Consider the following 144,179-nt stretch of genomic DNA (forward strand, 5'->3'; position numbering starts at 1 on the left):
TTATCGGCCTTCAATCCCATCAATTTCCCCAACACAATTTCCCGGCTAATAAGGATTTCCCTCAGTTCCTCCTCCTTACTAGACCCCCCGACCCCTTTTATAACCGGAAGGTTGTTCGTGTCCTCCTTCGTGAATACCGAACCAAAGTACTTGTTCAATTGGTCCGCCATTTCTTTGTTCCCCGTTATGACTTCCCCTGATGAAGTAAGGTGGGAGGAGACTGTGTGGAGCATAAATACCGGCATAGACCAGTTGGGTCCAATGGCTTTTTTCTATGTTGTAAATACTATGGCGGAAAATTTATATGGTTTGCACCACACATTGGCACCACAAGATGGTGTTAATATGTGTTAACAGCTGAAATGACAGCTAACGCCGATTCCACCACCGCACATCATATCGGTGTTGCCGGCAGCGCTGCTGGTAAACTCGATCGCCATGTTTCCTCGTCATCATGGAGATCATGACGTCAGTGAGTCTGCAACGTCCGATCTCCCAACTTCGTTATTGCTACTTACCTTAATGGCAGTGCAAAACAACGACAGAGAGAGCTGGCATCTACCAGCAGGAAGCAGGCTACAGCAATAATACATTCTCCAATCAGCTGCAGCTAACAAGGTTTTGCAATTTCAGTGCCTGTTTGCTACTTCCTGCAACTGAAACAGCTTTCTTTAGTTATTTCAAGTTTTTTTGGTGACAGTGAGAGTTGATTCATGTGCCAAAGTCACTCATTATTTGTTAAGGGCTTCTGCTCACAACACTTGCTCAAGGTCATGAGGGCTGCGGGATCACTTCAGAAGAATGACAAGGCAGAGGAGGATGAGGAGGACGAGGAGGAGGAGGAACAGGAGGGAGGGCAGAGACAGTGAGACAATCTGCCTTCTGAACCGGCTGTCCGTGACGGGCACATCTGACTCCGATTTGAATGAATGAAACCCCAGATCCCCATTGTTCATAATATTCCCATCATACCATCTCTGTATTATGCCACATCACAGTGTCCTCCTGGGCACAAAGGTGAAATGAGAGAGACCACAAAATATTCTAAACACAATTAATAAATTTATCTATAAACACATCACATATATCACATGAATTCTGATAACACTTGTGGCTGCCATTGTTAAATAGCTGTCATTGTATGCAAGGTTTGAAATGTGCGTGTTAGTATTGCTAGGTACAGATTGTTGGTGGTGTGGTGCATTGAGCAGAGTGTGAAGCTTGTAGTACAGGTGGTGGTATGTAGCATTTGTTGAAGCCTTCACTCACCTTGTACACCCATGTGAGTTTGTAAAACTTCCTCCTGCACTGTGTGCAGGTACTGGGGAGCAAAGTGCTGCCCGTGATGTGGTATGCTACCTCCCTCCACATAGTCTGGCAGACTTTTGGCGGGGGCCTCCTGACAGTTGGGGATACAGGACTGGCCGCCTTCTCTCCACTACTAAAACTAATGCCTCCAAAGCTTACTCGGAAAATCTCTGGGCTCCTTCCCTGGGGGAGAGATCGGCCATCAGGATTTGTAAATGAGTGCTCCTTCACCTTGTTGTTCTTATGTTTGTTGAGTCAGCTGCACATCCAACAATGCTTACTTAAAGGGTTGATGTTGGATAGGCAATGGCAAACATTTAAAGATCATATGTATGAACTTCAACAATTGTACATCCCCATTTGGAATAATAAATAAAACGGAGAAGGTGACACAACCGTGGCTAACAAGGGAAATTAAGGATAGTGTTAAATCCAAGGAAGAGGCATATAAATTGGCCAGAAAAAGCAACAAACCTGAGGACTGGGAGAAATTTAGAATCCAGCAGAGGAGGACAAAGGGTTTAATTAGGAGGGGGGAAATAGAGTATGAGAGGAAGCTTGCTGGGAACATAAAAACTGACTGCAAAAGCTTCTATAGATATGTGAAGAGAAAAAGATTAGTGAAGACAAATGTAGGTCCCTTGCAGTCAGATTCAGGTGAATTTATAATGGGGAACAAAGAAATGGCAGACCATTTGAACAACTATTTTGGTTCTGTCTTCACGAAGGAAGATACAAATAACCTTCCGGAAATACGAGGGGACCGAGGGTCAAGTGAGGAGGAACTGAAGGAAATCCTTATTAGGTGGGAAATTGTGCTAGAGAAATTGATGGGATTGAAGGCCGATAATTCCCTGGGGCCTGATAGTCTGCATCCCAGAGTACTTAAGGAAGTGGCCCTAGAAATAGTGGATGCATTGGTGATCATTTTCCAACAGTCTATCGACTCTGGATCAGTTCCTATGGACTGGAGGGTAGCTAATATAACACCACTTTTAAAAAAAAAGAGGGAGAGAGAAAATGGGTAATTATAGACCGGTTAGCCTGACATCAGTAATGGGGAAAATGTTGGAATCGATTATTAAAGATGAAATAGCAGCACATTTGGAAAGCAGTGACCGGATCGGTCCAAGTCAGCATGGATTTATGAAAGAGAAATCATGCTTGACAAATCTTCTAGAATTTTTTGAGGATGTAACTAATAGAGTGGACTAGGGAGAACCAGTGGATGTGGTGTATTTGGACTTTCAAAAGGCTTTTGACAAGGTCCCACACAAGAGATTGGTGTGCAAAATTAAAGCACATTGGGGATAATGCACTGACGCGGATAGAGAACTGGTTGGCAGACAGGAAGCAGAGAGTCAGGATTAATGGATCCTTTTCAGAACAGCAGGCAATGACTAATGTGGTGCCTAAGGGCTCAGTGCTGGGACCCTAGCTATTTACAATATACATCAATGATTTAGATGAAGGAATTGAGTGTAATATCTCCAAGTTTGCAGATGACACTAAGCTGGGTGGCGGTGTGAGCTGTGAGGAGGACGCTAAGAGGCTGCAGGGTGACTTGGACAGGTTAGGTGAGTGGGCAAATGCATGGCAGATGCAGTATAACGTGGATAAATGTGAGGTTATCCATTTTGGTGGCAAAAACACGAAGGCAGAATATTATCTGAATGGCGGCAGATTAGGAAAAGGGGAGGTGCAACGAGACCTGGGTGCCATGGTACATCAGTCACTGAAAGTTGGCATACAGGTACAGCAGGCAGTGAAGAAGGCAAATGGTATGTTGGCCTTCATAGCTAGCGGATTTGAGTATAGAAGCATGGAGGTCTTACTGCAGTTGTACAGAGCCTTGATGAGGCCTCACCTGGAATATTGTGTTCGGTTTTGGTCTCCTAATCTGAGGAAGGACGTTCTTGATATTGAGAGACTGCAGCGAAGGTTCACCAGACTGATTTCTGGGATGGCAGGACTGACATATGAGGAGAGACTGGATCGACTGAGCCTGTATTCACTGGAGTTTAGAAGGATGAGAGGGATCTTATAGAAACATATAACATTCTGATGGGACTGGACAGGTTAGATGCAGGAAGAATGTTCCCGATGCTGGGGAAGTCCAGAACCAGGGGACACAGTCTAAGGATAAGGGGTAAACCATTTAGGACGGAGATGAGGAGAAACTTCTTCACTCAGAGAGTTGTTAACCTGTGGAATTATCTACCGCAGACAGCTGTTGATGCCAGTTCATTGGATATATTCAAGAGGGAGTTAGATATGGCCCTTACGGCTAATGGGATCAAGGGGTATGGAGAGAAAGCAGGAAAGGGGTACTGAGGTGAATGATTAGCCATGATCTTATTGAATGGTGGTGCAGGCTCGAGGGGCCGAATGGCCTACTCCTGCACTTATTTTCTATGTTTCTATGTTAATGCTGAGAATGAGGTGCTGCTGCATCAATGGACCTCCCCTTTAAATAGTGACAAAAGCCTGTGGCAGTCATTACTTGGGTTTAGACGGCCCCCGATATTGGTCCATCTTTTCAGTGTAACACCAATGAGCTTGAGCTTTTAGACTGGAATCATGACTGTAATCATTTTAATGAGGACGAATTTTGCGTGCAGTCTAGACTATTTTCATGTGGCGTTACTTAACCATTTTTAGTCTAAACACCGCCTATTCCTTGGCTATAATGAATTTCAAGCCCTATGTATCTACTTCATGCAAAGGGTGTTGGCCTTGTAGAACAGATTGGCTAGAGAGGCAGTGAAGACGGAAACTATGGAAATATTTAAGGGGATTTGAAGGAATGGGCAGTAGAAACATAAAGGTTCTTGAGAGCAGCCAAAATGTTTCCCGACCCCATATTTTCTTATCTTCCTGCACCGTTACCCCTTAAGCACATGATCATCCTCCCCAATTTCTAGCACCGATTCTGCTGTTTGATATACCAATTTAAGGCCAGATTTAATAAGTCACATGCTTTGGGTCGTAGCCATTTGATTTTCTAACTGCTGGAAGAAATTCAAACTTGAAGATTCGAAATGTAAGGCGGAAATAGCCAACTGCAATAAAATCGGCTCTAAACACCAGCGACTGCGCTTTATCACATTCTCAGTACAGTTCAGTGGAGAGTGCCGTGGCCGAGGTAGTGAGATTGCGCGCATTCACACAGTGGTAGAGCAGCTCCCAGTCAGTCGGGGCGAGGGGCGTTGCTGCTCACAGGCGCGGCTGAGAGTCTCGCTTGAAGGATAGTGCAGGACGGGCTATGAGCCTGCAACTTCGAAAATGCAGAAAAGCCAGATCGAGCATCTCTATAAAATCTTAGTCATCGGCGACCTGGGGGTAGGAAAGACCAGTATTATCAAACGTTACGTACATCAGAACTTTTCCCAACATTACCGAGCCACGATAGGTGTGGATTTCGCTCTCAAAGTACTCAATTGGGATTCGAATACTGTCGTTCGACTACAGTTATGGGATATAGCTGGTAAGAGTTTGTCAATCTTCCTCAACCCACAGAAAATAGAGAGAGCAACAGTTTGCTCAGAAGCACCGTGTTCAGCCAGCATAATGTTTTTGCAGCTGGACAAGCATCTGTTCTGAATTTGAATACGTGTAAAGTAGTATCCGGCAATTTTATATTTAGTATTGCTTTACCTATATTTATACATAAACATTAATTTCTGATTAATCGTCTGTATATTGTCGCTTTATGAACTAACAGTAATTATATCGCAGTTATTCAATGTTTAGTTGAAAGTCATTAAAAATTCGTCTCGAGCGGTGGCCTGGGATGGTGGGACTGACATATCAAGAAAGACTGGATCAACTGGGCTTGTATTCACTGGTGTTCAGAAGAATGAGAGGGGATCTCATAGAAACGTTTAAAATTCTGACGGGTTTAGACAGGTTAGATACAGGAAGAATGTTCCCAATGTTGGGGAAGTCCAGAACCAGGGGTCATAGTCTAAGGATAAGGGTAAGCCATTTAGGACCGAGATGAGGAGAAATTTCTTCACCCAGTGAACCTGTGGAATTCTCTACCACAGAAAGTTGTTGAGGCCAATTCACTAAATATATTCAAAAAGGAGTTCGATGTAGTCCTTACTACTCGGGGGATCAAAGGGTATGGCGAGAAAGCAGGAATGGGGTACTGAAGTTGCATGTTCAGCCATGAACTCATTGAATGGCAGTGCAGGCTAGAAGGGCCGAATGGCCTACTCCTGCACCTATTTTCTATGTTTCCATGTTTCTATAACAAGCGGTATCAGATCGAGCACCCGTTAGACACATTGAAGTCAGTGGAACTGATTACTAGGCGGCTGATCCGATGCCGGCAGTTCCTTGCCACCGCCCAAGACGAATTTCTCGGCGTTTATGTCTCAAGTGTTTGACATCCGTAGAGACATTCATCCGTCTGTGGGGGGGCGGGGAGCATATAAATCTGCCCCACCCGCTCTGCAGATTATATTGTAGTTAATAATGAAGACACCGGAACAATAATCTTATTGAGAATTTTAAGATTCGGATAATATCCCTTTGTGGGATCATTAGAACTGTGAACACCTCAATGAAATTGTTGACAGGAAATCATTCTGCAGTTCTTTACTTAGAGGAGGCGCATGTAAAGTGATCATTCAGAGTCATATTTTGTTCCAGTGTATGAAGGACTTAAGTTCCACCAACATTGTGAAATTATGCTTTTGAGGCCTTGGTTACATGTTCTATTATGTAAAGCAGACGCAATACTTACTATTATATTATTAGACTTATTATCTCTGTTGGTTGTGATAATGCTGCAGAAGGCTACAGTTACCCGGCCGGCTTGGAATGGTATGTGTTAGCGCGAATGTACCCTTCCAAGAATCACTCATCACTCAGGGTCGGTCCATACATCAAAACGGTTTATTACGCCGGCGAGGAGATGAAGCAACTGGTGGGTCCAGGTACCTCTCTCTGCCGAACAAAGGATTTCATGGATTTTTGTGTTTTACAACAGTTTACTACAGTTACATCAGCCCATTTTGGCCGGACACTATCCAATCATATTAATTATAGATTATATATAGATTCAAATAGATGAATAGAAGTGGTCTCTAAACATTAGGTGACTGCGTGATTGCCTTATGTGTTGCTAAGAAATGTGTTGCTAAGAGTTACTCATCATCATCTTGTGACATAGTCCAGGCCCCCCTTCTCTTACTATCCTTGGGTGCTGTCTTTGGGTAGTCTCCTTATCTTAGTCCTGTTACAGAGTAGAATTGTTCTAACATGGACCAGGTCGTCTCGTCTGGGGCCTAGTAGCCCGATGATTACGAACATCTGCAGAACTGAAGTGTATTCCTGCGTGAGAACACAGCCGTTATCAGTAACTAAGAATGCAGCCTTTTTCTGCTGGCTGAAATCCCTTGGGGCTTTGCTAAACCACAAGTAGTCACCTTTATACATTTTACACACACATTTAATACTACAATTAAATATTTTGTTCTAACATCTATGCTACAGGTGCCACTGCCCTGGGGGAAAATCTCTCTCTAACAGTATGTAAAAGTCATGTGTTGCTGCATCATATGACCCAGATCTGGACTCCCTCTTTCAAAGTTACTTTGGCTGAATTATGTAGTGTTCAAATAGATAACTTTGGAAATGTGATTTTTTTTTTTGCTGTAATTCTTTCTCTATTTCCAGAATTTTAGGAAATGCTTCAAAATTGTGGTAATTTCATCTCGCTGTGTCACCCAAATATTTTAATTTGCTGAAGTGTGCTAAGTTTGACTGTTTTCCTGATGAGCAGGAGAACTTTAACCATTTGAGCACAATGGCCGGGGTTGAATGCGGACCTAGTTTTGTCTGTTTCTCTGGCGCGATACCTGGGGAAAAATACATCATTTTGGAGGCTATGTCCCATGCTCCGAGTGCGCCTGAAATACATCTAACATTATAGTGGCTCATGTGATATACAAGTATTGCTGCGGCTGCTGTAAACAGGCATTAGGCCATTTAGAAACGGTTAATGAGGGGCCTAGGACCTGATAAAGGACCCCTCTCCAAAATTGGTCAGAAACTAAGCGGAGCAGGTACTGGGCATGCTCCACTCACTATTCACAATTGCTTCTGCATCTGAAAACAAAGCATCAGTTTCCACATGTATGCTGATTATACCCACCACCACTTCTCTCGACACCTCCTTGGTGTTTAAATTGTCAGACTGCTTGTTCGACATCCAGTTCTGGATGAGCAGAAATCTTCTCCAATTGAATATCGAGATGACCGAAGCCATTGTTTTTGATCCCCGCCAGAAACTCCATTTCCTAGCCACTAACTCCATCCCTCTCCCCAACTCGTGTCTGAGGCTGAATCAGACTGCTCACAGCCTTGATGTCATATATTTGACCCTGAAATGAACTTTCGACCATATATCTGCTGCAAAACCAAGCCTGCTTATTCCCACCTCCATAACATTGCCTGTCTCCGCTCTTGTCTCAGCGTATCTGCTGCTGAAGCCCTCATCTATGTGTTTGTTACCTCTAAACTTGACGATTCCAATGCACTCCTGGCTGGCCTCCCACATTCTACCCTACGTAAACTGGAGATGATCCAAAACTCGGCTGCCCATGTCCTAGCTTGCACCAAATACTGTTCACCCATCACCCCTGTGCTCACTGACCTATATTGGCTTCCGGTTAAGCAACGCTTCGATTTCAAAATTGTCACCCTTGTTTTCAAATCCCTCCATGGCCTTGCCCCTCCCTAGTTCTGTAATCTCCAGTCCCACAACCCCCCCCCCCCCCCCCCCCCCCCCCCAAGATGTCTGTGTTCCTCTAATTCTGGTCTCTTGAGCATCACTAATTATAATCGTTCAAGCATTAACAGTTGTGCCTTTTGTTGCCTCAGCCCTAAGCTCTGGAATTCCCTGCCTAAACGTTATCGCCTCGTTACCTCTTTCCTCCTTCAAGGCGCTCCTTCAAACCTACCTCTTTGACCAAGCTTTTGGTCACCTGCACTAATTTCTCCTTATGTGGCTTGGTGTCAAATTTTTTATCTCATAATACTTCTGTGAAGCACCTCTTTGAGAACCGTAGGATTATAGGTCATCAGGTCCAGGGGATTTGTCGACTTTTAGTCACATTATTTTTTCAAGTACTTTTTCTCTACTGATAATTACTTTAACTTCCTCACTCTCATTAACCCCCTTTCCCCCCCCACTATTTTTGGTATGCTTTTTGTGTCTTCTACTGTGAAGACACATACAAAATATTTGTTTAAAATCTCCTGCCATTTCTTTATTCCCCATTATCATTTCTCCTGTCTCAGCCTCGAAGGGAACATTGTTTATTTTTGCTACTCTCTTTTTACAATTGTAGAAGCTCTTACAATCTGTCTTTATATTTCTTGCTAGTTTGCTCTCATTTTATTTCCTCCCTTTTTATCAATTTTTTGGTCATCCTTTGCTGGTTTCTAAAGCTCTCTCAATCCTCAGGTTTACTACTATTCTTTGAAACAATATAAGCCTCATATTATGATCAGTCTTCCCCAGAGGATCCTTTACTATGAGATTACTAATTTACTCTGTCTCATTACACAATACAAGATCTAAAATAGCCTGTTCCCTGGTTGGTTCCACATCCTATTGTTCTAGGAAATTGTCTCAAATGTATCCCATGAACTCGTCCTCCAGACTACCTTTGCCAATTTGATTTGCCAAGGATATATGAAGGTTAAAGTCCCCCCATAATTATTACATTACCTTTGTTACAAGCTCCTATTATTTGTTGGTTTATATTCTGTCTAACAGTATAGCTACTCTAAGGGGGCCTATAAACTGCTCTCACCAGTGCTTTCTGCCCCTTATTATTTCTTTTCTCCACCTATACTGATGCTTCTTCCTGATCTTCTGAGCCAAGATCCTTCCTCACTACTATCCTTATGTCATCCTTTCTTAACAGGGCTAACTCCCCCCCCCCCCCCCCCCCCCCCACCACCACCACCACCCACATCCTTTTCCATTCTGTTATGTATGCAAACCCATGTAGCCAGTATTATACCACCACTAGAGGGCATACCTTTTGGAGTCCCAAGGGATCCCAACATCCCTTGGGAGCACTGTATATAAGCAGGCTTTCCATACTATACCAACACTCTGGAGTTAGAATAAAGGAGCTAAGGTCACACTTACTCATGTCTACAGTACTCAGTTACATTGCTTTATTTTGAACATAACAACTGGCGACGAGATAACGAACCATTATGCGAAAATGCAGAGAACAGTCGGTATTCTGGAGAAATTCTCAGAAGGGGACGATTGGGAGGCCTTCATGGAGCGACTCTACCAGTACTTCATGGCCAATGAACAGGAAGGGGATGAGAACGCTGCCAAATGAAGCGCAATCCTCCTCACCATCTGCAACAACCTATGGCCTCATGAAGAATCTTCTTGCTCCGGTGAAACTAACAACCAAATTGTATGAAGGACTGTGTACGCTGGTCTGGGAGCACCTAAATCCGAAGGAGAGCGTTCTGATGGCAAGGTATTAATTTTACACATATCAACGGTCTGAAGGCCAGGAAGTGGTGAGGTACGTTGCCGAACTAAGGTGTCTTGCAGAACATTGCGAATTCGATGGAATCCTGGAGCAAATGCTAAGAGACTTCTTTGTGCTTGGCATTGGCAAACTATTGACTGTTGAAACACTGAACCTGAGCAAAGCCATAACGATAGCCCAGGCATTTATATCCACCAGCGACAACACCAAACAAATGTCGCAGCATAAAGAGGTTTCGGCAAGTACTGTACACAATGTAATGTCATTTTTAGGCAGGTATGCATATGGCAGAGCGTACATGCCTGCAGCTGCATAACCTCAGATGACAGAGTCCGCTATCAAATGTTAATGCGAGGCAGTTAACACCTTGTTGGCGCTGCGGAGATGATCATCGAGCCCATCAATGCCGCTTCAAACACTGTGTGCAAAGGCTGTGGAACAATGGGACACCTCCAGCAAATGTGAAGACGAGTTGCAAACCAGCACGTTGCAGAGGAAGATCGATCCATGGCGGATCAAACTGAACTAGAGACTCGAACCAAGGAGGCAGAAGTGTACGGGGTACACACCTTCACCACGAAATGTCCACCGATCATGTTAAAAATTGAACTGGACGGAATTCCAGTATCCATGGAACTGTGACAGAGGTGCGAGTCAGTCTATCATGAGCAAAAAGGCCATCGACAGGCTGTGGTGCAACAAGGCACGCAGGCCCAAGCTTAGCTCCATTCATACCAAGCTGAGAATGTACACCAAAGAGCTGATCTCTGTAATTGGCAGCGCAGCAGTAAAAGTCACCTATGATGGAGCAGTGCACGAACTCCCACTATGGATTGTACCGGGAGATGGCCCCACACTGTTCGGCAGAAGCTGGCTGGGAAAAGTCCGCTAGAACTGGGATGACATCCGAGCGCTCTCGTCCGTCGATGACGCCTCATGTACCCAGATTCTGAGCAAGTTTCCATCGTTATTTGAGCCAGGCATCGGAAGTTTCTCGGGGGCGAAGGTGCAGATCCACTTGGATCCCGGTACACGACCCATCCACCACAAGGCATGGGCGGTGCCATATATGATGTGAGAGAAAGCGGAGATCGAGCTGGACAGGCTGCAGCGAGAAAGCATCATCGTGCCGGTGGAGTTCAACGAGTGGGCCAGTCCGATTGTTCCGGTCCTCAAGGGCAATGGCACGGTCAGAAGTTGTGGGGACTATAAAGTAATGATTAACCATTTTTCGCTGCAGTACCCGCTACCCAAGGCAGACAGCCTATTTGCGATGCTGGCAGGAGGGAATACTTTCACCAAGTTGGACCTGACCTTGGCCTACATGAAGCAGGTGCTGGTGGAATCTTCGCAAGGCCTCACCTGTATCAACACGCACAAAGGTATGTTCATCTACAATAGATACCCATTTGGGATTCGAACGGCTGCAGCTATTTTTCAAAGGAACATGGAAAGTCTGCTAAAGTCGGTTCCGCGCACCGTGGTTTTCCAGGACGACATATTGATCACAGGTCGGACACCATCGAACACTTGAAGAACCTGGAAGAGGTTCTAAGGCGGCTAGATTGTGTGGGACTCGGGTTGAAATGCTCAAAGTGTGTTTTCCTGGCGGTAGAGGTCGAGTTATTAGGGAGAAGAATCGCGGCAGACGGCATCAGACCAACCAAAGCCAAGATGGAGGCCATCAAGAATGCACCGAGATCACAGAACGTGACGGAGCTGCGGTCATTCCTGGGACTCCTCAATTATTTTGGTAATTTCCTACCTGGGTTAAGCACCTTGCTAGAACCTCTACATATGTTGCTACGCAAGGGAAGTGACTGGGCATGGGGGAAATCACAAGAGGCTGCTTTTGAGAAAGCCAGAAATCTGTTATGTTCCAACAAACTGCTTGTTCTGTATAACCCATGTAAACGTTTCGTTCTAGCTTGCGATGCATCTTCGTACGGGATCGGGTGTATGTTACAACAAGCAAACGAATCGGGAACATTGCAACCGGTCGCCTACGCGTCCAGGAGTTTGTTCAAGGTTGAAAAGGAAGTTCTGGCATGCGTTTACGGGGTAAAAAAATGCACCAGTATCTGTTTGGTCTCAAGTTTGAGTTAGAAACTGACCATAAGCCACTCATATCGCTATTCTCAGAGAGCAAAGGGATTAGCATCCAAAGATGGGCACTCTCGCTGTCTGCAACATGGTGGTGCTCATGTTGGAGATGGACTCCTCCATTTTCTGCACATTTGAAGACATTGGAGTTGCAAAAGTTGCCAGAGCCTCATGCAATTGTTGTTGCCCCTCCAAGATCCCCTTCTTTCTCAATGGCCCCTGAGTTTCAGCATCTGCATGAAGCTCAGTACAACTCGGAGCATCCTGTGCCCTCCGGCAAGAAGTCTCCACTGCTGTCCCTGTCAACACCATCTGCTCTTGATCACTTGTGAAGTGTGAGATACCCAGTGACAACACTGCTCTATTTCGCACAGGATCCACTGAGGTATGTGTATCTGCGCTGGTGCTGGGTGTGCACAAGTCTGGTGACGGTGCACCCTCCGAGAGAAGAGTCGTCTTCCTCCTTCGGCCAGACAATGGGGCACAGGGAGCACTTGTTGAACCTGTGGGAAAGTAAAGAGATGAATTAGAAGTGTTCTGATAAGAATGGATAACGTTACCATTATGCACATGATGACATTCACTGGCTGCTGACATCAGTCACCATATGGGTGACTGGTGTATGCCATGTGGCTGTATGAGATTTAATTCTGTCACCAGGTTGCTGGGAGGTCTCCCTCTCTCCGCCTCCCAATGCCAGCAACTCTGTTACCCCAGAGATCTCTAGGGCCCCCTCCTCTGCTGGAGTCAAATGTGTGAAGACTGGAGGTCCACTTCCGGTTCTCTGCCTCTCCCTGTTGTTGTGGGCTCCCTTTTCCTGCAAGGAGGGAAAGAGGAGAACTTTGAGTGAGATTGATGGAATGAGTATAAGGAGTGGATGGGCTACATCTGTAAGGGTGACTATGAGTGGCGTGTCATTGCCAAATGGCTTCCTGTGGTGTTACTTGCTATGGTTGCATTCGGATGAGGGAGAGTGTCAGTGGTGGTTAGTCAGATGGGGATGTGAGTAGGTGCAGAGACAGAGAGGGAGGGGTGCTCCTACAAAGTAGGGTGGTGTGAGGATTAACGTGCAGGGGTAAGCTTGGGAAAGCAGAGTGATGGGGTTGGGGTGACCGGCACATCCGGATGTAGGTGAGTGCGGCATTACACTCACCTTTCCTGACGTCATGAGATCATTGAATCTTTTGCGGCACTGGATCCACGTCCTCCTCACCACATCCCTGCTATTGACTTCTGCGATGTCTAGCCATGCCCTCTTAGTGTCTTTAGCTGGTCTTTTTCGGCCATCTACAGGGAAGAGGACCTACCTGCGTGCTCTGACTCCCTGGACCAGCACTTCTAGGGAGGCATCTGGGAAGCTTGGGTTGCCCTCTGTCTGTCTCCATGACCCCCAGAATTGTCAATGTTATTCAGCAATTTTCAGCTCTTGAAAGCACCTTGAACATTCTTGCACGCATCTCATTTGAAGGTTGCTGTAAGGCTGCTATAAATATCCGCACTGAACATGAGTCATCGGTGACATCGTCAGACCCGCTTCATTTAATTGGGCCGGGAAACCCGCATGACTGTTTCAGTTGATGCCATTGAGTTAAACGCGCAGTGCAGAATAAGCAGTTGTAATCTTCGGGATGGCGACCCGCTACGTGGCCCACATATACCCGACCTTATTCCAAGGTAAACATTCTGGCCACTCTGTCATTTCCTCTTTATCGTTGGAATCTGGAAATTCCCTGCCTAATACCATTGTGGGAACACCATCAGCACAAGGACTGCTTACAGTTAAAGGAGAAGGCCTACCATCACCTTCTCAAGGTGACATGGGATAGACAATAAATGTAACCATAGTCCACATCCCAAGAATTAACAAAACAAGTAAAATAAAAACAGAAAATTCTGGAACTACTCAACTGGTCAAGCAGCATCTGTGGGGAGAGAAACCGAGTTAATGTTTCAGGTCAGTGACCTTCCGTCGGAACAGAAAACTTAAACCTTCCTTAGTGCAAGGCATGCCATAAAATCATAGAATGGTTGAAGTACGGAAGGCCATTTAGCCCGTCGAGCCTGTGCCGGCCCTCTGCAAGAGCACCTCAGCTAGTCCCACTATTCCCTTTTCCCTAATAGCCCGGCAATTTTTTTCTTTCAGGTATTTATCCAACTCCCATGATTGAGTCTGCTTCCACCACCCTTTCAGGCAGTGCATTCCAGATCTTAACCACTCGCTGTGTTTAAAAAAAAAGTTTTTTCTTATGTCGCCTTTCTGTTGCCAATCACCTTGAATCAGTGTCCTCTGGTTCTCGACCCTTCTGCTAATGGGAACAGTTTCTCTCAAGCTATTCTGTCAAGACTCCTCATGATTTTGAAAACTTTTATCAAATTTCCTCTCAATCTTCTCTGCTCTCAGAAGAACAACCCCAGCTTCTCCAGTCTATCCACATAACTGAAATCCCTCATCCCTGGAATCATTCTCGGAAATCTTTTCTGCACCCTCTCTAAGGCCTTCACATCCTTCCTAAAGTGCAGTGTCTAGAATTGGACCCAATACTCCAGCTGAGTCAGAGCCAGTATTTTAGATACGTTCATCATCATATCCAAGCTTTTGTATCCTGTTCATTAAGGTAAGTTTATTTTTTAACCCTATTAAAACACACAAAAAAAATGCCAAAAATGATAATATTTTTTCTAAAACATTTAATTACATTTAATTTTAATTAATTTTAAATATGTGAGGTGTTTTATTTATTTATTCTGTGTTTTGGTGTTTTAGGGGTTTTTCTCATTATAGTAATGGGAACTCATATAAACAGAGTTCCCATTTTTATCACTGAGAATACTGCATAGTGGTTAGTGGTCCAGGCCCACGTGACTACGAGCCCAAGTTTCGAGCCGCGCCTAGAACGGCGCAGTCCCGACCTGGACGCCCGTTTTTCACGCCACAAAGTGCGCCTAAAGAAAACCCTCCAGATTCTCCACCTCCCTGCAGGTCCTCTGGCCCTCGGCGCAGCGCAGCAGGAGCTGTAAACAGTGCCGGAACCTCTACACATGTGCGCTACAGTGGGCGCGCAAGTGCAGTAGCTCCAGGTGCCCGAAACTGTGTGGGAGGGGACCGAAACACGCAGCCCCTAGCCCTGGCCGAATGGCCTCACTGGGACTGCGTGAATAAGGCTCCTCCCACGGCTAGCTCCTGCTTCCTGCCGACCCGACTCGATTCCTGCTTCCCGCCTCCGGACTGGACCAGACACCCCCTCTCCCCCGCCCCCCGCCCCCGGACCGGACCCGATACCACCCCCGCCCCCCCCCAGCCTCCGGACCCGACACCCTCTTCCCCCCGCCTCCGGACCCTACTCCCGCTCCACACCCCTGCCCCCGGACTGGATCCGACCTGACCTCCCTCTCCCTCCCTCCCTCCCCCGACCCGAACCAAACCGACCTCCCTCCCACCACCCCCCCGGACCCGACCCAACGCTACCTACCTGTAAATCTGGTGCTGGGGACGGGCCCGGCCCGAAGTCTCGGGCCCAGCCCGTTCAGCCTCTCTCCCCCTTCTCCTTCCGCCTCCCCCCCCCCAATCTCCTTTTCCCCCCCCCCAATCTCCTTTCCCCCCCCCAATCTCCTTTCCCCCCCCCAATCTCCTTTCCCCCCCCAATCTCTTTCCCCCCCCCAATCTCTTTCTCCCCCCCCCCCAAACTCCTTCTCCCCCCCCCCAATCTCCTTCTCCCCCCCCAATCTCCTCTCCCCCCCCACCAATCTCCTTCTCCCCCCCCAAACTCCTTCTCCCCCCCCCAATCTCCTTCTCCCCCCCCAATCTCCTTCTCCCCCCCCCCCCAATCTCCTTCTCCCCCCCCCCAATCTCCTTCTCCCCCCCAATCTCCTTCTCCCCCCCAATCTCCTTCTCCCCCCCCCCCAATCTCCTTCCCCCCCCCAATCTCCTTCTCCCCCCCCCCCCAATCTCCTTCTCCACCCCCCCCCAATCTCCTTCTCCACCCCCCAATCTCCTTCTCCCCCCCCCCAATCTCCTTCTCCCCCCCCCCCAATCTCCTTCTCCCCCCCCAATCTCCTTCTCCCCCCCCAATCTCCTTCTCCCCCCCCCCCAATCTCCTTCTCCCCCCCCCCCAATCTCCTTCTCCCCCCCCAATCTCCTTCTCCCCCCCCCCCAATCTCCTTCTCCCCCCCCCCAATCTCCTTCTCCCCCCCCCCAATCTCCTTCTCCCCCCCCCCAATCTCCTTCTCCCCCCCCCAATCTCCTTCTCGCCCCCCCAATCTCCTTCTCGCCCCCCCAATCTCCTTCTCCCCCCCCCAATCTCCTTCTCCCCCCCCAATCTCCTTCTCCCCCCCCCAATCTCCTTCTCCCCCCCCCAATCTCCTTCTCCCCCCCCCAATCTCCTTCTCCCCCCCCAATCTCCTTCTCCCCCCCCCCAATCTCCTTCTCCCCCCCCCCAATCTCCTTCTCCCCCCCCCCAATCTCCTTCTCCCCCCCCCCCAATCTCCTTCTCCCCCCCCCCAATCTCCTTTCTCAACCCCCCCCCAATCTCCTTTCTCACCCCATCCCCCTTCTCCCCCATCCCTCCCCTTCTCCCCCATCCCTCCCCTTCTCCCCCATCCCTCCCCTTCTCCCCCATCCCTCCCCTTCTCCCCCATCCCTCTACCCTCCTCCTCCCCCTCCCCTCGCTGTCAGAAACACAGACACTGACAGACAGAGAGTGAGAGACACACACAGACAGACAGAGTCGGCGGCAGTCGGGAGCAGCGTCGAAGAGGTGCGTGGAGAGGCCTATAAAAGGCACAGCAGGGAGTCCGGGGCCCAGCGTCGGCGGCAGTCGGGAGCATCGTCGAGGAGGTGCGTGGTGAGGCCTATAAAAGGCACAGCAGGGAGTCCGGGGCCCAGCGTCGGCGGCAGTCGGGAGCAGCGTCGAGGAGGTGCGTGGTGAGGCCTATAAAAGGCACAGCAGGGAGTCCGGGGCCCAGCGTCGGCGGCAGTCGGGAGCAGCGTCGAGGAGGTGCGTGGTGAGGCCTATAAAAGGCACAGCAGGGAGTCCGGGGCCCAGCGTCGGCGGCAGTCGGGAGCAGCGTCGAGGAGGTGCGTTGGTGAGGCCTATAAAAGGCACAGCAGGGAGTCCGGGGCTCAGCGTCGGCGGCAGTCGGGAGCAGCGTCGAGGAGGTGCGTTGGTGAGGCCTATAAAAGGCGTACTTGTGCAGCTACAGGGAGAAGGCAAAAAGAAGTAGAAAGAAATCAAAAGGTGACGTCACAGCCAAGAGGGTAAGTGATTGGTGAGTAGTTTTTCTACATCAGTGAGTAACTTTTAACATTGTTGTTGCCAATTTAAGTGTATCTAAGGGTTAAGTCATGGCAGGAGAGCTCGGTCGGGTGTTATGCTCCTCCTGTACCATGTGGGAACTCGGACGACACCAGTGTCCCTGACGACTATATCTGCAGGAAGTGTATCCACCTCAAGCTCCTGACGGTCCGCGTTGCGGAGTTGGAGCTGAGGGTGGATTCACTCTGGAGCATCCACGATGCTGAGAATGACGTGAGTATCACGTGTAGCGAGTTGGTCGTACCACAGGGAAAGGGTCCACAGCCAGATAGGGAATGGAAGACCAACAGGAAGAGCAGTGCAAGGAAGGTAGTGCAGGAGTCCCATGTGGTCATCCCCCTGCAAAACAGATACACTGCTTTGGGTACTGTTGAGGGGGATGACTCATCAGGGGAGGGCAGCAGCAGCCGCCAAGTTCATGGCACCATGGCTGGCTCTGCTGCACAGGAGGGCAGGAAAAAGAGTGGGAGAGCAATAGTGATTGGGGATTCAATGGTGAGGGGAATAGATAGGCGTTTCTGCGGCCGCAACCGAGACTCCAGGATGGTATGTTGCCTCCCTGGTGCAAGGGTCAAGGATGTCTCAGAGCGGGTGCAGGACATTCTAAAAAGGGAGGGAGAACAGCCAGTTGTCGTGGTGCACATTGGTACCAATGACATAGGTAAAAAAAAGGGATGAGGTCCTACGAAACGAATTTAAGGAGCTAGGAGCTAAATTAAAAAGTAGGACCTCAAAAGCAGTGATCTCGGGATTGCTACCAGTGCCACGTGATAGTCAGAGTAGGAATCGTAGGATAGCGCAGATGAATACGTGGCTTGAGCAGTGGTGCAGCAGGGAGGGATTCAAATTCCTGGGGCATTGGAACCGGTTCTGGGGGAGGTGGGACCAGTACAAACCGGACGGTCTGCAGCTGGGCAGGACCGGAACCAATGTCCGAGGGGGAGTGTTTGCTCGTGCTGTTGGGGAGGATTTAAACTAATATGGCAGGGGGATGGGAACCAATGCAGGGAGACAGAGGGAAACAAAAAGGAGGCAAAAGCAAAAGACAGAAAGGAGATGAGGAAAAGTGGAGGGCAGAGAAACCCAAAGCAAAGAACAAAAAGGGCCACTGTACAGCAAAATTCTAAAAGGACAAAGGGTGTTAAAAAAACAAGCCTGAAGGCTTTGTGTCTTAATGCAAGGAGTATCCGCAATAAGGTGGATGAATTAACTGTGCAAATAGATGTTAACAAATATGATGTGATTGGGATTACGGAGACGTGGCTCCAGGATGATCAGGGCTGGGAACTCAACATCCAGGGGTATTCAACATTCAGGAAAGATAGAATAAAAGGAAAAGGAGGTGGGGTAGCATTGCTGGTTAAGGAGCAAATTAAGGCAATAGTTCGGAAGGACATTAGCTTGGATGATTTGGAATCTATATGGGTAGAGCTGCAGAATACCAAAGGGCAAAAAACGTTAGTGGGAGTTGTGCACAGACCTCCAAACAGTAGTAGTGATGTTGGGGAGGGCATCAAACATGAAATTAGGGGTGCGTGCAATAAAGGCGCAGCAGTTATAATGGGTGACTTTAATATGCACATAGATTGGGTTAACCAAACTGGAAGCAATACGGTGGAGGAGGATTTCCTGGAGTGCAGAAGGGATGGTTTTTTAGACCAATATGTCGAGGAACCAACTAGGGGGGAGGTCATCTTAGACTGGGTGTTGTGTAATGAGAGAGGATTAATTAGCAATCTCGTTGTGCGAGGCCCCTTGGGGAAGAGTGACCATAATATGGTGGAATTCTGCATTAGGATGGAGAATGAAACAGTTAATTCAGAGACCATGGTCCAGAACTTAAAGAAGGGTAACTTTGAAGGTATGAGGCGTGAATTGGCTAGGATAGATTGGTGAATGATACTGAAGGGGTTGACTGTGGATGGGCAATGGCAGACATTTAGAGACCGCATGGATGAACTACAACAATTGTACATTCCTGTCTGGCGTAAAAATAAAAAAGGGAAGGTGGCTCAACCGTGGCTATCAAGGGAAATCAGGGATAGCATTAAAGCCAAGGAAGTGGCATACAAATTGGCCAGAAATAGCAGTGAACCTGGGGACTGGGAGAAATTTAGAACTCAGCAGAGGAGGACAAAGGGTTTGATTAGGGCAGGGAAAATGGAGTACGAGAAGAAGCTTGCAGGGAACATTAAGACGGATTGCAAAAGTTTCTATAGATATGTAAAGAGAAAAAGGTTAGTAAAGACAAACGTAGGTCCCCTGCAGTCAGAATCAGGGGAAGTCATAACGGGGAACAAAGAAATGGCGGACCAATTGAACAAGTACTTTGGTTCGGCATTCACTGAGGAGGACACAAACAACCTTCCGGATATAAAAGGGGTCGGAGGGTCTAGTAAGGAGGAGGAACTGAGGAAAATCCTTATTAGTCGGGAAATTGTGTTGGGGAAATTGATGGGATTGAAGGCCGATAAATCCCCAGGGCCTGATGGACTGCATCCCAGAGTACTTCAGGAGGTGGCCTTGGAAATAGTGGATGCATTTACAGTCATTTTCCAACATTCCATTGACTCTGGATCAGTTCCTATGGAGTGGAGGGTAGCCAATGTAACCCCACTTTTTAAAAAAGGAGGGAGAGAGAAAACAGGGAATTATAGACTGTTCAGCCTGACATCGGTAGTGGGTAAAATGATGGAATCAATTGTTAAGGATGTCATAGCAGTGCATTTGGAAAGAGGTAATATGATAGGTCCAAGTCAGCATGGATTTGTGAAAGGGAAATCATGCTTGACAAATCTTCTGGAATTTTTTGAGGATGTTTCCAGTAGAGTGGACAAGGGAGAACCAGTTGATGTGGTATATTTGGACTTTCAGAAGGCTTTCGACAAGGTCCCACACAAGAGATTAATGTGCAAAGTTAAAGCACATGGGATTGGGGGTAGTGTGCTGACGTGGATTGAGAACTGGTTGTCAGACAGGAAGCAAAGAGTAGGAGTAAATGGGTACTTTTCAGAATTGCAGGCAGTGACTAGTGGGGTACCGCAAGGTTCTGTGCTGGGGCCCCAGCTGTTTACACTGTACATTAATGATTTGGACGAGGGGATTAAATGTAGTATCTCCAAATTTGCGGATGACACTAAGTTGGGTGGCAGTGTGAGCTGCGAGGTGGATGCTATGAGGCTGCAGAGTGACTTGGATAGGTTAGGTGAGTGGGCAAATGCATGGCAGATGAAGTATAATGTGGATAAATGTGAGGTTATCCACTTTGGTGGTAAAAACAGAGAGACAGACTATTACCTGAATCGTGACAGATTAGGAAAAGGGGAGGTACAAAGAGACCTGGGTGTCATGGTACATCAGTCATTGAAGGTTGGCATGCAGGTACAGCAGGCGGTTAAGAAAGCAAATGGCATGTTGGCCTTCATAGCGAGGAGATTTGACTACAGGGGCAGGGAGGTGTTGCTACAATTGTGCAGGGCCTTGGTGAGGCCACACCTGGAGTATTGTGTACAGTTTTGGTCTCCTAACCTGAGGAAGACATTCTTGCTATTGAGGGAGTGCAGCGAAGGTTCACCAGACTGATTCCCGGGATGGCGGGACTGACCTATCAAGAAAGACTGGATCAACTGGGCTTGTATTCACTGGAGTTCAGAAGAATGAGAGGGGACCTCATAGAAACGTTTAAAATTCTGACGGGGTTAGACAGGTTAGATGCAGGAAGAATGTTCCCAATGTTGGGGAAGTCCAGAACCAGGGGACACAGTCTAAGGATAAGGGGGAAGCCATTTAGGACCGAGATGAGGAGGAATTTCTTCACCCAGAGAGTGGTGAACCTGTGGAATTCTCTACCACAGAAAGTTGTTGAGGCCAATTCACTAAATATATTCAAAAAGGAGTTAGATGAAGTCCTTACTACTAGGGGAATCAAGGGGTATGGTGAGAAAGCAGGAATGGGGTACTGAAGTTGCATGTTCAGCCATGAACTCATTGAATGGCGGTGCAGGCTAGAAGGGCCGAATGGCCTACTCCTACACCTATTTTCTATGTTTCTATGAGAGATAGAGACACTGACAGAGACACACTGAGGGGGGCATCCCAGCACGCTGTTGGAGGGCTCCCGGTGCTGCAGTCGGTAACAAGAAAATGTTTTATTTATTGATTTAAAAAAAATATATATTTCTTATTAATTTTTTTTGATTGATTTATTGGTTGATTTATTGATGTATTTATCATTTATTATTGATGGCTCTTTGTTTGTAAAACTGAAGTGTTTAATGTTTGTAAACTTCCTTTTAAACACCCCCCCCCCCCCACCATTCCCTACGCCTGATTTGTAACCTACGCCTGATTTTCTAAAGTGTAGACAAGGTTTTTTCGAGCATACAAAAATCTTCACTTACTCCATCCTAAGTTAGTTTGGAGTAAGTTTTCACTGACGAAACTTTGAAAACAGGCGTAAGTTGGCGGACACGCCTCCTTTTGGAAAAAAAATTCTGTTCCAAAGTGAAACTGTTCTAACTGACTAGAACTGGAGCAAACTAAATGACAAGAATTCCGATTTCTAAGATACTCCGTTCTACACCAGTTGCTCCTAAAAATCAGGAGCAAATCATGTGGAAACTTGGGGCCTACGTACCTGAAAGACATCTTCCCATGCGCTGCGCAGTGAATCTAGGTCTCCGACCGGAATCGTACGTTCCTCCCGGACCACCAAGTACTTTCGTAGATTTTTTTAGGGTCAGAGGCATTCGTATGAACGAAGCCTCCGACCGTAATTTTCCCCCCTATATGTTTTAAAAGTGTTACGCTAGTAAAAGTAGACTATTTGGCTGCTTTTACCAGGCGTAAGCGTTTGAAAGACATTCTCCTGGCATGAGTTGGGCAAATTGTTCAATCTCTGTTGCGCAGATGTCCTTCTCACAGGGATGCGTAGATTCTGTCAGAAGAAGTCTTGACAGATCAGAAAAGCCGGTTCTTGGCGCATGCGCATCGCGCCCCACGAACATTTTGCGAGGCCCCGCTGGGTGTGCGCGCACTCCGTATGGACCTCGTGAGCCCGTAATATTCAGCCCATTATGTGCATCCTACCTTCAAAAGGACATTGATGGATTAGGAGGATTCAAAAATAGTGACACACAATTTGAGGACTTTGAGCTCAAAGTTATGAAGAGAGACTTGCTTAGTAAATGTATTTTCATTGAAGAAAACTGGATTGTGGAGCACCTGATAATTGAGGTCTCTAAAATAGTGAATGGTATCCATAGGCAACATTGACATAAGCAGCCTGTTTATCTTGGACTGTCAGCATTGAACTAAAAAAAGTCATGCAAACAAAATTAAAAAGCAAGGCTGGAGATTAAAGAAATGGATATATGGCATTCCAAACAATATCATATAAGGCAGTATCTGTTATCTTCTTCACGAAGGAAATTGATAAATATCTGGTTGGACAAGGGATTAATGGTGACAGAAATAAATAAAGACATCTTGTGCTCCTGACATGAAGAAAATGCCTTTGGAAACCAACCAGCCAAAATTGATTACAATGGGATTGATAGATATTCCAGTTTTTTTTAAAATTACATTTCCCTATTTGGATATGTTGTTTATATATCTGTAAACAAAACTATAAATTCTAATTTTTTTTTAATCTTGTTTAAATATTTTGAACTTTAATTAAAGGCTCTTAAGTGGAAAGTTCAGTTGATCCCAAAATATATTGGGGTCAGCGAGAAATTTTGCAGCTAATTAGAAATGAAGGGAAAATCCCACGGGATGCATTGAACTCCGTGCCCTCAGAATATGAGGGTCCATGCCAAGAGCATGACTTTTTAAAATATGCCTACAAGTCTTGAGTGGAAAAGCATACAATATGTTGGGAAAATTGAAATTTTGCTTGAGTCTTTGTTTGGGGTTGAAAATATTGAAGCAGAAAATAGGAGTTCAGGTTCGATATTGATGTGCAAGTCCAAAATATCAAAGCAAGAAACTAGATTTCCACAAAGTCACTAGAATGACATTATTGCAGAGTAGGGAGTGTGCACAGCAAGTTAATTTGTGGCATTCAGTGGCAGATCGTAGGTTCTGCAACAGTCTTTTTCTCCCTGATTTTCATAATTCTACCAAATTGAAAAGCACCTAATCCTGTTTCAGAGTTCGATGACTTGAGGTCAGGAAATTTAACTATAGATCAATGATAGTGGGAATATGACCTCTTGGATGAATTGAACCACACATGCATTCCATGCATTCCAGTATCGGCTGAAATCTTATTGCCACAGACAGGAATTAAAAGTTATTAGTAATGAATTGGTGACACCATCTATAAAATAGCAGACAAAGGAATTGGCACAGTATGATTTCAGCCCAGAAGCTTCTCATGCGTGTCATTATAATACACTCGCCCATATGTGGATGGATGTATTGAACACCCATCATCATTTCTGGCAAGAAATCTGGGAAGTGGGTTCTGGGAAGCCCATATGGCTTTCTGCTTCTCCTTCCCCACCCACCGGAATCAATCTTAGGATTGCTAACCTTCCCTAGAGGTTCCAGGAATTAAAAATTCCTGGAACCTCCAGGGCAGCCTGGGAGAAACATCATTGGGGAATTTAAAAAAAATTGTATTTTTTATTTTCATTTATTGTTTATAACAAAATATTGGAGAAGGATTTAAAAAAAAAAAGGCCGTTGAACTGGGCAAGGCGTTTGGAGGTGGGAGTTCATGTGATGAAGCCTCCCAGGAATATGTCCAACTAGAATCATGGTGCAGAACCTTTTTAACTCCAGAAGAAAGTTGGCCTCAATCATTCTTAATGCATCAACTGACACAAAGGCCACGATTTTGCCGGCGTCAGCGAACCCGATAGGTGGCGGGTCAGTTGTGAAATTTAAAATGATTGGCAGCGGGTCGGGAATCCATTGTCAAAACGTGCACACCTACATTTCCCGTTGCTGTGTCTGCCATCGCTGAGCAGACCAGACAGGCAGCAGCGGGGGGACCCAATTATCAAATCATTAGTGTCTTGTTTATAGCCACTTAACAATGCTTTTTACCAGCTTTATAACTTTCACAGGTGTCCCATGTGTTTTCCGCTGTGCCTTGACCTCAACTGTGAAGCTGAGGCGGGAGGTCAGCTACAAATATCAACTCAAAGCTCCCAGCTAATTCAGATATCTTCCCTTAAGCACTAGCAGCTCTAAACTGAATTTCCACTACAGATTCACCTATCTGCAAGTCTTTACACACATCTCCATGCAGTCCAACCTCATTACCTGTCCCACCAATAACATCACTTCTGTAAACTCTACTTCACCTGCCATCTATTCCATCAGCATGGATGCACTTTATTCTCTTGCGCCTTGGTCCTCAGAATCTGAGCATGATCATCCCCAACACCAGCATCACCAGGCACACCAGCAGCACCAACAACACCAACCCTCCGCAATCACCTGATACCCTCTGTCCTGTGCAGCATCAGCACCCGACCACATTGCTGCCCAGGACTCCAGGGATGGCTTCAGCATGGCCACATTTACTTCAGTTGATGCTGCACACTCCGGCTGCCACATGATGTTTCAGGTTTGCGCCATCCCACACCAACAACATAACGCATCCCTACATTGCCCAAGCCATTCCTTTTACACTCATCGGCATTGCGATGGTACCGTTACATCTCACCGTTCACTGCGACTCACAAAACCACTTCTAAAGGTGCGCACAAATCTGTCCAAGAAAGCAAAGTATTGAAAATAAAGATTTCAATGTTTGACACCACATTAACAGTAACTTCACATGAACATTGACAAACACCCTGGTGTGTTAGTTGGTATGATTGGACTAGGATGAGGGTGTGTGTGAGGACTGGTTAGTGAGATGGAGAACTGATAATGTAGATAGAGAGGGATAGATAGAGGTACAAGGTAGGTTGGTGTGAGTAAGGATGTGCAGGGGTAGGGAAGGCAGAGTGATGGGGTTGTGATAAGAGGCACAGCAGAATGAGGTTGAGTGTGGCATTGCAGTAATGTTTCATGATCTACTGAGATCATTGAATGGTTTGTGGCGCTACAGCCTGGTCCTCCTGATGAGATCCCTGCCTGTGTCCTCCTGTGCCATGTGCAACCAAGCTGTGTTAGTCTCCTGGGGAGATGTCTTCTGCCCATGGGAAGGGAAGAGGACTTCCCTGTGTGCTGTGATTCCCTTCATATGCATATGAAGGGAGTCATGGGAGAGCCTGAGGGCAACCATACACCTCTGTGGAGTCATTCTCAGTGTTTGCAGCACCTCAATGCTGTAGAACACTGACAGTACAAATGTCAAAGTAAATTTGTGCATGGTCCCTTTAAGGAAACCGGCTGATGATTGGTAAATTACATCATCAGATCTGTTTCCTTCAATTGGCCGACAAACTCACAGGGTGAAATTAAAAAGCCCAATCGGGGAAGTCATATCGGAGGCCGGGATGGACCCAACAGCAGGGCCGAGACCCGCCACCAACGTCGCCCACCACAGATCCACTGAAGTAAGGAAAATTGCGGCCAAAGTGATAATTAGTTGTGAGAAAATGGCACTCCAGACAGCATGAACCTTGTGTACCTATTTGTATTGCTTTTTGTTTTGTTCAAATAACATTTTTGGAAATATTTAGCAGAATATAGGAAGAAGAGGCCATTTCTTGGAGCAGGGTGGTGCTAGTGATCTCTGGTGTGCCAGAGGCTGTGGTACTTGGATCCTTACTCTTTGTCATCTACATTAATAACTTGGATGTGGTAGTTCAAAAGGAATTGGTCAGATTTGCAGTTGTTGCCAAACTAGGATGGGCACCTGAACCTGAGGAGGCAAAATAAGTTGAACAAATTATGTTAGTGAAATAATGCCAGATGCAGTTTAATATGGTCAAGTGTAGGTTATTGCACATTGGGAAACAAATGTGTGATGTAAATGCTCCATTAATGATGTCAAAATAGCGAAGTTGAAAGACATTTAGGGATATAAGTAGCTTCAGTGCTCAACAAGTCCAATGACTGACAATTAACAGCCAGTAGAATAGTAAACCATATAACTAAAACCATACAGTACTTGGGGAGTGATTGCTTGTCAAAGGTGTCATTCTTCAGATTAAATGTTAAACTGAGGCCATATAAGCCAGTTTTGCAGGTTTATGGGGGCATTAAAAATCCAATGGCACTATTTGTGGAAGATTTTAGGAGTTCTCCCAATATCCTGGTCAAAATTCCTTCCTCAACCATCACTGTCAGAAACCGATTAACTGGTCAATTATTTAGTTGCTGATTTGGGATCTTGCTGTGTACAAATTGGTTGCTGCATTTGCCCACATAACAGGCATTGCACTACGAATAAGTTAATTGTATTTAACACGTTATTCAGGAGGCGCACAGCAGGGGAATTTCTCCCCCAAAATGTTTTGGGGTACAAATTAACTACTTTGGTTGTTCAAATCACTTATACCCTGTGGTTAAAATGGCCCTTGTTCAGGGTGTTTTTGTCATATTTTAAAGATCATGATTTCAGCCTAGGTCTCCGATCCTGCCCATGATTGCAGCTTGTATGTGTAGTCTTGCAGAGTATAGAGAATGCTGTCTGCACAACATATCGGAGCTCAAGGGGCACTGTGTGTGTAGTCTTACTGAGTGCATGGCAGAACTGAAGAACAGGAGTAGGCCATTTAACCCCTTAAACCTGTTCCACCATTCGATGCGATCATGGCTGATCTGTGACCTAACTCCATATACTTGCCTAGGCTCTATATCCCTTAATACCTTTGGTTAACAAAAATCTATCAATCTCAGATTTAATATTAACAATTGACCTAGCATCAACAGCCATTTGCGGTAGAGAGTTCCAAATTTATACCACCCTTTGCATATAGAAGTGTTTCCTAATTTAACTCCTGAAAGGCCTGGTTCTAACTTTTAGGCTATGTCCCCTAATCCCAGATTCCCCAACCAGTAGAAATAGTTTCTCTCTATCTGCCCTATCTGTTCCCCTTAGTAGCTTGAAAAATTCAATTAAATCATCCCTTAGCCTTCTAAACTCCAGGGAATACAACTATAGCTTGTGTAATCTCTCCTCGTAATTTAACCCTTGGAGTCCAGGTATCATTCTGGTAAACCTCCAAGGCCAGTACATCCTTCCTAGGGGTGTGATGTACTCCAGTACTCTCAGTACTCCAGGTATGATATAAACAGGGCTTTGTATAGCTGTAGCATAACCTTTATCCCTTTTTATATTCTCGTCCTCTAGATATAAAGGCCAGCATTAAATTAGTCTTTTTGATTATTTTCTGCATCTGTCCATGACATTTTAACAATCTATGTAGGACCCCTAAGTCTCTTTGAACCTCCACTGCTTCTAGCTTTTCACCATTTAGAAAGTTCTCTGATCTATCCTTCATGGGTCCAAAGTGGATGACCTCAAACTTGCCAATATTGAAATCCATTTGCCACAGTTTTGCCCTGTCACTTAATCTATTAATATCGCTATAATTTTATGCTTCCATATATACTACTTACAATACCGCCTATCTTTTTGTCATCAGCAAACTTGGAGCACTGTGTGTGCAATCTTACAGGTAAGAACATTTTATTAGACCATGATGTAGAATACTACCTCCTTAATCTGATGTTTAATCCACACATGTGTGATTGTGTAAAGGCACATTTGCCATAGGTAATATAAAAATAGTTGACAAAATGATCAGCGATCAGTTAATACCATTGCGCTGTCCTTTCATTGGATTTACTCAGGGTCCCGGCATTTGCCTGTTTGTAAAGCCGCTCCTGTTTATGAAGCAGATGGAGGAGCTCTGTGTGCATGCCTTGAGGATATGTGGGGTGTTGTGTGCACTGCCTTCCAAAGAACGTGGTATGCTCTGTGTTCAACCATTCCGAGTATGCAAAGAATTGATTGTTTCTCTTAATTAGTCAGTTGGTATAACCATGAGTTTAGAATTTCGAACAGTGATAACTTTGTTGTCTAATTTTCTGTCCTTGAGATGTAATTATGTTAAAAGTTACATTCCTGTTGACCCATAACTAAGTTTTTAGCTGCCTGACATCAAGTAAGATTTTAATTTTAGGCTGAAAACAAAGGGATTATTGATTACCATGTGATCGAGCCGCTCAGCTGATAAACCCCACTATCAAATCATGAGGCCCAAAGAGAATGCAAAGAACCACCAAGAGGTTAGGGATGGTAGTTTTTCTTACATTTATCAGTCAGAAAGATTTGACGGTACACTTCGCTTATATTGCTGTTATGTACATTCATAAAAGTGTATTCATTCTGAAATGTAGCTGTTTAGTTTATTTTTTGTCAAGATAATTGGGCTCAATTTTCCCCAGTGATTTGCGCCCTTCTTTTGGCGCATGTCGCTTTTTTTGGCCTAAGTTTAAAAAAAAAAGTTTTCCCCAATCAATGTGGGCCTGCGTAATTCAATTAGTTATGATTTTTAAAGGGTTTTTTTTGTGTCATGGGGGCGTAACCTGCCACCCGCGCCAATTCTGGCTATTTAAGCAAATTTGGCCAGCTCCGATTTACTCCAATTTTTCTTAGGACAGTGTATGTGGCCTCTGTGGGAAAAACCACCTGGTGAGTTAAGAAAATCGGCGCAGGTAAGTAAATCAGCACAGCGGATGCAGTTGCAGGGTCCGGACAGCAGCAGCAGAGAGGTGAGAGAGAGTGGGAGGAGGGGCGGGGGAAGCCTTTCAGGCACAGTTGGGAGCGGGGACTTGGAGGGAGGAGGCTGTTCAGCCAGGGATAGGTGCGGGGACCGGCATCAGGAAGCCACGCGGACAAGGGTAGGACGGGAACCGGCACAGGCATCGGGAGGGGGTGGAGGGAGAGATAGACTTTTGTCATTACACTTTAATCATCTAATGGAGGTAAGTTGCTGCAATGTTTAATGTCCTTGGTAAGTTGCTATAATGTGTTTGTGCAGCTTGCTGTAAGCTGGCTGTATTGTTGAAGTTCATCCATGTGATCTTTAAATGTATGCCATTGCCTATCCACCATCAACCCTTTAAGTATTACTTGCCAGTCTATTCTAGCCAATTCACTTCTCACACCATCGAAGTTACCTTTCCTTTAAGTTCAAGACCCTAGTCTCTGAATTAACTCTGTCATTCTCCATCTTAATAAAGAATTCTACCATATTATAGTCACTCTTTCCCAAGGTGCCTCGCACACAAGATTGTTAATTAGTCCTTTCCCATTACACTGCACCCAGTCTAGGAAGGCCAGCCCTCTAGTTCGCTCCTCGACATATTGGTCTAGAAAACCATCCCTAATACACTCCAGGAAATCCTCCTCCACCGCATTGCTACCAGTTTGGTTAGCCCAATGTATACGTAGATTAAAGTCGCCCATGATAACTGCTGTACCTTTATTGTACGCATCCCTAATTTCTTGTTTGATGCTGTCCCCAACCTCTACTACTGTTTGGTGGTCTGTACATAACTCCCACTAGCGTTTTCTTCCCTTTGGTGTTCCATAGCTCCACCCATACCGATTCCACATCATCCAAGCTAATGTCCTTCCTTACTATTGCATTAATTTCCTCTTTAACCAGCAACACCACCCTACCTCCTTTTCCTTTCTGTTTATCCTTCCTCTAAATGTTGAATACCCCGGATGTTGAGTTCCTAGCCTTGGTCATCCTGGAGCCATGTCTCTGTGATGCCAATTACATCATATCCGTTAACTGCTATCTGCGCAGTTAATTCGTCCACCTTATTGCGACTACTCCTCGCATTGAGGCATAGAGCTTTCAGGCTTGTCCTTTTAACACACTTTGCCCCTTTAGAATTTTGCTGTAATGCGGCCTTTTTTGCTTTTTGCCTTGGGTTTCCCTGCCCTCCACTTTTACTGTTCTTCTTTCTATCTTTTGCTTCTGCCCCCATTCTACTTTCCTCTGTCTCCCTGCATAAGTTCCCATCCCCCTACCATATTAGTTTAACCCCTCCCCAACAGCAAAAGCAAACACTCCCCCTAGGACATTGGTTCCGGTCCTGCCCAGGTGCAGACCGTCTGGTTTGTACTGGTCCCACCTCTCCCAGAACCGGTTCCAATGTCCCAGGAATTTGAATCCCTCTCTTCTGCACCACTCCCCAAGCCACGTATTCATCTGAGCTATCCTGCGATTCCTACTCTGACTAGCACGTGGAACTGCTAGCAATCCTGAGGTTACTACTTTTGAGGTCCTACTTTTTAATTTAGGGGGAAAATAGAGTATGAGAGGAAGCTTGCTGGGAACATAAAAACTGACTGCAAAAGCTTCTATAGATATGTGAAAAGAAAAAGATTAGTGAAGACAAACGTAGGTCCCTTGCAGTCAGATTCAGGTGAATTTATAATGGGGAACAAAGATGGCAGACCAGTTGGACAAATACTTTGGTTCTGTCTTCACGAAGGAAGACACAAATAACGTTCCGGAAATACTAAGGGACCGAAGGTCTACTGAGGAGGAGGAACTGAAGGAAATCCTTATTAGCCGGAAAATTGATGGGATTGAAGGCCGATAAATCCCCGGGGCCTGATAGTCCGCATCCCAGAGTACTTAAGGAAGTAGCCCTAGAAATAGTGAATGCATTGGTAATCATTTTCCAACAGTCTATCGACTCTGGGTCGGTTCCTATGGACTGGAGGGTAGCTAATGTAAGAAGGGAGGGAGAGAGAAGGCGGGTAATTATAGACTGGTTAGCCTGACATCAGTAGTGGGGAAAATGTTGGAATCCATTATTAAAGCTGAAATAGCAACACATTTAGAAATCAGTGACAGGATCGGTCCAAGTCAGCATGGATTTATGAAAGGGAAATCCTGCTTGACAAATCTTCGATAATCTTTTGAGGATGTAACGAATAGAGTGAACAAGGGAAAACCGGTGGATGTGGAGTATTTGGACTTTCAAAAGACTTTTGACAAGGTCCCACACAAGAGATTGGTGTGCAAAATTAAAGCACATGGCATTGGGGGTAATGTATTGACGTGGATAGAGAACGTTGGCAGACAGGTGCAGAGGGTCAGGAAAAATGGGTCTTTTTCAGAATGGCAGGCAGTGATTAGTGGGGTGCCGCAGGGCTCAGTGCTGGTACCCCAGCTATTTACAATATACATTAATGATTTGGATGAGGGAATTGAGTGTAATATCTCCAAGTTTGCAGATGACACTAAGCTTTGTGGCGGTGTGAGCTGTGAGAAGGATGCTAAAAGGCTGCAGGGTGACTTGGACAAGTTTGGTGAGTGGGTAAACACATGGCAGATGCATATAATGTGGATAAATGTGAGGTTATCCACTGGTAGCAAAAACACGAAGGCAGAATATTATCGGAATGGCGGCAGATTAGGAAAAGGGGAGATGCAACGAGACCTGGGTGTCATGGTACATCAGTCTTTGAAAGTTGGCATGCAGGTACAGCAGGCGGTGAAGAAGGCAAATGTTATGTTGGCCTTCATAGCTAGGGGCTTTGAGTATAGGAGAAGGGAGGTCTTACTGCAGTTGTACAGGGCCTTGGTGAGGCCTCACGTGGAATTTTGTTTTCAGTTTTGGTCTCCTAATCTGAGGAAGGACGTTCTTGCTATTGAGGGGATGCAGCGAAGGTTCACCAGACTGATTCCTGGGATGGCAGGACTGACATATGAGGAGAGACTGGATTGACTGGGCCTGTATTCACTGAAGTTTAGAAGGATGAGAGGGGATCTTATAGAAACATACAAGATTCTGATGGGACTGGACAGGTTAAATGCAGGAAGAATGTTCCCGATGTTGGGGAAGTCTAGAACCAGGGGACATAGTCTAAGGAGAAGGAGTAAGCCATTTAAGACTGAGATGAGGAGAAACTTCTTCACTCAGAGTTGTTAACCTGTGGAATTCCCTATCGCAGAAAGTTGTTGATGCCAGTTCATTGGAAATATTCAAGAGGGAGTTAGATATAGCCCATACGGCTAAAGGGATCAAGGGGTCTGGAGAGAAAGCTGGAAAGGGGTATTGAGATGAATGTTCAGCCATGAACTTATTGAATGGTGGTGCAGGCTCGAAGGGCCGAATGGCCTACTCCTGCACCTATTTTCTATGTTTCTATGTATGCTTCACTTTCCAGCCTCGGCCCGCATTGGGTCGCTGGTTACTGTGTCAAACCGATCTTTTTGGCATAGATCTTGGGCTTCACCCCCCAAAACTAAATGACAGGCGCCAATATGCAGAATTCAAACGGGGAAGCTTGGATGATTTTTTATTTGCGTACTTGAGCCCCCAAAAAACGGGCGTGACTCTTCAAGTACGCAAAAAACAGCTTTGGGGAAAATTGAACCCAATGACATTGGGAGCTTTGAATTTGATGATTTGGAGGCTGAAATTCCTGACCACAATTCTTTGCAAAAAAAAATAGACATTAGTAAAAAAAAAATGATGTCATGTCAGTGAAAGCATTATTTATCCCTGTTTCGTGTTGCTTGGAAGATTATACTCAAATCCCCTAGCTATGAAGGCTAACATGCCATTTGCCGCCTTCACCGCCTGCTGTACCTGCATGCCAACTTTCAATGACTGATATACTATGACACCCAGGTCTTGTTGCACCTCCCCTTTTCCTAAACTGCCGCCATTCAGATAATATTCTGCCTTCATGCTTAAGCCACCAAAGTGGATAACCTCACATTTAGCCACATTATACTGCATCTGCCATGCATTTGCCCACTCACTTAACCTGTCCAAGTCACAATGCAGCCTCTTAGCATCCTCCTCACATCTCACACCGCCACCCAGCTTAGTGTCATCTGCAAACTTAGAGATATTACACTCAATTCCTTCAAATAAATCATTGATATATATTGTAAATAGCTGGGGTCCCAGCACTAAGCCCTGCGGCACCCTACTAGCCACTGCCTGCCATTCTGAAAAGATAGTTTATCCCGACTCTCTGCTTCCTGTCTGCCAACCCATTCTCTATCCACGTCAATACATTATCCCCAATACCATGTGCTTTAATTTTGCACACCAATCTCGTGTGGGGGCTTGTCAAAAGCCGTTTGAAAGTCCAAATAGACCACATCCATTGGTTCTCCCTTGTCCAAGCTACTAGTTACAACCTCAAAAAATTCGCGAATATTTGTTAAGCATGATTTCCCTTTCATAAATCCATGCTGACTTGGACCGATCCTGTCACTGCTTTCCAAATGCGTTGCCATTTCATCGTTAATAATTGATTCCAACATTTTCCCCACTACTGATGTCAGGCTAACCGGTCTATAATTAACTGTTTTCTCCCTCCCTCCTTTTTAAAAAAAAAATGGTCTAGAAAACCATCCCCACTACACTCCAGGAAATCCTCCTCCACCGTATTGCTACCAGTTTGGTTAGCCCAATCTATATGTAGATTAAAGTCGCCCATGATAACTGCTGTACCTTTTGCACGCATCCCTAATTTCTTGTTTTCTGCTGTCTCCAACATCTATTACTATTTGGTGGTCTGTACACAGCTCCCATTGGCGTTTTCTGCCCTTTGGTATTCCGCAGCTCTAACCATACAGATTCCACATCATCCAAGCTAATGTCCTTTCTTACTATTGTGTTAATTTCCTCTTTAACCAGCAACGCTACCCCACCTCCGTTTCCTTTCTGTCTATCCTTCCTGAATGTTGAATACCCCTGGATGTTGAGTTCACAGCCTTGGTCACCCTGGAGCCATGTTTCCGTAATCCCAATTATATCATATTCGTTATTAGCTGCCTGCGCAGTTAATTCGTCCACCTTATTACGAATACTCCTCGCATTGAGGCACAGAGCCTTCAGGCTTGTCTTTTTAACACACTTTGCCCCTTTAGAATGTTGCTGTAATGTGGCCTTTTTTGCTTTTTGCCGTGGGTTTCTCTGCCCTCCACTTTCACTTTTCTTCTTTCTATCTTTTGCTTCTGCTCCCATTCTACTTCCCTCTGTCTTCCTGCATAGGTTCCTATCCCCTTGCCATATTCGTTTAACCCCTCCCCAACAGCACTATAAAACACTCCCCCTAGGACATTGGTTCCGGTCCTGCCCAGGTGCAGACCGTCCAGTTTGTACTGGTCCCACCTCCCCAGAACCGGTTCAAATGAAACCTGGGGCGGGGTTGCGGTCTCGACCTAAGCAACCCTATTTCGCATGCTCAGACCTGGGTGTGGTCCATCCTGGGGCATCGACCTTGGGGAGCGAATCAACAAAGAAGCTTGTTCTGTTTTGAGCTTCTTGCAAAGGTACAATTTAATCATGGGGCACTACTGATAATGCCATACCTCATGCAAGCCTTCTGCATGATGGTGCTGCGGAGGAGACGATTGATTCAACATCATCGCATGAAGGACCTCAGAGCATGTAGGATGATGGGTAGGAGGCCTTATCCATATCGGGTATATCGAGACAGGCATTCATATCTGCACCTGAGTGCAGACTATGTGAGAAGGCTGCGTTTCCTCAAAGATGTTGTAACCGAGAGCTGAGAGTTAGTAAAAGCAGACCTGCAACCTAGAAGCGTCAGGAGGATTGCTTTGTCAATTGAAGTGAAGGTGACAGCTGCACTTTCATTCTATGTGTCATTTATGTACTTTTGGGATCACTAGCCATTAGATGGCATCACATGTGTGCAGCCCAAGTATAAAAGGCCAGCCATTTTGTATAGTAGTCACTTTCTGCCTTAATCAAGCAGAACCAAGGTCATATCTCTTGGAGTTAAACAGTACTCAGTCTAACAGTTACTGCATACACCACACTATGCATCAACATCGTTCCAGGCTATAACTGGCGATGTGCGTGCCATTTCTCAAAATTCAACACTCATCTGCATTCGGCAGGTGACTGCTGCACTATATGCCTGGAGGAATGACTACATAAAGTTCCCCTTGACCTCCCATGCAGTGCATGAAAGGGCTGTGGGCTTCTCCCGGATTGCTGGCTTCCCAAAGATACAGTGCTGCATTGATTGTACCCACATCACTTTGTGAGCACCTTTTAGAGGATTCCGAGATGTACAGGAACAGAAAAGGCTTCCACTCCATTACTGTAGAGCTCGTGTGTGACGACATGCATCATATCATGTCAGTCGATGCACGATGCTCTGGGAGCACCTATGATGCATTCATCCTATGCGGGAGTGCTATATCTGGCATGTTTCAGCAGCAGCCAGAAGGGCAGAGCTGGCTGCTGGGAGACAAAGGTTACGGCCTCACCACCTGGCTCATGATGTCCCTAAGCGTAATCCGGACAGAAGCTGACCAGGAATACAATATTTCACACATTGCGACGCGCAGCATACTAGAGAGGACAATTGGCATCTTCAAACAACTTTTCTGTTGCCTGGACCATTCCCGGAGGCTAGTTGCAGTACTCGCCTGAGATTGTCAGTCAGTTCACTGTTGTGTGCTGCATAACTTAAGCCACCCCCATGAGGCAGCAGCAGCTGATAGTAGAAGACTTACCTGAGGTGAGATTGGTTGATGATGAAGAAAAAGATGCCGATGACAAGAAAGCCATTCAACTACCTGGAGCATGTCGGCGGAGGAGGGCAGGCCATCATGCCTCTTTAACGATTGCTCGAGCCTTGTGCTAACAGCTCATCCATGAATGCTTTGCTGCCTGAAGGCTCAGTGGCAACTATTCCAAATGGACCATGTTTACTGCTTGGACCTGTTCCGTAATGTGTTGTGTTGTGTTCATGGAACAAATAATGGAAATGATTATTCAATTATAATTTAAAATATATTTTATTAAAAATTTTAAACACTTGTTTGTACTTAACTTTTGAACAAAAATATCTTGTATCAATCTTTAAAGTTTTCAGTTAAGATCACTTATAAACTTTAAGATAACTTACAAACTTTTAAACTTGTAAATTTCCACAACTTACAAAAAACGTTAAATTTGAGAACAGTTACAACAGTAACATCAATAATAATAACGGCAGCAGCAAAGAAAGGCTGCACCCATCTCTCCTTCACATTATTCTAAGACCGCCTGCTGCGCTTGGTCTTGTTGACTCCGCCCCTGCCCGCAGGTGGTGGCACAGCATTTCTCGGGTTGGTACCAAGCTTATTCTTTCAAACATCTCTGGTACTGCGCACTTCTTGATGGGGAAGAGGGGGCGGGGGGGGGGGGGGGGGGAGCAGCTGGTAATGTAGAAGGCCTGGCTTGGGCCTCTTTAGAGGCTAATCTGGGGATTGGAGTGGGAGTGGCAGTTGATTCTCTCAATGGGAGCGGAGTCTGGGCATGTTCCCTTATTACAGCAGCTAACTCCTACATTCCCTCCCTCATGTTCGTTGACTGTCTCACCTACCTATGACATTCCTCCCTCATGTTGAGCAACAGGGTGTCCACTACCGGCAACATTCCCTCCCTCATGTCCACTGACATTATCAGCTGCCTGAAACATTCCCTCCCTCATGTTCCTGGACAATGTTCCCATTTCTCATGAGAGTGTTGTTATTTCTTCTGACAGTCCCGATACCTCATTACCCACCCCACTGATGGTATCCAGGAGTGATCGTGTAAGGGCAATGCTCTCGCACATTGCCATCATCTGAATCACATCTGTTAAATCCTGCACCTCAGGAGAGTGCTGTCAAGCTCTCCTTCCCCCTCCTCATCATGGGTGAGGCTTGCTGCATCCCACTAGGACCCGCAGCCTCGGACGGTGGGGCCCTGGGTGTGCCTCGCTGCATCCCACTGGGACCTGCAGCCTGGGATGGTGGGGCCCTGGGTGTGAATCGCTGCACTGCACTGGAATCCCCAGCCTCGGATCTTGGGAAATCATGGAATGTGCTAACAATACTCATACTATCAGGAAACGGCCTGGCACCTCAATGGGTGGCACCTGCACCTCCTCCAGAGTGAGTACAATAGTGGGGGCTTCATCCATCACCTCCCCCTAATCCTTACCCCCATGCTCTTGGTCTGGAAGGTGGGATTGGAAGATGTTTTCCTCTTCGGGCTTATCTGTGCCTGAATCATCATCTGCATTGGCTTCATCCTCAACAGGGTTGGCCTCAAGTTCTGCAAAATATAACAGAACAGACAAATGGTTAGCAGCAGAGGAGGGGGCAGGGTGACATGAGTAGGCTCACACAGCACAGGCAGCAGGCTGATTTGAAGGACCACGATGAATGATAGCACATTGCATCAACTGAAGCATAGCTGATGGAGACATCCCCATGAACCGAAGCGCAGCTAGCCCACACAATACTTAACATTTAGCAAAGCCAGACTGGAATTTGCAGGACTTTCCCTCTCCCTCGAGTGTGGGCCCAGCTTGTGCAGTGGTGGTTGCTTTTCTCCAGGCAGGACCCATCAAAGGAGCGACCTTCTCTTCCAAGGGTGTCAGTGGGTGCAGATATGCTGGGCCTCCTCCTGTTCGAGTTCTTTCCCTTTTGTTGTGTGCCACCTTCCTCTGCAAAGACGAAAATATAACATTTTTGAGAGGGTGTCTTTCTGCTTGGTGAGACATATACAACTGGTTACATTTACAATTGCAATTCCATTGAATAAATGAAAATATAACTCACACTAACTACTTGACCAATGTCCTGACACTTCTTTTTGCACTGGCCTCCAGACCTTTGGGTGGTCACCATTGCACAGTAATCTTCTGCAAGTTAGTTCCAACATTTCTTCATTTATTTAGGTGAAACTTTTATGTGACCTCTGCTGGTGACCAGCTCCTGCCATCTGGCCTCAATTACAGCTCCGATTTTTCCAATGAGAATTAAAGTTTTCACACACAACTGGCTCTTTAAAAATGGCCAAATGCAGACCGGGAGATCTACTGGGCATGCACGCCCATAGCAATCACGTCAAAAACATCCTTTTTTTCCACGGGTGCGCAGAAGTGGGGGGCATTGTTTTTCCGGCACAGACATTAGGCTCCACCTCCTGAAGCTAAAGGACAGGCTGCGTGGTGCCAATTTCAAAAAGTAGAATGAGGAAACTTGCTAGTTATTTTTTGGAGTAGTCGGGGCCAACAAAAATGGGTGTAGCTCTTGCAGTATGCCAAAAAACGGCATTGCGAAAAATTGAGCCCAGTGTTAGGTGGAGCATTCAAAGCTTTTGATCCAATGATGAAGGAACAGTGATCTACGTTCAGGTCAGCAGGGTGGCATACCTGACAGATGGTCTTCCCATCAAATTACTGCTCTTGTGGATCTTGGCGGTGTAGGTCACAGGGCAAGTAGGCGCTAGCAAAGTAAGCGTGATGAGTTGCTGCAATGCTTCCCATAGATAGTACAAATTGAGCATGTCAGTGATGGAGGGGTTGGATATTGAAATTACTGGCAAGATGCTGATCAAGCAACTTCTCTATCCTGGATGGTATCAAACTTTATCAGTGTTGTTGTGGGCTCAACCATCCAGGTAAGTATTCCATTATGCTCCTGACTTGAGCCTTGTAGATGGTAGAGGGGCTTTGAAGAGCCAGCAGGCGAGCCAGTCATTGCAAAGTGCCCAGTCCTGTGTTTGTGTTCAGTCTAGTTAAGCTTCTGGTCAATGATCACTCCCAAGATGTTGCTGGGGGGGGACTTGATGACTGTGGTGCTATTGAAAGTCATGGGGAGGTAGTTGGGCCTTTTCTTGCTGGCGATGGTCATTCCCTGGCAATTTTGTGACATGAATGCTACCTGAAGGTTGACAATCCAAGCCTGGTTATTGTCCATATCCTGCGATAGGCTGGCATGGAGGAGTTGTGAATGGAGCTAACCCTGCCAGATCTGCATCAATGTCTGTAGCTCCCATCGCTGAAGTTGCTATGGGATCATTGCTTTCAGAGTTGGCACTTACTGACACATGTCTAGGGCTATTTAATTGCACAAACCTGCCTCTGACATGAGTGTTAATTGGCTGCTGTTGTGCAATGCCACAAATGCAACTGCTACAGGTCGTGTCCTCATGGTGTCCTCTGATTTGTATGAGCATAGTACTGTGAACATTTATGATTTCAGAATCCTTTCATCCCAGGTTGCCTGAGACCATTCACAAAGTGAGTTGAAGTTGGCCATAATCACATTTAGAGTTAACATTCAAAGCTTCTAGAGCAGCAGTGGGAGCATTCATACGGTGTGTAATCCCTGCATTTGCAAGGTCTCCACTGTTAAAATGTATGTAATGTAGACAACAACCTTTACTCCCCGACTTCACTCCTGGGAGAAGACAATGCAAAGTGCATAGTTGAGGCTTGACTTTTTGAGACCATCTTCTACTGTTGTATGTAAGTGACTCCACAATGTGCATCAGCCTCCATTTGAAAGCAAGCCCAGTAAGGTCTGTAACCTCGTACAACTCAGGAGGGGCACTCGCTACACTGGATCTCCGCTTTCTGACTCTTATTAAATACCACTCCTGCCTCATTAGTTCTTGGTATCTCGCCCTGTAATTACACCTAACCATCACAATCTACTTCTGAACTGTGTGCATCTGTGCTGGAGTGTGCTTTAAGTATGGATGGTGTTGGTGCTTGGGTCTGTGATGCTCTTCAGTCTCAGTAAGGTATATGGGGCTGGATTTTCGGCTTAGTTGTGCCTTGGTTAGCGCCCCGGTGGAGCGTTAAATGCTGTTTTTGGGCGTTATGCTGGGTGTCTAAGATTTACTGCCCGGCCGGAAGATTCGGCGATTGGTTTGCGTCAGCGCAAAAACTTATCGCCCCGCCATCCATTTTTAGCATGATGATGACGTCAGTTGCCATGCAACGCTGCACTAGCACCCTGGATGGAACATTTGGCTTTAACGCCAGCCCCAGGAAATGCCTGAAAAAAAACAGGTGGTCCCAGGGTGTGGCAGGAGGTATTGGCAGCATTTTTAAATGGAGCGATGAGGATCCTACATTCCAGGTCATATTGACTACAACGGTTGTGCACATAACACTGTGTGAAATCCAACTTGCAAACTTCACTTTTATTTGCGATCACAGTGCTCTTACAACTTCATAGAAACATAGAAAATAGGTGCAGGAGTAGACCATTCGGCCCTTCGAGCCTGCACCACCATTAAATGAGATCATGGCTGATCATTCACCTCCGTAACCCTTTCCTGCTTTCTCTCCATACCCCTTGATCCCTTTAGCCGTAAGGGCCATATCCAACTCCCTCTTGAATATATCCAATGAACTGGCCTCAACAACTCTCTGCGGTAGGGAATTCCACAGGTTAACAACACTCTGAGTGAAGAAGTTTCTCCCCATCTCGGTCCTAAATGGCTTACCCCTAATCCTTAGACTGTGATCCCTGATTCTAGACTTCCCCAACATCGGGAACATTCTTCCTACATCTAACCTGCCCAGTCCTATCAGAATTTTATATGTTTCTTTGAGGCCCCTCTCTTCTTTCCAAACGCCAATGAATACAGGCCCAGTCGATCCAGTCTCTCCTCATATGTCAGTCCTGCCATCCCGGGAATCAGTCTGGTGAACTTTCGCTGCAATCCCTCAATAGCGAGAACGTCCTACCTCAAATTAGGAGACCAAAACTGAACACACTATTCCAGGTGAGGCCTCACCAAGCCCTGTAAAACTACAGTAAGACCTCCCTGCTCCGATACTCAAATCCCTTAGCTATGAAGGCCAACATGCCATTTGCCGCCTTCACTGCCTGCTGTACCTGCATGCCAACTTTCAATGACTGATGTATCATGACACCCAGATCTCGTTGCATCTCCCCATTTCCTAATCTGTCGCCATTCAGATAATAATCTGACTTCGTGTTTTTGCCATCAAAGTGAATAACCTTACATTTATCCACATTACACTGCAGCTGCCATGCATTTTCCCACTCACCTAACCTGTCCACCCTGCAGCTTCTTAGCATCCTCCCCTCAGCTCACACCGCCACCCAGCTTAGTGTCATCTGCAAACTTGGAGATATGACACTTAATTCCTTCATCTAAATCATTGATGTATATTGTAAAAAGTTGGGCTCCCAGCACTGAGCTCTGTGATACCCCACTAGTCACTGCCTGCCATTCTGAAAAGGACCCGTTTATCCTGACTCTTTGCGTCCTGTCTGCCAACCAGTTCTCTATCCACATCAATACATTACACCAATACCACGTGCTTTAATTTTGCACACCAATCTTTTGTGTAGGACCTTGTCAAAAGCCTTTTGAAAGTCCAAATACATTACATCCACTGGTTCTCCCTTGTCCACTCTACTAGTTACATCCTCACAAAATTCTAGAAGATTTGTTAAGCATGATTTCCCTTTCATAAATCCATGCTGACTTGGACCAATCCTGTCACTGCTTTCCAAATGCGCTGCTATTTCATCTTTAACAATTGATTCAAACATTTTCCCCACTACTGATGTCAGGCTAACCGGTCTATAATTCACTCTTTTCTCTCTCCCTCCTTTTTTAAAAAGTGGTGTCATATTAGCTACCCTCCAGTCCATAGGAACTGATCCAGAGTCAATAAACTGTTGGAAGATGATCACCACTTCATCCACTATTTCTAGGGCCACTTCCTTAAGTACTCTGGGATGCAGACTATCAGGCCCCGGGGATTTATCGGCCTTCAATCCCATCAATTTCCCGAACACAATTTCCTGACTAATAAGGATTTCCTTCAATTCCTCCTTTGCACTAGACCCTCGGTCCCCTAGTATTTCCAGAAGGTTATTTGTGTCTTCCTTTGTGAAGACAGAAGCAAAGTAATTGTTCAATTGGTCTGCCATTTCTTTGTTCCCCATTATAAAGTCACCTGATTCTGATATCAAGGGACCAACATTTGTCTTCACCAATCTTTTTCTCTTCACATATCTATAGAAGCTTTTGCAGTAAGTTTTTATGTTCCCTGCAAGCTTCCCCTCATTCTTTACTTCCCCCCCCCCCTAATTAAACCCTTTGTTCTCCTCTGCTGAATTCTAAATTTCTCCCAGTCCTCAGGTTTGCTGCTTTTACTGGACAATTTATATGCCTCTTCCTTGGATTTAACACTATCCTTATTTTCCCTTGTTAACCACGGTTGAGCCATCTTCCCCATTTTATTTTTTACTCCAGACAGAGATGTACAATTGTTGAAGTTCATCCATGTGATCTTTAAATGTTTGCCATTGCCTATCCACCGTCAACCCTTTAGATATCCTTTGCCAGTCTATTCTAGCCAATTCACGTCTCATACCATTGAAGTTACCTTTTCTTAAGTTCAGGACCCTAGTCTCTGAATTAACTGTGTCACTCTTTATCTTAATAAATAATTCTACCATATTATGGTCACTCATCCCCAAGGGACCTCGCACAACAAGATTGTTAATTAGTCCTTTCTCATTACACATCACCCAGTCTAGGATGGCCAGCCCACTAGTTGGTTCCTCGACATATTGGTCTAGAAAACCATCCCTAATACACTGCAGGAAATCCTCCTCCACCGTATTGCTACCAGTTTGGTTAGCCCAATCTATATGTAGATTAAAGTCACCCATGATAACTGCTGTACCTTTATTGCACGCATCCCTAATTTCTTGTGTAACGCTGTCCCCAACCTCACTACTACTGTTTGGTGGTCTGCACACAACTCCCACGAGCGTTTTTGCCGTTTGGCATTCCGCAGCTCTACCCATACAGATTCCACATCATCCAAGCTAATGTCCTTCCTTACTTTGCATTAATGTCCTCTTTAACCAGCAACGCTACCCCACCTCCTTTTCCTTTCCTGAATGTTGAATACCTCTGGATGTTAAGTTCCCAGCCTTGGTCACCCTGGAGCCACGTCTCCGTGATGCCAATTATATCATATTTGTTAATAGCTGCCTGCGCAGTTAATTCATTCACCATATTACGAATACTCCTCGCATTGAGGCACAGAGCCTTCAGGCTTGTCTTTTTAACACACTTTGCCCCTTTAGAATTTTGTCATCTTTTTGATTTTTGCCTTGGGTTTCTCTGCCCTCCACTTTTACTTTTCTTCTTTCTATCTTTTGCTTCTGCCCCCATTCTACCTCCCTCTGTCTCTCTGCATAGGTTCCCATCCCCCTGCCATTTTAGTTTAACCCCTCCCCAATAGCGCTCGCAAACACTCCCGCTAGGACATTGGTTCCGGTCCTGCCCAGGTGCAGACCATCCGGTTTATACTGGTGCCACCTTCCCAGAACCGGTTCCAATGTGCTAGGAATTTGAATCCCTCCCTCCTGCACCAGTAAGAAAATTTAATGATGCATTTATTTGTACTAACTGAAATGCAGCCGTTTCTCTGATTGGCTCTCCAGACATATTGCTGATTGGTCCCCTTGGAGTGTAAGCCACACCCTGAAGTTCCTCTGGAATGTGTAACTGGAACCACCCGGCCTTCTGAGTGACTTTCCAATTTGTAATTCGATCCATTTTGACTTCAGAAGCCAGAGAGAATAGATCTCCCCAAAAGCAACCAAGTTTCAGCCGAAGTCCATTCCCAGTGTAAGTGCATCTCTCTGCCAGCTGAAGACATTACCCCCCACTCCCATAGATGGGGCATTGTGCGGATTGTTAACCTGTTTATTGGCTATGGAATGAATAGTGACCGTATCCACCCCAACGATGTCCCTTATAACACGCACCGAGGTTGCACGCACCAGGGGGTAGGTAGAACGCGATCTGTCTATGCTGAGTTCCCTCTCTCCCCGCCCCCAGGCGCGCTCCCTGTCTCATCTTCTCCCCCCACCCCCCAAGCTCTCTTCTTCCCTCCTCCCCCAAGCTCTCTTCTTCCCTCCTCCCCCAAGCTCTCCTCTTCCCCCAACCCCAAGCTGTCTTCTCCCTCCCCCCCCAAGCTCTCTTCCCCTCCACCCCTTCCCCCCCTAAGCTCTCTTTCCCCTTCCCCCCCCCCCCCCAAGCACTCTTCCCCTCCCCCCCCCACCCCCAAGCTCTCTTTCTTCCCCCACAGCTCTGTTTCCCCCCCCCCAGCTCGCTCTCCCTCCCTCCCCCCAGCTCTCTTCCCCCCCCCCCTCTTCCCCACCACCCACCCAAGCGCGCGCTCTCTCTTGCTCTCTCTCTTGCTGTTGCTCGCTCTCTCTTTCTCGCACTCTCTCTCTCTCTCTCTCTCTCTCTCTCTCGTGCTCTCTCTCTCTTTCCCCCCGCCCCCCCCAATCTCTGTCTGTCTTTCTCTCCTCTCTCTCTTCCTACCACCCCCAACCCCTGCAAGCTCTCTCTTTCACCCCCACATCCCGCAAGCTCTGGTGGCGCATGCGCAGAAGGGAGACTTAGTACAAATAGTTACTGCGAAAATTTAATGGGGACATTACTAGTTCGCCAGCGTATCATGCTCCATGCTATTGCCAGGTGGTGTCAAGCTAGAGGAAGGACTCTTGGCCATGTCGGCCCATGGTTGATGAGAGGCCGAAGACGTCCGGGGAGGAGGGCTTACCCACCATGGGTTTACAGACACCAAAGCTCAGACCTCCAGTTCTCTGTGGAGCAGTGTGTGAGAAGGCTGTGCTTCCGGAAGAAAGTGCTGACCGAGATATGCCATCTCCTACAGGCAGCCCGATACCTGCACCGCTCTCGAGGCAGCTTTCAATACTCCCAAGAGGTTTCCAAATTCATTGTGGTGTGCTGCATGTTGCACAGCTTGGTCAGGCATTGCCAGTGGGGATTGCATGCTGGACCAACACTCACATGTCGCCAGCTCATCCTGGATGGAGCTAATACTGGACATGCTATGTGTCCCCATAAAGACACATCTCTGGTGAACGTTGGAATAATGCGCAAGCCACCAATGGCAAAGGATCAACCATAACTTTTACTGCAACAAAGTCACAAAAACACCCCCCACCAAATAAAACTACAATATATAATATGTTGCAGGGCGCTAAACAACAATGAAACTTTTTTATCGCTGCAAGTTTTGGCTTGGGCGCACAAAGTCTGTTGTGTAACGCCTGACTTAATGTCAACGCTCCAACTTACATTTTCGCTGAAACTTGCAGTCAGAGGCACAAAAGATTTTCAGGTGCTAACTTTAACGTTCCTCCTCGATAACACCCTGAAATCCAAAAGCCCAAAATCCAGCCCATGAAATGTGAATTTGTGTTCTGAACTATGCAATGCTAAAACACTGCAGACAACCATTGTTCTTTAACAGAGCATATGGGAATGCTGGATTTATCTGCATAATAGAGACTTACTGCCATGTGCAAAGAAGCAAGTGACTCCTTAATACAGGCCTGGTGCATTACCAGCTTCCATGTGAAAGCAGATCCACCAAGTTCTGAATCCAATTCAGGAGGGGCTTGAGTATGCTGTGATGTAGTCCTTCATATTCATCAACACTGCTACCTGATGAACACTATGCCTGGAGTATTCTGTTTTAAGTGTGAGTGGTGATCTATTGTAGGTAAATAGCACACTTATCCCAATTGACATTGATTTTCACAATGTTTCAATCGGTACGTGACCACAGTCATTGTGTGTGAATTTCTTCATGTAAATCATTGGATGTCTGTGTGATGGCACAAACCTCAAGTTCTGTGCTCTCCTCCAGTTTCCACTCCTTCTGAGGTGTCCTTTAGAGCTACAGTAGCTTGCTCATAAGCCGTTAGTTGGTTATAGTTTGGGGGTCCACTGTCGGGTCCCAGTAATACCAACTCTTGCGATTTAATCACAAGACATGCGATTTTTAATGAAAATCCCCTCATCTCCGATCTCGTGATTCACCTCGGAAAACTCACGATTTGAACAGTTGATTGATTCCAAACCAGAACTTTTGTACAGGAAAAAAAAAGCAATCTCTGCCTGCATGCCCCACATGCCTCTATATATAAGGTTCCAATTCTGAAAAGCGATGGGCTCCCATTACCTGGACACTGACAGGTACGTTTAGATGGAATCTTCGCAAAGCATAAAGGAGGTGAGACCATGCCAGTCAGACACTGACTGACCCTGCAGGATGATCTGGGGGGCGGAGTGGGGCTAACTGCTTGTTTGCTGATTGATTGGCAGGATTGTACCTGGTGATTGACGGGACTCAGGAGGCCTGGTTTTGCCGACAGACTGATAGTTATCTGTGTAGTATCAGTGCAGATGATATGAGTCACCAGCGGCTGTTGCCTGCAGGCATCAACAACAAAACAAAGTTTACACAAGCGTATCTCTGGAGAGATGCATGCAACACACAATGGGGAGCTATATTTATCCTATGAGTGAGAATAATAACATTACCTGCGAGTTAGGAAAGTTATCAGTGTGATCGCCTACATTCCACTGTTTACTGCCGATTTTCTTTCAATTCTAAACGCTCAACTTGAACAATGGGCTAACCAATGGGATATGATGATGAATGACCCCAAATAAACTTTTATGGCTTTTCATGGTTCAACTGGGGATCTGAAATAACACAAGTTAGAAGGGGCATCTCTACAACTTGGTTATTAAGGTAATCACTTATGTGACCTGGTGGATACCAATTTTAGCTTGGATAGAAATATTCAGGACTGCACTAAAAAGGGGTCCAGAGAAGCTTGTATGAAAGCAAATAACCGAGACAGTAAGTGCCAGCACTAAATTGGCACTGAAGTTCATGGGCATCACTGAATTTGTCGCTCCTTAGCGCCCCGTTACCGCCCGCCTGGGGTGCTAATGGGAGGCACAAAGCCGAATTTCTCCCCCTAAATCTTGCACAAAGGCCACAGTATATAAGAAATATTGTATTGAAAAATTCTAACGTGGAATCTCTCAGTTCAAAGGCATCAGACATTAATCTTCTTAAATTGTCTTCACTTTAATTTGTCTAAAATTGTACATAGTGTGTGGAGCTGGTTTTTCAAGGTGGGGAGAGAAGCAAGCGGTGGAGGGGTTTAGAGAGGGAATTGCAGAGAAAGTGACGAGGCAGCTAAAGATTCTGCCACCAATGATGAGGCGAAGGAACTAGGAACACACACAAGCCCAGAGTCAAAATGCTAAAGGATGCAAGAAGGTGATATAAAACTGGAGGAGGTTGCACAAGTTGGGTTGAGGTCGTGAAGAGATTTGAAGATACTGACAAAGATTCTAAATTTAAAATATGCTGGGGGACATGCAGTTAAAATTCGTTTGTGAAAATGGGGATAATGGGTGACCAGCTCCGTTGGGCGGACCACATTGTTCGCCTGCCTAATACAAGACTCCCAAAGCAAGCACTCTACTCAGAACTCCTACATGGCAAGCAAACCCAAGGTGGGCAGAGGAAATGTTTCAAGGACACCCTCAAAGCCTCCTTGATAAAATGCAACATCCCCAGTGACACCTGAGAGTCCGTGGTGAAAGATCGCCCTCAGTGGAGGAAGTGCCTCCAGGAGGACACTGAGCAACTTGAGTCTCGTCACCAAGAACATGCAGAAAACAAGCGCAGGCAGCGAAGGAGCATGTGGCAAACCAGTCCCACCCACCCTTTCCTTCAACAATTTTCAGTCCCACCTGTGACCGAGACTGTAATTCCCATATTGGACTGTTCAGTCACCTAAGAACTCACTTTTAGAGTTGAAGCAAGTCTTCCTCGATTTCGAGGGACTGCCTATGATGGGTGAACAGGACTGAGCACAAAAAAAAATAAGACTAGCTCAGTTTTGGACATTCCAGAAATCGTGGAGGTGAGAGAGGCAGAGCCAGAAAGAGGGCATTGGAGAAAAATATTCTGTTAGTGACAAAAGCATGGATAAAGGGTTTCAACAGTGCAGGAGTTGCGGTAGGAGCAGAAACAGGCAGTTTCGCAGAGATGGAAACAAGAACATGTGGTGATGGGTAGTGTCATGTATTCAACCAGCATTGTAACCCATGTATAAACTGACCTAAGTTATACACCGTGAGAACACTGACCACTAGGTGGGAGACACTCCTAACCTGGACCTTCAGGTATAAACGGGGAAGCTCCACCCACCTTCATCACTTGAGTGCTAAGGAATAAAGGACAGGCCACAGACTGACCTCTCAAGCATGGGCCAAGTGTGCATTTATACTGTGTAGTAAGGACGTATCAATGGCGACAAGAAGCTGGGATTTAAACCACGCGAGCATGGCCACTAGCAGAACAGACGAGAGGTACTGTGTTAAGAAATGGTTGGGACAGAGATTCAACATTGTTAAAGCAGCACACAGTTCTCCAGGCAGACAAGGGCAGTCAGGCATGCCCCAACATGTAGTCGAACCCAGAGGGGGAGTTCGACAGAGACAATGGCAAGCTGAACAGCGATTCACGCCATTGCAAGGGACAATGCGGCCAGTAATGGGGCCATCAACACCTGTTAATGGTGCACTCAAGGACAATAACAGGGGCAGTCGGGGACGATCGACTGGCAAGGGACCTTTTGTTTCAAACCGCAACTCATGCTGGAGGCGTGGAGGCATACATTCAGCCGGAGTTTGTAGAGATGAGCAAAATACCTGCAGAAATTGCAGAAATGGACATTGGGGGAAATCGCTGGAAGCTAAAGTTCAGCGAGTTCATGTGGAGCACTTATATAGTTCATACACCAGGACGCCACCGATAATGATGAAAGTGCTCCTCAGTGGCATCCCAGTATCAATGGAGTTAGACACGGGTGCCAGCCAGTCCTTGATGGGTATCAAACAGTTCAAAAAGTTGTGGGCATCCAAGGCCAGGAGGCCAAAATTATCGCCGATTGACGCACAGCTACGGACTTACACAAAGCAGATCATTCCGGTGCTAGGCAGCGCCATGGTAGTCGTGACCCACAAAGATTCGGAGAACAGGTTGCCACTCTGGAGTGTCCCAGGGGATGGTCCCGCACTACTGGGGAGGAGTTGGCTTGCTGTCATGAACTGGAAATGAGGCAATGTCAATGCAATTTCCTCTGTGGAGCGAGTATCATGCTCACAGGTCCTGGACAAATTTGACTCATTATTTCAAACCGGCATTGGCACTTTCATGGGGGCCAAGGTAGTGATTCACATAAACCCGGACGCCAGACCAGTACACCACAAGGCCAGAGCGGTGCCATACGTGATGCGGGAAAAGATAGAAGGCGAATTGGACCACCTGTTGAGGGAAGGCATCATCTCGCCAGTCGAATTCAGTGACTGGGCGAGCCCGATTGTGCCGGTGCTCAAGGCGGATGGGTCGGTCAGGATATGTGACGATTACAAGGCCACCATCAATCGGGTGTCACTCCAAGACCAGTAGCCGCTACCGAGAGCGGAGGACCTCTTTGCGACGCTATCCGGTGGCAAACTTTTTTCAAAATTGGACCTGACCTCAGCTTACATGACCCAGGAGCTGGCGAGTGAGTCGAAGAAGCTGACCACCATCACGACACACAAGGGGTTGTTTGAGTACAACAGATGTCCGTTCGGGATTCGCTCGGCCGCCGCGATCTTCCAACGAAACATGGAAAGCTTCCTCAAGTCGATTCCAGGGACGGTGGTTTTTCAGGACGACATCCTCATTTACGGGTTACGATACTGAAGAACACCTCCACAACCTGGAGGAGGTGCTACGCAGACTGGACCGGGTAGGTCTGCGACTGAAAAAGGCGAAGTGCGTCTTCCTAGCTCCAGAGGTAGAATTCCTGGGGATGAGGGTAGCAGCAGACGCGATCAGCCCTACTGCATCCAAGACGGAAGCGATCCAGAGAGCACCCAGACCCCGTAATACGACGGAGCTGCGTTCGTTCCTAGGGCTCCTGATCTATTTTGGTAACTTTCTTCCCAAATTGAGCACGCTGCTAGAGCCGCTACACGTGCTCCTACGCAAAGGTTGCGATTGGGTCTGGGGGGACAGCCAGGAAAGGGTTTTTAATAGAGCACGCAATTTGATATGTTCCAACAATCTGTTAACGCTATATGACCCATTTAAGAAACTTGTGTTAACGTGCGATGCGTCGTCCTATGGTGTCGGGTGTGTGTTGCAGCATGTCAATGCCAAGGGTCAGTTACAGCCGGTAGCTTATGCCTCCAGGAGTCTGTCCCAGGCAGAAAGGGGCTACGGGATGATAGAAAAGGAGGCGCTCACATGTGTATATGCGGTAAAGAAAATGTACCAGTACTTGTTTGGCAGGAAATTTGAGCTGGAGACAGATCACAAACCCCTAACGTCCCCTTTGGCCGACAATAAGGCCATAAATGCAAACGCATCGGCCCACATACAGAGGTGGGCACTCACGTTAGCTGCCTATGACTACACAATTCGGCACAGACCGGGCACCGAAAACTGCGCCGATGCACTCAGCAGGCTCCGACTAGCCACCACTGAGGGGGCTACCGAGCATGGTGCTGAGATGGTCATGGCTGTTGAAACTTTCTGAAGCGAAGGCTCACCCGTGACAGCCCGTCAGATTAAAGTCTGGACAAATAGAGACCCGCTATTGTCTCTAGTCAAGAAATGTGTCCTTAATGGGGACTGGGCAGCCACGTACAGGGCATGCCCTGAGAAATTTAAACCATTTCACAGGCGCAAGGATGAACTCTCGATTCAGGCCGATTGCCTACTGTGGGGAAACCGCGTAGTCATACCCCAGATGGGCAGAGAGGTGTTCATCAGAGAACTCCACAATGGGCACCCGGGCATTGTCACGATGAAGGCAATTGCCAGGTCACACATTTGGTGGCCAGGGATAGATGCAGATCTGGAACTTTGTGTTCGCAGGTGCAACACGTGTGCCCAGCTGGACCATGCGCCCAGGGAAGCCCCCCTTAGCCCCTGGCCATGGCCCGCCAAGCCTTGGTCACGCATCCATGTGGACTTTCATGGGGAAAATGTTTTTGGTTGTAGTAGACGCCTACTCTAAATGGATCGAGTGTGACATTTTAAATTCAAGCACATCCTCTGCCACGGTAGAAAGTCTACGGGCAATGTTCGCCGCCCACGGTCTACCGGATATCTTGGTCAGCGACAATGGCCCGTGCTTCACGAGCATTGAATTCCAGGACTTCATGGCAGGCAATGGAATTAACCATGTTAGAACGGTACCGTTCAAGCCGGCCTCAAACGGCCAGGCAGAACGAGCAGTGCAGATAATCAAACGGGATGTTCAGATTTCAAGGGGGTTCCCTACAAACCCGCTTATCACGCCTCCTGTTGGCCTATAGATCCCGACCACACTCGCTCACAGGGGTTCCACCCGCAGAGCTACTAATGAAAAGGACGCTCAAAACCCGATTATCCCTTATACACCCCACCATGAAAGAAATTGTCGAGAGCAGGCGCCAGTCACAATATCACTACCATGACAGGAATGCGAGGGCGCGATGTATTGATGTAAATGATCCTGTTTTTGTCCTCAACTACGCTGCAGGGCCCAAATGATTGCCAAAGAGGGAAATAGGATTCTGGTAGTTAAACTTACCAATGAACAAATCTGCCGCAAACATGTGGATCAAACAAAAAGGAGGTTCAGCAACCCCATAGAAGAAGCAGAGGAAGAACACGATATAGAGTTCACTCCACCACAGGTGACCGAACACCGGAACCAAAGGGAGGAGAGCCCAGTCACTGTGGGCAGTCTGGACAGGCCTGAGGCACTGCAAACAGCAGACACTCAGGCCAGCGCCCAACAACCGGAGCCCCAACTCAGGCGCTCTACAAGGGAGCGTAAACCACCAGAGAGACTCAACCTGTGATCCCAATAAGACTTTGGGGGGGAGGTGATGTCATGTATTCAACCAGCATTGTAACCCATGTATAAACTGACCTAAGTTGTACACCGTGAGAACACTGACCACTAGGTGGGAGACACTCCTAACCTGGACCTTCAGGTATAAAAGGGGAAGCTCCACCCACCTTCATCACTTGAGTGCTAAGGAATAAAGGACAGGTCACAGACTGACCTCTCAAGCATGGGCCTCGTGTGCATTCATACTGTGTAGTAAGGACGTATCAGGTAGGATGTGGCATTTGGAGCTCGGCTCTGGATCAAACAGAGGTCAAGGTCTCGCAGTGTTTGGTTCAGCCTGAACGAGTTGCTGGGGAGGAGAATGGAGTCAGTGACGAGGAGTAGAGTTTATGGTGGCCAAAAACAATTATATTGTTACTTCTGGACTATCTCGGACACAGTATATATAATAGCTTAGATTTTGATTTGGGTTCACAGAGTTGAGGCTTGATTTTAATATCTCGCCTTCTCCTGCTGGCAGGTGGCCCAAGCCATACGTGTGTGTGTGTGTGTGTGTGTATGTATATGTGTATGTGTGTGTGTGTGTTTTATATATATATATATATGCATGTGTGTGTATATGTGTATATATAACCTCACAATTTACCCCTGCATACTTTCCAAACCCAGAGACTCTTTGGTTTCTCCCCTTGGGAGACAGATTGTGCTTTATGTTGGCTGCAAGTCTTCGCAGCAAACTCTCCAGCCAGGCTCACCTCATTGCAGCAACCTCTCTCACCTTTGACAGAGTGCTTCTGTCATCTCACCTTCAACTAGTGTCTACTCCATCAGTATAGGAACCATTTGTGCTCTATTACCTTGGCCCTCAGAATCTGACCAAGATGAACCCCAACACCAGCATCACCAATAACAACACCAACCTTCTCCGCAATCAACTGACGCTGCACAGGACATTGGGCATCAGCACCTGCCCACATTGCTGCCAGGGTGGTCAGGGTTGGGTTCACCATGGCTAGATTGACTTCCCACTTGATGCTGTACACCATGGCTGCCACATGATGCACCAGGTTGGCACCACCCCACATCAACACCATAAAGCATCCTGACAGTGTCCAAGCCATTCCTTTCACACATCACAATTGTGGGGGGAACCATTATGTCTCACCATTCATTGCAACTCACTAATGCAACTCATTTGTGAATGGCTGTTGATTTAATGTAATTGTGTGAGATCCACGTACCCATTACCTTTTGTTCTAGCATAAATTCCATTTTGTTTTACCACAGGAAATTGGTTTGAGCTTTCCAGGTTATTGTATTCCTAACACAGATGAGACTGCACACAGAGAGGTTAAAGTAACAGTGACCTCAGTCTTTATCAAGACACTCCAGAGTGAGGAACAGGCCTTGGGGGCCGGCTTATATATAGTGCTCCCAAGGGTGACAGCAAAGATTCTTTGGAGGTGAAATTTGATAAGGTTCGAAAACAGGCAGGGGCACCACGATGTGAGATATACCGCACCCGTTTGGAAAGTGCAGGCAACATGTCAGTTTGGTGCTGCCTGCTAATCATCATTGTAGCATACAGCCTAGTGACTAACACACTGCTGACAGGCTGTGCACTCAGCAGGGAGCCCAAGTTTGCATTGCTGAAGTGAGGTTGGCTTTACTTAAAGCACGCCTGCTTATTTTCAAGTCAGTCTCCTCTTCTTAAAACTGAATTGCTTCTGGACGTCATAATGCTAAAAATTCTTCAGCACTCACATAAATGGCTCAACAGGCATGGGAAAGGGGCACAAATGGTTTCAAATGCAGCATTCCAGCTTCGTGCAGGGGGTCAACACTGCAAGAGAGGTCCTCTACCCACGGGGGCCAGGAAGCTCTCCAGAAAGAAGGGTGTGGGGCCAAATCACCGAGGTTATCATTGCCAGCAGTGTCAGCCCCAGAACTTGGCTCCAGTGCCAAAAGAAGTTTCATCAACTCAGACAAGTGGTCAAGATCAGTGAATGCATCTTCAAAAGCTGTCTTATAGGATTGAATCATAGAATGGTTACAGCACGGAAGGCAGCCATTTGGCCCGCCGAGCCCATGCCAGCTCTCTGCAAGAGCACCTCAGCTTAGTCCCACTCTTCCACCCTTGCCTGTAGCCCTGCAATTTTTTTTTTCTTTCAGGTACTTATGCAACTCCCCTTTGAAAGCCTTTATTGAGTCTGACCCCATCACCGATTCCGGTAGTGCATTCCAGATCCTAACCACTCGCTGCGTAAAAAAAGTTTTTTCTTATGTCGCCTTTAATCCTTTAGTTCTTTTGCCAATCAGCTTATATCTGTGTCCTCTGGTTCTCGACCCTTCTGCCAATGGGAACAGTTCCTCTCTATCATCTCTGTCCAGACCCCTCATGATTTTGAACACCTCTATCAAATTTCCTCTTAATGTTCTCTGCTCTAAGGAGAATAACCTCAGCTTCTCCAGTCTATCCACGCAATTGAAGTCCCTCATTCCTGCAATCATTCTCATAAATCTTTTCCGCACCTTCATATCCTTCCTGAAGTGTGGCGCCCAGAATTGGACAAAATACTCCATTGGGCTGAACCATTGTTTTATATAGGTTCATCATAATAGCCACGCTTTTGTACTCCATACCTCTATTCATGAAGCCTAGGATATCATAAGCTTTTTTAACTGCCTTCTCAACCTGCCCTGCCACCTTCAATGATTTGTGCACATAATATCCACAGGTCTTTCTGTTCATGTACCCTCTTTAGAATTGTACCCTTTAGTTTATATTTCCTCTCTTCATTCTTTTTACCAAAATGTATCACTTTGCACTTTTCTGCATTCAATTTCATCTACCACATGTCCACCCATTCCACCAGCTTGCCTATGTCCTCTTAAGGTTCTCCTCACTGTTCACTATGCTTCCAAGTTTTGTGTCATCTGCAAATTTTGCAGTCACGTACCAACTGCACCACTAGGCTCACACACTGCTCAATGTACAACCCCCCCACCCCATCACTCACCTTACAACAATCTCTACCAAAAATGAGGTTAGCTTCACCCAACCCCCTTGGAGGAGACGTGCTGGCCATTCTTGACAGGGGCATGGCTGAGCCCTGGGCCAATAGCTGAAAGAATACAAGATGCTGGTATCCTCGTATATTCTCAAATCATCGAAACTGATGAAAACGTTAGCTGCTCTGCTGTTAAATACCTCATTAAAAGTTAGACCCGAAGGGATTAGGTGTAACTGGGCTTTTAACAGTGTATTGATTGCTAAATAGAGGTTATGGCCCTGAAAAACTCATTTTAATTTTATGCAATGCGAAATGCATCCATTTTAATAAAAATTAAACAATTTAAAAAAAACTTAAAACAATGTTTATTAAATATGTTCATCTTTATTTCATGTGGAAGCCCCAATCTTTTCCCCAATGTGGAAGCCTCAATCTTTGTTTTGCTCTCTCTAACATTTTTAACAAGCTAAAGTTTTAAGAGTTTACCCACTTACTGGTTTGCTGTCTGATAATTCTGCAATTTGATTGGCTGCTTAGATAGCTTGTTGACATCATAGCAGCTTGCACTATGAGATTCCTACTATAAAATGTTGATTTTAATTGCGTGTCAGAAAACCTGTACTTCTCCACACAGAGATTGTGAGATCTTTGTGTGAAGCTTACTTCGGGGTCAGTGATGAACTCCTTGGCTTTGCCGCTGACTGCAGATTCCAGGCTAATGTTTTAATATTGTCTAATTTTCATTTGACTTTCCTATTTAAATAAAACCATTTGTTAGTTTAGAATCAGAGTCTTGGTCTGGTAAGCATATATATTAATTCAAGAATGTTAGTTTAGCATCTGTTGTGGGGACGTTATTAGAATCTATAATTAAGGACAGATTGGCTGAGCACTTAGAGAAATTTGAGCTGATTACAGAGAGCCAACGTGGATTTGTAAAGGGGAGGTCATGTCTAACGAACCTAATTGAATTTTTTGTGGAAGTAACTAAAGTAGTAGACAGGGGAATGTCTATGGATGTAGTTTATATGGACTTCCAGAAGGCATTCCACAGGGTTCCACATAGGAGATTGATTAGGAGGTAGAAGACAGAGAATAAGGATAATGGGTATGTACTCAAAATGGAAGGAAGTGACCCTCAAGGATCTTGCTGGGAGCTCAACTATTCATTATATTTATGAATAACTTATTAATGACACAATATATCTAAGTTTGCTGATGACACAAAGATTGGTGGCATAGTAAATTATAAAGAGACATTCATATATTAAGTGAGTGAAACTGTGGCAGCTGAATTTCAATGCAGGCAAGTGTGAGATCATCCATTTTGGTCCAATAAGGGATAGAGCCGAGTATTACTTAAATGATGAATAGCTAGAAGCAGTGGTGGCCTAAGAGATTTAGAGGTCTATGTATGCAGATCTCTAAGGTGTAGTGGTCAGGTACAAAAAATAATCAGAAATTCCAATGGAATGTTAGCCTTTATAATTAGAGGGCTAGAATATAAAGGGGAGGATGTTTTGCTACAGCTGTACAAAGCCCTGGTTAGACCACATCTGGAGCAATGTTTCCGTTTACCTGCTTGGCCGCGTGGCTGTCTGAAGCTCCCGTGCAGGCCGCTTGAGCCCCCCCCCCCCCTCCCTGGCCCCCAAAAAGGGAACGTTGATCTATAATACTGTGCACGGTTCTGGCCACGTCACTTTAAAAAAGAAAAATGGGCCTTGGAAGGATTGCAGCGCAGATTCACCAGAAAGTTACCAGGGCCTGAAGGGTTAGATTATGAGGAAAGATTACATAAACTAGGTTTGTATTCCCTAGAATATAGACAGTTGAAGGGTGCTTTGTTTGAGGTCTTTAGGATTTTAAAAGGAATTAATAGGGCGAGAAATTTGGGAGTGCCCCACTTGGGGCGGTAATCCTTTTCTACTTTAAAAAAAATTCATTGATAACACTCCAGGAAGGAATTGGAGCGATAAATCAGGCACTCCACTTCCTTCCTGGAACACAATCGGCAGTAGGCAGGGCGGTAAGTGGAACAGTGCTGCACAATAAGCCATGCAGCGCTGCCACGTTGAGAGGCTCCTTCCCTCCCATAAAGGAAAAGGCCATCGTTGCAGGCTCTGCAGAAAAAAAACTTACCTTCTCCCCGACAGCAGACGCGATCCCGCCCGATCAGCCCGATGCACTGAAGCAGAATGGGCAAAGAGAAAAGGTACATTTTTTTTGTACTTACCTTGGCCACCTTGCCATTAATCATTGCCCTCGAAGCGCCCGGCCTCTTGATGGATGCCTCTTGCAGCTGCGGTGTTTTCGCCCAGTGATGCTGCAGGAGGCAGAATACAAATTCGGGTCCAGGGTGCTATGGGGGCGATGATGTCGCGATCTCCTGGCGAAGGAGATTGGGGTACAATGCTGTACCACTGCTGCAAATTTCCTGCCGAATATGACGGGAGTCGATGTTATCACTGTGCCCGGTCGGAACCTGGTTATCACCCCCCTGGAGGCGCTAAGGAGGCCAATTTCTAGGCCATAAACTTTTTCCACTGGTGGGGGAGAGTGTAGGACAAGGGGGCATAACCTTTAAAATCAGAGCATTGACTACATTACACTTGGTCCCTTCATCCAAGTCATTAATATAGATTGTTAATAGTTGTGGCACCCCACTAGTCCTGGAACATAGGAACAGGAGTAGGCCATTCAGCCCCTTGTGCCTGTTCCGCCATTCAATGGCGGTTGTGCCTGACTTGCATCTTAGCTCCATCCACCAGGAGAGAAGTTAGGAAGCACTGCTTCATGAAAAGGGTGGTAAATGTGTGGAAATCTCTCCCACAAATAGCAGTAGATGCCAGCTCAATAATTTTAAATCTGAGATTGATAGATTTTTGCCAGACAAGGGTATAAAAGTACATGGAGCCAAGTCAGGTGGATGGTGCTAAGATGCAAGTCAGGCACGACGTCATTGAATGGCGGAACAGGCACGAGGGGCTGAATGGCCTATTCTTGTTCCTATGTTCCATGACTAGTGGGATGCCGCAGGGATCGGTGCTGGGGCCTCAACTATTTACAATCTATATTAATGACTTGGATGAAGGGACAGAGTGTAATGTAGCCAAGTTTGCTGATGATACAAAGATGGGTGGGGAACAAATTGTGAGGAAGACACAAGAAATCTGCAAAGGAATATATTCAGACTAAGTGAGTGGGCAAACATTTGGCAGATGGAGTATAATGTGTGAAACTGTGAGGTTATCCACTTTGGCAGAAAAAATAGAAAAGCAAGTTATAATTTAAATGGAGAAAAATTGCAGTGCAGAGACACCTGGAGGTCCTTGTGCATGAAACACAAAAAGTTAGTATGCAAGTAAAGTAAGTGATCAGGAAGGCAAATGGAATGTTGGCCTTTATTGCAAGGGGGATGGAGTATAAAAGCAGAGAAGTCCTACTACAACTGTACAGGGTATTGGTGAGGTCACACCTAGAGTACTGCATGCAGTTTTGGTCTCCGTATTTAAGGAAGGATATACTTGCATTGGAGCCTGTTCAGAGAAGGTTCACTAGGTTGACTTTGGAGATGAGAGGGCTGACTTATGATAGTAGGTGTAATGTCTGTAAGCTTGTAATGCTTATAACTCCACACTGTGGATGTGGACATATTGTGTACTGCAGCTGCATAGTTAATCATTAAACAATAGGCAGCTTTCCGGAGAGTTCCGAGAGCAGCCTGCATGTTAGGAAGCTGCATGTGCTGTGCTCTGTGAAGATATCACATTTGGCGACCGAGGATGAGATTTTTTGGATGTTTAAAGCTTAAATTTTGTTGGTGAAGGATTCAGCCAGCCTACAGAAGACTTTGGAAGTTTCTGTCTTTGTAAAAAGCTACAAAAAATCCGAGGTAAAAAAACAGCACACGGTGTGAACAGCTAGAGATTAAAAATGGTAGGTGTAATCAGATATTTGGGTGAATATAGACACGACCGGGAACATTTTAAAGTATATGTGGATCGGCTAGAAATGTATTTCACTGCAAATAACATAATCGAAGTTCCAGACAATGCAGTCCAGAACCAGGCTGTATTCGAACGTAAGAAAGCGATCTTCTTATCAGTGGCAGGTCCGGCATTATATGAAACCCTTGTAAATCTGCTTGTGCCTGATGAGCCAAAGGACACAATGCTTAAAGAGATTTTAATAAAGCTGGAGTAGCACTATAACCCCAAAGCGTTAGAAATTGCTGAAAGCTATTGTTTCGGGATTCAGAATCAAAAGGCAGATGAAAGTATCGCTGATTACATCATAGCATTAAAAAAGCTATCGATGCACTGTAATTTTGGAAACTTTCAAAACCGAGCATTACGGGATCGTTTTGTTTGTGGGGTGGAAAATGATGTGATCAGAAGGAAGTTATTGATGACAGATGACTTAACTTTTGAGATTGCTTGTCAGACAGTGAGGTCAATGAGCATGGCTGAATAATATTCCCGAGAATTAAATAATGATTACGGTCGTCAGTCAACCGAGGTAAATCACCTGCAGGTTCAAAGTAAAAGACGGCCATGGCCGAAGGTCTCAGAAACTGTAAATTCTACCAGAGCGTCGAAGTCGTGCTATCGGTGCCTGGGAAAACACATTGCTCAAAGTTGTCCGTACGTGAAGGCAGAGTGTTTCCTCTGCAGAAAGACTGGGCATCTTGCGAAGGCATACCGACTGAAGGGTAAACCAGTTTACACGTCATCAGGAGCACGAGGTTAACAGACAGCGATTCGGAAAGCATCAAAATCCGCATAGATGTTACGGTATTCACGATACCAATGGAAATTGACACGGGTACATCCGTGAGTGTAGTACCGGAGTCACTATATCGCGACAAATTGCGTGATTTCCAACTCGAGAAATCCAAGATAGAGCTGAGAGAAAATTCCTGTAGTAGGCCATGTCACTGTACCGGTGAAAAATAAAGATCAATTTCAGAACTTGCCTCTAATAGTAGTGAAAGGAGACCAGTCTGCCTTACTAGGAAGAAATTGGTTGAGCTCACTGAAGCTGGATTGAATAAGATTTTCTCTGTGGAAGCGAGATTTTCATCAACGGATGAGGTTATCAAGCAGTATCTGAAGGTGTTCTCCAAAACGGGCAGTCCGATCCAAGGCCTCCAGGCGAGTGTCAGGGTACAGAAGGACGCTAGATCGGTTTACGACAATCCACATTCCGTACTGTATGCACTCAAGGAGAAAGTTGAGCAAGAACACAAAAGACTAGAGACTGAGAACATTATTTGTAAGATAGATCAATATAATTGGGCTACACCCATTGTTGTTGCACCTAAGTCCAATGGTAAAGTAAGATTGTGTGGTGATTATAAGGTAACCGTAAACCAGGTTCTAGAGGGGTAATGTCCCCAATACATTGCCGAATATAGAAGATTTGTTCACAACACTGACAGGTGGTCAGATCTTTTCAAAACTGGATCTTACGAATGCCTACTTACAGCTTGAACTAGATGAGGAGTCCAAGTCATGTTTGACTATAAATACTCATCTAGGCCTATATCAATTTAATAGGCTACCGTTTGGAGTATCTTCTGCCCCTGCCATATTCCAAGGGGTGATGAACCAGATTTTGCAGGTATTGAAGGGATAGTATGTTATTTGGATGACATACTAATTTCAGCATCAAATAGGCAAATTCATAATTACATAGTGAATGAAGTCCTCAAACGGCTAGAGAAGCACGGAGTACGAGTGTCTGCTCGTAAGTGTGAGTTATTTAAAAACCCAGTAGAGTACTTAGGGTATAGAATAGACAAAGATGGTTTACATCCAACCATGGAAAAATTGGATGCAATTAAAAATGCACCCACTCCCAGGAATGTCACTGAACTTCGTTCATTCTTGGGTCTTTTGAACTATCATGGGAAGTTCTACCAAATTTGGCTACAGTATTACATCCACTGAATGAACTTTTGAAAAAAACAGGTCCAGTGGAAGTGGTCAAAAGAATGCGAAACAGCATTCAAGGAGTGTAAAAACAAATTGGTAGAGAGCACCATGTTAGTTCACTATGACATATCTAAGGAGATTAAATTAGCATGTGATGCCTCTCCGTATGGAGTTAGGGCAGTAATCTCTCCTGTATTAAATAGTGGGGACGAGAGACCAATTGCTTTTGCTTCACGCACTCTCAGTGCCAGTGAGAAAAATTATGCGCAAATTGAAAGGGAAGCTTTGGCATTACTTTTTGGGGTCAAGAAGTTTCACAAATACTTGTATGGTTGTAAATTTGCCATCGTTACGGACCATAAGCCCATAACAGCAATCCTCCATCCAAAGTCCCCAGTTCCAACATTAGCTGCAGCCCGAATGCAGAGATGGGCTTTGATTTCGTCAGCATATACATATGATATTGAATACAGACGATCAGTTGATCACAGTAATGCTGATGCAATGTCTAGATTGCCTTCCCCATCACAGGTTACACCCGATAGGAATTCTCTACCACAGGAAGTTGTTGAGGCCAATTCACTAAATATATTCAAAAAGGAGTTAGATGTAGTCTTTACTACTAGAGGGATCAAGGGGTATGGCGAGAAAGCAGGAATGGGGTACTGAAGTTGCATGCTTAGCCATGAACTCATTGAATGGCGGTGCAGGCTCGAAGGGCCGAATGGCCTACTCCTGCACCTATTTTCTATGTTTCTATGTAAGTGTTTTATTTTTCATACATTGATGAACTGCCAGTCACAGCTGAAGAGATTGGTAGAGCAACCAAACGTGACCCAGTGATGTCAAAGGTGTATGAGTATATTGCAAATGGATGGCCAAACCAGGTAACAGACATGGAAGGAGTTGAAGGTGGGAATGATTCAATTATTTCTGACTTTTCAGATAGTTTTGATATACCAGTAGCAAATCCTAAATCCAATGTACTGGAAACAAATCCAGGAGAGAATCAGAATGAAAGTCTGAGTCCGAGTCAGGGAAACAAAGAGCCTGAAGTTAGTGAGTGCAAATGAAAATCAAGGAAATTCTGTGGAGGAAAATGTTCCTCAGGATGAGCCTCAAATGAATGTGAAATCAACGCCATGTTTAGAAGGTTCTGTTCGAGAGCGAAGGTATCCTCTTCGAAACAGAAAACAAGTGGTAAAGTTACACTTGTAAATATGGAAAAAAGAATAAGTTTTTATCCTGTTATGTATCAACATGAAGGTTATGTATGATTGTTATGATAGCTTCTTCATTAAGGAGGGAGAAATGTAATGTCTGTAAGCTTGTCATGCTTGTAGCTCCACACTGTAGATGTGGACGCATTGTGTACTGCAGCTACATAGTTAATCATTAAACAACAGGCAGCTTTCCGGAGAGTTCCGAGAGAGCAGCCTGCATGTTAGGAAGCTGTGTGTGCTGTACTCTGTGACGATATCACAGTAGGCTCCTATTTAAAACTGAGATGAGGAGGAATTTCTTCTGAGGGTTGTAAATCAATGGAATTCTCTGCCCCAGAGAGCTGTGGAGGCTGGGTCATTGAATATACTTAAGGCAGAGATGGACAAATTTTTGAGCGATAAGGGAATAAAGGGTTATGGGAAGCGGGCAGGGAAGTGGAGCTTAGTCCATGATCAGATCAGCCATGACATTAAATGGCGAGTCCAAATGGCCTACTCCTGCTCCTATTTCTTATGTTCTTATTCCACTTTTCAAAGAGAGGTGAATCACATGGCGGCACACGAGGTGCTCTAGTAGATGGTGTATAGAATAAGGGTCCTGTGTTATAATTCCTGAAGCTTGCTATTGTTTACAGTGCCATTATTTTGATAACCTTACAATAAATGATTTCTGACCCTTTTTATTCATGTAGCTGATGTTTTTAAATATAATACATATTGGGCACCCATTCATCTGTTATTCAGTAAATTAGTGTTCAGACTATGAACTGACCTTTGATTTGTTGATACCTGTTACAAAGTACACTCTTAACAATGCTTCATGCAGTTATTAATTAGTAAATATTGTAAAGTTTGTAAGCTAGATTTCTGACTGTTTCCAGCAGGGTCACACGTCAGAAATTTGGATACGCATTGGACATGATTTCCAATTATTTAATTAAATGAAGAGGTTGTAGAGCTGAATATTCATGAACTATCAGAATTGCTCTAAAGACTGATTGTGATGACTAATCATTTAATAACATAGCAATGTTAGAACATACTTTGATTACCTTTGGACTTCGGATGAGTTAAGGTGATTTTGTGTAATTGTGGTTTTCAAAGCTTCCTGTGGTGGCCTCCCTGCAACCTTTGACACACTCCTGGACCTCCTGTTGTAACTTCTGAAAGGCAAATATGCAAAGGAGCCAGTGCATAAAATGTATTTTTATTATAGTAAGTCAATAAATGCAATAAAGATACAGAACTTTAAGTACAGGCACAAATCTAATGATCTTGTTGACCACCTGAGACCCCCCTCACAGAGCCCCAATTGTCCAGGGACCTCAGTTTGGAAACTTATGTTGTAAAAGATATTGGGCCAAAAATTGCAGTTGGAAGCTTTCCGCGGTCAGATGCCTACGACCACAAAAAAAAATCCGAACGTACCTGGTGGTCCCGCTCCAACATAGACTTCGGGTCCCCGGCCTAGCTGCACTGCCCAGTGCAGAGGCCCATGTATCCCAGGAGCGTAAGCGCTTCCAGGGATCATGTAGGCCTATACCACCAATCACAACGTAGTATTCTCATTAATTGTAATGGGAGCTCCGAGCTCCCATTTCTATGAATGGGAATATCCCTAAAAACAAAGATAATATAAAAATATCCCTAAACTATAGAACCAATGGGAACCTGTTCAACCTTTGCTGTCTCCAGGCCATATCTAAGGTCGTCCCATCCTCTGTCATCGAACTACAGTACGCGGACGATGCTTGCATCTACACACACTCAGAGGCCGAACTCCAACGCCTTCACCGAGGCATCCGAAAGCATGGGCCTTGCACTAAACATCTGTAAGACAAAGGTCCTCCACCAACCTGACCCCACCACACAGCACTGCGCTCCGGTCATTAACATGGACCATTTTCCATACCTCGGGAACCAACTATCAGCAAGGGCAGACATCGATGACCAGGTCCAACACTGCCTCCAGTGTGCCAGCACGAAGAAGAGAGTGTTTGAAGACCAGGACCTCAAATTTGGCATCAAGCTTATGGTCTACAGGGCAATAGTGATACCCACCCTTCTATAAGGCTCAGAGATGTGGACCATATACAGTAGACACCGCAAAGCACTGGAGAAGTACCACCAATGCTGCCTCCGCAAGATCCTGCAAATCCACTGAGGGGATAGATACACCAATGTCCGTGTTCTTGCTCAGGCCAACATCTCCAGCATCGAAGCACTGACCACGCTCAACCAGCTCCGTTGGGTGGACCACATTGTCCGCATGCCCGACACAAGACTCCCAAAGCAAGTGCTCTTCTTGGAACTCCTACACGGCAAGCGAGCCCCAGGTGGGCAGAGGAAATGTTTCAAGGTCACCCTCAAAGCCTCATTGATAAAGTGTAACATCCCCACTGGCACCTGGGAATTGGAGGAAGAGCATCTAGGAGGGCACGGAGCACCTAGAGTTTCGTCGCTAAGAGCATGCAGAAATCAAGCGCAGACAGCGGAAGGAGCATGCAGCAAACCAGGCTCCCCACCCACTCTTTCCTTCAACCACTGTCTGCCCGAGAGACTGTAATTCCCACATTGGATTGTACAGTCACCTGAGATCTCACTTTTAGAGTGGAAGCAAGTCTTCGATTTTAAGGGACTGCCTATGATGATGATTGTAATGGGAGCTCCGAGCTCCCATTTCTATGAATGGGAATATCCCTAAAAACAAAGAAAACTCAAACATTAATTTAAAAAATCACTTCACTTTTTAAAAATTGAATTAAATTAAATGTTTGAGAAACATTTTTTTTTTTTTTTGAATTAAAAAAAATGTTTTAAGTGTTAAACATAAACTTACCTTCATGAGCAGTGTTTTAAATAGAGAAATAAGTAATAAAATTAAATGTTTTCTATCTTTTTAAACTCTTACGCTGGTAAAAGCAGGCCTTGTACCTGCTTTTACCAGGCGTAAGAATTTAAAGGACATTTGCTGGGCAGGAGTTGGGCAAATAGTCCAACTCTCCACCCGCGAAGGCCCTCCTACCAGGCAGATGTGCGATCTGTCAAAAGAAATGTTGACAGATCGCAAGTGCCGTGTTAGGCGCTTGCACTTCGCGCGCCAAAACCCGGAACTTGCAGGGCATCTTCGGGCATATGTACCCAGAGAGGCCGCAATTTACAGGCCATTTAATTTGTACAGTGGCATGTTAATATAAGTAATATGAAAGATATCGGAAGCGCAACATTTTGGTTAGTGTTCATTGACAGTAATTTGAAAGAAATTGCTCAGCAAATTTCAGTGGGTATGCAGTATAGATTTTCTATATTTTTGCACCTGATCAAATAATTTTTGCTCATGCTCACTCCCCTCCAACCAAAAAAAGTCAGGAAGACTTTTGCGTTGCAAAGCTGACAAAAAATGTTGTATCAAATACACTGACAGAAATATGGTTTGCTTTGTATGGACGGTAGGTATTTTCTATACAGTTTTGTATACAGTGATGTCCCATCTTTATTGTGTTGCTCATCAGTGTATACAACTGAGGAGCTGAGACAATATTCCATGTAAATCAGGGATATTTCTGAATGTAGTTTGATCTTGAAAAGGAAGCACATGTATAGACCCGTCATAGGTTTCTGTTCTCCTCCCCTCTAAGAACTCTCCTCTGATGCACTGCTCCAAAAATAAAATTGAGACCAAATAGCTGTTGGTTCTGTTAATAAGTAGAGAGCAAAATGCCACTGTGCTGATTTTTGTAAGACAACTATATATTGTATAATTTTGCAACATGTGAAAATATTTAAACTGACTAGGCGCTTTTGGGATCGACTTTACCTTGTCTGTATAGACGGGCAGTATATTAATGCAGATTTTAATCTGATCTATTTGCATATGACCTTCGGGGACCTGTTTAATTAGGTCAACATACTACAGTAGTAGTGATTGATGTACGCTTGCAGGTACGCCTGCAGGATATGCCATAATTCCAGAGTTTGTCTGAGACTCTCACTTTATTGTTGTCACATGTGAAGCTGCATTCTGTAAAAGGTGTGAAAAAAGGAACATGTAAGAAGTTTGTATTGAAACACATGATATGACATATAAATCTAAAGAAAGAACTTGCATTTATGGCACTTTTATGTCCTCAGGTTGTCCCAAAGTGCTTTACAGCCACTGAAGTACTTTTGAATTGTAGTCACTGTTGTAATGTAGGAAATGGCACAGCTAACTTTTGCATGGCATGATCCCACAAAAAGCGATGTGATAATGATCAAATAATTTGTTTTATTGATGTTGGTTGAAGGATAAATATTGGCCAGGACGCCAGGGAGAACTTCCTATTTTTCTTCAAAATAGTGCCATGGGATCTTTTACATCCAGAGGGCAGACTCAATTTAATGTCGCTTTCAAAAGATGGCACCTCTAACAATGAAGCACTGCCTCAGTACTGCACTGAAGTGTCAGCCTAGATTATCCCCAGCATCTAGCTGGGTGGCCTGGACTCACTTTGTTCTATTCTTATCTATCCAGTCGTAGCAAGAGAATCACCTGCAATAGCTACACTTCCCGCTCCCGTATCGTTAATTCTGGTGTCTCCCAAGAATCTATCCTCAGCTCCCTCCTATTTCTCATCGACATACATCCCTTTGGCGACATGATCCTATAACACATCAGGTTCCACATATATGCTGATGACAACCAGCAGTACATCACCACCACCGCTCACGACATCTTCATGGTCTCTAAATGTCAGACTGCTTGGCCGACAGCAGAAATTTCCTCCAACTAAATATTGGGAAGACCGAAGATATTTTCTTTAATTCCCTAGCCACTGATCACATCCCTCTCCCTGGCAACTGACTGAGGCTGAACCAGACTGTTCACAAACTTGGTGTTATATTTGACCCCGGGCTGAGCTTCTGACCACATATCTGCGTCATCACTAAGACCATCTATTTCCATCTGCGTAACATTGCCCGACTCCGCCCCTATCTCAGCTCATCTGCTGCTGAAACTCTCCTCCATGCCTTTGTTACCTCTACACTTGACTATTGCAGCACACTCCTGCCAGCTTCTCACCTTTCACCCTCCATAAACTTAAACTCAACCAAAACTCTGATGTCCATAATCCTAACTCACACCAAGTCCTGCTCAACCATTAGCTCTGTGCTCGCTGACCGTCATTGACTCCCGGGTGAGCTTAAAATTCTCATCTTTGTTTTCAAATCCCTCCATGGTCTCACCCCTCCCGACCATAATGTCCTCCAGCTCTACAACCCTCAGAGATATCTGCATTCCTCCAATTCTGGCCTCTTATGCATCCCCGATTTTACTCGCTCCACCATTGGTGGCCATGTCTTCAGGTGCCTGTGAAGAGCCTTAGAATGTTTTGCTACATTAAAGATGCTATATAAATGCAAGTTGTTGGTTGAAGTGGGACTTGAACCTACAACCTTCTGACTCGGAGGCGAGAGTGCTACCATTGAGTCACGGCTGACAACTATAATCTGTTCTGGGCTGTATACGAACATTGAGTGACAAAAACTTTCAGATAAAAACCTTGTGCCCCTTATTTCTCTAGGTCAAGAACGATTTGGGAACATGACAAGAGTGTATTACAGAGAGGCCATTGGAGTATTTATTGTCTTCGATGTTACACGAGCGACAACCTTTGAAGCAGTGTCCAAATGGAAAGATGATTTAGACTCAAAATTGACTCTCCCTAATGGTAAACCTGTCTCTGTTGTCCTACTGGCAAACAAATGTGATCAAGGGAGCGAGTTCTTAGCTACCAATCCTGGAAAAATGGAACAGTTCTGCAAGGATCATGGATTTGTCAGCTGCTTTGAAACTTCAGCAAAGGTAAAATGAATTCTTAGTTGCCAGATTCCAATTGCCACAAATTAAGACAATGGTAATTATAACAAATTACACCGATGTAAACCAGCAATCAGCAGGGAAACTTAATAAACAGTGCTTAAAAGGAGAGTTGTATTACCCAAATTACTTCATAATTCTGAATGATATCGAAGGTGAAAGAGGGAGTCTAAAACAGATGTTTACTCCCCATGATGTCGGTCCCAGCTAGGAAGTGGAAGTCCAGAGCTGAATCGTCCAACTGGGTAGGGGAAGACTAGACTGAGAGTGACATGGAGCGACAGATATGGCAGAGAAGAGGGCACAATATTAAAGTAGCATCTAGAGCCAATCTGATTCTATTGACAGACCATAGACTAATTGACTGTTGTGACAACAACAATGGGAATTGTGGGCTCTGGTAAATACTCGCCATTTATGATTCCACTAGAGCAGAGCCTCATGACACAGCAAGTGTGATTTTGGCACAAGATATCTGACCCATGTTGTTTTTCATCCATAGTTGGAAGCATAAAACACAGTGACAAGGGACAACTAAGAACATGAGAAATAGGAGCAGGCGTAGGCCATTTGGCCCTTCGAGCCTGCTCCGCCATTTAATAAGATCATGGATGATTTGATCATGGATGATCTGATCATGGACTCGGCTCCATTTCCCTGCCTGCTCCCTATAACCCTTTATTCACTTATCGCTCAAAAATCTGTGTCTCCTTAAATATATTCAATGACCCAGCCTCCACAGCTCTCTGGGTCAGAGAATTTCACAGATTTACAACCCCCTGAGAGAAGAAATTCCTCATCATCTCAGCTTTAAATGGGCGGCCCCTTATTCTGAGACATTGGGCCCAAATTTCCCCATGAGCTGCACCGTTTTTTTTGGTGTAACTTGATTTTCAGGTGTATCTGTTAAGCTGCAAATATGGCCATTTAATTTGCGCCAGAGTTAGTTAGGTTTTTTGTTTGGTCAGTTTTTTTTTTCAAAAGGGGGCGTTCCCAGCCACTTACACCATTTATGCCAATTTGGCCAGAAAAAGTTGTACTAAACTAACTTAGGGCAGCGTATGTGTCCACGTTTGTCCACACAGAAAGACCTTACTTACAGTTACGGAATCGGTGCAAGTAACTACATTTAAAGCACTACCAAGCCCCAAACAAAGCACAAAAAGTAATAAGCAATTAATTAACAAATAAAATAGTGCTTTAGGTGTAGGGTTGCTTCTAAGTCCAAATTAATAAGCAATCAATAAATAAAATTTTAAAAAAATAGAAGGAACCGTACTCCTAAACAACATTTCAAGCACCACCAAGCACCAAACAAAGCACAAGCAGTAATAACCATTCAATAAAAACTAAAGAACTGAAGTAATTAATTAAATTAACAAATAAAGAGCTGAAGTAAATCCTACCTTCAAACCTGGGATAGGGGAGGGATAATGCAGCTGCTGCCCCACCGACTTTCAACCTTTCTCGGGTGGGAATTTTTTCCCTTTTTGCCCACTTACATCTTCAAAGAGTTTCTCACACAAATTATTTGTAATACAACCTAACTGCATGCTGCTGGTTATTTATTGATGCACAGGATGGGATGTAGGTTAAGCACATGGCTGTCACTGTATATGTGCTTCTTTAACATGACAAGACCACCACCTAACCAAACGAACGCAAAGCCAGCCTAGCATGGCAAGCGACATCGCTACACGACAAGCTATTCTCGGTCCAAACCACTAGACTGCAGCCAAAGACGACCAACCTCTTTTCCCCCACCCCCCCCTCTCGCCCTGATCAAAACTCAGTCGCACCAACCTGTTTCTTGCAGCCCTCAGCAGCCGGCCTGTACGGCATGCAATTCGGCCTGGGATAGGGGCTGGACGCGTTCTGCAGGCATCATCATCATAATCATGGCACGGAGCTACTGCGCATGCGCGACCGCTCTACTGCGCACGCGCGCAGCTGCCGGCACTGTTTTCGGTGCAGGGCTGTAGCTCTGCCCCCACTCCACGAGGAGCGCTGTGCCAGGACCCGGGACACACAGCAGAGCTGCCAGAATCGTGAATACGTTTTTCAGCGCCATTTCCAGCGCACAAAGTTGGCGCATCTCGTGAGAGTGCGCCGAAAAAAGGGGTTGGGGAAATTTGGACCCTATGTCCCTAATTTTAGTTTCACCTATGAGTGGAAATATCCTCTCTGCATCCACCTTGTCGAGTCCCCTCATTATCTTACATGTTTCGATAAGATCACCTCTCATTCTTCTGAACTCCAATGCGTATAGGCCTAACCTACTCAACCTATCTTCATAACTCAGCCCCCTCATCTCCGGAATCAACCTAGTGAACCATCTCTGAACAGCCTCCAATGCGAGTATATCCTTCCTTAAATACAAAACCAAAACTGTACGCAGTACTCTAGGTGTGGCCTCAGCAATACCCTGTACAGTTGTAGCAGGACTTCTCTGCTTTTATACTCCATCCCCTTTGCAATAAAGGCCAGCATTTCATTTACCTTCCTGATTACTTGCTGTACGTGCATACTAACATTTTGTGTTTCATGCACAGGACCCCTAGGTCCCTCTGTACAGCAGCACTTTGCAATTTTTTTCCATTTAAATTATAACTTGCTTTTCTATTTTTTCTGCCGAACTGGACATTAGATTCCATCTGCCAAATTTTTGCCCACTCACTTAGCTTGTCTATATCCCTTTGCAGATTTCTTGTGTCCTCCGCATAATTTGTTCCCCATCCATCTTTGTATCATCAGCAAACTTGGCGACATTACGCTCGGTCCCTTCATCCAAGTCATTAATACAGATTGTAAATAGTTGAGGCTCCAGAATCGATCCCAGTGGCACCACACTAGTTACTGTTTGCCAGCCAGAAGATGATGCATTTATCCCTACTCTTTGTTTTCTGTTAGTTAGCTAATCATCTATCCATACTAATATATTACCTCCAACCCTGTAAACTTTTATCTTGTTCCTTTAAGGTGGCATCTTATCGAATGTCTTCGGGAAATCCAAATACATATTACAGCAAAATCCTAAAGGGGCAAAGTGTGTTAAAAAGACAAGCCTGAAGGCTCTGTGCCTCAGTGCGAGGAATATTCGTAATAAGGTGGACGAATTAACTGCGCAGGCAGCAGTTAACAAATATGATATAGTTGGCATCACGGAGACATGGCTCCAGGATGACCAAGGCTGGGAACTCAACATTCAGTGGTATTCAACATTCAGGAAGGATAGACAGAAAGAAAAAGGAGGTGGTGTAGCGTTGCTGGTTAAAGAGGACATTATCGCAATAGTAAGGAAGGAAATTAGCTTGGATGATGTGAAATTGGTATGGGTGGAGCTACAGAATATCAAAGGGCAGAAAACGCTAGTGGGGGTTGTGTACAGACCACCAAACAGTAGTAGTGAGGTTGGGGACAGCATCAAATAAGAAATTAGGGATACGTGCAATAAAGGTACAGCAGTTGTCATGGGCGACTTTAATCTACGTATTGATTGGGCTAACCAAACTGATAGCAATGCGGTGGAGGAGGATTTCCAGGAGTGTATTAGGGATGGTTTTTTTGACCAATATGTCGAGGAACCAACTCGAGGGCTGGCCATCCTAGACTGAGTGATACGTAATGAGAAAGGACTAATTAGCAATCTTGTTGTGCAAGGCCACTTGAGGAAGAGTGACCATAATATGGTAGAATTCTTTATTAAGATGGAGAGTGACACAGTTAATTCAGAGACTAAGGTCCTGAACTTAAGGAAAGGTAACTTCGATGGTATGAGACGTGAATTAGCTAGAATAGATGGCGAATGATACTTAAAGGGTTGACGGAGGATCGGCAATGGCAAACATTTAAAGATCACATGGATGAACTTCAAAAATTGTACATGCCTGTCTGGAATAAAAATAAAACTAGGAAGGTGGCTCAACCGTGGCTAACAAGAGAAATTAAGGATAGTGTTAAGTCCAAGGAAGAGGCATATAAATTGGCCAGAAAAAGCAGCAAATCTGAGGACTGGGAGAAATTTAGAATCCAGTAGAGGAAGACAAAGGGTTTAATTAGAAGGGGGAAAATGAGAGGAAGCTTGCTGGGAACACAAAAACTGACTGCAAAAGCTTCTATAGATACGTGAAAAGAAAAAGATTAGTGAAGACAAACATAGGTCCCTTGCAGTCGGATTCAGGTGAATTTATAATGGGGAACAAAGAAATGGCAGACCAGTTGGACAAATACTTTGGTTCTGTCTTCATGAAGGAAGACACCAATAACCTTCCGGAAATACTAGAGGACCGAGTGTGTAATGAGAAGGAGGAACTGAAGAAACTTCTTATTAAGCAGGAAATTGTGTTCGGGAAATTGATGGGATTGAAGGCCGATAAATCCCCGGGGCCTGATAGTCTGCATCCCAGAGTACTTAAGGAAGTGGCGCTAGAAATAGTGGATGCATTGGTGATCATTTTGCAACAGTCTATCGACTCTGGATCAGTTCCTATGGACTGGAGGGTAACTAATGTAACACCACTTTTTTAAAAAAGGAGGGAGAGAGAAAATTGGTAATTATAGACCGGTTAGCCTGACATCAGTAGTAGGGAAAATGTTGGAATCAATTATTAAAGATGAAATAGCAGCATATTTAGAAAGCAGTGACGGGATTGGTCCAAGTCAGCATGAATTTATGAAAGGAAAATCATGCTTAACAATCTTCTAGAATTTTTTGAGGATGTAACTAGTAGAGTAGACAAGGGAGAACCAGTGGGTGTGTTGTATTTGAACTTTCAAAAGCCTTTTGACACGGTCCCGCACAAGAGATTGGTGTGCAAAATCAAAGCACATGGTATTGGGGGTGATGTACTGATGTGGATAGAGAATTGGTTGGCAGACAGGAAGCAGAGAGTCGGGATTAACGGGTCCTTTTCAGAATGGCAGGCAGTGACTAGTGGAGTGCCGCAGGGCTCAGTGCTGGGACCCCAGCTTTTTACAATATACATCACTGATTTAGAAGAAGCAATTGAGTGTAATATCTCCAAGTTTGCAGATGACATTAAGCTGGGTGGCGGTGTGAGCTGTGAGGAGGATGCTAAGAGGGTGCAGGGTGACTTGGACAGGTTAGGTGAGTGGGCAAATGCATGGCAGATGCAGTATAATGTGGATAAATGTGAGGTTATCCACTTTGGGGTCAAAAACACGAAGGCAGAATATTATCTGAATGGCGGCGGATTAGGAAAAGGGGAGGTGCAACAAGATCTGGGTATCATGGTACATCAGTCATTTAAAGTTGGCGTGCAGGTTCAGCAGGCGATGAAGAAGGCAAATGGTATGTTGGCCCTCATAGCTAGGCGATAGGAGTATAGGAGCAGGGAGGTCTTACTGAAGTTATACAGGGCCTTGGTGAGGCCTCACCTGGAATATTGTGATCAGTTTTGGTCTCCTAATCTGAGGAAGGATGTTCTTGCTATTGAGGGAGTGCAGCGAAGGTTCACCAGACTGATTCCTGGGATGGCAGGACTGACATATGAGGAGAGAATGGATTGACTGGGCCTGTATTCATTAAAGTTGAGAAGGATGAGAGGGGATCTCATAGAAACATATAAAATTCTGACAGGACTGGACAGTTTAGATGTAGGAAGAATGTTCTCGATGTTGGAGAAGTCCAAAACCAGGGGACACAGTCTAAGGATAATGGGTAAACCATTTAGGAGATGAGGCAAAACTTCTTCACAGAGTTGTTAACCTGTGGAATTGTCTACCACAGAGAGTTGTTGATGCCAATTTGTTGGATATATTCAAGAGGGAGTTAGATATGGCCCTTACGGCTAAAGGGATCCAGGGGTATGGAGAGAAAGCAAGAGAGGGTACTGAGGTGAATGATCAGCCATGATCTTATTGAATGGTGGTGCAGGCTCGAAGGGCCGAATAGCCTCCTATTTTCTATGTTTCTAAGGGCCCAAGTTTCCACATGATAAAAAACAGGCGCCCCTCCGAGATGGGCGCCCGTTTTTCGCGCCTAAAACGGCGCCTAAAAAAATACTCGCGATTCTGGAGCGTTCTACAGCTCCTTGTCTGCCTGGCGCGGCACCTACACTCGCGCCGATTTTGTAAGTGGGAGGGGGTGGGTACTATTTAAATTAGTTTTTTTCCTGCCGGCAACGCTGCGCGTGCGCGTTGGAGCGTTCACGCATGCTCAGTGTGAAAAAAACATTGGCACTCGGCCATTTTTGTAGTTCTTTGTAGCTGTTTAATTTTTGAACATTTTTTTAATAAAAGCACATTGCCATCAGCACTTGCAGCCTTCTCACTGTCTCCTTCCCCCCACCCCCCCGCGGGAAGAACGGGGGCCTCCTCTCCCCTCCCCTCCCCCCCCCCTCGCGGGAAGAACGGGCACCTCCCCTCTCCCCCCCCCCACCCCCACGGGAAGAACGGGCGCCTCCTACCCCCCCCTGCGGGGAGAACGGGCGCCTCCCCCCCCCCCGCGGGAAAGAACGGGCGCCTCCCCCCTCCCCCCGCGGGAAGAACGGACGCCTCAGGCTGACTGCAGCATTCTCCGTGCCTGAAGCACTTTCACACAGGTAGGAAGATGGTTTATTTAATCTTTTCTTTGCTTATAAATGTTTATTCAGGTTGGATTTATTTGTATAATATTTGTAGAAGTATAAATAAGGATTTATTGCAGAATTTAATGAGTTCCCTTCCCCCCCCCCCTCCCCCCAACCTCGTTCTGGACGCCTAATCTGTAACCTGCACCTGATTTTTTAATGTGTAGAACAGGTTTTCTCAGTTCTACAAAAATCTTCACTTGTTCCATTCTACTTTCGTTTGGAGTACGTTTTCACTGTGGAAACTTTGAAATCAGGTGTCAGTGGCCGGACACGCCCCCTTTTGAAGAAAAAATTCTGTTCCAAAGTAGAACTGTTCTAGCTGATTAGAACTGCAGAAAAAAAAATGTGGAGAATTGCGATTTCTAAGATAGTCCATTCTCCACCAGTTGCTCCTAAAAAATCAGGCGCAAATCATGTGGAAACTTGGGCCCTAAGTTTCTACACCACATCCACTGGTTCCCCCTTATCCACCTTGCTCGTTACATCATCAAAGAACTCAAGCACTTTTGTTAAACATGATTTCCCTGACTCTGCTTGATTGAATCATGCTTTTCCAAATGTCCTGCTACTGCTTCCTTAATAATGGACTCCAGCATTTTCCCAACGACAGATGTTCGGCTAACTGATCTATAGTTTCCTGTTTTCTGTCTGCCTCCTTTTTTAAATAGGAGCATCACATTTTCAGTTTTCTAATCCACTGAGGCCGCCCCAGAATCCAGGGTATTTTGGTAGATTACAACCAATGCATCCACTATATTTGCAGCCACTTTTAAGACCCTCGGCTGCAATCCAGCAGATCCAGGGGACTTGTCCGCCTTTAGTCCCTTTTAATTTACCGAGTACTACTACTTTAGTGATTGTATTATATTCCCCCATTCCAATAGCCCCTTGATTATCCACTATTGGGATGTTTTTAGTGTCTTCTACCATGAAGACTGATACAAAATATTTGTTCAAAGTCTCTGCCATTTCCCTGTTCCCCATTATTATTTCCCCAGTCTCATCCTCCAGGGGACCAATATTTACTTTAGCCACTCTTTTTTCCTTTTTATGTACCTGTAGAAACTCATAGTATCTGTTTTCATATTTTGTGCTAGTTTACTTTCATAATCTATCTTCCCCCTCTATCATTTTTTTAGTCGCTCTCTTCTGGCTTTTAAATATTTCCAATCACTGGCCTCGCACTAGTCTTGGCCACATTGTATGCCTTTGTTTTCAATTTGATATCCTCACTTATTTCCTTAGTTAGCCACAGATGGTTATACCTTCTCTTACAGTCTTTCCTTCTCATTGGGATATATTTTTGTTGTGAGTTATGAAATATCTCCTTAAATGTCTGCCACTGCTCATCAACCATCCAATACTTTAATCTATTTTCCCAGTCCACATTAGCCAATTCTGCCTTCATACCTTTGTAATCGCCTTTATTTAAGATCAGGACACTGGTTTGAGATCCAACTTTCTCACCCTCCAACTGAATTTGAAATTCAACCATTTTATGGTCACTCATTCCTAGAGGATCCTTTACTAGGAGATCATTTATTAATCCTGTCTCATTACACAGTACCAGATTGAATATCCCTGGTTGGTTCCGCAACATAGTGTTCAAGGAAACTATCCTGGATATAGTCTATGAACTCTTCCTCCAGGCTACCCTGGCCAATTTGCTTTGTCCAATCAATATGAAGGTTAAAATCGCCCATGATTATTCCTGCTCCTTTTTTACAAGCCTCTATTATTTCTTGATTTATACTTTGTCCAACTGTGTAGCTACTGTTAGGGGACCTATCATTATCATAATCATCACAGGCAGTCCCTCGAAATGAAGGAAGACTTTCTTCCACTCTAAAAGTAAGTTCTCAGGTGACTGTACCACCAATACGGGAATTACAGCCTCTATCACAGGTGGGACAGACAGTGGTTGAAGGAAAGAGTGGGTGGGTGGGGATTCTGGTTTGCCGCTCGCTCCTTCCGCTTGATTTCTGCATGCTCTCGGCGATGAGACTCGAGGTGCTCAATGCCCTCCTGGATGCTCTTCCTCCACTTAAGGAGGTCATGGGCCAGGGATTCCCAGGTTCCGGTGGGGATGTTGCACATTGTCAAAGAGGCTTTGAGGGTGTCCTTGAAACGTTTCCTCTGCCCACCTGGGGCTTGCTTGCTGTGTAGGAGTTCCAAGTAGGGCACTTGCTTTGAGAGTCTTGTGTTGGGCATGCGGACGATGTGGCCCACCCAATGGAGCTGGTCGAGTGTGGTCAGTGCTTCGAAGCTGGGGATGTTGGCCTGAGCGAGAACACTGATGTTGGTGCGTCTATCCTCCTAGTGGATTTGTAGGATCTTGCAGAGGCAGCACTGGTGGTACTTCTCCAGCGCTTTGCGGTGTCTACTGTATATGGTCCACATCTCTGAGCCTTATAGGAGGGCGAGTATCACTACTGTTCTGTCGACCATTTGGGGTCCTGGTCTTCAAGCACTCTCCTCTGCAGACGACTGAAGGCTGCGCTGGCACACTGGAGGCGGTGTTGGACCTCGTCATCGATGTCTGCCCTTGCTGATAGTCGGCTCCTGAGGTATGGAAATGGTCCATGTTGTCCAAGGCCGCGCTGTGGATTTTGATGATCGGGGGGCAGTGCTGTGTGGCGGGGTCAGGTTGGTGGAGGACCTTTGTCTTATGGATGTTGAGTGTAAGGCCCATGCTTTCGTATGCCTTGGTGAAGATGTTGACAATGGCTTGGAGTTTGGCCTCTGTGTGCAGACGCAAGTGTCGTCCACATGCGGTAGCTCGATGACGCAGGATGGGATGACCTTGATTCTAGCCTGGAGGCGACGAAGATTGAATAGATTCCCATTATTTCTATCGTTTAGTTCCACTCCAGCGGGGAGCTTGTTGAGAATGAAATGGAGCATTGCATCAAGGAAGATCAAGAAGAGCGTTGCTGCGATGACGCAGCCCTGCTTTACCCCGGTCAAGACTTGGATTGGGTCTGTGGTGGATCCGTTGGTCAGGATCATGGCTTTCATGTTATCGTGGAGCAGGTGGAGAATGGTAACAAACTTTTGGGGGCAGCCAAAACTGAGGAGGATGCTCCATAGTTCCTCACGGTTAACAGTGTCCAAGGCCTTTGTGAGGTCAAAGAAGGCCTCATACATGGGTCGGTGCTGCTTCCTGCATTTCTCTTGTAGTTGTCACATGATGAAGATCGTGTCCGTTGTACCCCTTAGTGGACGGAATCCGCATTGTGACTCTCTGGGAGGAGCTCTTCAGCCACAGGGAGAAGACGGTTGAGGAGGATTCTTGCATTGATTTTCCCAGTGGCCGACAGCAGGGAGGTTCCTCTGTAGTTGTCGCAGTCGGACTTGACCCCTTTTTTTGAAGATGGTCACGATTACGGCATCTGAGATCTCCCGGCATGCTCTACTCCTTCCAGATAAGAGAGATGAGGTCTTGCATTTGAGCTAATAGTGCTTCTCCGCCATACTTTAGTGCCTCAGCGGGGATTGCATCTGCTCCTTGTCATGTATGTACTTTTGGGATCACTCGCCACTAGATGGCAACACTGTTGGAGGCCATTGGGCTGCACGCACTGGTGTGCAACCCAAGAATAAAAGGCCAGTCATTTTGTATATTAGTCACTTTGGGCCTTAATAAAGCAGAGTCAAGGTTATACCTCTTGGTGTTAAACAGTACTCAGCCTAACAGTTATTGCATACACAACATTTGCCGACGAGGCAACAAGAACCTTTGCATGCAAAAATGAGCACAATTGGATTGTTGGAGCGATTTGTGGAAAGAGAAGATTGGGCAGACTTTGTGAGCCATTTGAATCAGTTCTTCATGACCAACAAAATGGAGGAGGCCGGCAATGCAGATCGGCGCCGGGCAGTGTTCCTCATGGTTTGCGGTCCAAAAATTTATGGTCTGATAAAGAATCTACTCCTACCTGTGAGTCCAACAGAGAAGATGTATGAAGAATTGTGTACACTGGTACAGGACTAACTTAAGCCAGACGAAGGCATCATCTCGCGATACAGATTTTGTACACGCGTTCGTTCAGAGGACCAGAATGCGGCGGAATTTGTGAGTACTCTGCGTCTCAGGGTCATCAAGGGTGACCAGGTTGGCAGTGGGGCGCTGGCTGTTTAGGGCTTTCTTAACTGGGTCTTTAAGTGCCCTGACATTAATTTTTCTGTGGCATTGTTCCTGTTGCCGTCACTGCTTTGAGGCTACATTGATGTTGATCATGGAGCAGATTAGGCGGTGGGCCGTCCAGCAGTCATCGGCTCCTGTCATGGCGTGAGTGATGTGCTCGTCCTTGCTTTCCCTCGCTTGGACGATGACCTATTCGAGCAGGTGCCAGTGTTTGGAGCGAGGGTATTGCCATGATGCCTTGTACTTGTCGTCTGATGAACAAGGTCGTGTTCTAGGCATTTTGTCAGGAGCAGGATACCACTGGAGTTGGTTTTCCTTACCCCCTCTCTGCCAATCACGTCTACCCAGAGGTCTGTCTCCTTGCCGACTCTGCCATTGAAGTCACCAAGGAGGTTCAATTTGTCGTCTGTATGGACTCGGGTCAGGGATTGTTCGAGGCTGGAGTAGAATTCCACTTTGGCCTCATCTGTTCTTGTGTTGGGGCGGACTTGCTGATAACTGTGTTGCACTGGTTACGGGCTAGCGTGAGCCAGAGAGTCATGAATCGTTCGCTTATCCTGCAGGGGGAGTCTCTGAGGCGGCCAACCAGCTCATTCTTGATGGCGAAGCCAACTCCATGGAGGCGGTGTTCTTCTTCTGGTTTGCATTATCAGAAGAAGGTGCAACCACCACCTTGTTCTTTGAGCTGGCCTTCCCCTGTCCGCTGGATCTCACTTAGGGTGACGATGTTGACATTGAAGCGTCGGAGTTCCCAGGCAACAATGGTGGTTGCGACGTTTGTCTGTCGCTGTTGGGGTTGTCCATGAAGGTCCTGATGTTCCAGGTCCCGAACTTCATTTTGAAGGGTGGAAGATGCCTGTGCATGGATTCTTTTAATGTGGGATGGCCGTTGCACACCAGCGATCACACGGGCTTTGCAGAGCAAGGTCTTTGTTCAGTGTCAAGGGGATCCAAGACGACTGGAGACCAGGCACTGCTGTATGGGCCTAGTTGCCTACGGTGGGATGCGAGCCGTAAGCTGGGCGCTGTGTCCTTCGGTGAGATGGTGAGAGATCCGAGGTGGACGGGATGGAAGCTCCCTACAGAGCTCTCCCTGAACAAATTTTCCCCTGGCCATCTGCCATCCTTCACTCTTCTCTTCACCCAATCTCCACCCTGGCCCTAATAGTGGGTGCATTTCCTACCCCTAAAGCATTTCCTTTCCCCTAAAACCCATGCTGCAAGGGCAGCTACCTGGGCCCACTGCCCATCCCCCAACCATGCCTGCTCCTCATCTTCATCTATGAGCACCGGACTTATCTTCCAGATTGGCCTTCCTGCTGCCAAGACTTTACATATGGATCTTCCTGCTACCAAGCCTTTCGCTCCCCATCGGATGTGGCAGACTCAATGGTGTCCGGTGAACCTCCGACTACCGGTTTGGGCCCTACCTTCTCTTTCCGCCCTCATGTTCGGGCCTCCATCTCTCCGGCGTCGTTCTGGCCTCCCGCTGGCCCCACTCAACTGCGGAGACCCTGGCGAGCACATGGTGCACACAATAGCTGCGGCCACACTGACCTCTCCTTCCACAAAGTGGACCTCTGGTCATCCCAATGCCTGCCCTCAGTCAGGGGCAAATACCTGGGAGAGGAAAGCATTACCTCAAATCTCTCACTTGCACTTTCCATGCCTCGGGGGACTATAGACTATGCCCAACAGCGACTTTTTCCCCTTATTATTCCTTATCTCCACCCAAACTGATTCAACATCTTGATCTTCTGAGCCAATATCATTTCTCAATAAAGCATTATCTCATCCTTTATTAACAGAGCTACCCCACTTCCTTTTCCTTTCTGTCTGTCTTTCCGAATTGTCAAATACCCCTGAATATTTAGTTCCCAGTCTTGGTCACGTTGCAACCACGTTTCTGTAATGGCTAGCAGCTCATACCCATTTGTATCTATTTGTGCTGTCAACACATCCTTTTTTGTTACGAATGCTGTGTGCATTCACATAGAGTTTTTAAATGTTTTTTTACCATTTTTTTCCTGCTTTGACCCCACTTTTTGAAATTTTTATGTTTATACATTCTGTCCCTTCCTGTCACACTCAGGCTTTCATTTCCCCCAGTGCTACCCTGCTCTATATTGCCTTCTGCTCATTCTTTGACTTAAAATTTCCGCTCACCTGAACCCTCCCCCCCACTAATTAGTTTAAAGCCCTCTCTACAGCCCTAGTTATTCGATTCGCCAGGACCCTAGTCCCAGCATGGTCTAAGTGGAGCCCGTTCCAATGGAACAGCTCCCTCTTACCCCAGTACTGGTGCCAGTGTCCCACAAACCAAAACCCACTTCTCCCACACCAGTTTTTGAGTCACATGTTTAACTCTCTGATCTTCTTTACCCTGTGCAAATTTGCTCGTGGCTCAGGTAGTAATCTAGAGATTAGAAAATTACGACACAGAAGGAGACCATTTGGCCCATCGTGTCCGTGCCGGTTGAAAAAGAGCTACCCAAGCTAATCCCACCATTCTTTAAGTGCACATCCAAGTACTTTGTAAATGTGATGAGGGTTTCTGTCTCTACCACCCTTTCAGGCAGTGAGTTCCAGACCCCACCACCATTTGGTTAAGAAATGTTTCCTCATTGCCCCTCTAATTCTTCTACCAATTACTTATATTTAAGCCCCCTGGTTATTCACCCCTCTGGTAAGGAAAATGGGTCCTTCCTATCCACTCTATTTAGGCCCCTCATAATTTTATATACCTCAATTAAACCTCCCCTCACCCTCCTCTGTCCTAATGAAAACTACACCAGCCTATTCAATCTTTCATCATATCTAAAATTTTCCAGTCCTGGCAACATCCTCGTAAATCTCCTCTGCACCCTTTTTAATGCAATCACATCCTTCCTGTAATGTGGTGACCAGAACAGCACGCAGTACTCAAGCTGTGAGATGAGAAGGGGGATTTAATAATGGGATATGTGGAAATGGCTGAGACCTTAAACAATTATTTTGCTTCGGTCTTCACAGTGGAAGACACAAAAACCATGCCAAAAATTGCTGGTCACGGGAATGTGGGAAGGAAGGACCTTGAGACAATCACTATCACTAGGGGGTTAGTGCTGGACAGGCTAATGGGACTCAAGGTAGACAAGTCCCCTGATCCTGATGAAATGCATCCCAGGGTATTAAAAGAGATGGCGGAAGTTATAGCAGATGCATTCGTTATAATCTACCAAAATTCTCTGGACTCTGGGGAGGTACCAGCGGATTGGAAAGCAGCTAATGTAACACCTCTGTTTTAAAAAAAAAAGGGGGCAGACAAAAGGCAGGTAACTATAGGCCGGTTAGTTTAACATCTGTAGTGGGGAAAATGCTTGAAGCTATCATTAGGGAAGAAATAGCGGGACATCTAGGTAGGAATAGTGAAATCAAGCAGACACAACATGGATTCGTGAAGAGGAAATCATGTTGAAATAATTTACTGGAATTCTTTGAGGATATAACAAGCATGGTGGATAGAGGTGTAACGATGGATGTGGTGTATTTGGATTTCCAAAAGGTATTCGATAAGGTGCCACACAAAAGGTTACTGCAGAAGATAAAGGTACGCGGAGTCAGAGGAAATGTATTAGCATGGATCGAGAATTGGCTGGCTAACAGAAAGCAGAGAGTCGGGATAAATGGGTCCTTTTCGGGTTGGAAATCGGTGGTTAGTGGTGTGCCACAGGGATCGGTGCTGGGACCACAACTGTTTACAATATACATAGATGACCTGGAAGAGGGGACAGAGTGTAGTGTAACAAAATTTGCAGATGACACAAAGATTATTGGGAAAGCGGCTTGTGCAGAGGACACAGAGAGGCTGCAAAGAGATTTAAATAAGTTAAGCGAATGGGCTAAGGTTTGGCAGATGGAATACTAATGCGTGGCTGGAGAGATGGTGCAGGAGAGAGGGCTTTACATTCCTGAGGCATTGGGACCACTTTTGGGGGAGGTGGGACCTGTACAAGCCGGACAAGTTGCACCAAAAAAAAAATTAAAATAATGAAAGGGATAGACAAGATAGAGGCGGAGTGGTTGTTTCCACTGGTCGGGGAGACTAGAACTAGGGGGCACAGCCTCAAAATACGGGAGAGCCAATTTAAAACCGAGTTGAGAAGGAATTTCTTCTCCCAGAGGGTTGTGAATCTGTGGAATTCTCTGCCCAGGGAAGCAGTTGAGGCTAGCTCATTGAATGTATTCAAATCACAGATAGATAGATTTTTAACCAATAAGGGAATTAAGGGTTACGGGGAGCGGGCGGGTAAGTGGAGCTGAGTCCACGGCCAGATCAGCCATGATCTTGTTGAGTGGCGGAGCAGGCTCGAGGGGCTAGATGGCCTACTGCTGTTCCTAATTCTTATGTTCTTGTGTTCCTCCACACCTCTCAGTATCCTCCCATTTATTGTGTCCATAAAATTAACCTCTCATTTATTATGTCTCATAAAAAGAGGCAGTCAGTGCCTGCTGGAAGGAACACTTCGAAGATCTCCTTAACCAAGACTCTATCTTTGATGTGAGCATCCTTGACTCCATCCCACAGCATGCTACCTGCCACCACCTCAGCACAATCCCAGCCTGGCATGAGGTCGAAAACGCCATCCGCCAACTGAAAAACAAGTAGGTCTCAGCAGTGGATGGAATCTCTGCCAAAGTATTAAAGCATGACGGAGAAGTACTCTTACCGCGAATCCATGACCTCATCTTTCTCATTTGGATGGAGGAGAGCATGCCAGGGGATTTCAGAGAGGCTGTAATCGTGACCATCTTCAAGAAAGATGACCAGTCCGATTGCAGTAATTACAGAGGAGTTTCCCTGCTGTCTACCACAGGGAAAATTATCGCAAGAATCCTCTTCAATCATCGCCTCCCAGTGGCTGAAGAGCTCCTCCCATAGTCGCAATGTGGATTTCACCCAATAAAGGACACAACAGACATGATTTTACCAAGAAAAATGTAGATTATTACCTTTGTGGTTCTGCTTTTTAATTTGGCCCCTAGCTGCTCATAATCCCTCAGCAGAACCTCTTTGTTTGTCCTACCTATGTCGTTGGTACCCATATGGACCACAACAACTGGATCTTTCCCCTCCCACTCCAAGTTCCTTTCCAGCCCAGAGGAGATGTCCTTAACCCTGGCACCGGGCAGACAACACAGCCTTCGGAATTCATGCTCTCAGCTGCAGAGAATATCTATCCCCCTAATGATACTGTCCCCTAAGATTACAATGTTTCTTTTTACTCTTTTTTTCCCCCCCCCACCCCATCCCCCCGCCAATTTGAATGGCCCCCTGTACCACGGTGCTGTGGTCAGTTTGCTCATCCTCCCTGCAGTCCCTGCTCTTGTCCACACAGGGAGTAAGAGCCTCAAACCTTTTGGACAAGAGCAAGGGCAGAAGTTCCTCCATCACTACATCCTGAGTCCCCATACCTTCCTCATTCGTAGTCACACCCTCCTGCCCCTGACCAAGGATCGAGTTGGAATTCATTAATCCAATTGGTGTGACTAGCTCCTAGATCACAGCGACCCTGATGTGTCGTAATGTCTGCAGCTCGGATTCCAGCTCAACAACACGGAGCCTAAGTTCCTCGAGCTGCAGACACTTGCTGCAGATGTGGTCGCAATGGACTCAATAGTATTCACCAGCTCCCACAGGCAACAACAGAAACACACCACCTGCCCTGCCATCTCTAATGTATTCAATGTTAAGATTTGAAGTTTTGAACGTTTAATTTATAATCCCAGCTCTTAATTTAAACCAGCGCCCAACAAAAGAGAAAAACTGACCAACCCAGCAGCTAGTGAAATATCATTTTGAAGATCTCCTTAATCGAGACTCTGCCTTTGACACAAGTGACCTCGACTCCATCCCGCAGCATGGTACCCATCACCATCTCAGCAAAAGCCCAGGCCTGCACGAGGTAGAAAAGGCCATCCATCAGCTCAAGAACAACAAGGCATTAGGAGCGGATGGAATCCCCGCTGAGGCACTAAAGTATGGCGGAGAGGCACTATTGGCACGAGTGAATGACCTCATCTCTCTCATCTAGAAGGTGGAGAGCATGCCGGGGGGATCTCAGAAATGCAGTAATCGTGACCATCTTTAAAAAAGGGGACAAGACTGACTGTGGCAACTACAGAGGACTCTCCGTGTTGTTGGCCACTGGGAAAGTCATCGCTAGAATCCTCCTGAACCATCTTCTCCTTGTGGCTGAGGAGCTCCTCCCGGAGTCACAGTACGGATTCCTTCCCCTACGGGGTACAACGGACATGATCTTTACGGCTTGACAACTGCAAGAGAAATGCCAACCCTTGTACATGGCCTTCTTTGACCTTACAAAGGCCTCTGACACTGTTAACAGCGAAGAAAGTTTGTCGCCATCCTTAGCCTGCTCCATGACGACATGCAAGCCGTGATCCTGATCAACAGATCCACCACAGAGCCAATCCAAGTCCGGACCGGGATCAAGCAGGGCTGCGTCAACGCGTCAACCCTCTTCTCGTTCTTCCTTGCTGCAATGCTCCACTTCATGCTCAGCAAGCTCCCTGCTGAAGTGGACCTAAACTGTAGAACCAGTGGGAACCTGTTCAACCATCGTCACCTCCGGGCCAGATCCAAGACTGTCCCATCCTCTGTCGTCTAACTACAATACGCGGACGACGCTTGCGTCTGCGCACATTCAGAGGCTGAACTCCAAGTCATCGCCAACATCTTCACCGAGGCATACGAAAGCATAGGCCTTACACACTAAACATCCGAAAGACAAATATCCTCCCCCAACCTGACCCTGGCACACAGCACTGCCCCCCCCACTCCCACTCCCAGTCATCAAGATCCATGGCGCAGTCCTGGACAATGTGGACCATGTTCCATATCTTGGGAGCCTATTGTCAGCAAGGGCAGACATCGACGATGAGGTTCAACACCACCTCCAGTGCACCAGCACATTCGGCCGCCTGAGGAAGAGAGTGTTCGAAGATCAGGCCCTCAAATCTGGCACCAAGCTTAAGGTTTAAGGGCTGTAGTGATACCCGCCCTCCTGTATGGCTCACAGACGTGGACCATATATAGTAGACACCTCGTCACTGGAGAAATATCATCAATGATATCTCCGCAAGATCCTGCAAATCCCCTGGGAGGACAGACGCACCAACATCAGTGTTCTCGATCAGGCCAACATCCCCAGCATCAAAGCACTGACCACACTTGACCAATTCCGTTGGGTGGGCCACATTGTTCGCATGCCCGACACAAGACTCCCTAAGCAAGTGCTCTACTCGGAACTCCTACACGACAAGTGAGCCCCAGGTGGGCAGAGGAAACATTTCAAGGACACTCTCAAAGCCTCCTTGATAAAGTGCAACATCCCCACCGGCACCTGGGAGTCCCTGGCCAAAGACCACCCTAAGTGGAACAACAACATCTGGGAGGGCGCTGAGCACCAAGTCTCATCGCGAGAGCATGCAAAAAAACAAACGCAGGTAGCAGAAGGAGCGTGCAGCAAACCAGACTTCCCACCTAATCTTTCCTTCAACGACTCTCTGTCCCACCTGTGACAGAAACTGTAATTCCCATATTAAACTGTTCAGTCACCTGAGAACTCACTTTTAGAGTGGAAGCAATTCTCCTTGATTTTGAGGGACTGCCTATGATGATGATGATGACTTACACCTATGTTTACTTTTTTAATTGATTTTAATCTTCTCCCTCTGAAGTACTGATAAATTTGAAGAATGCTTCTACTCATGTCACATTGTGACAATTCAGTCACGTGGTTCTGCATTCAGCCATCCATTTTGACAAATGATTAGTAAGCAATTGCAAAACACACTAGCAAGGCAGAGTCACAAATTGTTGAGTTGAAAATTGAAGACAACTTTTATATTTAAGAAACTACAATGCTATATTTAAATTAAAAGCAGGCCTGCATCCCGTTTGTAATCATTGTGTGAGATTCCACAGTAATGCCACTGTACTGTTTGAACTAATAATGGCAGAGGGTCAAAACCAAACAACAGTGGATGGCAAGCAGATGCATCATGCTGTAGGTCACATTCGCAGATTTGCGTGAGCACACTGTGGTGTAAAGTTCATTCCCACCATGGATGGAGTCTGACGAATCCCTGCATACTTCCTGATGTATACAATACGATTACTTTTAAGCAAATTCCACCAATATATGTTATAAGAACATAAGAAATAGGAGTAGGCCATTAGGCCCCTCGAGCCTGCTTCTGCCATTTAATCAGATCACGGCTGATCTGATCATGGACTCTGCTCCACTTCCCTGTCCGCTCCCCATAACCCCTTATTCCCTTATCTCAAAAATCTATCTCTCTCCGCCTTAAATATATTCAATGACCCAGCCTCCACAGCTCTCTGGGGCAGAAAATTCCATAGATTTACAACCCTCTGAGAGAAGAAATTCCTCCTCATCTCAGTTTTAAATGAGCGACTCTTATTCTAAGACTATTTCTCCTAGTTTTAGTTTCCCTTACAAGTGGAAATATCCTCTCTGCATCCACCTTGTCGAGCCCCCTCATTATCGTATGTTTCGATAAGATCACCTCTTGTATATTATGGGTGTAGGATTTGTAGTACAGGGTTGGCCGATTCCTGTAAAATAAAAAGGTAAAACTGCCAATGCTGGAAAGATCCAATAAAACTGGAAATGGTAGGAATACACATAAGAACCTGGAAGAGGGGACAGAGTGTAGTGTAACAAAATTTGCAGATGACACAAAGATTAGTGGGAAAGCGGGTTGTGTAGAGGACACAGAGAGGCTGCAAAGAGATTTAGATAGGTTAAGCGAATGGGCCAAGGTTTGGCAGATGGAATACAATGTCGGAAAATGTGAGGTCATCCACCTTGGGGAAAAAAAAACAGTAAAAGGGAATATTATTTGAATGGGGAGAAATTACAACATGCTGCGGTGCAGAGGGACCTGGGGGTCCTTGTGCATGAATCCCAAAAAGTTAGTTTGCAGATGCAGCAGGTAATCAGGAAGGCGAATGCAATGTTGGCCTTCATTGCGAGAGGGATGGAGTACAAAAGCAGGGAGGTCCTGCTGCAACTGTACAGGGTATTGGTGAGGCCACACCTGGAGTACTGCGTGTAGTTTTGGTCACCTTACTTAAGGAAGGATATATTAGCTTTGGAGGGGGTACAGAGACGATTCACTAGGCTGATTCTGGAGATGAGGGGGTTACCTTATGATGATAGATTGAGTAGACTGGGTCTTTACTCGTTGGAGTTCAGAAGGATGAGGGGTGATCTTATAGAAACATTTAAAATAATGAAAGGGATCGACAAGATAGAGGCATGGAGGTTGTTTCCACTGGTCGGGGAGACTAGAACTAGGGGGCACGGCCTCAAAATACGGGGGAGCCAATTTAAAACCAAGTTGAGAAGGAATTTCTTCTCCCAGTGGGTTGTGAATCTGTGGAATTCTCTGCCCAGGGAAGCAGTTGAGGCTAACTCATTGAATGTATTCAAATCACATATAGATAGATTTTTAACCCATAAGGGAATTTAGGGTTATGGGGAGCGGGCGGGTAAGTGGAGCTGAGTCCACGGCCAGATCAGCCGTGATCTTGTTGAGTGGGGGAGCAGGCTCGAGGGGCTAGATGGCCTACTCCTGTTCCTAATTCTTACGTAACATAAGAAATAGGAACAGGAGTAGGCCATACAGCCCCTCGAGCCTGCTCCGCCATTCAGTAAGATCATGGTTGATCTGATCACGGACTCAGCTCCACTTCCCTGACCGCTCCCCATAACCCCTTATCGTTAAAGAAACTGTCTATTTCTGTCTTAAATTTATTTAATGTCCCAGCTCCCACAGGTCTGAGGCAGCGAATTCCACAAATTCACAACCCTCTGAAGGAAGAAATTTCTCCTCATCTCCGTTCTAAATGGACAGCCCCTTAGACAAAGATCATGCCCTCTAGTTCTAGCCTCCCCCACCAGTGGAAACAATCCTCTCTGCAAAAAACAATGTTTTTTTTTATAATTCAACAGCAACAATGGCAACAACAACTTGTATTTATATAGTGCCTTTTAATGTCGGAAAATGTCCCAAGGTGCTTCACAGGAACGATTTCAGGCAGACATTGAGCCAAAGCAGGAGATATTGGGAGGGCTGGCCAAAAGATTGGATAAAGAGAGAGGTTTTTAAGAGGGTCTGAAAGAATGAGAGATAGGTAGAGTGGTGGATAGGCATAGGAAGAGAATTCCAGAGCTTGGGAGTTAGTCAGCTGACGGCATGGCTGCCAATGGTGGGGCAAAGGGAGGGAGAGATGTACAAGAGGTCAGAGTTGGAGAAATACAGATCTCTGAAGGGGTTGTAGGCCTGGAGGTAGTTGCAGAAATATGGAGAGGCAAAGCCATGAAGAAATTGAACACGAGGATGAGAATTTTTAATTGAAAGCATTAGGAGACCAGGAGCCAATGTTGGTCAGTGAGCACAGGGTTAGCAGGACTTGGGCTGCAGAAGGGTAATGATTATTTCAATGGATGGAATAGAATGATCATTGACAGGTCAGTGGAACTAATTGATGCATGCATCTTATTTTCATCCTTTTTTTGGGAAACGGAATAAATCTTTGTTCAGATACCCAGCATCATCTTTAAACACACTTGGGTGAGATATAACACGGGTCAGATACAAAGAAACTGATATAAAATGTGATATTCCAGAACTTTAACTTCAGAAAAATATCCCTGCTGTACCAGTGTGAAGTCTTCCATTTCTGACACTAGCCAGCTTTCTAGACTTTCAGAATAAGAATACAATTTGAGCCAAGTTGTGAATACTCTTGTGCCTTTCTTGGGTCTTTCATCTTTGGGAAGTGGGTTGCAACTGTTCAATAGCATTTAAAGTTAGACCTCCTGGGGGGTGGGGGTGAATTTCCTCATCGTTTGCTGTGTATTCACGATGTATAAATGATGTAGTCAAGAAATTTGTGTGTCAATTGTTTCCACAGCTGATATGCTTTTAAAACACTTCCCCCAAGTTTCCTTATGCTTTCTGAGCCTTCATGAGTTCCTTACTGGCCTCATTTACATATATCAAAATGTTATTTGCCACCCTGCCTACAGACACCTGAGTATGATGATATAGCTATTACTGAGACATGGCTGAAAGAAGGGCAGGTATGACAGCTCAACATTCCTGGTTACAGGGTTTTCAGACTAGATAGAGAGGGGGATTAAAAAAGGAGGGAGGGGTCGCAGTATTGATTAACGAAACAATTACAGCTGTGAGGAGGGATGATATGTTGGAAAGATTATCAAATGAGGCCATATGGGTTGAACTGAAAAACGAAAAAGGGGCAATCACACTGCTGGGAGTGTACCATAAATCCCCCCCCCCCCCCCCACTCCCCCAAACAGTCAGAGGGAGATGGAAGCGTTTTACTACGTTAAAGGCGCTATATAAATAAAAGTTATTATTACCAATATGTAGTCACATTTCTGAGAAGTGCAAAAACAATCTGGCAGTAATAATAAGGGATTTCAACTATCCTAATATTGACTGGGATAGAATTAGTGTGAAAAGTATAGAGGAAACAGAATTCTTGAATGCATTCAGGAAACTTTTTTACAACTACACAACAAGCCCAACAAGAGAGGGGTGGTTCTGAACTTAGTTTTAGGGAATGAAGCTGGGAAGCTGGAAGGTGTATCGATGGGAAAGCACTTTGGTGTTAATGATCATAATCTTGTTAGATTTAGGGTAGTTATGGAAAAGGACAAAGATAGACTAAGAATAAAAGTTCTCGATTGGGTAACAACCAATTTTACTAAGCTGAGATGTGATTTAACCAAAGTAGAGTGGAAACAGCTACTTGAAGGTTAATCAGTGGGAGGCATTCAAGGAGGAGGCAGTGAAGGTTCAGAACAAGTATGTTCCCTTAAAGAAAAAGGGTGGGACTAACAAATCTACTGCCCCCTGGATGTCAAGGGGCATATAGGGTTGGATAAAGAAAACAAGGGAAGCTTATGACCGATACTGAGGGATCAATACTGCTGAAACCCGAGAGGAGTATAGAAAGTACAGAGTGAAATTAAAATGGAAATTAGGAAAGCAACGCGAGGGCATGAAAAAATTGGGATGTAAAATCAAGGAAAACTCAGATGTTTTATAAATACATTAAGAGCAAGAGGCTATCAAAAGAAAGAGTTAGAGCCTATTCAAGACCATAAAGTTAATCTATGTGTGGAGGAGGAAGATATGGGTATAGTTCTTAATGAATACTTTGTGTCTGTTTTCACGAGGGAGGGACGATGCAGACATTGCAATCGGAGGAGGAGTGTGAAATATTAGTTGAAACAGTTAAGAGAGGAAGTATTAAGGGATTTAGCATCTTTGAAAGTGGACAAATCCCCAGGCCTGGATGAAATATATCCCAGGCTGTTGAGAAGTAAGAGAAGAAATAACACATGCTCTGACCATCATTTTCCAATCCTCTCCGGCTACAGGTATGGTGCCGGAGGACTGGAGGACTACTAATGTTGTACCGTTGTTTAAAAAGGGAGAAAGGGAGAGACTGAGTAATTACAGGCCAGTTAGGAAGTGGTAGGAAAATTATTGGAAAAAATTATAAGGGACAGGATAAATCTTCATTTAGAAAGACATGGATTACTCCATGATTTAATGACCTAACCAAGTCTGCAAAAGTGAGTACATTTGCTGCTTCACCACCAACCAGTGGTTTAAGCCTGCCACACTTTCACTCTGTATTACCAAGCATACTTCATCACATCACTCCTCTCACCCACTCAATCTTCAGTAGCACCCAGCCTTACTTTGCATGCACGTCTTCACTTCCCCATTTATCCATCCACCAGTGCCAATACCCCAATTCTTATGCAATGTGATGCAATCTGTCTCATAGTCATCCTCACCGAATGCACTGCATCTATTGGGTGAATGTGTGACATTCTTTCACTCACAGGTTTATTTTTTCGCCCCTTGTAGAAGAGAGCGCAAAACACAAGAGAGAGAAAGATGACTGGAGGTGGCCCGCCTCAAATAGTCCAGGTCACCTATGCTGAGAAGGATTCCCTTGGAAATAAGTGGCACCTCTGTGTCCCTCAATTGGAGATGAAGAGACTGGGAACTTACAGCTGGCTGGTGACAGAATAACAAATATTTCTGACACACATGCTAACTTTATTTCATCAATGACTGAACTATGAGAAGACTGAGTATGTCAAGATTGTTACTTTGTCACAACTAATTCATATCCCTTCGTCTTCTGGGACCTTCATGCATACAGCAAGTGTCGCTGGACATGTAGGAGAATGATTCCTCAGAGGACCTTATTCCTTCTGAGGGTGCACTTCAGTGGGGCGAGTTAGAGAGTTGGGTTTTCATTTGGTCATTCGCAATTCACAGAGCACGAGCAGACACTGGTGGCAGGGACAGCTGTGGAGAGTCCGCGTTTGGTGGTTGGGGGGGGGCGGGTGCAATCCTCTACAAGCTCTGCTCAGTGAACATAGATGCTGAATCCAGGGGGATATCATTGTGAAGGATAATGCTAAAAATATATCCAACAACTTAGCTAGGTACTGACAGATGTGTCATGCACTCTCTCCACAATAGCAGAGAGCAGGGAGGAGTCTAGCGCAATCAGTGGTGGCTTGGTGGCCCAGGTAATTATGGGAATGTCTGCCATGGTCGCCTCCAAGGACCTTCAAGCACGGCTGTTGAAGGAGTCCATGTAGACCATGACTAGGGCCGTGCAGACTTTGGATGCCAACATGTCTGCCACCTTAAATAGATTGACATATTTTAACCGTGACCTTGCAATGTGTCGCTGGTCTGCAGCAGAGTGGTAGGAGTTGGCCCAGGAGACGGATGATGGCAAAAGGGGACATGGAAGTGGGTACTTCATTCAAAGCACTCCCACTTCTCACCTGTTGTCAGCCTCCGCAGCAATACCCCACATGCTGCCTTGTCCCCCAATGGCAGAGTCTGTCCCTGCACAGGTGCAGGTGGAGCAATCGTTGAGGGCCCTGAAACCCAGAGAGCAGAGGCTAAAAGCAGTCAAGCTACACGGGATGCACTACATAAAGTGGTCGGAAGCGTAAGAGAAAGCTGTTGTAATTCACAAGGGTTTGCACATGGGTGTTTGTGAAAATGTTATGTTAAGTTTCGTTTTCTAACAACACACAACATTTACTGTTGAGCACTACTTCTGTCATGTATGTAACCTCTAACAACACTGCAATACTGTATATACTTAAGCAATGCACACCTTGACCACAGGGGGTGAACTTGTGGGAGACACTCCTTACCTGGTCATCCAGGTATATAAAGGGAGGTCCCATGCAGGGTCATCACTTCTTGGTCCTGTGAATAAAGGTTCAGGTCATAGTGACCTTGTCCATGGAATGTGCCTCGTGTGGGTTTTGTGCCATTGAGTAAGGACTTTACATTGGCGACAAGAAACGGGAATCAACGACCCACGGGAATGGCCACCGGTAGCACAGAGGAACGGTACTGTGTTGGTGAAGACTGGGACGATTTCATTGAGAGGCTCCAGCAAAGCTTTGTCACGAAAGAGTGGCTGGGAGATGCAATGGCTGACAAGCGAAGGGCCCATCTGCTGACCAGCTGCGAACCTAAGACTTACGCGCTCATGAAGGACCTACTAGCACCCGAAAAGCCGGTGGACAAAACCTTTGAAGAGCTCAGCAAACTAATCCGTGAACACCTCAAACCGGCGAGCAGCATACACATGGCCCGACACAGATTCTATACCCACCGACGTCGTGAAGGACAGAGCATACCGGACTTCGTTGCGGACCTCCGGCATTTGGCCAGCCTCTAAGTTCACAGGCGCCTGCAGGGGGGAGATGTTAAGGGATTTCTTTATTGAGGGCATCGGTCATGCGGGGATTTTCCGAAACTTAATTGAGACCAATGACTTGACTTTGGAAGCGGCGGCATTGATGGCTCAGACTTTCATGGCGGGGGAGGAGGAAACCAAAATAATATACACGCGCACTTCTGCCTCCAATGCGGTGGGGGATCAGGGAGTCAATCTCATAAATGTGACTCAGAGCCCCGCAGGCAGGCAAGGGCAGTTCAACAACCCCAGGCAGCAATAGACCCCAGAGTAGGTTTTCAACAGAGACCATGGCAGGCTGAACGGACATTTACGCCATCACAGTGGACAATGCGGTCCGGGATGGGGCCATTGACACCCACAAACAGGGTACTCAAGGGCAGGCAAAGGGACAATCAGTCAGGAATGCCAGGTCATAGCTCCTTTGTTCACAACAATGGGAATCTCAGCTCATGCTGGAGGTGTGGGGGCAAACACGCTGCCAGGACTTCAACAATTCGTCTGCAGAAATTGCAACCTCAGTGGCCATTTAGCTCGAATGTGCAGGAAGCCTGTAACCAGGCTAATTTACGAGGCGGATGAACCAGAAGAGGGGTCTGTGATGCAGGAGGACTCTTGGGGCAAATCAATGGACGCTGAAGTTCAGTGGGTTCATGAAGCAAACATTCACAGCTCATATACCAAAACGCCACCAATGATGAAGGTTTTATTAAATGGCATCCCTGTACACATGGAGCTGGACACGGGAGCCAGCCAGTCACTCATGAGCGTTCAACAATTCGAAAAGCTATGGCCACTCAAAGCCAGTAGACCCAAACTAGAAGGCATTGAGATACAACTACAGACGTATACCAAAGAAATCATTCCAGTACTAGGCAGTTCAATATTGGCGGTCACACACAACGGATCAGTGAACCGGATGCCGCTCTGGATTGTCCCGGGCAATGGTCCTGCACTGTTGGGAAGGAGCTGGTTAGCTGAGATGAACTGGAAATGGGGGCGTGTGCACACCATGTCATCTGTGGAGCGAACTACGTGGTCACAAGTCCTACAACAATTTGAGTCACTATTCCAACCTGGCGTTGGGACATTCAAAGGCACCAAAGTAGTGATACACATCACCCCAGACGCCAGACCAGTGCACCACAAAGCCAGAGCTGTGCCGCATGTGATGCGGGAGAAAATTAAGAGCGAATTGGACCATTTGCTGAGAGAGGGCATCATCTCGCCCATTGAATTCAGCGACTGAGTGAGCCCCATCGTTCCCGTCCTAAAAGCGGATGGTTCTGTCAGGATATGTGGCGGCTACAAAGCCACGATCAATCGGGTGTCTCTACAAGACCAATACTCGCTCCCGAGAGCGGAGGATCTTTTCGTCACGCTGGCAGGTGGCAAGCTGTTTACCAAGTTGGATCTCACTTCAGCCTACATGACCCAAGAACTGGCTGATGAATCTAAACTACTGACCACCATCATTACGCACAAGGGACTGTTCGTTTACAACAGGTGCCCGTTTGGCATTCGATCAGCGGCCGCGATTTTTCAAAGAAACATGGAAAGCCTGTTTAAATCCATTCCTGGAACAATCGTGTTTCAGGACGACATCCTCATCATGGGTCGTGACACCGAGGAACATCTCCACAACCTGGAGGAGGTGCTACACCGACTGGACCTGGTAGGCCTGCAACTCAAGAAGTGTAAATGTGTGTTTTTTGGATCCTGAGGTTGAGTTCCTGGGCAGGAGGGTTGCTGCAGATGGGATTCGACCTACCGAATCCAAAACAGAGGCGATTCGACGAGTGCCCAGGCCCGGCAACACATCGGAGTTGCGTTCATTTCTGGGACTCTTGAACTATTTCGGGAACTTCCTGCCAAACTTAAGCACGTTGTTGGAGCTGCTTCACGTGCTCCTGCATAAGGGTTGTGATTGGTTTTGGGGGGATTGTCAAGAACGAGCTTTCAATCAGGCGCGGAACCTACTTTGTTCAAATAAGTTGTTGACCCTGTACAACCCCTGTAAGAAATTGGTGCTGACATGTGATGCATCGTCCTATGGGGTTGGATGCGTGTTGCAGCAGAGTAATGCTGAGGGCCAACGACAACCTGTGGCTTATGCTTCCAGGTCAAGTGCTCAAGCAGAACGGGGATATGGGATAGTTGAGAAGGAGGCACTCACGTGTGTCTATGGTGTAAAAAAAAATGCATCAGTACCTTTTTGGCAAGAGGTTCGAATTAGAAATGGACCACAAGCCGTTAACATCCCTGTTATCAGACAGCAAGGCTGTCAATGCCAAAGCGTCAGCCCTCATACAGCGATGGGCTCTCACGCTGGCTGCTTATGACTAATCCATCTGGCATCGGCCTGGCACCGAAAATTGCGTTGACGCGCTCAGTAGGCTTCCACTGGCCAGCACCGAGGGGGCACCGGAACAAAGCGCTGAGATGGTCATGGCCGTTGATGCCTTTGACAGCACAGGCTCCCCCATCACAGCCCGCCAGATCAAAATCTGGACAAACAGTGATCCCCTCCTATCTCTGATTAAGAAATGTGTCCTGACTGGGTATTGGGCGCCGCACATGGAGCATGCCCTGAGGAGGTCAGACTGTTACACAGGCGGATGAATGAGCTCTCCATCCAAGCTGACTGCCTACTTTGGGGCAGCCGGGTAGTCATGCCCCAGAGGGGCAGGGAGGCATTCATCAGGGAACTCCACAGTGAGCATCCAGGCATCGTTCTGATGAAGGCCATTGCCCGGTCACATGTTTGGTGGCCGGGAATTGATTCAGACCTGGAACACTCTGTTCACAGGTGCACGACGTGTACCGAGCTGGGTAATGCCCCCAGGGAGGCCCCGCTCAGCCCGTGGCCCTGGCCCGCTAGGCCATGGTTACGTATTCATGTAGACTACGCGGGCCCGTTCATGGGAAAAATGTTTCTCATTGTGATAGATGCGTACTCGAAATGGATCGAGTGCATCACTTTGAATTCATGCACGACATCCACCACTGTGGAGAGTCTACGTGCGGTCTTTGCAACCCATGGCTTGACGGACATCCTTGTCAGCGATAATGGACCATGTTTCACGAGCTACGAATTCCGGGAGTTCATGTCGGGCAATGGCATCAACCATGTCAGGACAGCACTGTTCAAGCCGGCCTCCAATGGCCGGGCGGAACGTGCGGTCCAAATCATTAAACAAGACATGCTCAGGATTCAAGGACCCTCCCTTCAATGCCGCCTATCGCGCCTCCTGCTGGCCTATAGGTCCCGACCACACTCGCTCACGGGGGTCCCGCCCGCTGAGCTACTTATGAAAAGAACACTCAAAACTCAGTTGTCCCTCATTCACCCAGTCCTGACCGACATAGTTGAGTCCCAAAATGAGTACCATGACCGAAATTCAAGGGGGAGATGTATAGAAATAAATGACCCCGTATTTGTCCTCAATCATGCCGTGGGGCCCTAATGGCTCGAGGGTACTGTAATAGACAAAGAGGGAAACAGGTTCATCGTGGTTAAACTTAACAATGGGCAGATATGCCATAAGTATCTGGACCAAGTAAAAAAAAAGGTTCAGCATAGACACCAAGGAACCCGAGGAAGATCATGAGATGGTGCTCACACCACCGCCAGTGAACGAGCAACAAGAACATTCAGCAGCATGCATAGTCCCGGCGGTCAGCCTGGACAGGCCGGAATCACCACAGATGACAGACACTCACGCCAAGGCCCAACAACCAGAGCCCCAACTGCGGCACTCCACGAGGGGGCATAGACCACCTGAAAGACTTAACCTATGATCCCAATAAGACTTTGGGGGGGAGGTGATGTCATGTATCTAACTGCTATGTAACAACACTGCAATACTGTAGATACTTAAGCAATGCACACCTTGACCACAGGGGATGAACTTGTGGGAGACACTCCTTACCTGGTCATCCTGTGTAATGAGACAGGAATAATAAACGATCTCCTAGTAAAAGATCCTCTCGGGATGAGTGATCAAAGTATGGTTAAATTTGTAATACAGATTGAGGATGAGGAAGTAGTGTCTCAAACGAGCATACTATGCTTAAACAAAGGGGACTACAGTGGGATGAGGGCAGAGTTGGCTAAAGTAAACTGGAAACACAGACTAAACGGTGGCACAATTGAGGAACAGTGGAGGACTTTTAAGGAGCTCTTTCATAGTGCTCAACAAAAATATATTCCAGTGAAAAAGAAGGGCGGTAAGAGAAGGGATAACCAGCCGTGGATAACCAAGGAAATAAAGGAGAGTATCAAATTAAAAACCAATGCGTATAAGGTGGCCAAGGTTAGTGGGAAACTAGAAGATTGGGAAAATTTTAAACGACACCAAAGACTGACTAAGAAAGCAATAAAGAAAGGAAAGATAGATTACGAAGATAAACTTGCGCAAAACATAAAAATGGATAGTAAAAGCTTTGACAGATATATAAAACGGAAAAGAGTGACTAAAGTAAATGTTGGTCCCTTAGAAGATGAGAAGGGGGATTTAATAATGGGAAATGTGGAAATGGCTGAGACCTTAAACAATTATTTTGCTTCTGTCTTCATAGTGGAAGACAATAAAACCATGCCAAAAATTGCTGGTCACAGGAATGTGGGAAGGGAGGAACTTGAAACAATCACCATCACTAGGGGGGTAGTGCTGGACAGGCTAATGGGACTCAAGGTAGACAAGTCCCCTGATCCTGATGAAATGCATCCCAGGGTATTAAAAGAGATGGCGGAAGTTATAGCAGATGCATTCGTTATAATCTACCAAAATTCTCTGGACTCTGGGGAGGTACCAGCGGATTGGAAAACAGCTAATGTAACGCCTCTGTTGAAAAAATGGGGCAGGCAAAAGGCAGGTAACTATAGGCCGGTTAGTTTAACATCTGTAGTGGGGAAAATGCTTGAAACTATCATTAAGGAAGAAATAGCGGGACATCTAGATAGGAATAGTGCAAGCAAGCAGACGCAGCATGGATTCATGAAGGGGAAATCATGTTTAACTAATTTACTGGAATTCTTTGAGGATATAACGAGCATGGTGAATAGAGGTGTACCGATGGATGTAGTGTATTTAGATTTTCAAAAGGCATTCGATAAGGTGCCACACAAAAGGTTACTGCAGAAGATAAGGGTACGCGGAATCAGAGGAACTGTATTAGCATGGATCGAGAATTGGCTGGCGAACAGAAAGCAGAGAGTCGGGATAAATGGGTCCTTTTCGGGTTGGAAATCGGTGGTTAGTGGTGTGCCACAGGGATCGGTGCTGGGACCACAACTGTTTACAATATACATCGATGACCTGGAAGATGGGACAGAGTGTAGTGTAACAAAATTTGCAGATGACACAAAGATTAGTGGGAAAGCGGGTTGTGTAGAGGACACAGAAAGGCTGCAAAGAGATTTAGATAGGTTAAGCAAATGGACTAAGGTTTGGCAGATGGAATACAATGTCGGAAAGTGTGAGGTCATCCACCTTGGGGGAAAAAACACAGTAAAAGGGAATATTATTTGAATGGGTAGAAATTACAACATGCTGCGGTGCAGAGCGACCTGGGGGTCCTTGTGCATGAATAACAAAAAGTTAGTTTGCAGGTGCAGCAGGTAATCAGGAAGGCGAATGGAATGTTGGCCTTCATTGCGGGAGGGATGGAGTACAAAAGCAGGGAGGTCCTTCTGCAACTGTATGGGGTATTGGTGAGGCCACACCTGGAGTACTGCGTGCAGTTTTGGTCACCTTACTTAAGGAAGGATATACTGGCTTTGGAGGGGGTACAGAGACGATTCACGAGGCTGATTCCGGAGATGAGGGTATGATGATAGATTGAGTAGACTGGGTCTTTACTCGTTGGAGTTCAGAAGGATGAGGGGGGATCTTATAGAAACATTTAAAATAATGAAAGGGATAGACAAGATAGAGGTGGAGAGGTTGTTTCCACTGGTCGGGGAGACTAGAACTAGGGGGCACATCCTCAAAATACGGGGGAGCCAATTTAAAACCGAGTTGAGAAGGAATTTCTTTTCCCAGAGGATTGTAAATCTGTGGAATTCTCTGCCCAAGGAAGCAGTTGAGGCTAGCTCATTTGAATGTATTCAAGTCACAGATAGATAGATTTTTAACCAATAAGGGAATTAAGGATTACGGGAAGTGGACGGGTAAGTGGAGCTGAGTCCACGGCCAGATCAGCCATGATCTTGTTGAATGGCAGAGCAGGCTCGAGGGGCTAGATGGCCTACTCCTGTTCCTAATTCTTATGTTCTTATGTTCATCCAGGTATATAAAGGGAGGTCCCATGCAGGGTCATCACTTCTTGGTCCTGTGAATAAAGGGTCAGGTCATAGAGTGACCTTGTCCATGGAATGTGCCTCGTGTGGGTTTTGTGCCATTGAGTAAGGACTTTACAACTTCCACTTCTTGCCCATTATTAAATTTCATGATGAATGTTAATACAGAATGGGACCAATTGGGTGGATGTGTGGTTGAAGGACAGTCTAGTGAAAAGGGAGGGGGCGTGGAGGTTGGTGCTGCTGGTGGGAGTGGGCTGGAATTCATTTGTGATGTTTTCCTGGGAGAGTCACCACTAACTGAACCTTCGAGCTATTAGGGCATCCCAGGCATCCTGAGCAATAATGAACATGGCTCGTCTGGCAATAGGTGCCTCATCATTATAAAAGTCTTTCTTTATATTCCTCCTCAATGTTCTCCTCATTCAAAGATGCCTGACGAGTGCCTTCATCCTCCTCCACCCTCCTCCACATGATGTCCTCTCTTCTGTGCAATGTTGTGCAGGACGCAACACACCACTATCAATCTGGACACCCTGGCAGGCGAGTACTGATGAGCGCTTCCAAATCTATCCAGGCACCAGAGGTGCATTTTTAACATTCCAGTGGCTTGTACTATGACACACCTAGTGGTCATGAGGCTCTCGTCGTAATCCTGCACCTCATTGGTGGGGTTCCTCACAGGTATCATGAGCCAAGTTTGAAGGGGGTATCCCTGGTCTCTTATGGGCCAGCCCTTAATCTGCTTCCTGCAACAAAAAGGTCTACACTGCCACAGTATGAAAGCATCATAACGGCTCCCAGGGAATCTGGTGCACTCCTGTATGAACTTCTTCTGAGGCTACACACCAGCTGTGCATTGATGGAATAATATCCCTTGCGGTTGATTAAAAACTCCTGGTTGCTGTGGTGGTCCTCACATTGCCATGTGTGTACAATCAATTACACCATGTTCCTGTGGGAAGCCAGCCAGAGAGGCAAACGTGAGTGCCTGCTCATTCTGCCTATTGACTCAAAATACATTGGCAGCCTTCTCCTCACCCTCCACTGGGAGGGTGGCACTTTCTCACAGACTCCTCACTTCTCTATATCCCTCATACTCCGTGAATCATCTGGTGCCAGATTATCACTAACATTATCCGATCCCCGGATGAAAGTCTCTGAGCTGATGCTGAAGAGAGAAGACGGAAGTGCCACATATGGTACGTTAGAGGGAGTTGTGCTGATGAATAGCAGGCAGGATGAAGCAGCTGCAATTGGTGAGTGGGCTGGACCTTGTTTCCTCATGCTCATTATAATCGCTGTAATGTGATGAGTTAGAAAAAAATTAACCCAGCTTTTACTACTTCTACATCTCCTTCTCATCATCACCATTTTCCTCACCCCGTAGCCCCCACCCCCTGTCCCATTGATTACGTGGGTATGCAGGAAAGGCGGGTAGAATGGATGAGCATCACCCTTTTGGGATTAAAGGGACAGAGCTGGGGATGGAAGCTCATGCCTGTGTGATGCTTCACAGGGATGACTGGCCGACAGTGTAGGTGCTAAGTTACTAACCTGGCACGAGCAAGATGTCACTCCTCGTTATAGAAACATAAAATTCTAGAAAATAGGTGCGGGAGTAGGCCAATCGGCCCTTCGAGCCTGCACCACCATTCAATCAGATCATGGCTGATCATTCCCTCCGTACCCCTTTCCTGCTTTCTCTCCATACCCCTTGATTCCTTTAGCCGTAAGGGCCATATCTAACTTCCTCTTGAATACATCTAACGAACTGGCATCAACTACTTTCTGCGGTAGAGAATTCCACAGGTTAACAACTCTGAGTGAAGAAGTTTCTCCTTATCTTGGTCCTAAATGGCTTACCCCTTATCCTTAGACTGTGACTCCTGATTCTGGACTTCCCAAACATCGGGAACATTCTTCCTTCATTTAACCTGTCCAGTCCCATCAGAATTTTATATGTTTCTATGAGATCTCCTCTCATCCTTCTAAACTCCAGTGAATATAGGCCCAGTCGATCCAGCCTCTCCTCATATGTCGGTCCTGCTATCCTGGGAATCAGTCTGGTGAACCTTCGTTGCACTCCCTCAATAGCAAGAACGTCCTTCCTCAGATTAGGAGACCAAAACTGAACACAATATTCCAGCTGAGGCCTCACCAAGGCCCTGTACAACTGCAGTAAGACCTCCCTGCGCCTATACTCAAATCCCCTAGCTATGAAGGCCAACATGCCATTTGCCTTCATCACCGCCTGCTGTACCTGCATGCCAACTTTCAATGACTGATGTACCATGACACCCAGGTCTCGTTGCACCTCCCCTTTTCCTATCTGCCGCCATTCAGATAATATTCTGTCTTTGTGTTTTTGCCACTAAAGTGGATAAGCTTATCCACATTATACTGCATCTGCCATGTATTTGCCCACTCACCTAACCTGTCCAAATCACTCTGCAGCCTCTTAGCATCCTTCACACAGCTCACACTGCCACTCAGCTTAGTGTCATCTGCAAACTTGGAGATATTACACTCAATTCCTTCATTTAAATCATTGATGTATATTGTAAATAGCTGGGGTCCCAGCACTGAGCCCTGCGGCACCCCACTAGTCACTGCCTGCCATTCTGAGAAGGACCCGTTTATCCCACCTCTTTGCTTCCTGTCTGCCAACCAGTTCTCTATCCACGTCAATACATTACCCACAATATCATGTGCTTTAATTTTGCATGCCAATCTCTTGTGTGGGACCTTATCAAAAGCCTTTTGAAAGTCCAAATACACTACATCCACTGGTTCTCCCTTGACCACTCTACTAGTTACATCCTCAAAAAATTCTAGAAGATTTGTCAAGCATGATTTCCCCTTCATAAATCCATGCTGACTTTGACTGTTCCTGTCACTGCTTTCCAAATGCGCTGTTATTTCATCTTTAATAATTGATTCCAACATTTTCCCCACGACTGATGTCAGGCTAACCGGTCTATAATTACCCACTTTCTCTCTCCCTCCTTTTTTAAAAAGTGGTGTTAGATTAGCTACACATGGCAAGAGCCAAGTGGTTTCCTACAAGCTGCATGACCTGTCCCTGAAAGGTATGAGTGGTTTAAAGGTGTGGTACTGCCTTTTTCAAAGCGTTGTGGGTCAGTTTTGCCTGAATGAAAGTAGAGTGAATGAATGTAGTGCTGCCAGTTGAAGAGTGAGTGCCAAGTGGCATGGGAGAGGTGAGGTAAGAGATGTGGGGAAGGAGGTTGTTAAAATGGAGGAATGGGTTTAGGGTTATTCATGTATGTAATTACTGTGAGGGGAGCTGGATAGCCATAGTGCAAGATACTGAGTTAGACTCGCCTTTAACCAGAGACCAGAGAGCAGAGTGAAGGGTTAGTGTAGCAGTATTGCTTTAAGAAGGTGAAGAGTGCGCGAAAGCTCAGAATGGTCAATGAAGTATAGGAGAATGTTCAGTGTGTTAGCTTGGCAGCCCTAGTGAGGTTGTTCAACTTTTTGACACACTGTTCTACCGCCCTGGGGGTGAAGGAATTGGCCCTCAGTGCCAGTGCCACCATCCTCTAGGTAGCACAAGTTCCATTTTTGGGTGGCTTGGTGATAGCCACACCCAAGAGTCTGTGCCTCCTGCCTTCAATTTCCACGAGAAGGGCTTGGACATTTGTGTTCTTTGGCTTAGTCCCATGTCCTGCTGCCCTCAGAGTCCAGATGGTGTCTGCGTTGTCATAATTCTCTACACATAATAATCAAAATATTGCTAAGATGTGTAGTGAAGTTATTAGAGAATGAAGTGAAAGAGTCAAGCACTGTTCCTCGTAACTGCTAGCTGGTGAAGAGTGCGGGATCAACTGTCTTCTTAAAGGCTGCATTGAAGTTTTCAGGTAGTTAAATCTGTTTTGCACGGGTTTTACATCAATGACTGCATCAGTGTTAATGCAAATAAGCAGACCCAGAAAATCTGCGTGTAACTACTCTCCAGGCAAGGGGTAACAGTAATGTAACTAATTTTGAGAACATTCTATGCCTTGCAGTCAACAAGATTTCCAGGTTCACGGATGCCTAATTTCATGCTCTGTCCCATTAGGTGAGTTGCCGATGAACAGCATGAGCATCTGCCATTTTTAATCAAATGAGGCATGAATACCAATATGGCTTGTGCCTCTCGTCCACGCGATCAGGAGCATGGAGCCATAGCTCTGCCCATTTTGCGCTGACTTCCGCTGCAAAACGAATTTCTCCTCCATTGTATCTTCAGTGCTAAGGATAGAAGTGCTAAATATTGCATTCAAATAATGTGTGAAAATGGAGTAAGCCTTAAGTCAAGATACACAGGGCAGCTGTTTCACAACTGGAAATTAATATATGATTAGATGAGATTTATGTGTTAGTATTGAAGTATTCAAAAATTGTCATTTGACCAAGTTTGATGTGACTGTTTATGAAGATGATTGGCAAGTGGGATTGAAAGTTTGTTGGTGTTTGCATTTGTAACATTGCACTGGTATTGCCACTATCCTGGTTTCACACCAGTAGAACTTTGTGAATGAGAATAAGATAATACATGTGAAAAACCCAAATTAGCATTCCTTCATTCTACAGATATGTGACTGATTTATTTTAAAGTTTTCAAAAAAAAGCAAAACTTTGGAAATGATTGCAGCACTAAATGATCAATTTGCATTTCAAATTCATCAGTAGCTTCTTTTCTTCAGTTAATTATAAATAAGAAATCATCTTGCAATCAAATGCTTCAGCACGATTCTCAAGGTGACTTTTATTCCAGAGGAGACAGCCACTGCTGTGAAGGTGTGTGGAATTCTGATAGTATCATTAGTATTGAGTATCAACATTTCATTATAGGCGCTACCATCAGTTGCAGAAGAGATGAATATTATGCAAAATATACTTAAATTAGCTCTCTATTCTTCATCAAACACTTATAGTACAAAGGGTCTTATGAGATCCAGCAGATATCATAATTAATTGAGCATTTGCCCTGGTGGATCCCAATGGGTTTATTTTAAACACCTGTAAAACTTGTTATAGTGTCCTGTAATCTTTTAATAGAGTATCCAACGCAACATGAGGATGAGATATTTTAGCCGATTTAGATCATACACAATTGGTTCAAATCAAAGAAAGGTTTGCATTTATATAGTGCCTTCACGACAACCGGATGTCCGAAAATGCTTTACAGCCAATTAAGTACTTTTTGAAGTGTTGTCACTGTAGTAATGTAGGAAACACAGCAGCCAATTTGCACACATCAAGCTCCCACAAACAGCAATGTGATAATGACCAGATAATGTTTTGGTGATGTTCATTGAGGGGTAAATATTGTCCAGGACACCAAGGATAACTCCCCCTGCTCTGCTTCAAAATAGTGCATTGGGATCTTTTACATCCTCCTGAGAGCAGGTTTAACATCTCATCTGAAAGGCGGCACTTCTGACAGTGCAACACTCCTTCAGGGTTGCACTGGAGTATAAGCCTAGATTTTTTTTGCTCAAGTCAGACTTGTACCCACAACCTTCTGACTCAGGGTGCTACTTACTGAGACTGTAAAAGATGTACTGTCTGTCTTAGCTGCCAGTGATCCTGTACTTTTTCATTGTAGAACATACTGCAAGCACAAGTAGTAACACAAGAACAACTTTGTTTTATTGTCTGCCCATGGACCCACCCTGTTGATATGCAGTATTAGAGATGATGCAGTTTACAGTTTACAGTTGCTGCTGGCAGTGATGTACCTCTGGATGTCCACATCTGCAGAGGCACTAACGTGTGCCCAAAGCCAGGGCTGCTGCCAGTCCTAGTGCTGTAATGTAAATGCAGCATTCTAATGCTGCTCTGCTTCTGCTACTTTAATTACATTTTAAAGTTACTTTAAAATGACATCCCAAGTGCATGCAGAATTTCTCAGTAATGTGAAAAAAAAATCAAGTGAGATGGAAACCCAAAGGTCACCATTTACTGATGACTGGTTCTACTCTGCTCACTTTCTTCAGTCTAGGAAATGCACACTGTGAAATTATAATTGTTGTTGGGTTCCCATGCTGTCTTCGTTAAGATGGCAATAATCTGTTGAACTCTTGTAAATAGGTTGAGGCAGTGCATCTTGTATATCTCATGTACTCCCCAACTCTACAATTTCACAATCTGATTTAATACTCCGGTTATATTGGAGCCTCTTCTACCTCCGGCAATTATACAATGTTCTGATGCTGCCACTGCTTTGGAATCCATCCCATTTATATTGCGGGATGGACGTTATAGAGCACTGGTGGATTTCAGGGCCCTTGTAGGAGTGAGAGAAACAACAGTACATGCACAACATAGTTGTTAAAAAATATATATTTTCTGGCCACAAACTTTACCCAATATCACACCAAGACCAGCAATACAAACCCATACTGCTGCTTTGTGCAGTCAGATATACTAGAAGCAATAGCACATCATTTAACCTATAGCTTTAGTAAAGAATTCTAGTGCCATTTAGTCCACAGGATTCCTGCAGGATGGTGAGAGGATGTGCTGTATTTAGATTGCATCAGGTTTTGATAATTTGAAGTCTAATCCCATAGGCTCAAATTGAATAGGGCATTGCAATGATGGCTTCTGTTATTTGGAGACACATCAGGAAGATGCAAGGTGCATCTTGGCACAATACTAATATGCAAGTTTTTAGTGAGAGAAAAGGAGTTTAGAAAGCAAAACACAAGATCAGACACAATTCTGTGACTTTACTCCACCTAAAGCAACAGAGCAGAGTTTGCGCAAACACATTGACTGAAATGTACATTTTATAATTCTACAACATTACACACAAGAAAATGACACTGGCTATCGACTGTATCCAAGGATGGCATCCTCATTAGACACAGATTCATTGAGGACTTCGCCCAGTATGACAAGCAAGCGTTAAACAAGCTAAAACTTTATTTTAAAATACTTTTCTCCTTTTTGGAGCAGCATCTAAAGTATCATGCTAATAAGCAGATGGGAGGCACTTACTTTGATCTAGTCCTGATTACATAGTATTTACTGGCTGGTGTCAGTGATTCCTTATGTCAGGTCAGTGATATAAAAGTAGACTTTGCTGGTTTAATGTACTGCTGGAAAAGCGTTATCAGCAGCAATAGTAGAAAAATTATGTAAATACCCATCAGTAACATGCCCTACTCATAACTCTCCATCTGTGTGGTTGAAAGAGACTATCGTACAGGAGAATCTTGTGTATTATTAAATCACAAACTATTTACGGGTTTTTTGCCAAATGTTTCCATTTCTCCCCCCTCCTACGCTGAAGATTCTGATTCTTGCTGGTACAGTTCTATGGCAATCACAACAATTCATCAGGAGTGAACATTGGCAAGTGACTTGCCTGAGGCGTTATAACTGCAATATTAACTAAATACAACAAAAATAATCAGTTAAAACATTTTAAATATAATAATGTTAAGCACTGCAGTTCTGATTTTCTTGGCATATGTTCCCCCATCACTCTTTGTCACCAATTTTATTACTTTAATTTGCATTGACTTTTAATTTCTTTCCAATTTGACCTATTCTGTTCTCCATCACTTTTTGTTTCAAAAATAATTATTAAGTATTTTACTGACCTATTTCCCTCTGGGTCCCATAGTCCATTATTTCTCATCAAATATAGAAGGTCAACTGCTTAAAAAGCTGGCCCTAGTTTCTCCCCCCCACGCACTCCCTCACCCCCATTCGCTCTTGCATAAGTCAGACAGTCTGCTTTTCACATGCATACAATTTCGGCAGCTTTGAACACAACTGTTTTCCTGGTTCATCTTATCTAAATGACATGGGCAAGGGTCGTGCAGGATTATCACTTCAGATTTGGCACTCACCAGTTTGGGGTGGGAATCCCTTCACTGCAGCAGTTTAAAATGAGTATGTTTTTTTTTAATGGAGGTTGTATAAACAGGCAGAAAGGTCGAAGACAGTGGCAAGCAGTATAAACAGTATTAGCAGGGCACCCTGATTTGAAGACGAGTCTCTAGAAAGTTTGTTGCCAGCAGGGATGTGGTGTGCCCACAAGATGATTTCTGGACCAGCAAAATGCTGGGCCGAGAGCTTGCAGGAGGTGACAGATTCTGTGAATTCCAGCAGTACTAGACAAAGGACTTGCGATTAATGCTGCAAAAAATTCACTGACCATTCACATACTAGGGCTCCTTGATGCCACACTCGGTCAAATGCTGTCTTGATGTCAAGGGCAGTCACTCTTGCCTCACCTCTAAATTCAGCTCTTTTGTCCATGTTTAGACCAAGGCTGTAATGAGGTCTGGAGAAGAGTAGTCCTGGCAGAACCCAAACTGAGCATCAGTATGCAGGTTATTGGTGAGTAAATGCCGCTTGATAGCATTGTCAATGACTGCTTCCATCACAGTGATTGATAGCAGACTGATTGGGTAATTGGCCGGATTGGATTTGTCCTGTTTTTGTGGGCAGGGCATACATAGAAACATAGAAACATAGAAAATAGGTGCAGGAATAGGCCATTCGGCCCTTCTAGCCTGCACCGCCATTCAATGAGTTCATGGCTGAACATGCAACTTCAGTACCCCATTCCTGCTTTCTCACCATACCCCTTGATTCCCCTAGTAGTAAGGACTCCATCTAACTCCTTTTTGAATATATTTAGTGAATTGGCCTCAACAACTTTCTGTGGTAGAGAATTCCACAGGTTCACCACTCTCTGGGTGAAGAAATTCCTCCTCATCTCGGTCCTAAATGGCTTACCCCTTATCCTTAGACTGTGACCCCTGGTTCTGGACTTCCCCAACATTGGGAACATTCTTCCTGCATCTAACCTGTCTAACCCCGTCAGAATTTTAAACATTTCTATGAGGTCCCCTCTCATTCTTCTGAACTCCAGTGAATACAAGCCCAGTTGATCCAGTCTTTCTTGATAGGTCAGTCCCGCCATCCCGGGAATCAGTCTGGTGAACCTTCGTTGCACTCCCTCAATAGCAAGAATGTCCTTCCTCAGGTTAGGAGACCAAAACTGTATACAATACTCCAGGTGTGGCCTCACCAAGGCCCTGTACAACTGTAGCAACACCTCCCTGCCCCTGTACTCAAATCCCCTCGCTATGAAGGCCAACATGCCATTTTCTTTCTTAACCGCCTGCTGTACCTGCATGCCAACCTTCAATGACTGATGTACCATGACACCCAGGTCTCGTTGCACCTCCCCTTTTCCTAATCTGTCACCATTCAGATAATAGTCTGTCTCTCTGTTTTTACCACCAAAGTGGATAACCTCACATTTATCCACATTATACTTCATCTGCCATGCATTTGCCCACTCACCTAAGCTATCCAAGTCACTCTGCAGCCTCATAGCATCCTCCTCGCAGCTCACACTGTCACCCAACTTAGTGTCATCCGCAAATTTGGAGATACTACATTTAATCCCCTCGTCTAAATCATTAATATACAGTGTAAAGAGCTGGGGCCCAGCACAGAACCTTGCGGTACCCCACTAGTCACTGCCTGCCATTCTGAAAAGTCCCCATTTACTCCTACTCTTTGCTTCCTGTCTGACAACCAGTTCTCAATCCATGTCAGCACACTACCCCCAATCCCATGTGCTTTAACTTTGCACATTAATCTCTTGTGTGGGACCTTGTCGAAAGCCTTCTGAAAGTCCAAATATACCACATCAACTGGTTCTCCCTTGTCCACTCTACTGGAAACATCCTCAAAAAATTCCAGAAGATTTGTCAAGCATGATTTCCCTTTCAAAAATCCATGCTGACTTGGACCTATCATATCGCCTCTTTCCAAATGCACTGCTATGACATCCTTAATAATTGATTCCATCATTTTACCCACTACCGATGTCAGGCTGACCGGTCTATAATTCCCTGTTATCTTTCTCCCTCCTTTTTTAAAAAGTGGGGTTACATTGGCTACCCTCCACTCCATAGGAACTGATCCAGAGTCAATGGAATGTTGGAAAATGACTGTCAATGCATCCACTATTTCCAAGGCCACCTCCTTAAGTACTCTGGGATGCAGTCCATCAGGCCCTGGGGATTTATCGGCCTTCAATCCCATCAATTTCCCCAACACAATTTTCCGACTAATAAGGATTTCCCTCAGATTTCCCTGGGCAATTTTCCACTTTGTCAGGTAGATGCCAATGCTGTAGCTGTTCTGGAACTGCTTGGTTAGAGGTGCGGCTTGTTCTGGAGTACAAGTCATCAGCACTACAGCCGGGATGTTGTCGGGGCCATAGGCTTTGCTGTATCCAGTACCCTCAGCCATTTTTAATTTATTTTTGTGTTTTGATATGTATATTTTTTATTTATTATCACGTGGATGGAATCGAATTGTCTGAAGACTGGCTTCTATAATGGTGGGGACCTCAGGAGGAGGCCAAATTGAATCATCCGCTCAGCATTTCTGGCTGAAAATGGTTGCAAACTTTAAAGCCTTGTCATTTGCACTCGCATGCTGGGCTCCACCATCATTGAGGATGCAGATGTTCATGGAGTCTCCTCCTCGCATTAGTTGTTTAATTGTCCACCACCATTCACGACTGGATGTGGCAGGACTGGAGAGCTTTGATCTGATCCATTGGTTGTGAGATCACTTAGCTCTGGCTATAACATGCTACTTTCGCTGTTTAGCATGCATGTAGTCCTGTGTTGCAGCTTCACCAGGTTGGCATCTCATTTTTAGGTAAGCCTGGTGCTGCTCCTGGCATGCTCTTCTGCACCCCTCATTGAACCTGCGTGATGGTAATGGTAAAGTGAGGGATATGTCAGGCCATGAGGTTAACGATTGTGGTGGAATACAATTCTACTACTACTGATTGCCCACAGTGCCTCGTGGATACCAAGTTTTGAGCTGCTAGATCTGTTCTGAATCTATCCCATTTAGCATGGTGGTCATGCCACACAACACGATGGATGGTGCCCTCAGTGTAAAGAGGAGACTTCATCTCCACAAGGACTGTGCTGTGGTCACTGCTCCCAATATTAACATGATCAGATGAATCTGTGACAGGTAGATTGGTGAGGGTGAGTTCGAGTGGGTTTTTCCCTCATGTAGGTTCTTTCACCACCTGCCGCAGGCCCAGTCTGGCAGCTATGTCCTTCAGGACTCGGCCAGCTCGGTCAATAGTGGCACTACCGAGCTTTTATTGGTGATGGATATTGAAGTCCCCCACAGAGAGCTCATTCTGTGCCCTTGCTACCCTTAGTGAATCTTCCAAGTGGTGTTCAACATCGAGAAGTACAGCTGAGGGAGTGCGGTAGGTGGTAATGAGCAGGTTTCCTTGCCCATGTTTGACCTGACACCATGAAACGTCTTGCAGCCCGGAGTCAACGTTGAGGACACCCAAGGCTTTCCTTCCCAATTATATATCCCTGTGCCACCACCTCTGGTGTCCTGCAGGCAGGACAGGACATAGTTATACTCACAGAATAATATCTACAGCCAGTGTCCCAGACTCAACCATCAATTCCATCTGGTTTTCTTGCCACCATGGGGAAAGTGTATAATTGTTTTCTCTGTCAAACAGTGAATTAGTCAACTGGTTTATGCAGCAATGAACTGCAGATTGACTGATGTTACTGATGTTTCCCGGCCCCTCGGAAAGAGCCAGAGGCAAAACAGTGAAAGCCCAAAGATTGATCCTCGCCCCCCCCCGTCCCACATCTACATGCTGCCCTTTAATGACATCATCTGAAGATATGAGGTTAGGTTCTACATATACACTGATGACTCCCAGCTCTACTTCCACACCACCTCTGTGTTGTCAGCTACTTTTCCAACATCCAGTCCTGGATGAGCTGTAGCTTACTTCAGTTGAAAGTTGGGAAGACAGAAGCCTTTGTCTTTAGCCCCCACCATGAACTCTTTACCCTCAGCACCCTTGCCATCCCCCAACTCAGCCACTTTCAAGCTGAAGGAGACTGTTCATAATCTCGGCTTCCTATTTGATCCTGCGCTGAGCTTACAACCTATAATTGAACCTCCATATCATCACCCGTCTTTGTCCCTACTTCAGCCTGTTTGTTGCTAAAATCCTTTTCCATGCCTTTTTCACCTCCACACTTGACTGTTGCAATGCTCACCAGGTCATCCTCCCAACTGCACCAAGTTCCACTCGTCCATCACCTCTTTGTGAGCTGACCGACACAGGCTGCCGGTCCCTGAACACCTGGGGGCCAAAATTGCTCCTTCCCTGAAGGCCTGTTACTGCCGGAAATTGGCAGTCACGCTGCGGAGTGCAATCTGCTCCTGCGGTATCCCGATGGTGACCCGCTGCCCCCCCACCTCCCCCCCCCCGCTCTGCTGCTGCCGATCTGTCCTAAGTGCATCATCAGAACATGTACCACCGAAGTTTCCCCCCCATCGATGGTGAAATTCTGTCCAGAAAATCTTGCTCCCGTCACACAGTGCCAAAAGCAGCTTTATGTGCTGGTGCACTGAGCTTGGAATCTTTCTAAAATGGCGGTGCAGCTCCCATTAAAGGGGAGGACCTACTGCCGCTGCCGCCATGTGTTTTTTTTGTCGGCTGACTGCCATGTTGGGCCGAAAATTATACCCCCGGGTTTAGCCATGCCGCCAATAGGCAGCCTCGTACCCTCTCTTGGGTGCCAGGTTGCTGGTCCGGCCAAAACCCTCCCTGGTGGCCCAATAGATCGAACTTCAAAAATCGCGCAGGTTCTCCCCTTTAAGTAAAGGGGAGTGCCATGGTGACGCGGTGCCATGATGACATCAACGGTGATAGGTTGATGACTGAAAGACAGCCACAACACCCGCCCCCAATTTCTGCCCCTCTAGACTGCGAACTTCCACTTACCGCTGCACATCCGTCCCCATTATGACCGGCTTCCGATCCGCTGGAAAAAAAAAGCCAAAGAGCGGAATTTCGCACAAGAGGCCACTGCGCCGGCAAAAACAACAGAAACATAATAACATAAGAATTTGGAGCAGGAGTAGGCCATTAGTCCCCTCTAGCCTGCTCCGCCATTCAATAAGATGATGGCTGATCTGATCATGGACTCAGCTCCACTTCCCTGCCGCTCCCCATAACCCTTTATTCCCTTATCGATCAGAAATCTGTCTATCTCCACCTTTAAATATGTTCAATGACCACATCTTCACAGCTCTCTGGGGCAGAGAATTCCACAGATTTACGACTCTTTGAGAGAAGAAATCCCTCCTCATCTCAGTTCTAAATGGGCGACACCTTATTCTTAAAGTATGGCCCCTAGTTCTAGATTCTCCCACGAGTGGAAACATCCTCTCTGCATCTACCTTGTCGAGCCTCCTCAGTACCTTATATGTTTCAATAAGATCACCTCTCATTCTTCTAAACTCCAATGAGTATAGGCCCAACCTACTCATCCGTTTTTCCGAAATCAACCCCCTCATTTCCGGAATCAACAGAGTGAACCTTCTCTAAACTACCTCCAATGAAAGTGTATCCTTCCTTAAATAAGGAGACCAAAACTGTACGCAGTACTCTAGGTGTGGCCTCACCAATACCATGTACAGTTGTAGCAGGACGTCTCTGCTTTTATACTCCATCCCCCTTGCAATAAAGGCCAACATTCCATTTGCCTTCCTGATTACTTGCTGTACCTGCATACAAACTTTTTGTGTTTCATGCACAAGTACCCCCAGGTCCCTCTGTACTGCAGCATTTTGAGTTTCTCTCCATTTAAATAATGTGCTATTTTATTTTTCCTGCCAAAGTGGATAACCTCACACTTTCCCACATTATACTCCATCTGCCAAATGTTTGCCCACTCACTTAGCCTGTCTATATCCCTTTACAGATTTTTTGTGTCCTCACAACTTGCTTTCCCACCCATCTTTGTATCATCAGCAAACTTGGCTACATTACATGCTGCCCATTCATCCAAGCCATTAATATAGATTGTAAATAGTTGAGGCCCCAGCACCGATCCCTGTGGCACCCCACTCGTTACCGTTTGCCAACTGGAAAATAACCCATTTATCCCCACTTTTTTTCTGTTAGTTAGCCAATCTGTTATCCATGCCAATATATTACCGCCAACCACTTGATCTCTTATCTTGTGCAGTAACCTTTTAAGGTGACACCTTATCGAATGTCTTTTGGAAATCCAAATACACCACATCCACTGGTCCCCCCTTATACACCCTGCTCATTACATCCTCAAAGAACTCCAACCAGTTTGACAAACATGATCTCCCTTTCATAAAACCATGCTGACTCTGCTTGACTCTATTATGCTTTTCCAAATGTCCTGCTTACTGCTTTCTTAATAATGGATTCCAGTATTTTTCCAAGATAGGTGCACTCCATTCCCAGCGGTGGGCATTTTCAGCTCCCTCAAATTTTAATTTCTCATCCTCGTACTTAAATCCCTTTTATACTCTCCATCCTCCCTAACTCTAACCTTCTGCAGACTTCCAATCCTCTGTGAACTCTGCGTTGCTCCGACCCTGTCCTTTTGTGCATGCCTCATTCCCTTTGCCCCACCATTGCCAGCTGTGCCTTCAGCCCTCTAGACCCTACGCTCTGGAATTTCCTCTCTATCTATCTGCCTCTAAACCTCCCCCTCCTTTCTTTAAAACCCATCTCTTTGACCGATTTTAGTCAGCCCTCCTTCTTTGGCTCAGAGTCCATCATTCTTTGATTAATCCTCCATACACCACCTTGCAATGTTTTTCAGCAGTAACAGCACTATATAAATGCAAGTTGTTGTCATCTTCACTGTAACTGGCAGCACCGTGAGTGCTCTGGAGTACAGTTGGACATCCTCCTACACTGTCACACTACCCTATTACTGGCTCCCTGGTGATAGGAGCCTTCTAAGCCTCTAAGATCTTGATATTTGTGTTGCAAACCTATTTATTCAGTAACATTAGATAGTCACTTCCCTTTTGTGATTTTTGCCTCATGTCCCAGGAATCCAACAGTTCTTCCTCATTATCATCCTCTTCCTCCAAGTTCCACAGTACAGTGGGAATATGAAAGGTGACACTAATACTAATACAGGAATGATGGATTCTTGGACATAGGCTTCCCAGAACAGCCCTTAAAATCTTCTTATCCCAACTTGCACTAGAACATTTTTTCAGTTGGTTAACAGATACAGTGATAGGTACAGCAAAACTGAGAGTTGCTGGTTGCCCCTTCAAACACTAATGCGTGGCTGGAGAGATGGTGCAGGAGAGAGGGCTTTACATTCCTGAGGCATTGGGACCACTTCTGGGGGAGGTGGGACCTGTACAAGCCGGACAAGTTGCACCAAAAAAAAAATAATTAAAATAATGAAAGGGATAGACAAGATAGAGGCGGAGAGGTTGTTTCCACTGGTCAGGGAGACTAGAACTAGGGGGCACAGCCTCAAAATACGGGGGAGCCAATTTAAAACCGAGTTGAGAAGGAATTTCTTCTCCCAGAGGGTTGTGAATCTGTGGAATTCTCTGCCCAAGGAAGCAGTTGAGGCTAGCTCATTGAATGTATTCAAATCACAGATGATAGATTTTTAACCAATAAGGGAATTAAAGGTTACCGGGAGCGGGCAGATAAGTGGAGCTGAGTCCATGGCCAGATCAGCCATGATCTTGTTAAATGGCGGAGCAGGCTCGAGGGGCTAGATGGCCTACTCCTGTTCCTAATTCTTATGTTCTTATGTTCTTATGTTTACCTCAACAGAGCCAGGACTAATATCCTCGCGGGGGGCTTTGCTATTGCTGTTAGAGAGGATTTAAACTAACTTGGCAGGGGGATGGGAACCTGAATAGATTCAGTAGGGAGGGGAGTAAAGCTGGAATTAGAAAGCAAAAATGTAGAAAGTGAATTGGAAGGACAGAGGAAACAAGCAGGAAAAAAGGGTTTAAAAAATACAAATTTAAAAGCTCTTTGTTTAAATGCACATAGTATTCGTAACTAAATAGATGATTTGACGGTACAAATAGATACAAATGGGTATGATCTGATAGCCATTACAGAGACATGGTTGCAAGCTGACCAAGGCTGAGAACTAAATATTCAGGGGTATTTGACAATTCAGAAGGACAGACAGAAAGGAAAAGGAGGTGGGGTAGCACTGTTAATAAAGGATGGGATCAGTGCGTTAGTGAGAAACAATATTGGCTCAGAGGATCAAGATGTTGAATCAGTTTAGGTGGAGATAAGGAATAATAAAGGGGAAAAAGTCACTGGTGGGTGTAGTCTATAGGCCCCCTAACAGTATCTACATTGTTGAGCGGAGTATAAATTAAGAAATAATGGAGGCTAGTAATAAAGAAACGGAAATAATCATGGGTGATTTTAACCTTCATTTTGATTAGACAAAGCAAATTGACCAGGGTAGCCTTGAGGAAGAGTTCATAGCGTGTACCAGGGATAGTTTCTATGAACAGTACATTGCAGAACCAACCAGGCAGCAGGCTATCTTAGATCTATTACTGTGTAATGAGACAGGATTAATAAATGATCTCATCATAAAAGATCCTCTAGGAATGAGTGACCATAAAATGGTTGAATTTCAAATTCAGTTGGAGGGTGAGAAAGTTGGTTCTCAAACCAGGGTCCTAAGCTTAAATAAAGGAGACTACAAAGGTATGAGGGCAGAGTTGGAGAAAGTGGACTGGGAAAATAGATTAAAGTATGGGATGGTTGATGAGCAGTGGCAGACATTTAAGGAGATATTTCATAACTCCCATCAAAAATATATCCCATTGAGAAGGAAAGACTGTAAGAGAAGGATAACCATCCGTGGCTAACTAAGGAAATAATGGAGGGTATCAAATTGAAAACAAAGGCATACGGTGTGGCCAAGACTAGTGGGAGGCCAGAGGATTGGGAAATTGTTAAAAGCCAGCAGAGAATGACTAAAAAAATGATTGCGAGAGAAGATAGATTATGAAAGTAAACTAGCACGAAATATACAAACTGATAGTAAGAGATTCTACAGGTACATAAAAAGGAAAAGAGTGGCTAAAGTAAATATTGGTCCCCTGGAGGATGAGACTGGGGAAATAATAATGGAAAACAGGGAAATGGCAGAGATGTTAAACAAATATTTTGTATCGGTCTTCACAATTAAAGACACTAAAAACATCCCAATAGTGGATAATCAAGGGGCTATAGGTAGGAAGGAACTTAATACAATCACTATCACTAATGAAGTACAGGTTGAGCATCCGGAATCCGGACTCCGGATCGATTGGTGGCAGGGTCGTCCGGAATCCGTAAAATGTTCCGGAAACCGGACCTGCCGAACTCGAGGTCCCGCCGCCTCTCGCCTCACCGCTGCCCGACCTCGGGCCTCGCCTCACCGCCCCTCGCTGCCCGACCTTGGGCCTCACCTCACCGCCCCTCGCCTCGCCGCTGCCCGACCTCGGGCCTCACCTCACCGCCCCTCGCCTCGACGCTGCCCGACCTCGGGCCTCGCCTCACCGTCCCTCGCTGCCCGACCTTGGGCCTCACCTCACCGCCCCTCGCCTCGCCGCTGCCCGACCTCGGGCCTCGCCTCACCACCACTGCCCTTACCTCGACGTCGCCTCGCCGGCCCACCTGAACACCATCTCCGCGATGGGGCTGTCCGACCAACTCCTCCTCGGCGGGGACCGCCTGAGCACTTCCCCGGCAGTGGGGCCCCACCCGAACACCTCCTCGATGGCGGGCCCCGCCGGATGACCTCATCATCTGGCAAGCACCAACCCCCCCCACCTTCTGACGTTACAAAATCCGGAAATACCCGAATCTGGTCTCGGGTGTTTCTGGATTCATGTCAGAAAGACGTTCCAAAATCCGGCAAAACGGAAAAGCGGAACGGCCTCGATCGCAAGGGTTCCGGATTCGGGGCACTGCACCTGTAGTACTAGGTAAAATAATGGGACTAAAGGCAGACAAGTCCCCTGGACCTGATGCCTTATATCCTAGGGTCTTAAAAGAAGTGGCTGCAGAGCTAGTGGATGCATTGATTGTAATCTACCAAAATTCCCTGGATTCTAGTGCGGTGCCAGCAAATTGGAAAACTGCAAATGTAACACCCCAATTTAAAAAAAGGAGGCAGACAAAAAACAGGAAACTATAGACCAGTTAGCCTAACATCTGTCGTTGGGAAAATGCTGGAGTCCATTATTAACGAAGCAGTAGTGGGACAATTGCAAAAGAATGATTCAATCAAGCAGAGTCAGCATGGTTTTATTAAAGGGAAATCATGTTTGACAAATTTGCTGGAGTTCTTTGATGATGTATCGAGCAGGGTGAATAAGGGGGAACCAGTGGATGTGGTGTATTTGGATTTCTAGAAGGCATTCGATAAGGTGCCACATAAGAGGTTACTGCACAAGATAAAAGCTCATGGGGTTGGGGGTAATATATTAGCATGGATAGAGGATTGGCTAACAAACGGAAAATAGAGAGTCGGGATAAATGGGTCATTTTCCGGTTGGCAAACAGTGACCAGTGGGGTGCCACAGGGATCGGTGCTGGGTCCTCAACAATTTACAATCTATATTAATGACTTGAATGAATGGACCGAGTGTAAAGTAGCCAAGTTTGCTGATGATACAAAGATGGGTGGGAAAGCAATTTATGAGGAGGACACAAAAAATCTGCAAAAGGATATAGACAGGCTAAGTGAGTGGGCAAAAATTTGGCAGATGGAGTATAAAGTGGGAAAATGTGAGATTATCCATGGCAGAAATAATAGAAAAGCAAATTATAATTTAAATGGAGAAAAATTGCAAAGTGCTGCAGTACAGAGAGACCTGGGACTCCTTGTGCATGAAACACAAAAAGTTAATATGCAGGTACAGCAAGTAATCAGGAAGGCAAATGGAATGTTTGTCTTTATTGCAAGGGGGATAGCGTACATAAGAAGATAAGAAATAGGAACAAGAGTAGGCCATACGGCCCCTCGAGCCTGCTCCGCCATTCAATAAGATCATGGCTGATCTGATCATGGACTCAGCTCCACTTCGCTGCCTGCTCCTCATAACTGCTTATCCCCCTATCGTTTAAGAAACTGTCTATTTCTGTTTTAAATTTATTCAATGTCCCAGCTTCCATAGCTCTCTAAGGCAGCGAATTCCACAGAATTACAACCCTCTAAGAGAAGAAATTTCTCCTCATCTCTGTTTTAAATGGGTGACACCTTATTCTGAGACTATGTCCCCTAGTTTTAGTTTTCCTTATGAGTGGAAATATCCTTTCTGCATCCAGCTTGTCGAGCCCCCTCATTATCTTATAAGTTTCAATAAGATCACCTCTCATTCTTCTGAATTCGTATAGGCACAACCTACTCAACTTATCTTCATAAGTCAACCCCTCATCTCCGGAATCAACCTAGTGAACCTTCTCTGAACAGCCTCCAATGCAAGTCTATCCTTACTTAAATACGGAGCCAAAACTGTATGCAGTACTCCAGGTGTGGCCTCACCAATATCCTCTACAGTTGTAGCAGGACTTCTCTGCTTTTTGTATAAGCCAGCAAAGAGCAACTAAAAAAATGATTAAGAAAGGGAAGATGGACGATGAAAGTAAACTAGCACAAAATATAAAAACAGATAGCAAGAGTTTCTATAGGTATATAAAAAGAAAAAGAGTGGCTAAAGTAAATGTTGGTCCCTTAGAGGACGAGACTGGGTAATTAGTAATGGGGAACATGGAGATGGCAGAAACTCTGAACAAATATTTTGTATCAGTCTTTACGGTAGAGGACACTAACAATATTCCAACAGTGGATAGTCAATGGGCTATAGGGGGGAGAGGAATTTAATACACTTACAATCACTAAGGAGGTGGTACTCAGTAAGATAATGGGACTAAAGGCAGATAAATCCCCTGGACCTGATAGCTTGCATCCTAGGGTCTTAAGAGAGGTAGCGGCAGGGATTGTGGATGCATTGGTTGTAATTGTCTTAGAAGGTTGAAATTCATTTGGACAGTGGTGCTAAATGAGTGATATTGCATCAGCCGCTCATTAAAGTTAATGGAATTGAATATTGGGCGATGCATAGAACGGGCGATGCGTAGAATGGGCGGCTGATGCAATATGACTCATTTTGAGCTTCCGCCGAAGATGAATTTCTATCTCCTTTAAATGTTAGGCCCAGCCTGGCAACACCAACCACCCAGATTATACGGGCTTCCAAGCGCTCAACATAATGACCCAGAATATTGGGCAGCGCGGGTCAGCCCAACTGCGATATGTGTGCGTGCTCGGTCAGTGCAGTAGAGTTGGTCTCCAGTCGTCTTGGGTAATCCTTGCCACTGGACCAAGACCTATCTCTGTCAAGCCCGTGTGGGGGCTGGTGTGCAATGGCCACCACACATTTAAAAAATCCACGCATAGGCATCTTCCACCCTTCAAGATGTAGTTCGGGATCTGGAATATTGGGTCCTTCCTTGAAATACCTGTGAACTCATCCCTTTTTGGTGTGGAAGCAAGTCATCCTCGCTTCGAGGGACTGTCATTCATGTTGGTTAAATCCCACCACCAGTTTTTCACACATCTTGGTTCTTCTATCCCTTTTCCTTCTCCCAATACCTGACAAACTAACATACACAGAGCATTTAGGCAAAGGAAAATGAGACCTGTTATCAGCAGCCTGAGTAACAAGATGATACCTGCTCAGATAACTTAGCGTTGGAGCCTGGGTTAAAAAAGGCAGATATATTCCTATGGGATGGATTGGTGAAACTAATCCTAGCTGTAATATTATGAACTTTAAAATTATTTAATGGATATGATCCTCTGTACAAGTGCAACGATGTATTTATTTCACAGTCCAGACACATGTACTTATATTTTTTCTTAATGTGAACAGATGGATGTTTAACTTCCTTTTTTTCATCCGCAGGAAAATGTCAACATTGATGAAGCAGCTCGATGTTTGGTGAAACACATCATCGCTAGTGAGAATGATCTTGCACAGTCTGTCGAGTCTGACATTGTCACCCCGACACTCAATTCCTTCAGAAGCAACAGAAACTGCTCATCTTGTTTTAAGTCCTAGGTCGGAATCGCGCTGTAACAGCTTCCATACTAAGTTTCAATATTGTCATTTACAGCAGGAACATTGTTAACTGGAATCTGGAGGGGGTGATATTGGGAGAAATATGAATAAATCCAAATTCCCATTTCAATTACAACAATTTACATTTATGTAACACGTTTAACAGTGAAAACCATCCCAAGGTGCTTCACAGCAGTAAGAAACAAAAGAAAGGTTTCTGACAAAAAAACAAGTGTCTCTGTAACAACTAACTTTACAGAAGACACCATCTTTCCATTTGGGGAAACAAGTAGAAATAAGGAGGTAAAATTCAACTTCAACAGGGGCGTAAAATGGACGAGCAGATTGGCAGTTTCAATGGAAAGGAAAATTGTGCAGGGTGTATACCATCGTCTGATCTGCTACTGCCCATTCTGTGCCGCTGCTAAAGTTGAATCTTACCCTCCTGGTGTCATTTTCCTCTGCCAGCAGTAAGGCAGTCACCTTTTCAAAGGATGAAAAAAAGGAAGTTAAACATCCATCTGTTCACCTTTTCAAATACAGTCACATGTTTTGACAGCACTTCATAATTTTTCAGTGTTTGCCAAACTGTTCTTGATAACTCTGCCCTTTTTGTCATTCTAGTTTTTGAAAAACAATTTAATTTAAACCATGAACACTGATGCCATCTGTGGGGGAAGGACTTGAAGGTGATGTTGAGCATGATACTTTGAGGGAGGTGCAATGAACTGTGTGCACTGTTGAAATAGTTGATAAGAACTCTCTGGTTAATGACTATATCCTAATTATGCTAATTTAGCTCCCTCATGCTGAATGATTCATTAACTCATTAAACTGATTACCACTGCTGAAACCATTGCTGGTTGTTTTACCCTCCCCCCACCCCTCTGTTCCTCTCTGGAAAGTGTTAACTTCACAAGCACCAATCACCCTCAATATATCTCTCCCAAGTGGCAATTATCTATGTGTGAGCTTTGGCAAGGTGGCGTGGGGGGTGGAGGCAGGATATCAGTTAAACCCAATGTTCCCAGCAGTCAATTTCCAAAATGGGGACTCTTTGTAATTTGGAGTAGTAACCTTGAGTGATTTTCCCCAACTCTAACTCAGCAGCATTGAGCAATTATAGTGTCTTTACCACCTCCCTGACTGAGATTAGTTAATTCAGCACAGACCAAGGATCAAACCTGGGACTTCCTGCATTATATGGATACTTAGTATTAGCTTGGCTCAGTTGTAATATTCTCACCTCTGAGTCATAAGGTTGAGGGTTTAAGCCCCACTCCATGAGCACATAATGTAGCTGACAGTTCAAAAGAGTACTACATTGTCAGAGGTATCATCTTTTGGATGAGATGTTAAACTGAAGCCCATCTTCCTATTGAGATGGATATAAAAGATCCTATGACATTTAAAGCAGAGCAGAGGGCTGATCCTGGCCAACATTTATCTCTTATCCCTTAACCAACACCAGCAATAAAACAGATAACTGATCATTCCCTGTTGTTGTGAGACCGTGCTGTATTTAACTTTGCTGCCACATTTGCCTAAATAAGACACGTACACATCAAAAGTAATCCTTTGACTGTGAAGCACTATGGGACTTCCTGAAGACGTGAAAGGCAATACATAAGAGCAAACTTTTTCTTTCTTGCTGAGCCAAATGAGGAAGCCTGTTGTGCTCTGCTTAAATCACCCATCATTCCTCTCCCCCCTGATGTACATTAGCTCTCATCCTTGTGTTTAAATCTCTCCATGTCCTTGCCCCTCTCTCGGGAACCTTCTCCAATGCTATGACCCCCTACCCCATCCCATAAACCATCTATTTCTCTGACTCCGGCCTTATGTGCATTCCTCTCCTTCCTTTCCATCATTGGCAGCCTAGGCCCCACACTATTTCTTTCCATCTGCATTTCTCCACCCTCCTTACAAGCCACCATTTTGACAAGGTTTTTGATCACCCTTCCTAAATATCTCCTTTGCCTTGGCTTTTCTACATTAAAGGCCCAATGTAAATGTGCATTGTTGTTAAATACATTCAAAAATAAACAGGAAACTTTTCTATCTCCAAACAAAAACCTGATGGTGACTCACTCTTCATTGTACATTCTCCAATATAGGAATGTTCCAGGATAATGCTATACTTGGACCTTTATCCTGGAATATCTGTAAAAAGAATACCCTCGGTACTTAATCTTTAAAAAAAATCTTTGATTTATTAATATATTTGAAAGGTCACCACATAGGAAATGCACTACACAGTATGTTATTGAATGATATTGACCAGAAAACTCCGAGCCCCTGTACTGAGTTAGCTGATTGCGGCCACATGGCAGTGAGCACTATTATTGGCCCTCACACTCCTGGACTGGAACACTCAGCCATTATCCTTACTCTTCATCAATATTCACTGACTCCTACACAGTGCGTAATTCAGTTGAGTATAGAGAGGACTGTAATGCTTGTCGATGGTCAAATAGCCTGCTAATATTCTTGTGCAGGATTACACATGAAGAAGTACCACTTGGACAAGTTATGAGAATTGACAGTATCGGTGCAGCCCTATCCATGCATGAGTCACTGGGGCCAAAATTCAGCCTCCCAAAAAGGCCACTTAACGCCAGAAAGTGGCGGCCAGGCGGCAGAGTCATGCAGCCGCTGACTTCTGGTCCAATGGCCGCCACAATCTAAATTTAACTCGCAGATTTTTCTGGCGGTCCCTGCTGCTGCCGACAGTCCTAAGCGCATCATCAAAGTGCGCACCGCCGGTCTCCCACATCTCCATCACACCTCCCGTGAAATTTAGCTGCAAAAATCCATGATCTGTCGCACGGTGCCCCCGACAGCTTTTTCTGTCGGTGCACCTTGCTTTCACTTTGTGTACCATGGCAGCGTGACACCTCTTCAAGGGGAGGGCGCACTGCCCCGGCCACTATGTTTTTTTTTGACAGCCGACTGCCTGGTCGGGCCGACAATTATGCCCCTGGGTTCGGCCGGGGCACCAAAAGGCAGCCTGGCACCCACTCTTGGGTGCCAGGCCACTGGCCCGGCTGAAACCCTCCCTGGTGGTCCAGTGTGTCGAACGCTCTCCCCTTTAAGTAAACCTTAAAAGGTGTGATTCCTTTGAGAAGAAGGTGGAAATGTCTGATTCTAGTATTTGAGTAATATCCTCCCTGTGTGACATATCGATTTAGATAGAGGAAAGACTGCTGCTTTTTTGAATGGCAATTTGAAGTAGGAAATTTTACAGAAAAATGCAAATGCAGGTATTGCAGACATACACATTTTTGTTAACTGTTAGTTAAATTTAGGGAAAGAGACTTGGGCCGAAATTCAGCATCCCAGGAAGGCCCGTTACCGTGGGTTTACGGCAGTCATTCGGCAAAATTGAGTGGCCGCCACGTTCCAATGATTGGCCCCCGCGATGCTTATTCAGCGCGGGAGTTCTGGGTGCAGTGCCGACTTCCGCCGCAACCTGTTGACTTCCACTGGAGTATGGGGCTTGCAGCCATAATGACGTCATCAGGGTGCGATCGTCGCAACGCGGCCACGCCACCAAAATTCAGTATAAAAATCCCAGCCTTTTACTTTTTAAGACAGTGCCCCCGCCAGCTTTTTGGGTCGGTGCACTTTGCCGGGCTACTCGACACCACTAGAGGAGGAGAACAGAGGATTACTGCGATTGGGTACTTTTGGTCAAAACTTTTTCTGCTGGTTTGTATATTTGTTAAACCTGCAGAGTACGCTTCATCACTTCTTGAGAGTTTAGACGACTTTTTAACTCTCACTGATTAGTAGAGGCCTATAGGCCTCATTCTCTGCTCCACAGAGGCCTGCTTGTGAGGGTCCAGCCTTCACATAGAATGGGCTCAATGTTGGCAGGGGAATGCCTTGTCTACCTTGTGAGCCGCAGGGCAGCACGCAGGAGAAGGCGGTGCCATCAGCAACAGGTATAGAGGCAGCGGGCAAGGGAGGCAGCAGCCATGGTTGCCCAACATCCAGAAGGGTCTGCAGATGACCGCCAACCTCCACATAGAGATGGTGGCCAGGAGGGAGATAGCGTGAGGAGGAGGGTCAGGTATTCTGATCCCCCCACACCACATACTGGGCCAGGAGCCTTGCCAGAAGCAGCCTGCAGAGGCTCCAGAACATGAGGAGGAACACGGAGAAGGCGATCAGCTAGCTGCCATCAGAGGAGCCCAGGACAGAGCTGGGGGAAAGAGGCCCTATCATCAAAAGGTCCACCAGTTCTCCTTCCTGGAGCTCAGTGATGAGCAATGTTTGCAAAGGCTCAGATTTAGAAAGGACGTACTGAGGGGGCTGTGCAATGACTTGCGCCAAGATCTGGAGCCTCACACAAGGCTCAGCACCACTTTGACCATTGAGACCAAGGTAACCATAGCTCTCAACTTTTATGTTACAGGGTCTTTCCAATCTGCGACTGCAGACATGTCTATCATCTCCCAATTCTCTGCCTATTGCTCCATAGAGTGAACTATATCTCCTTCCCGATGACCAGGGAGAAGCATCTGCCCAGATATATGTGCAAATAATAAAGATTTATGACATGATCCAAGTCAGTGCAAAAAGACAACACAACAAAAAATAGTACAAGCAACTTACACAAAAACATCATTTGTCACCTTTGTGCATCTCCTTATAACACACATGCCTATCCTGCTCCTATGCCTAAGTGTCTCCCCTGTGGCTGCATCATGGATCTGGGAAGACTGCTGTGTTTCTTGTGTGGAAGCTGCAGATGTCCTTCTCGGATGCCCTCGACCAGCTTTGGGCTGGAAGGACCGGATGCAGACTGGTCACCACCCTCCTGGGAGGGTTCAGTCTGGCTTGGCTTGGGCGAGGCCATGCATGGAGGCACTGGTGGAGTGGCAGGCCTGGGTCCAGGAATGGTGTGCAGCATCAGGATCCTGGTCCGATGAGCCTGCGTCATTCCCCGGGGACGGCACATTACCAACACCATCCATCTGAGTGAGGTCAGGTCAGTGCTGTGGCGCCACACCGGAAGGTCCACCGAGGCCCGTGGTGGCCCCAGCTGCGAACGCAACACTGAGATCTCGGGTAACAGCGAGCCGAGACTGCATGAGAATAGCCAGAGTCTCAAAGCCACCAGACATGGCAGTAGTTTGATGCTCCGTGGCAGCAGTGAGACGCTCCGTGGCCTGCTGCTCAGAGTGGACGAGCATTCTGAGCTCCCAGGAACATGGCCATCCTCTCCAATGTTCCCTCGCGCCTGTGCTGAAATTGCAGCTGCCACATCACCTGCAGGTTGCAGCATCACAGCCGGATCCGTACGGTCTCTCTGGGAGTCCACCATCACCTGCACACTGGCAATGATGAGCTCCATGGTGTGTGCAGAGCTGTCGACGATGCGGGAGGCGGACTCCTCCACACTCCTGACTACTTACGACCCTTGTCAGTGCCCCCAAGATCTGTGAATGCATGGTCTCCACCCTTCTCTTGTAAGCCACAACATCGATGACATTATCTGAGTCTTCCTCGACAGAACTCCGGTGCAGACTCGCCCCCCCGGAGAGATGGCACCTGAGGTTGCCTAGCCCCGTCACCATGCTGCAGCCTGCTAGGCCCCGATGCAACACCCAGTGCAGACCCCTGTACTAGCTCAGCTAGATCAGACCGCGCACTCCCAGTATCTGAGCTGGCACATGTGAGTGGAAGCAGTGATGCGTTGGTGCCAGCAGTGTCCTCCTCTTCCTCATCAGTCAGTTCCCCAAAAGATGGAGTGTGCTCCAGGCCTTGAGCCCTCAATGTCATCAAGGGTCTCATTGAGGCCTGGCACTGGTGTCCCAGGTCTTGCGTCACTCCACACTGTGCTGGGTGTGCTGCCACTTGTTCTTGGGGTTGTGTCCATTCCTGTAGCTGGTGTCCCAGGACTTGCTTCACTCCCCGCTGTGCTGGGTGTGCTGTCACTCGGTCTCTCATCTGCAAGCATAAATGGGACAAGGGCTGCCGTGAGGGGGAGGTGGAGAATTGATGCACAGAGGCTGAAACTAGCAGACTTCCAGAAGGAAAGGCACAATAGGCGCTGGCGCATTCACGGAGAGAGAGCATTAAAGGAGGGCCTTCACTTACCCACATCGGCATCAGCAGTACCGCAGGCCACAGGGAAGGTACCATGTCTGCCCATGAGCACCTCAACCCTCTCCTCCAAGGGTGTGAGGACCTGGATCTCTGCCTCGCCACCACCAGTCATCCTCTGCTCCATGCGATTGTGAGACAGTTTGACCTGCAAAATGAAGAATGGTTGATGAGTACAACTGTGATGACACATCAGAAATGAGAGCACAAGTGTGTCCCTGACATGCAGCTATAAGTGTGAGATGAAAGGGAGCCTCCACTGCGAGAACACACACATATATATAGAGGCATCAACAATGAAATGCTGCTTCAGTGACTAATCAGTGAAGATGGGAAATAAGAGAACATTGAAGGAGAGGCTTGCAGATGCAAGGTCAGCAGTTGGTGGAACAGGTACTCACTTTTATAAGATGGATGATATCATGCAAATATTTTCTGCACTGCATCGCAGTCCGGTTATGAATGGAGGTCCCTGATACCTCCCCAGCAATCTCCATCCATGCATTTGTGCAGACCTCACGAGTGGGTCTCCCCACTTCCGGATAAAAGACTCTCCTCTGCCCTCGACAGCCTGCATGAGGGTCTCCAGCTCTACATCCATAAATCTGCTTGCCCTCCTTGGTCCACAGCCATCCTGCAACCCAACTCCTTCCCTCCTCGGGGTCTAACTGCAAACCCTGGTCTTTAAGGAGGCCAGGGAGCAGCTGGCTCATTATCTACACATGAGCACATTGCTGAATTTCTCTGTCGTGATCCTGCTTCAATCAAGCCACCCACACTGCTGTAAACTGGTGATACCAGCCGCTCCTTACTGCAGGAGCCCATTTTAAAAATGTTTTGGTGAATTTCGATCAGGGGCCGCCGCAAAAATTGCGGGGGTAATGGCGCAAAAAAGTCGGGAGGTGCGCCAGGCTTGTGGCGGCCCTGAATTTCGGCCCCTTAGTATCTTCAGATGTGAGTCCTGATTAAAGAGCGCTGTTCCACCTCAGTTCTGTTTGTGCGGTGACACTGAAATATTGCTTTCTCCAGTGCATTACTTACATTTTTATACTTTTAGAACATAAGAATTAAGAGCACGTGTAAGTCATACAGTCCCTCGAGCCTGCTCCACTATTCAATGAGATCATGGCTGATCTTTGACCTCAACTCTACTTTCATGCCCGATCTCCTTATACCTTGATTCCCCTAGAGTCCTAAAATCTATCTCTCTCAGCCTTGAATATATTCAACGAGTCAGCATCCACAGCCCGTTGGGGTAGAAAATTCCAAAGATTCACAACCCTCTGAGTGAAGAAATTACTCCTCATCTCAGTCTTAAATGTCTGACTCCTTATCCTGAGACTATGCTCCCTTTTTGAAGTTTTTTGGGAGGGGTTTGTTTCCCTGAGGTGGAGCAGAGAAAAGATTATGGCATGAAAATGGATGCCTGTACTGGAACAATTCAAAACCTGTATTATTTTATTCAGACTATATAATGGACAAATAAATGACCATATAAAAATTGAGGTCAATCCTCAAGAGTTTAGGATTTGATTCAAGACTTCAGTATACTTTTCACCCAGAATCTAGATCAGGAATTATTTCAATCTTGAATTGGTGAGTTAAATGTATAAATGAATCGGCTGGGCCTTAAGCAGTAATGCTCAGTAACTAACCTGTCCTGTCCATTTCAGGTCACTTGTCAAGTATTCCCTGTGGGAAAGTGATCTAAACAGGTGATTCCAAGTAATTTTAGCAGCTTGTAAACTGTTGAGGTTAATCACAGGCGATGTAAATCTCAGACTCCGTGCCAATCTTTTTTTTCCTGGAGATCATTTTGTAACAATGACATCTGGAGCGCATGTTGGACACAAGACTTTTATATATAGGGGAGAACAGATAAGTTTAAGGCAACTTTATTTGATGAACCACCTTTAATCTATTGAAAACACTCAGCAGTTGGTGGTCCCCTCCTTTCTCTGGATGCTAGCTGTCCTTCCCACATCCTTTCCTTCCTGTGACCTCTCCTAATGCTGTGAGGAGAAGGATCCTTCCACCCTCTCTCATTAATCATCAACTTCAGCTTCTGGAAACAGTAAGTCTTTATTCATTGTAATGATTCTCGAGACACTAGCTGGGCTATATTGCATGGCTCCACCATATCTATCAGAAAATGCCTTACAGGAGGCATAAGCCACGACTGCAGGGATAGCTTTGACCACCAATTAACTACCCTGATAAATGGCTCTCAGTCATGAGAGATGGTATGGTGGATTGTTGCATGATGAGAGCATCATAGCAGCTTCCTGTGTACCTGGCATTGACATCACACACTAGTTGCACATTAATAGAATTAACATCTTTAATGTTCATAAAATCGAAGGGGTTATCATACTAGACAGTGTGTTCCACCAGTGAGAATAGTGACAGTTTGTAATATGGGATAGCTCTCTTTTTGTGCATCTGGTTTCATTGGGAAGGAAATGAATTGTGCAACCTTTGTGAATAAAGCATCAGTGTTTTTTTTTATATAGTAGCGAGTTTCTGCCTGACTAATGTGGGAAAGATCACCTGATGCTGCCTGGAAGGATCATTTGCAAATAAATTCAAGGCAGTGGTAGTCTTGACAAACAGTGCTGATTTCCTGATGTAAGTGGGTTGCAGATCTTCAGTCAGTCATTGACTATTTTCCCAATAACTTCTGGGAGGAAGCACAGCCTTTTGAGGTATTGATGGTCAGAAAAGTCTAAGTAAGACTTTCTTGGACTGTAGACCCTTGTGAGTGGATATGTGTGTATACCATATGATGCCTTCTGCAATGCTTCATTCTAAGAGCCAGCAATCTATACTCTTTACTCTAATGGCAAACAATCTATACTCTTCCATGTATTCATCATCCTCCTCTTCACAGCTTAAGAATAGAGAAAATTCCATTCAGAATTCCATGTCTCTAGTGCAAAACAGTGTAGAGTTAATGAAACTAGCAACAAAAATCCTAACTGAATCTCCAAGGTACTAAAGAGATCGATATGTCAGCAAAGTGATGACAAACTTCAGTAGCAGCACATAAAATAGTCTCCTCAATGTGGTATCTGTCTCAAGGATACCTTCCTGCAGCCCCCTCTACTACTTGTATAGTTGCAGTAAATATCTGGGGCTTGGGATGGAAAATGGGTCAGTGGGGTTTGCCATACCTCCTTGACTCAATTTACATGAGGTGGATCAGTGGCAATGTTCCCTTTTCTTTTGGTGCGTGGTCCCTTTTGGCCATTGCATGATTTTTGCCATATAAAAGCCGGTGAGCAGCCTAACCAGTACCTCCAGATCGCTGCGCGGCCACTTAGCAGGAACGTTGATCAGTGGGCTTAAAAATTTGCCTTTAAGAATCCATTTCTCTACATTTTGCATCCCAAATCTGGCCCAAACTGGGCAGTAATTTAGAGGAAAATCCAGACAAGGTTGTTGAAAGTTTCTACCTTGGCTGGTCATTGGTTAGAAGTGTCAAGTTTAGACCAGAGGGAGAGAAGGAAGGAAAATTGGCAACCAAGTTAAACTGGCACATGCAGGCACATCTCTTAGTTGTTAACTTCAGAGTAACATTGACAAAAACCCTAAAAGGAGGAAGAGAACTTTAAGACACGGTTTTAACTTCCCAGCGGATAGCTGTGGCAGGAGGCCTGATCCATTTTGAGGACCAGGCCTCATTAACATACATCTGGCGAGGGTGTCCCAGAGGCCATCCTAGCTGGAAGAAAGGTAGGTGTGGGCAGACTGCGAGCATGGGAGACTGACAGAGGGCAGTAGTTCTTGTGGAGCCCAGAGGGTTGCTTCTGCTCCCCCTGGCCTCTCAAAAATTATTTTATCAATTCTGTTTCGGACCATTTCCTCTTGCTCATCAAGTTTTACTGAGAAGACCATCCAGAGCGCATGCCTTGTCCAGTAGGTCATTAGAATTGCTTTGGTGTCCTATGTACATTATAGGACCCCAATTTGCATGGTTTCAGGAAGCTGATTCAGGCAGACACCTTGGCTGCCCATAAAATCCTGGTGATAATATGACGATGAGCAGGAAACATGCAAGACCAGGGCGGTTGTGTGCTGAAAGTTTAACTCTGCTACCGCCGTGTTTCAACTGGGCAGAGGAGGTTAAAATCACCCACTTAGAACTAATGAATCCCGTGTAATGTCGCTAACATCTCAAATCATTACAGTTGTTGGTTTCTAATTAAACCTATAATTCTTCCCAAATGCTGAGAATTATATGAGAAAATGTAGACGTTTTTACGCAGACATTTAAATGGGAAGAATACAGTGCCCTATTGCAGCTGTGTGCTGTTTGTTTATGATTTATAGTTAAGTTAAAACAAGCACAGAGATGGTGGCAGCACAAAGCTGCAAAAGGGCAAACTGCAGGCTCCAAAAATGAATTTCTGTCTGGTTTTGATGTGTGTGCATACATCCATGCAAGAGGCTGAATACTTTGCTAATGATGGTGTTGTCAGTGGCTCTTTCAGTGACTTGCTCATCTAAGAGACAGTTTAAGAAACAAAAAAGGCAACCGAAGTATGCATTGCAGTAAAACTCAAGATACAAACAATGCAGTTAACAGATCTGGCAAATACTGTTTTCAGGTCAGTATTACACAAACCACATTTACCCGCAGGCCAAACTGGATAATGTGTTTTATTTCATATTTACCCGCAGGCCAAACTGGATAATTGTTTTATTCCCTCTAATAATGACCTGTGGGTGCTGATTCAGTATTTAGCCAGTGTCTATTTTTGAGTGATGTTATTTATCTGAATCTATACAAATAATTGATCATTAACTTTCAGTAATGCTGATCCTTATATGTTGTGTTGTGTTGTGTGCAATGATTTCCAAAGATTTAACACCGTGTATAATACAGGTTTAAAGTTAAAGTTTCAATTTTAATTATCTATGTTACAAAATAGCAAGTATATTCTTTTCAATATAAATAAATGAAACAATTCAAATATCAGTAGTACAGTCTGGTTATGCAGACTCACAATCCAAATATAACTATTGTAAAGAAAAATGAAAGCATTTTTGTTTGAGGATAATTCACCTTGATTCCGAACATTCAATGAGATCAAATTTCATTGCACTATAGTTTTCATTGACAATAACTTTGACTAGAAAGTTATCATTTAAATTGTGGAGTCAAAGTGCATATAAACTATAAACTTGGCAAATGTGTATTCACTGCTATAGTGGAGCCTTCTTAAGATTAGTTCCTATTTAAGAGAACTTGAATCCATAATCCTTGTAGTTAAAATCTTGATATGTTAAAAAGAATAAAATACATTCTGGCTCAGAAACTACTTTGTGCTATTAAATGTTACTCATTGACTGTTTCCTATGGAACCCCTTCAAAGTGTGTTGAAGATGGCTGATGGCTTCCTTTTTAATCCAACCATTGTGTTAAATCCCGAGATATGGGAAGTGGTCCACGTTGTCCAGGGCCGCGCTGTGGATCTTGATGACTGGGGGGATTTAACACAAATCCCCTGGGAGGACAGGCGCACCAACATTAGTGTCCTCGTCCTGGCCAACATCCCCAGCATTGAAGCACTGATCACACTTGATCAGCTCCACTTGGCAGGCCACATAGTTCGCATGCCAGACACGAGACTCCCAAAGCAAGTGCTCTACTTGGAACTCCTTCACGGCAAACAAGCCAAAGGTGGATAGTGGAAACATTACAAGAACACCCTCAAAGCCTCCCTGATAAAGTGAGATATCCCCACTGACACCTGGGAGTCCCTAGCCAAAGACCACCCTAAGTGGAGGAAGTGCGTCCGGGAGGGCACTGAACACCTCGAGTCTCATTGCCGAGAGCATGCAGAAATCAAGCGGAAAGAGCATGCGGCAAACCAGTCCCACCCATCCCTCCCCTCAACGACTATCTGTCCCACCTGTGACAAAGACTGTGGCTCTCGTATTGGACTGTTCAGCCACCAAAGAAGTCACTTTAAGAGTGGGAGCAAGTCTTCCTCGATTCCGAGGGACTGCCTATGATGATGATATGTTGATGCTATGTTAAATGCATTCTCAGTGATTAAATATCTTGAACATTTCGAACTGGATTGTTAGCAAATCAATATGTAATACTTTTTGAATTGGAATGAAAACAATTACGATGATCTTTATAAAATGCTATTTAATCTGTAGTTTATATTCTGTAGTTATTCATTTATTTGGGTGAATTAACAGACATACAGAGCTGAATCTTAACTCCCCAAGATGGGTGGGATGGGTCATGTTTAATAGAGAGGGAATGAGGGGTGGGTGACCAATCCGCTCGCGGGAAGCGGGTTGAGCATTTAATGTTGAGGCTGCCTGCCTTCATTTTAACAGTCATTCAATTTTTAACCACAGGCGGCTGGGTTTCCAAGCCTTGGGGAGACTCGGTAGCTGAAAGCAGGCCGGAAGCGCTGAATCCATGAGTTAAGTGCCTTTATACCACTGTTTGTGGGCCAGGAGGAGCAGGAGTACTTCCTCCAGGCCCCAATACGCTTACCTGCAAATCACACGACCACCCCATGGCGATCTGTCTGCCTTTCTGCTTCCACACCACCCATCCCCCCCGCTCCATGGAATCTCCAGACCACCATCAGACCCACCCACAAGCCTGGACCATCCCCCCCCAGATCTTCATGATCTCCCCCTTACTCCTTTATTTGGAAGGAGGTAGGGGGGGGAAAAATCAATATTTTTTTTAATTGCTGGTGGCATTTTAGCGATGGAAATTCAAATGTTACTTTGCAAGATAACAACAAATTAGCTGGAGAGTTCCCCAATGCACTTATCAGCTCTCATAGGTTTCAGTCTTGTGAAGCAGGCTTCTCCCCCGCCCCCCCCGAAAGGCCTCTAGTCTGTCAATCAGCTGCCTGTGGGCGGAAACCCCACTTAAAGGAACCTTGCAGTTAAATTCTGCAGGACATTGACAACAGTTCCACACAGGACTCGCCACCAGGCTAAAAGCCAGGCCACCTGCCTCTCTTCCGCGGTTACATCCGAGCCAGGGTGTCCCTGGAGATGGAGCACGTAGTGTCCACCAATACGCTTGCGGCCTTCCGCGAGAGGTGGGCACCGGAGGGATTGGAGTGCATCATCACCCCCGGCAACCAAATTTTAATTTGAACCACTTAATGTCTAAAGTTTCATTTGTTTAAGTTTGTCGGTTTTAGTGCCCCCCCCTTTAATCAGGAGGCACTTGATTTAATGATTTATTGTTTTACAGGTGCAACTAAGATAGTTGTAGAGCTGTTGTGGGAGTGGCTTAGTCACTTGGAGCTGTGAGTCTGTGGAGGAAGGAGCTGCTCCAGTGCTGTCTGCCTGCAACCAGAGTCTCTAGGAGAGGAGGAAGAGGCGTACTGTTATCAACACTTTGAGAGGGAGGAGAGGAAGAGTAAAAGCCAGGACACAGTGCTTGTTTTAATGCACACCTTAAATCAGTAGGGGGCAGCATGGAGCATAGCAATCAAACCCAGATCAGATGGTTTACCTGTCAGAAGCAAATGCTTATTGTTAACAATGCAATAAAGTGGCAGTCTGAATCCTAAAACTGACTGAGTCTTCCTATTTGGTAGATTCCTGACGTTTTTTAACTTTCAATGGCATTTTATTTTAAATTCAAAATTCCTGTTTCTGATGTTTTTGAAAGTTAGGTACTGACCTTTCACCTCTTGAACCTGAGTTCAAATCCAGCCCAGACTGATGGCTAACACACAGTTCTACCTCTCCACCAGCTCTCTCGACACTTCCACTACTTCCGTTTTGTCAGACGGCTTGTCCGAAATCCAGTCTTGGATATGTTAAGTTCAGAATAACTCCACGAGACCGTGTTATAAGCTCAACCCTTGTGACCTTGATCTCTTTAATATAACTCCAAAGTGAGGCAGCAGCGTGGTGGACAGCTTGCAGCAGGGGTACACGGGTGACCCATAGGTCTCCCACAGGTGTGCTCTCTAGGGGCAAGTCTTACACACAGGTGAGGTTCACATACATAACATCACTTCCCCCCAAAGGTTTCAGTACGAGTTATTTACAGGCTGAGGCGATCTGGCGGTCAGCGTTCCCTGGTCGATCACCTGAGTTGACATCCTGGCATGGATGAGTTGGTCAGACCATCGCTGCACGGCAGCTCGGATGGTCTGATCGGACTGTGGGGCAAGGTGGGTTCATTCTCGTGGTTGACAGCAAGGTCAATTGCTTGTTGGGTGTGTGTTGGTGGATCATAGATGGTAGGATCTTCTTCAAATTGTTCTTGGTGGTCCGTGAATCGCAGTTTGGTCTGATCCAGATGCTTTCTGCACGTTTGCCCATTCAACAATTTCACAACAAACACTCTATTCCTCTCCTTGGCTAAGACAGTGCCAGCAATCCACTTGGGACCATGACCGTAATTTAGAACAAACACCGGATCATTGACCTCAATGTCACACGAGGCCGTCGCGCGATCATGGTCCATGTTATGCTTGTGCCGCCGGGTTTCTACGTGAACATTGAGATCCAGGTGGACTAAGGAGAGCCTGGTTTTGGGTGCTCTCTTCATTAACAATTCTGCAGGGGGAACTCCAGTGAGCGAGTGGGGGCGCGTTCGGTAGCTGAGCAGGACCCTGGATAACCGGGTATGCAAGAAGCCGTCGGTTACACATCTCAAGCTTTTCTTGATTGTTTGGACTGCCCATTCCACTTGGCCGTTGGATGTGGGCTTAAATGGGACAGACCTGACATGCTTAATGCCATTGCGGGTCATGAACTCGTTGAATTCCGAGCTGGTGAAACATGGTCCATTGTCACTGACAAGGACGTCGGGCAAACCATGGGTGGCAAACATGGCCCTGAGGCTTTCAATGGTGGCAGTGGATGTACATGATGAGATTATTATACATTCAATGCATTTTGAGTAAGCGCCCACTGCTACTAGAAACATCATCCCTAGAAAGGGGCCAGAGAAATCTACGTGGACCCTGGGCCACGGTTTGGTGGGCCATGACCACAGGCTCAGGGGGGCCTATTTGGGTACGTTACTCAGCTGTGAGCAAGTGTCGCATTGGTGTAGGCATGACTCTAATTCAGAGTCAATGCCGGGTCACCAGACGTGCGACCTGGCGATAGTCATCATCATGACCATGCCTGGGTGGGTACTGTGTAGGTCGCGTATAAACATTTCCCTGCCCTTTTTTGGGCAAAATCACGCGATTCCCCCATAGGAGGCAATCCAACTGGACTGACAGTCATCCTTGCGTTGGTGAAAAGGCTTAATTTCATCTTGCATTTCCCCAGGAACCCCCAACCTGCTCCCATTGAAGATGTATCGTTTTACTAGTGATAACAGGGGGTCTTGACTGGTGCAGGTCCTGATCTGGCGAGCCCTGACGGGTGACCCCTCGCTCTCAAACGCATCCATTACCAGAAGCAAGTCTGCGGATTGCGCCATTTCCACCCCAGTGGTGGGCAATGGCAGCCGACTGAGGGCATCAGCGCAGTTCTCTTTGCCTGGTCTGTGGCGGATTACATATTCATATGCAGACAATGTTAGTGCCCATCTTTAGATGTGGGATGAAGCATTGGTGTTGATACCTTTGCTTTCTGAGAGCAGTGAATTGAGCAGTTTGTGGTCGGTTTCGAGCTCGAACCTGAGACCAAATAGATATTGCTGCATTTTCTTAACCCCATATACACAAGCCAACGCTTCTTTCTCAACCATACTGTAGGCTCTTTCAGCCTTGGATAAACTTCTAGATGCATAAGCAACCGGTTGCAGTTTGCCTGAAACATTTGCTTGCTGTAACACACAACTGACCCCGTACAATGACGCATCACATGCTAGTACTAAACATTTACATGGGTCATACAATACAAGTAACTTGTTAGAGCATAGCAGGTTTCTGGCCTTGTTAAAGACTGTTTCTTGAGATTTACCTCAAACCCAGTCGTCACCCTTTGCTTAGCAACAAATGCAAGGGTTCCAGCAAAGTGCTCAACCCCGGTAGAATGTTACCAAAGTTGTTGAGGAGTCCCAGGTACGAACGCAGCTCTGTCACATTTTGTGGTCTGGGTGCATTCTTGATGGACTCCGTCTTGGAGTCCGTGGGTCTGATGCCGCCTGCCGCAATCTTTCTCCCCAGAAATTCGACTTCTGGCGCCAAGAAAACACACTTCGAGCATTTCAGCCTGAGTCCCACTCTGGCCAGTCGCTTTAGAATCTCTTCCAGGTTGTGCAAGTGTTCGGTGGTGTTGATGTTATATATGTGGACTTGTATTTACTCTGTACAGCCACCAGTGGGCTCATTCCCCGGAGTCCCAAGGGCTCCCATAATCCCTTGGGAGCACAGGTATTTAAGAAGGCTTCACAGGTTGGAGAGGCACTCTTGAGACCTGCAATAAAAGACTAAGGTCACACTTTGAGCTCACAGTGTTCAGTCTGACTCTTTCTCCATACCCAATAACTGGCGACGAGATACAGATAGTGAACCCAAAGATGCAGAGAACAGTGAGCATCCTGGAGAACTTTTTGGAGGGAGATGATTGGGAAACTTTTGTGGAGCGACTTGATCAATACTTTGTGGCCAATGAGCTAGATGGGGAAGAGTGCTGCCAAATGTAGAGCGATCCTCCTCACCGTCTGTGGGGCACCAACCTATGGCCTCATGAAGAATCTGCTCACTCCAGCGAAACCCACGGAGAAATCGTACGACGATTTGTGCACACTGGTCCGAGAGCATTTGAACCCAAAGGAAAGCGTTCTGATGGCGAGGTATCAGTTCTACACCGACAAACGGTCTGAAGGCCAGGAAGTGGCGAGTTATGTCGCCAAGCTGAGACATCTTGCAAGACATTGTGAATTTGAAGGACATTTGGAGCACATGCTCAAAGACTTTTTCGTACTTGTCATTGGCCATGAAACCATACTTCGCAAGCTTTGGACTGTAGAGACCCTGACCTTGAGTAAGGCCATAGCGATAGCTCAGGCATTCATTGCCACCAATGGCAATATGAAGCAAATCTCTCAGCACACAAGTGCCGCTACAAGTACGGTGAACAAAGTGATGTTGTTTTCGAATCATAATGTACAGGGCAGGTCACACATACCTGCAGCTACACATCCGCAGATGTCTCAGAGTCCACCATTAAGGGTGATGAATACAAGGCCATTAACACCTTGTTGGCGCTGCGGGGGTGATCATCGTTTCCAATCATGCCAATTCAAAGGATACATTTGCAAGGGCTGTGGAACAATGGGACACCTCCAATGAGTGTGCAGGCGAGCTGCTAAGCCTGTTAAACCTGCAAACCACCGCATTGCAGAGGAGGACAGATCCACAGAGGATCACTATGAACCAGAGCCTCAGATAGAGGAGGCAGAGGTACATGGGGTGCACACATTCACCATGAATTGTCCCCCGATAATGCTGAATGTTGAACTAAATGGACTCCTGGTGTCAATGGAGCTGGACACGGGGGCGAGCCAGTCCATCATGGGCAAAAAGACTTTCGAAAGGTTGTAGTGCAACAAGGCCTCAAGGTCACTCTTAACTCCAGTTCGCACGAGACTAAGAACTTACACAAAGGAACTGATTCCCATAATCGGCAGTGCAATTGTAAAGGTCTCCTACGATGGAGCAGTGCACAAGCTACCATCCGGGCGATGGTCCCAAGCTGCTTGGCAGGAGCTAGCTGGGAAAGATACGCTAGAACTGGGACGACGTCCGAGCGCTATCACCCGCTGATGACACTTCGTGTGCCCAGGTCTTAAACAAATTTCCTTCACTGTTTGAACCAGGCATCGGGAAATTCCAAGGAGCAAAAGTGCAGATCCACCTAATTCCGGGGGCGCGACCCATTCATCACAAGGTGAGAGCAATACCGTACATGATGAGAGGGTAGAGATCGAGCTAGACTGGCTGCAACGAGAGGGCATCATTTCACCGATCGAGTTCAGTGAGTGCGCCAATCCTATTGTCCCAGCCCTCAAGGGAGATGGCACCGTCAGAATCTGTAACGATTACAAAGTAACTATCAATTGTTTCTCCCTGCAGGACCAATACCCACTCCCAAAAGCCGATGACCACTTTGCAACGCTGGCGGGAGGAAAGACGTTCACGAAGCTGGATCTGACTACAGCCTACATGACGTAGGAACTGGAGGAATCATCGAAGGCCCTCACCTGCATCAACAGGCACAAAGGTCTTTTTGTTTATAACAGATGCCCGTTTGGAATCCAATCAGCGGCGGCGATATTCCAGAGATATATGGAAAGTTTACTGAAGACAGTCCTGCACACCGTGGTCTTCCTGGATGACATCTTGGTCACAGGTTGGAGCACAGTCCAGCACCTACAGAACCTGGAGGAGGTTCTTAGTTGAATCAACTGCGTGGGGCTCAGGTTAAAATGGTCGAAGTGCGTTTTCCTGGCACCTGAAGTGGAGTTCTTGGGAATGAGGATTGCGGCGGACGGCATCAAGCCCACCAACGCAAAGACAGAGGCAATCGAGAATGCACCGAGGCCACAGAACGTGATGGAGCTGCGGTCATTTCTGGGACTCTTGAACTACTTTGGTAACTTCTTACTGGGTCTCAGCACCCTGCTAGAACCACTACATGTCTTACTACAAAAAGGGGGAGAATGGGTTTGGGGCAAAAGCCAAGAAAATGCCTTTGTAAAAGCAAGAAAATTGTTATGCTCAAACAAATTGCTTCTGATGTATGATCCATGCAAGCGTTTGGTACTAGCATATGATGCGTCGTCATATGTAGTCGGGTATGTATTGCAACAAGCTAATGATTTCGGGAAACTACAACCAGTTGCTTATGCATCCAGGAGTCTGTCTAAGGCCTAGAGAGCTACAGCATGATTAAAAAAGAAGTGTGTCTATGGGGTAAAGAAAATGCATCAATACTTGTTTGGGCTAAAATTCGAATTGGAAACTGACCATAACCCACTTATATCCCTGTTTTCCGAGAGTAAAGGAATAAATACCAATGCATTGGCCCACATCCAGAGATGGGCGCTCACGTTGCCCGCATACAACTACGCCATCCGCCACAGGCCAGGCACAGAAAACTATGCCGATGCTCTCAGTAGGCTGCCATTGCCCACCACGGGGGTGGAAATGGCGCAGCCAGCAGATCTAGCCATGGTTATGGAAGCATTTGAGAGTGAGCAATCACCTGTCACTGCCCGGCCTATCAAAAACCTGGACAAGCCAGGACCCCTTATTATCTCTAGGCAAAAGCTGTGTGCTTCACGGAAGCTGGTCCAGTGTCCCAGTGGAAATGCAGGAAGAGATAAAGCCATGCCAGCGGCGCAAAGATGAAATGTCTATACAGGCAGACTGCCTTCTGTGGGGCAATCGAGTAGTGGTCTCCAAGAAGGGCAGAGTCACCTTCATCAATGACCTTCACAGCACCCATGCAAGCATCGTAATGATGAAAGCGATAGCCAGATCCCACGTGTGGTGGCCCGGTATCGATGTGGACTTAGAGTCCTGCATTCACAGAAGTAATACATGCTCGCAGTTAAGCAATGTACCCAGGTAGGTGCCGCTAGGTTTATGGTCTTAGCTCTCCAAACTGTGGTCGAGATTACACTTCGACTATGCAGGTCCGTTCTTGGGTAAAATGTTCCTCGTGGTTGTAGACGCGTACTCCAATTGGATTGAATGTGAGATAATGTCGGCGAGCACGTCCATTGTCACCACTGAAAGCCTGCGGGCCATGTTTGCCACACACGGTTTACCCGATGTCCTGCTGAGCGACAACGGGCCATGTTTTACCAGTGCTGAGTTCAAAGAATTCATGACCCGTAACGGGATCAAACATGTCACATCTGCCCCATTTAAACCAGCGTCCAATGGTCAGGCAGAGAGAGCAGTGCAAACTATCGAGCAAGGCTTGAAGAGGGTAACTGAAGGCTCACTGCGGACTCGCCTATCCCGAGTCCTGCTTAGCTACCGCACGAGACCACACTCACTCACTGGGATCCCATCTGCTGAACTGCTCATGAAAAGAGCACTTAAGAAAGGGCTCTCCTTAGTTCATCCTGATCTACATGAACAGGTAGAGAGCAGGCAGCTTCAGCAAATTGCATACCATGATAGTGCAAATGTGTTACGCGAGGTTGAAGTCAATGATCCTGTATTTGTTAAATTATGGACAAGGTCCCAAGTGGCTTCCCGGCACTCTCGTGGCCGAAGAGGTGAGCGGGGTGTTTCGGGTCAAATGGATTCATTCACCGGAAACACTTGGACCAAATCAAACTCAGATTTACGGACTATCCTGAGCAATCCACCTTGGACCCAACCTTTTTTGATCCCCCAACACACACATCTGTGGCAACCAACATTACGGTTGACCACAAAGCAGAACCCATCATCCACAGCAGCCTAGCAGGGCCCAACACACCAGGCAGCCCAGCAAGGCCAGCTGCACAGCAGCCCAGCAAGGGCCCAACAAATGATTCAACAACACCAGCTTTCACACCGAGACGATCAACCAGGGCAAGAAGGGCCCCAGATCGATTCACATTGTAAATAGGTACACTATTGACTTTCGGCGGGAATGTTATAATATATGTCGACTTGTATTTACTCTGTACGGCCACCAGAGGGCTCATTCCCCAGAGTCCCAAGGGATCCCATAATCCCTTGGGAACACAGGTATTTAAGAAGGCTTCACAGGTTGGAGAGGCGCTCTTGAGACCTGCAATAAAAGGCTAAGGTCACACTTTACTTTGAGCTCACCGTGTTCAGTCTGATTCTTTCTCCATACCCAACGGTTGCGACCAGTGATCAGGATGTCATCTTGGATCACCGCATGGAATCAATTTCAGCAGACTCTCCATGCTTCTCTGGAAGATTGCCGCCGTTGAGCGAATCCCAAAGGGGTATCTGTGGTACACGAACAGTCCTTTGTGCGTGTTGATGCACGTCAACTTCTTTAACAGTTCAGCCAGCTCCTGTGTCATGTAAGCAGAGGTTAGTTCTAGCTTGGTGAACGACTTTCCCCCTTCTAGCGTTGCGAATAAGTCCTTCACTTTGCGTAGAGGGTACTGGTCCTGTAACGAGACTTGGTTGATCGTCACCTTGTAGTCCCCGCAGATTCTGACCGTTCCATCGCTCTTTAGTACCGGCATGATTGGACTGGCCCACTCGTTGAACTCGACTGGCGATATGATTCCCTCTTGTTGAAGTCTGTCCAGCTCGATTTTGGCTTTCTCTCGCATCATAAATGGGACTGCTCGGGCCTTGTGATGAATGGGCCGTGCCCCAGGAACAAGATGTATCTGCACTTTGGCACCTGTGAAGTTGCCGATGCCTGGCTCAAATAACGCCGGGAATTTGTTTAGCACCTGGGTGCACGGGGCATCATCCGCCGGGGACAGTGCTTTGATGTTGTCCCAGTTCCACCGGATCTTGCCTAGCCAGCTCCTGCCGAACAGCATTGGGCCATCGCCTGGTATAATCCATAGTGGTAAATCATGCAACCTTATGTCATACGATACTTTCACTGCCGCACTGCCGATAACAGGTATGAGTTCTTTGGTGTAAGTGTGCAGTGTAGTGTGCATCGGGCTCAGTTTTGGCCTCTGTGCCTTGTTACTCCACAGTTTCTCAAAAGCCTTCTGGCTCATAATGGATTGACTCGCCCCCGTGTCCAATTCCATGGAGACTGGAATGCCGTTAAATTTGACTTTTAACATTATCGGAGGGCTTTTGGTGGTGAAGGTGTGTACTCCATACGTTCCTCCTCATCCTCTGGTTGAGTTGCCTCTCCTGCTTGTTCAGCGTGATCCGCGCTGGATCGGTTGCTCTCTTCTGACTTTGCCACGTAGTGAGTCTGAGGTCGCTTGCACATTACCTGCATGTGCTCCATTGTTCCACAGCCCTTGTACACGTAGTGCTTGAATCGACATTGATCGGCTCTGTTATGTATGCAACACCTTGTAACCAGCCTTCTACCGCCACCAGAGGGCGCATCTGTTGGAGTCCCAAGGGATCCCAGCATCCCTTGGGAGCACTGCATACAAGCAGGCCTCCCATGCTGTGTCAGCACTCTGGAGTCAGAATAAAGAGACTAAGATCACACTCAAGTCTATAGTACTCAGTCACATTGCTTTATTTGAGACATAACAACTGGCGACGAGTAATACATAACGAACCATGACGCAAAAATGCAGAGAACTGTTGGTATCCTGGAAAAATTCTCAGAAGGTGACAATTGGGAAGCTTTCGTGGAGCAACTTGACCAATACTTCGTGGCCAATGTGCTGGAAGGGAATGAGAACGCTGTCAAACGAAGGGCGATCCTCCTCACCGTCTGCGGGGCAACAACCTATGGCCTCATGAAATACCTTCTTGCTCCGGTGAAACCAACAACGAAATCATATGAAGAACTGTGTACGCTGGTCCGGGAGCACCTAAATCCGAAGGAGAGCGTTCTGATGGCAAGATGGCGATTTTATACATGTCAACGGTCTGAAGGCCAGGAAGTGGCGAGCTACGTCACCGAACTAAAGCGCCTTGCAGGACATTGCAAATTCGGTGGATTCCTGGAGCAAATGCTAAGAGACTTTTTTGTGCTTGGCATTGGCTAAGAGGTTATCCTTCGCAAACTACTGACTGTTGAAACACCGAACCTGAGCAAAGCCATAACGATAGCCCAGACATTTATGTCCACCAGCGATAACACCAAACAAATTTCACAGCACAAAGATGCATCAGCAATTACTGCACAAAAAGTAACGTCGTTTTCAGGCAGGAATGCATATGGCAGAGCGTACATGCCTGCAGCTGCACGACCTCAGATGACTGAGTCCGCCATCAAGTGTGAATGCAAGGCAATTAACACTTTGTTGGCGCTGCGGAGGTGGTCATCGACCCATCAATGCCACTTCAAACACTATGCGTGTAAAGGCTGTGGAAGCTGGCTGGGAAAAATCCGCCGGAACTGGGATGACATCGGAGTGCTTTCGTCCGTCGACGATGCCTCATGTGCCCAGGTTTTGAGCACGTTCCCGTCATTGTTTGAGCCAGGCATCAGAAATTTCTCTGGGGCGAAGGTGCAGATCCACTTGGTTCCCGGTACACGACCCATCCACCACAAGGCACGTGCGGTGCCATACATGATGCGAGAGAAAGTGGAGATCGAGCTAGACAGACTGCAATAAGAGGGCATCATTGTGCCGGTTGAGTTCAACGAGTGGGCCAGTCCGATTGTTCCAGTTCTCAAGGGCGACGGCACGATCAGAATTTGTGGGGACTCTCAAATAACGATTAACC

General features: G+C 45.8%; 1 protein-coding gene across 1 annotated transcript; it reads left to right on the plus strand.

The window, feature by feature from the left end:
- The first annotated feature begins 4,593 nt into the window (after positions 1-4,593).
- Positions 4,594-120,774, plus strand: LOC139274787 (ras-related protein Rab-38-like). Its single transcript, XM_070891478.1, has 3 exons — positions 4,594-4,795; positions 67,533-67,813; positions 120,619-120,774. The coding sequence occupies exons 1-3, from the start codon at positions 4,594-4,596 to the stop codon at positions 120,772-120,774; spliced, it is 639 nt and encodes a 212-aa protein (XP_070747579.1).
- Positions 120,775-144,179: the final 23,405 nt, after the last annotated feature.

The sequence above is a fragment of the Pristiophorus japonicus genome, chromosome 10, assembly GCF_044704955.1.
Source record: "Pristiophorus japonicus isolate sPriJap1 chromosome 10, sPriJap1.hap1, whole genome shotgun sequence".
In the NCBI taxonomy this organism is placed as follows: Eukaryota; Metazoa; Chordata; class Chondrichthyes; family Pristiophoridae; genus Pristiophorus; species Pristiophorus japonicus.

Coding starts and splice junctions, on each gene's coding strand:
- LOC139274787 (XM_070891478.1), top strand. CDS start 4,594: ATGCAGAAAAGCCAGATCGAGCATCTCTATAAAATCTTAGTCATCGGC. Junction 4,796..67,532: donor ACAGTTATGGGATATAGCTG/GTAAGAGTTTGT, acceptor TTATTTCTCTAG/GTCAAGAACGATTTGGGAAC. Junction 67,814..120,618: donor GCTTTGAAACTTCAGCAAAG/GTAAAATGAATT, acceptor TTTCATCCGCAG/GAAAATGTCAACATTGATGA.